Source organism: Rhinoderma darwinii, chromosome 1 (assembly GCF_050947455.1).
Source record: "Rhinoderma darwinii isolate aRhiDar2 chromosome 1, aRhiDar2.hap1, whole genome shotgun sequence".
Lineage (NCBI taxonomy): Eukaryota > Metazoa > Chordata > Amphibia > Anura > Rhinodermatidae > Rhinoderma > Rhinoderma darwinii.
The window spans coordinates 551,185,924-551,330,102 of record NC_134687.1 but is presented as its reverse complement, the minus strand read 5'-3'; the positions used below and the strand labels follow the sequence as shown (position 1 = coordinate 551,330,102).

The 144,179-nt window shown below is 43.3% G+C and overlaps 3 protein-coding genes across 3 annotated transcripts; 2 read left to right on the top strand and 1 right to left on the bottom strand.

The window, feature by feature from the left end:
- Window positions 1-26,362: 26,362 nt before the first annotated feature.
- AK6 (adenylate kinase 6) lies at window positions 26,363-46,292 on the bottom strand. The gene is made up of 5 exons (XM_075837916.1): window positions 46,178-46,292; window positions 41,761-41,853; window positions 38,888-38,946; window positions 28,557-28,702; window positions 26,363-26,764 (listed from the first exon to the last, which is right to left on the bottom strand). The coding sequence occupies exons 1-5, from the start codon at window positions 46,203-46,205 to the stop codon at window positions 26,575-26,577; spliced, it is 516 nt and encodes a 171-aa protein (XP_075694031.1). The 5' UTR covers window positions 46,206-46,292; the 3' UTR covers window positions 26,363-26,574.
- A 191-nt stretch (window positions 46,293-46,483) lies between these two features.
- RAD17 (RAD17 checkpoint clamp loader component) lies at window positions 46,484-83,726 on the top strand. Its single transcript, XM_075837929.1, has 17 exons — window positions 46,484-46,609; window positions 50,554-50,652; window positions 57,855-58,100; window positions 60,186-60,260; window positions 60,396-60,552; window positions 61,434-61,570; window positions 62,092-62,144; window positions 62,227-62,352; window positions 63,910-63,979; window positions 64,709-64,820; window positions 65,217-65,411; window positions 65,694-65,782; window positions 73,468-73,614; window positions 75,328-75,474; window positions 76,797-76,917; window positions 77,302-77,359; window positions 83,138-83,726. Exons 2-17 carry the CDS (start codon window positions 50,611-50,613, stop codon window positions 83,400-83,402), a joined length of 2,040 nt encoding a protein of 679 aa, XP_075694044.1. The 5' UTR covers window positions 46,484-46,609; window positions 50,554-50,610; the 3' UTR covers window positions 83,403-83,726.
- Window positions 83,727-85,213: 1,487 nt separating this feature from the next.
- On the top strand, window positions 85,214-143,257 carry CCDC125 (coiled-coil domain containing 125). The gene is made up of 12 exons (XM_075854866.1): window positions 85,214-85,329; window positions 102,006-102,335; window positions 109,597-109,655; window positions 111,113-111,199; window positions 112,965-113,042; window positions 119,990-120,075; window positions 122,137-122,219; window positions 122,471-122,586; window positions 137,994-138,098; window positions 139,681-139,858; window positions 140,308-140,438; window positions 142,476-143,257. Exons 2-12 carry the CDS (start codon window positions 102,032-102,034, stop codon window positions 142,833-142,835), a joined length of 1,587 nt encoding a protein of 528 aa, XP_075710981.1. The 5' UTR covers window positions 85,214-85,329; window positions 102,006-102,031; the 3' UTR covers window positions 142,836-143,257.
- Window positions 143,258-144,179: the final 922 nt, after the last annotated feature.

Here is a 144,179-nt window from a genome sequence, read left to right as displayed (position 1 = left end):
TGGGCGTTGTGTATAGAAGTATCATCCACTTCTCTTCACAACGCCCAGCTTCTGGCAGTGCAGACACACAGCGTGTTCTCGAGAGATCACGCTGTGACGTCACTCACTTCCTGCCCCAGGTCCTGCATCGTGTCGGACCAGCGAGGACACATCGGCACCAGAGGCTACAGTTGATTCTGCAGCAGCATCGGCGTTTGCAGGTAAGTCGACACGCTGTGTCTTTGCACTGCCAGAAGCTGGGCGTTGTGAAGAGAAGTGGATGATACTTCTATACACAACGCCCAGCTAATAAAAGAAGTAAAAACGCCCAGATGTAACTAACACAATACACGCCCAGTTGTACTTTTACTTTAAACACGCCCAGTTGTACTTTAGAAAGCCTCATTTACATAAATATAAAAACGGTCATAACTTGGCCAAAAATTATCGTTTTTTAAAATAAAAAACGTTACTCTTATCTCCATTGCAGCGCCGATCTGCTGCAATAGGAGATAGGGGTTGCAAAATCTGGTGACAGAGCCTCTTTAAGAAGGATGTTCCACATTATTAGGCAGGCCACAGGTTTCAAGCAATATGGGAAAGAAAAAGGATCTCTCTGCTGCCGAAAAGCGTGAAATAGTGCAATACCTTGGACAAGGTATGAAAACATTGGATATTTCAAGAAAACGTAAGCGTGATCATTGTACTGTGAAAAGATTTGTGGCTGATTCAGAGCATAGACAGGTTTGTTCAGATAAAGGCATAATGAGGAAGGTTTCTGCCAGACAAATTAATAGGATTAGGAGAGGAGCTGCTAAAATGCCATTGCAAAGCAACAAACAGGTATTTGAAGCCGCTGGTGCCTCTAGAGTCCCGCGAACCTCAAGGTGTAGGATCCTCCAGAGGTTTGCAAGTGTGCATAAAGTTATTATTCGGCCACCCCTAAACAATGTTCACAAGCAGAAACGGTTGCAGTGGGCTTAGAAATACATGAAGACTAATTTTTCAAACCGTGGTGTTTACTGATGAGTGCCGTTCAACCCTGGACGGTCCAGATGGATGGAGTAGTGGATGGTTGGTGAATGGCCACCATGTCCCAACACGGCTGCAACGTCAGCAAGGAGGTGGCGGAGTCATGTTTTGGGCTGGAATCATGGGGAGAGTGCTGGTAGGCCCCTTTAGGGTCCCTGACGTTGTGAAAATGACCTCTGCAAAGTACGTAGAGTTTATGACTGACCACTTTCTTCCGTGGTACAAAAAGAAGAACCGTGCCTTCCGTAGCAAAATTATCTTCATGCATGACAATGCACCATCTGATGCTGCAAAGAATACCTCTGTGTCATTGGCTGCTATGGGCATAAAAGAAGAGAAACTCATGGTGTGGCCCCCATGTTCCCCTGACCTCAACCCTATTGAGAACCTTTGGAGCATCCTCAAGCAAAATATCTATGAGGGTGGGAGGCAGTTCACATCAAAACAGAAGCTCTGGGAGGCTATTCTGACATCCTGCAAAAATATTCAAGCAGAAACTGTCCAAATACTCACAAATTCAATGGATGCAAGAATTGTGAAGGTGATATCAAAGAAGGGGTCCTATGTTAACATGTAACTTTGCCTGTTAAGCTTTTTTTGATTGAAAGAGCTTTTGATTTCTGTAAATATGACCTCCTGATGCTGCAAATTCAACAAATTACCATTTTAGTTCTCTTTACAACCTTTAAAATGTTTTGATCTCTGTTGTGCATAATAATTTGAAACAGTGCATTTTGAGTTTTTTACTTCTAAAAAAAAATCTGTTATCATTAGGAGATTTGTTCAATAAAATTTGCATTATACTCCAACGGTTGATGGCTTGAAGATTATACTGACTGTCATTTGCATCGACTATTTAGGAAAATCAGCGAAAAATAACATTTGCATAATAATTTGGAATGCGGTGTATGTATATTTGCCTGTATGTCTAAATATCTGTCTTTATGTATGTACAGTATATATGTTCTAGCATGTGCGTGTCTATAAATGTGGTTAATTTTAGATTTTTGTAGGGGGCGGCTATAGAGAGTCCCGCACAGGGCGCCATCCAACCTAAGGCCGGCCCTGGCTGTCACCGACCCTAGTCAGAAGGAATTCTGCCGCTGCTTGCGCTGTATGACCTCCTCGGCTCCTCCGATAAGTCACGTCAGGCAGAGCGGAGAGTGGTAGTGGTAGGCTACCGCTCACCACTCTGTTTACAGTGTGGCGCTAAGTACAAGGGGGGAGTGTGGCACTCTTTAAAAGGGGGGAATGTGGCGCTATTTACAAGCGGGGAGTGTGGCGCTATTTACAAAGGGGCAGCGGGTTGTGTGTGACACTATTTACAAGGGTGGGGAGTGTGCCGCTATTTACAAGGGGTGGAGTGTGCCGCTATCTACAAGGGGGGAAGCGGGCTGTGTGTGGCACTATCTACAAGAGAGGGGCTGTATGTCGCACTATCTACAAGGGGCTGTGTGTGACACCTCATTGATTGGTAGAGAAAGCAAACATGGCGAGGGGGAAGGAGATGTCGGGAAATAAGTTGAGGTGGGCGCCAATCTGAATCTTTGCCCTGGGTGCAGGAGAACCTAGCTACGCCTCTGAGGACAGGCATGATGTACAGCACAGCACGACTCTGGCTCAGCGCGGCACACGACCAGGATAGCATGGGATACAGGTAACAGGAACACACTAGGAGACCATCGCATAGCCAAACTTACAGTATGACAACAACGCTGAGGCATAGAAGCAAGGGGCTGAACCCCTCTTATAGTCCAAGGCACTTATAGTTACATAGTTAGTACGGCTGAAAAAAGACACATGTCCATCAAGTTCAACCAAGGGAAGGGAAAAGGGAAGGAAAAATTTCTACACATAGGAGCTAATATTTTTTTGTTCTAGGAAATTATCTAACCCTTTTTTAAAGCCATCTACTGTCCCTGCTGTGACCAGCTCCTGCGGTAGGCTATTCCATAAATTCACAGTTCTCACTGTAAAGAAGCCTTGTCGCCTCTTCAGCTTGAACCTTTTTTTCTCCAGACGGAGGGAGTGCCCCCTTGTTTTTTGAGGGGGTTTTACAAGGAACAGGATTTCACCATATTTTTTGTATGTGCCATTAATATATTTATATAAGTTAATCATGTCCCCCCTTAGTCTTCTTTTTTCAAGGCTAAATAGGTTTAATTCTTTCAATCTTTCCTCATAACTTAAATTCTCCATGCCCCTTATTAGCTTCGTTGCTCTTCTTTGTATTTTTTCCAACTCCAGGGCATCCTTTCTATGAACTGGAGCCCAGAACTGAACTGCATATTCTAGATGAGGCCTCACTAATGCTTTGTAAAGTGGCATTATTACATCCCTGTCTCGCGAGTCCATGCCTCTTTTAATACACGACAATATCCTGCTGGCCTTTGAAGCAGCTGATTGACACTGCATGCTGTTATTGAGTTTATGATTTACAAGTACACCCAGATCCTTCTCAACAAGTGAATCCGCCAGTGTAGCGCCCCCTAGGACATATGATGCATGCAGGTTGTTGGTACCAAGATGCATAACTTTACATTTATCTACATTAAACTTAATTTGCCAAGTGGACGCCCAAATACTTAGTTTGTTTAAATCTGCCTGTAATTCATGAACATCTTCCATAGTCTGAACTATATTACATAGCTTGGTGTCATCTGCAAAAATAGAAATAGTGCTATTAATCCCTTCCTCTATATCATTAATAAATAAGTTGAATAATAGTGGTCCCAGCACTGAACCCTGGGGTACACCACTTATAACCGGGGACCATTCAGAGAAGGAATCATTGACCACAACCCTCTGGATACGGTCCTTGAGCCAATTCTCAATCCAATTACAAACTATATTTTCTAAACCTATAGTCCTTAATTTACCCATTAGGCGTCTATGGGGGACAGTGTCAAATGCCTTTGCAAAGTCCAAAAACACTAAATCCACAGCGGCCCCTCTGTCTAGACTTCTGCTCACCTCTTCATAAAAACATATCAGGTTAGTTTGACAACTTCTGTCCTTAGTAAAACCGTGCTGGCTGTCACTTATAATGCTATTTATTGTCACATAATCCTGTATATAGTCCCTCAATAGCCCCTCAAACATTTTCCCCACGATGGATGTTAAGCTTACTGGTCTATAATTACCCGGGGAAGACCTAGAGCCCTTTTTGAAAATAGGCACCACATTTGCCCTGCGCCAGTCCCTTGGCACTATACCAGTCACTAGAGATTCTCTGAATATTATGAAAAGGGGGACAGAAATAACTGAACTAAGCTCTTTAAGAATTCTAGGGTGTAACCCATCTGGTCCCGGAGCCTTGTGCACATTTATTTTATTTAATTTAGCTTGGACCATCTCTACATTCATCCAATTCAGTATATCAACTGATATATTAACAGCACTGGCACCGGCTACATCAGCTGCTCTTTCTTCTGTTGTAGATCCGGCCGAGGTGTGTGGAAGTAAGCGCTGGCATCTCCTGGGAGGAGACTGAGGCCAGTGTTCGCCGACCCATGGCTGCGGCCGTCAGGGGGAGAGTGAACCTGACAGCCCGTAGCCACGGACATGACATGCCAAAGACCTAAAGATCCGCTTGCTAGCTAGGGATTACCCAACCTGGTTGATAGATAAAGCCCTCGAAAAAGCTCTTCATAAGAATCAAAAAGAGCTCCTGAACCCCTCCCCTGAAAAGGAACAAATAGGAGTAACAATGTAACGAAGCATAGGTACACCTTTACTTTTAATTACAATGCACAAGCACAAGCTATAAGGAATGCCTTTAAGAAGTTGGCGGGTAAAAAACGTAAATATATAGAAAAATTGCTGAGGCAATAGGAACCCTCCGATTGCATGCCCCAGTCCTGGACTGGAACTCTGGGGAGGTTCTCCAGTGGGGCCCCGAGTGTCACAATCGTTGCCTGGGACAGATTCGTTTGGCTCAGCCTCCTCTGCCTCAGTCACTGGCAGGATTGCCGAGTCCTTTTGCTTCATTTGCGGACGTCTTCAGCAAGAAAGAGGCGGAGACACTGCCCCACATCGGGCGTATGACTGTCCTATCGAGCTGGTTCCTGGTGCTTCCCTTCCCCGTGGCAGGGTATATCCTCTCTCTCTGCCAGAGACTCTGTCTATGTTCGCCTATATTAGAGAGAACTTGGAGCGGGGCTTCATACGCAAGTCTTCTCCCCGGCAGGAGCCGGGTTCTTCTTCGTCAAAAAGAAGGATGGTTCTCTTCGTCCCTGTATTGACTACCGTGGTCTCAACCAGATCACGGTGACAAATAAGTATCCATTGCCATTGATCTCAGAATTATTTGACCGTATACGTGGTGCCAAGATCTTTTCCAAGTTAGACCTGCGGGGGGCTTACAACCTAATCCGGATTCGCCAGGGTGACGAATGGAAGACGGCATTTAACACCCGGGACGGACACTATAAATATTTAGTAATGCCCTTCGGCCTGTGTAATGCTCCCGCGGTCTTCCAGGAGCTTGTGAATGACATTTTCCGTGACCTTCTTTATATTTGTGTAGTAGTCTATCTTGATGACATCTTAATTTTTTCTCCAGATCCTATGACACATCGGAAACATGTCCGTCAAGTCTTGCTGCGATTAAGGGAGAATCAACTGTACGCCAAATTGGAGAAGTGCGTATTTGAGAGAGATGCTCTACCCTTCTTGGGCTACATCGTCTCGAATAGAGGCCTCAGGATGGATCCTGAAAAGGTAAAGTCTGTCCTGGAATGGCCACGTCCTCAAGGCTTGAGGGCCATACAGCGCTTTCTGGGATTCGCCAATTTTTACAGACAGTTCATCCCAAACTTCTCTTCACTAACATCTCCTATCTCTAACCTCAACAAGAAGGGCATGAACGCCAAGGTGTGGACTCCTGAGGCAGAGTCCACATTCAATACCCTGAAGAGTGCCTTCACGTCAGCCTCTATCCTCCATCATCCAGACGTTTCCCTACAGTTCTCGTTGGAGGTGGACGCGTCCTCTGTCGGGGCTGGTGCACTCCTGTTCCAGAGAGGTTCCAAGGGCAAGTCTAGGGTATGTGGATATTTCTCTAAACTCTTCTCTTCCGCAGAACGCAACTACTCGATTGGGGATTGAGAGTTACTGGCCATCAAATTGGCCCTGGAGGAGTGGAGACATCTACTAGAGGGCGCAGCTCACCCCATCCTGATTTTTACGGACCACAAGAACCTCACCTACCTCCAGACAGCCCAACGGCTGAACCCTCGTCAGGCCAGGTGGTCACTGTTCTTTGCCAGGTTCCAGTTTGAGCTCCATTATCGCCCGGCTGACAAGAATGTGAGAGCCGATGCCTTATCCATGTCTTTCGAGACTGAGGACACTATGGAGATGCCCCAGAACATTATCGACCCGTCCTGTATTGTTTCAGTCAATCCACTGCAAGTTGGAGACATCCCTCCAGGGAGAACTTTTGTGAGCATGGCTGACCGAAGGAGAATCCTCTGCTGGGGACATGCCTCAAGACTGGCAGGTCACGCGGGGATCCGTAAGACCCGGGATTTGATTGCCCGTCATTTCTGGTGGCCCACACTGCCCAAAGATGTTATGGACTTTGTTTCCTCCTGCTCTGTATGTGCAACTTACAAGGACGCTCACTCCAGACCCGCTGGGCTACTCCAGCCATTGCCTGTGCCCGATGCTCCCTGGCAGCATATAGCGATGGACTTTATTACAGACCTGCCTCTCTCTGCCGGATGCAGCACTGTCTGGGTGGTCGTGGATCGATTTTCAAAAATGGCCCACTTTGTTCCTCTGACCGGTCTTCCGTCTGCTCCTCAACTGGCCAAACTGGTTATCCAGCACGTCTTCCACCTGCACGGCTGGCCTGGAGCCTATTGTGTCTGATCAGGGGGTTCAGTTCACCTCGAGGTTCTGGAGAGCCCTCTGCAGACTTCTAGGTGTGAAGTTGGACTTTTCCTCGGCCTACCATCCTCAGTCCAATGGACAGGTCGAGAGGATCAATCAAATCTTGGAGAACTACCTGCGTCACTTCGTCTCTATGCAACATGATGACTCGGTACAGTTGCTCTCGTGGGCTGAATTCTCCTACAACAATCATACCAGCGAGTCCACAAGGAACACTACGTTCTTCATAGTCCTTGGCCAACACCCACGAATACCTCTCCCGGTTCCTGATTCATACAAGGTACCAGCTGCTGACGCGGCCTTCAAGGACTTTCTACAAATTTGGCGGCAAACTCGATCCTCCATCCTGCTTGCAGTGGATCGTATGAAACGAAGGGCGGACACAAGGAGAAGAGAACCACCTCAGTTTCTTCCTGGCACAAAGGTCTGGCTGTCCTCCAGGAACATTCGACTAAGAGTACCATCATGCAAGTGTGCTCCCAGGTTCCTCGGACCATTCGAGATCCTAAAACAAATCAAACCTGTCACCTATAAACTTCAGCTGCCTCCTACCCTCAAGATCCCCAACTCCTTCCACGTATCCCTCCTGAAGCCAGTGGTCCTGAACCGCTACACCAAGACTCCTAGCCCTGTGGCTGTCGCCAGCGGTCCTTCAGACACCTTTGAGGTTCAAGAGATCCTGGACACCAAAAGAGTGAGAGGAAAGACCTTTTATTTGGTGGATTGGAAGGGATTTGGTCCTGAAGAGAGGTCTTGGGAGCCAGAAGAGAATCTTAATGCTCCTGCTCTTCTGAAAAAAATTCTCTCTCACTCTGGTCCTAAGAAGAGGGGGCGTAAGAGGGGGGATACTGTCATGTCCGTAGCTGCGGGCTGTTAGCTCCGCTCCTCCCCAGCCTCCTCCTCAGGAGAAGCCAGCGCTCGCGTCTACTCACCAATGCCGGATCCCGTAGGGTGCGCGCGCTCGCTCGCTCCCGCTCTTAACGGGGCAGCGCGCGCACTGGACCTTGTTCCTGACCTTTGACCTGTGAGTACTCTGGACTATAAGAGGGGTCCAGCCCCCTAGTTCTATGCCTGAGCTTTGTTGTTGTATCCCTAGTCTGTCTTGCAAATGGCCCCCTAGTGTTTCCTGCTCCCAGTGGTTTCCTGTTCCTGTTTCCTGTTCCTAAATCTAGTGTCGTGCTTGCTGTAGCCGTGCTGTGCTATATTCCACGCCTGACCTGCCTCTCCACACCTGACGTCCACCTGCTGCCAAGTTCCTGCCTAGCCTGCCTCGCTACTGTCCGAGCTGCCACAGGTACTCTATACGAACTATAGACTTTGACCTGCGTCCTGTTGGCCAGCTGCCATACCGCCAAGACGGTACGGCCCAGTGGGTCCACAAACCCTTCTTGACACCCGGCCGTGACGACCATTTTTTAAATGGCCGTCACACGGCTGCAGTAGGAACAATAGACCCCAAACGATGCATGAACTATTTTCGGCTGTTCTCCCGGGCCCCATAGAAGTCCGAGTGTTGGCCAAGCTTTCTGCTGCTCGTTCGCTCTCTTCTTCTCTTCACAGTGCAAAGTGCATGTGAGGAGGAGGAGAGTATTTTTTTTCTCTCTGTAGGAGCGGAATCCCCAATTCCCGGCCACAGCATTGCCGAAGCTGTGGCCGGAGATTCTGCTCCAGGAGAAGTCCCTGACTTCACTGCCCATATATGGACACAGTGACGTCAGGCACTTCTGAAGCAGAATCCCCGGCACTGTGGCCGGTGTTTCCGCTTCAGGAGAAGTCCCTGACTTCACTGTCCATATATGGACACAGTGACGTCAGGGACTTCTGAAGCTGAATCCCCGGCGCTGTGGCCGGTGTTTCCGCTCCAGGAAAAGTCCCTGACTTCACTGTCCATATATGGACACAGTGACATCAGGGACTTCTGAAGCGGATTTCCCAGAGCTGTCGCCAGTGTTCATGACTTCTCCTGGAACGGTGGCGCTATCTAAAGAAAGGAAGGGGGGGAGGGTGCCATCTATGGGGGGGTGCTGTGTAGAACTAACTACACGGGGCTGTATGGCATTACCTACGGGGGGCTGTGTGGCATTACCTATAGGGGGCTGTGTGGCATTACCTATGGGGGGCTGTGTGGCATTACCTAAGGAGGGCTGTGTGGAACTACCTACAGGGTGCAGTGTGGCACTACCTACAGGGGGCTGTGTGGCATTACCTACAATGGGGTGTGGCATTACCTACAGGGGGCTGAGTGGTACTACTTACAGGGGGGCTGTGTGGCACTACCTACAAGGGGGGCTATGTGGTACTACCTACAGGGGGGCTGTGGCAGTATCTACAGAGGGCAGTGTGTGGCATTAGCTACAGAGGGAAGTGTGTGGCAAAAAATTTACAAATGAAATTCATCCGTTTTTAATACGGACAGGGAAGAAAACGGATGAAAAACGGGTCAAAATTGTCTGTTAAAAACGGAAACAGGGCCTAGGACGGAAATGGAACTGATGCAAAACGGACCAAAACGGCCGTTTTTATCGCCGACACTCGGACAGTGTTGTGTGAATAGAGCCTCAGTCAGAAGTAACTTTTGAGATAATGGAGGACAGAGAAAGACCTGGCTAGAACAGTTTATTCCCGTAGGGAATCACCGTTGTGGAAGTTGTGCTTTCTGTAAATTCAATCTCCAAGCCGAGATGTTGGAATTTGGGGGCGTCTCCCTCAAGGTCCAACATTTCATTAGCTGCAAAACAAAATTTGTAGTCTATGTAATCTTTTGCCCCAGCAGACGTTTTTACATAGGCAAAACAATTAGATGTCTGTACATACACTTTAGGGAACACTTCAAGTCAGTGGAATCAGGTGAAGGAGCACCTAGGTTAATCAAGCATATACACAGGGAACATAAAAGTGACCCGAGCGTTATAAAGTTCGCTGGGATTGAACAGGTACTCCAGCCAATCAATAGAGGTGACCACCATAAGATTCTGTTAAGGAAAGAGGCGAGCTGGAGCATCCGCACTAATGCAATGGGTCCAGGCGGCCTTAATTATAAGAATGATATGGCTGTGTTTCTTTGAATGTTATATTGATCTCTGAGAGTTTACTGTAGTCCCGTTTTTTTTTAAAATAAGTCATGTTGTCAGGCATACCTTAGCCCCATTAAGTTGAATCTTGGTGTGTTTTTTAAGTAGTCGCATATACTTGAATAGCCTAGGGATGTAATATGTACCAGTTTTTTGGCGTTGCTAGGGACGCTTTTTTGGAGGCGAGGGTTACAGCCCCCGGCCGCGTCATATGACGTAAATGAGAGTAGGCACACGCCCCCACCCATTTATTTTTGTATTTTAGGACACCATTTCTCCTTTGCCAAAAGCAGACGACAACCAGGCGAGACCTGTTTTTTTGGGATAAAGAAACTGCCTTCCGTAGGTTTTTTTATGTGAATCGTGACTGCATCAAAGCGGCACAGGATTTTCCTGCGCAGGCGCTCCCAGCTGCCAACCACGTTTGAGGACCGGCGTCACAAGTCTATCCTTGTGACACGGAGAAGCTTAGAGCTCCCTCATTGGCCCACGGAGTGGGCGCTGTCAGCCACTCGCCACAGCTGTGTTTTTGAATCACGGCATTTAAGGGGATATTTAAAGCTCTCAAATTGCCATGAATACAGGTCAGAAGAATCGACCTAGAGCGTGAAACAGTCTGTTGCCTATTTTTGTCTGTTCGTCCTCCCTCCATAGCCCACATTTATTGCTGAAATAAAGGACTTTTTACTACATCTGGTTGTGTGGCGCTAGTTTTTCTTTTCTCACAGTTTTGATTATGCAAATACAATTGACATGCTGCGGATGAAAAAACCGAACCGCAGGTACATTTCTGAGAATGTTTTCTGCTCAGCATTTACGCAGCATGTGGATGAGATTTGGTCAACTCTCATCCACTCTGCTGCTATTGTACTGTGCTGTGGATTTTCTGCAATGAGATCCAAACTTACCCTAAGGCCCCATGCACACGACTGCACACGACTGTATTTTTCATCAGTAATTACAGACCCATTCATTTCTATTGGCCACGGGCACCTTTCAGTATATTTACGGATGGGTGTCCGTGCTGAAAAAATCATAGAACCTGTACTATTCTTGTCAGTAATTACGGCAAGGACTCTCCCGTAGAAGTCTATGGGAGCATCCGTAAATATGGACGGCTACTGATGTGCATCCATATACCGTACGTATTTACGGAAGCATTGCTAGGCAACATGTTGATGACATAATTTGCAACCTTCCTGTAAGGATCCATATATACGGATGCAATACAGACCGTATTTACAGACACCCTTCTGTATATATAGATGAAATACGGATGCCTACTAATCCGTATTTACTGTCCTGTGCATGGGGCCTAAGGCCGGGTTCCCACGGAACGGATACGCTGTGTAAAAAATACACAGCGTATCCGACCTGCAACCCGCAGTACATACCGTCCGAAAAACTACACCACAGAAAAAAACCACTCATACTTACATAGGTCGTTGTTATGGCGACGCGCCCCTCCATCGCAGTCTGGTCCGGCCTACCTGGATGACGCTGTAGCCCATGTGACTGCTGCAGCCTTTGATTGGCTGCAGTGGCGGTCACAAGGGATATAACGTCATCCCAGGCGGCCGGCCTCTGACGTCATCCAGGCCGGCCTCCTCGGATGGCGTATCATCCCATGTGACTACTGCTGCAGCCTGTGATTTGGCTGCAGCGGTCACTTGGGATGCAATGTTATCCCAGGAGGGCGGTCTTGGTATGATTTTTTTTATTTTCGTAGTTGCGATTTTTGCGGCGTAGTCAGCGTAATCTAATCCAGTAGGGAAAACCCGCAACGGAAAATCAACAAGATACACCATAAATTGACATGCTGCGGAATTCAATTTATTAACGTTTGCGCTGCGGTTTTTTTCCTGCAGCGTGGGCATGAGATTTTCTGAATCTCATCCACTTTGCTGCTACTGTAAATGCTGCAGGATTTCCACACAGAAATCCGTTGCGGAAATTCCGCAGCGTTTACTCTACCTGGTAACCCGGCCTTACTGTTCACTGGATGTTTTACACATTACAGTCAGTAGGCTCACAGACAGAGCTAAGAATCCTAAACACATTCCATTAGATCAACCTTCTTGTACTAGAGCCTCACCTGCCGGAACATAGCGATGCCGGAGCCTCCCCATCAGTAGAAGTCCATGCCAAAATTTAGGGTACGTCCACACACATCCTAAACACTGCAGAATTTCCAACCAGATTTTCTGTACGTAAATTCCGCAGCGTTTTTGCAAGAGAAATTGACATTATGCAATTTGAGAGTCCGCACCGCAAGTCAATATCCGCACTTCTATTTTGCGCATTTATTACACAGCGCGTGGATGAGATTTGTTGAAATATCATCCACTTTGCTGCTACTGTAAGGCTGGGTTCACACGAGCACATTACGTCCGTAAAGGACGGACCGTATTTCGGCCGCAAGTCCCGGACCGAACACACTGCAGGGAGCGGGTCTCCTAGCATCATAGTTATGTATGATGCTAGGAGTCCATGCCTCTCCATAGAACTACTGTCCCGTTCTGAAAACATGATTACAGTACAGGACAGTTGTCCTGCAGAGAGGCAGGGACTCCTAGCCCCGTACATAACTATAATGCTAGGAGCCCGGCTCCATGCACTGTGTTCGGTCCGGGACTTGCGGCCTAAATACGTTCCGTCCATTACGGATGTAATGTGCTCGTGTGAATCCAGACTAATACGCTGCAGATTTTTCTAAATGAAGTCTGTTGCGGAAAATCCACAGCTAATCCTCTGTGTGTGCACATACCCTAAAAATCTTAATTTTTCTTTCATTTTCTTTCATTTGTTTCAAGAATTCAGCATAAGATTATAAGCAGGGCCGGCCTTAGGGGTGTGCGACCTGTGCCATTTCACAGGGCACATCACTCCAGCAGGTGGAAGGAGGCGCTGCGCTGGCTCCCTTCCGCTGCTTGTGTTTCAGAAGCGCCCGGACCCGTCGACTCAGCAGCTGCCTTTCCACCCGGGCACTTCTTCTCTCAGTGGTGTCGCTACCGCTGTAGCAGCCATAGCGGCTGCTAGTGGCGACATGGGCATGTGGGCGCTCGTGCGGTCCGTTGGAACGGGCCCCCCCATTACCAGTGGTGCCACTAGCAGCCGCTGTGGCCGCTACATCGGTAGCGACGCCACATTCAATAGTATATGCGTCCTTAGGACGCAGGTACTATTGAATGCTATAGCAGACCTGCAACACCTAAAGCGGAATCCCCGTCCACAGCGTTGCCGTCGTGGTGGCAGGCACTTAAATGGACAGAGAATTCAGGGGTTTCTTCTGGAGTGGAATCCCCGGTCACAGAGGCGGCAACGCTGTGGACGGGGATTCCGCTTCAGGTGTTGCCCCTGATGTCACTGTCCATATACATGCACAGACAGGGAGCTACAGTGGTGCTATATACAGGAAGAGGGGTGCTATCTACAAGGGGGCCACGTGGCACTACCTACAAGGGGGCTAAGTGGCACTACCTACAAGGGCGCTAAGTGGCACTGCCTACAAGGGGGCTGTGTGGCACTGCCTACAAGGGGGCTATGTGGTACTGCCTACACGGGGGCTGTGTGGCACTGCCTACAAGGGGGCATCTGTCAGTGGCGGCTGATGGTCATTTTATTGAGAGTGGCAGGCTGATGGTCACTTTACTGTGAGTAGGGGGCTGATGGTCATTTTACTGTGAGTGGCGGGCTGATGGTCATTTTACTTTGAGTGGGGGTGGATGGTCATTTTACTGTGAGTGGCGGGCTGATGGTCATTTTAGTGAGAGTGGGAGGCTGATGGTCACTTTAATGTGAGTGGGGGGCTGATGGTCATTTTACTGTGAGTGGCGGGCTAATGGTCGTTTTACTGTAAGTCTCGGGCTGATGGTTATTTTACTATGAGTGTGGGCGGATGGTCATTTTACTGAGTGGTGGGCGAATGGTCATTTTACTGTGAGTGGGGGGCTGATGGTCTTCAAGTGGTTTCCACCTGACCCCCAAATGAAATTAATAAGAGGCAGAAAATACCTGCGGCACTCGTTTGGAGTGCTTTTTTGCCTGCGCCTTTTGCATTAGCTTCAACGGCTTAAAAAAACGCAAAAAAAACCCGTCAAATAACGCTGTCAATTCAAAAGCAGATTTTTTCTGCCTTACAAAAAACGCTGTGTGAACATACCCTTAGGGAATGTTGACATGACCTATTTTCAGAAGTTTTTCAGGCCATAGAGGTTGAACGCCTCCAAACATCCGCCCATTGATTTAAATGGGAAAAACAGTTTCATTTCGTTCCCACGGGGCGTTCTTTTACGCACGGTTTGTTTCATATCTATAATTAGTATTCACTGTCCTGATAATCTCGAGTAATGGGCTATCAGGTGTTTTCCGTCACTGGGATATAATTAAAACATGTCTCAATAGAAAAACAGATCCAAAAACAGCCGTAAAAAAACGTATCAAAAAACGCCTGATGCATAAAAAACGGCTGTAAATCAGAGGCTGTTTTCCCTTGAAAACAGCTCTGTATTTTACAGCCGTTTTTTGTTAAGCGTGTGAACATAGCCTAAGAGTGTAGTGTTTGTTTTTAGGCGTTTTCTGTATTTCGGTAAACAATTTTTGGTAGGGGTGCCCTGAGGGATTTATTTTTTCCAGGGGTGCCTCGAGTCTGAAAAGGTTGGGAAACTATATAGGGCATTAAACGGTGGGGGGCATTATACTTTTTTTATGGGGCATTTTTTTTATGATGGGGGGGTGGGGCGTCAAAAGATAATTTCACACGGAGCGCCATCTATCCTAAGGCCAGCCCTGGTTGTAAGCACAAAAGGAGTCAATTATGTGTCTAACGAGAGATTGCTGCAGTCAGAGAAAGGCTAGTTCACACATTGCTGTCAAGTATCGGTTTCTGCAGACATTTTAGCAAAAACTTGGTACTATGGCACAGAAAAAAAATGTGTTTTTACTGTACCATGTCAAACACAACCTAAGAGTATATTCACCCCTAGCAGTTGAGGTACAGTTATAAACTGCATCAAAAAAGCTTTTGAACCTGTGCTTTTGAATTTTTTACCATGAATTTCAGCAGACTTCACACATTTGTTTTTTACAGGTGAAACAAACTTTACACGTTCTCCTATAAAAACTCCTTATCTAAGCCGTGTCAAATATGGTAAAACCACAATTTTTTATGCGATTTTTACCACTTGGCCACAAACGTCTCATGTAATGCCATAAATGTCTGATAGTTGAGGGCCCCAAGTCTGGGACTCGTATCTACGTCCAGAATGGGGGGCACCCACCCGAGGCGGTGAGGCAGTCACCGCATCCAGCAGGAGAATTAATGGAGAGGTGTGCTGCTCTCTCCATTGACTTCTATTGGCGTTACAGCTGCGCATACTTTACAGCTGTTTCTGTAATTCCCATAGAATAAAATAGAGAGGGGAAGCGGGTGACCTCCATTCTGGACATAGGTGCGAGTCCCAGAGCTGGGACTCATATCTACCAGACATCTATGGCATATCCCTTGGATATGCTATAAATATGTAGTTGGGAATAGGTAGGATATAGAACTTATTCATTAACTGTTTTGGGGAGGGGGTAATGAAAGAAAGATAGCAATTCTGACATTTATTTATTTTTAATTTACATATTTCCCAGTGATGTATGAATTTAGGTTTAACTTTATTCTATCGGTCGGTTTGGTTACAGCGATACCAAATATATATAGAATTGATTTGTTTTACTACTTTGCACATTAATAGCACATTTCATGGGAAAAAAATAGTTCCTAAACACTTGCTAAAGATTTTTAAAACTTTATATAACTTTAATTATTTATTTGATCGGGTCATGGGGTTCCAATGGGGTGACAAAGGGAGCCCCCTCCCTCTGTAGCTTAGATGCCGCTAACCATGGCATCTAAGGGGTTAAGCTCCAATCCCACTTGTTGCAGCTGTATATTACAACCGACACCTGCTGCTATTATGTCCACGTGGTTTTTACAGGTAAACCTCCAAAAACTACACGGACATTAAGGCTGGATTCACACGAGCATGTTCGGTCCGTAAAGGACGGAACGTATTTCGGCCGCAAGTCCCGGACCGAACACAGTGCAGGGAGCCGGGCTCCTAGCATCATAGTTATGTACGATGCTAGGAGTCCCTGCCTCTCCGTGGAACTACTGTCCCGTACTGAAAACATGATTACAGTACGGGACAGTTGTCCCGCAGCGAGGCAGGGACTCCTAGCGTCGTACATAACTATGTTGCTAGGAGCCCGGCTCCCTGCAGTGTGTTCGGTCTGGGACTTGCGGCCGAAATACATTCCGTCCTGTACGGACCGAACATGCTCGTGTGAATACAGCCTAACAGTCATCTAAGAAAGTCGCCGATTTGCGTTAAAACCAGATGTTATATCGCCTATGGCAATCAATACAATCCCTTTTTGCAAACTTATTTCAGTTTATGTCTCCACTCTCACGAGATTTGGGACGGTTACGGGTAGGGATAGATTCTGTACCTATACCATATAGTGTAGTCCTATGTCATGATAGCCCATTACTCGAGATTATCAGGACAGTGAATACTAACTTTAGATATAAATCTATGCTTGCACACACCAACACAAAAGGGATAAACTAATTAATATCTGGGGGGTGTTGGAAAAATTCAACATTGGCAGCTCCTCTGCATTAACAACTTTTCTCCCGTCACTTAATTTATTATGGCACATACCCTTCTCATACAGCATTTAAGGTAAAGGGCATATTCACACAGCCTTCGTGTGAAGCAGAAAAATACAAAGTTGATTTCAACAGAAAATATCCTCTGAATCCAGGTGTTTTTTAAGACAATTTTCAAAAGCGTTTATTTTTGCAAGCGTTTTTTTTAAGCATATTTTAAGGCGAATTCTAAAGTGTTTTTTGTCGTGTCAATGGAAATCAGCTTTTAAAAAGTTTCAAGAAGTGACATATCGCTTTTTAGGTACATATTTTAAAAAGTTTTTTTTTTATACAAACAGCGTAAAAATACACCGCATATGAACTACACAGCGTACTTCGGAGCGTAATAAGAGCTTTTTACACAATAAAATACTCTCGAAAATAATCCGTGTGAACATGCCCTCATTTTGTTTTTTACCTGCTTTGATTTCTTCATTATGGTTTTATAAGTGTATTAATACGTGTGTCGTTGCATCAATTTGGCACTTTAAAAATTGATAACTGTGTTCCCTCGATCTTTCTTTATTGGATTACATATAAATCATATATTTTATTTCTTTTCATTATCGCTGTACAAAGATACAGTATTGAATTTGAGTCCTATAATCTGCTTGTACCAGGCATTGAAGGGGTTTTCCAATCAGTGTGTGTACCAGTTTTAGTAAGTCTCCTTCAATATTTGTTGAACATATGTTCTTACTATACAAAATTCTTGTTTGCAATGAGGAGCTCACAATAATAAATGAAAAAAACAAACACACTGCACACATGCTTATTACTTCCGTAACTGGAATTAACATGTTTTAATTTCATCAATCTTGTTACCTCTAAACGTTATTATTATTTAAAAAAGTACCAACAAAAAAATAATAATTGAATACAAATATAAAGCACGTTTCCGTTGGATCACCATTTTATAGTTTATGCAGCTATAATCTAGACAATTGAGTAAATAACTTTGTAAACATTTGCAGTATATCAAGAGCTGCATTCACAATTCTGCTTGTTGTAATTGGAAAAAGTCGACAAGCTTGTTGACAGACACCCCTTACTGCTTAGCTGAGATTCTACACCGGGACAGTTTTTCCTACGTGTGATTACTGTATAATGTTTTCACTTAGGTATAGACTTTATTTCCTAGAATTCAAAATCACCAGAACAAGCTCTGTGCCGATTTTGGGACAACAAGGAATACTAAGATTTCAGATCTAAACCTGATGACTGTGAATGTAGCTCTGGAATATAAGGCCTAGTATCACATTCAGGAATTTTAAGGCAGATTTTTAATTGCCAGCGTTTAACATTTATTTTCCTGCGCCTGTTAAATGTAATGCAAGACCCGGACAAAAAATTGCGCAAAAAATGCTCCACGGGCGCCACTTCCTGCCCCCCATTTTAACAGGAGGTCAAAGACGGAAACTGCTCAAACAGCATGCCGCTTTTTTTGTCTGCAAGTGGCCAAGGTTCGTCCAGAAAAAAAAAATGCTGTTTTTTTTGGGGCCGATTACAACATGGTTTCCGCGTCAAAATCAGCTCGATTGGGGGGGAATAATCCACCTCATAGAGACCTCACGTCACTATAATGGAAGGATAGTGGGATGCAGGGAGGGGGGGGGGGTGGTCTGAGCATCTGACTGCAGAGAAGGCTCTATAGGGGGGATTCTGCCACCCCCTTTGGAGCAGTCAGTCAGGTGCTCAGACCCCCCCTAACCTTGCAGTATAATAACTAGTGAGGGCTCTATGGGGATAATTCCCCCCTGTAGAGCCCTCAGCAAACCGCCAAGACCCCCCCCCCCGTGCAGTATACTCCCGGCCCTCCAGCGTCGGCCAACCCCTTTTAAATTAGTGGGGGCAGGAAGCTGAGTGCAGTATAATCCTTCCCCATAAACCTGCCCCCGCTAATTCAAAAGTGATCGGCTGACGCTGAATGGTGGGGGATTCTACAAGGGGCAGTCTGGGCATCTTACCGACAGCTGAGGGCTCTATAGGGGGGAATAAGCATCTCCATAGAGCCCTCACTAGCTACCAGACTGCAAGGTTAGTGGCGTCTGACTGACTGCTGAAGACTCTAAAGGGAATTCGCCCCCTTAGAAGTCAGTTAGACGCCCAGACCCCCACCTTGCAGTATAGTAATTAGTGAGGGCTCTATGGGGGGGCCCGCAACTGTCAGTAAGAGTCAGTACCCCCCTCGCAGTATAATCCCCCCATAGCGCCCTCAGTAATTACTATACTGCAAGAGGAGAGTGGGGTTTTAGTGTGATTGGTGCAACTTTCTAATTACTTTTTATTAAAAATAATTTAAACTTTTTGAGATACAGCTGCTTTGTATCCTGAATACAGAGCAGCTGTATATAGCACTGAATCCTGTATCCGTCAGGTCAGCGGGACTGACGGATTCAGTGTCAGCTGGTCCTGCAGGATTGAGCTGTTGCCGATCACATCTAAGCTCATAACTTAGATGTGATCGATAATAGGTGACCTAATGGATTCAAGTCTCAGCGCTAGATACAGCTGCTCTGTATACAGGATACAAAGCAGCTGTATCTCAAAAAATAAAAATAATTTTCAATAAAAAGTAATTAAAACTTGCACCAATCACATTCATAGATATTATATATATATATATATATATATATATATATATAAAATAAGTTTTTAAAGGTGTACATAGCCTTTAAACTGTAACTAAACTTTTATCATGTCATACTGACATGTCAGAAGTTCAGAGGTGGGGGACTGAGCACTGAGATCCCCACCGATCGCTAAAACGAAGCAGCAGAAGTGCTCGGGTGAGCGCCGTGCCGCTTCACTTATGGTCATTTAGGGCTGCACAAACTCTGGGGCACTTTACATTTTTTTCCTAGCCTCCTTTGTTATTTAGATACCGGTGCCGTAATATTTGGCGCCCAATATGTAAATAACCCCCAGGACTGTCAATGGTGTGGTAATTTGCAAAGGGGCGCTTAACATCGCTGTGACACTGTCAAATCAGCTACGGACAGTGTCAACAGCAAGAGCTGGAGAGCGTGTGCACGTGTATGCTCTCACTCATCAGCTATCGGCAGGCAAGTACAAGACTGTGTGATCTCTTGAAAGAGATCAGTCTTGTTGTCCTTGTCTGCCGAGAGCTAAATAGTGAGAGTGTACGTGCACAGCTCTGATGCCATAGAACAAAAGAAGAATTCACATGCTTCTCTTCTGTTCCGTAGTGGCGGTGTAGCTGCGTGCTTGCGCGCAATCGCTCTCCTCTCTCCAGCTCGTGCTGTGACAATGTTTGTAGCGGATTGGACAGTGTCACAGCGATGTTACACACCCCCTTGCCAATTATCGCCCCATTATCAGTTCAGGGGGTTATTTAAATATCAGGCGCCAAATAGTACAGCACCGATATCTAAATAACGAAGGAGGCTAGGAAATTTTTTTAAAGTACCCCAGAGTTTGTGCAGCCCTGCCCATTACATGCTGCACTCAGCTGTACATGTATGGGCAGGTGAAAGGTCCCTATTAAAGGAAACGTGTTATAATTTTTTTCATTTTTTTTTACTTGATATGTTTTACTTTATGGGCCTATTTTTTCTAATTATTTTAATATGTTCCCTAAAGTAACTATTTAATCATATGTTTGTACGTCTGTGGTTGCAGCCATCGTTATTTTTCATACTGCTAATTTTTGTTTTGCAGGTTCCGCTGGACCATTTGAACTATGTCGAAGATTCGTTGGACTACTTCGTTAATTTAAGCTTTTTTTTTTTTTTAAATAAAATGGTTAAAGTGGATTGTGTGGAAGAGTTATTTCAATAATTTTTTTTATTTAGGTCTGTTTGCTTTAATACTTCATTACCGCCTTAGTAATGGCAGCTGTCTGATTGAGAGCATCCATTACGAAGGCAGGGCTTAGTGTTAGCCAGTAAAAAGGCTAGCACTAACCCCCTATTATTACTCCAGTACGCACCATCACCAGGAGTTCCGGGAAGAGCCGGGCACAATCCAGTACCCGACCATCTAAAGTAAAGGGCGCGTACTGGGGTGACCACAGGCTGGGACATGCAAAAACCGTGGCCCTTCCCACCCTGGTAATGCTAGGCTGCTGCTGCTTTATTGTATCTGGCTGGCTATGAAAAATGGAGATCTCACGTAATTTTTGTTTCAATTATTTATTTCTAAAAAATTGTGTGGGGTTCCCCCTATTTTTCATAACTAGCCAGATACAATAAAGCAGCAGCAGCCTAGCATTATCAGGTTGGAAAGGGCCACGGTTTTCGTCCCTTCCCAGCCTAATACCACCAGCCTGCTGCCGCCCCGCTGCCTGTCCGTCACTTCAGATGGTCAGGTACTGGGTCGTACTCAGCTCTTCCCGGTATCCCTGGCGGCAGTGTGAACCGGGGTAATAATGGGTGTTAGTGCTAGCCTTTTTACTGGCTAATGCTAAGCCCCAGCCTTAGTAATTGAACGCTGTTAATCAGACAGCGGCCATTATTAGGGCCATAATAAAGTGTTTAAAAAAGACATAAGAAAACCCTCGTACAGCATTTTATTTAAAAAGAAAAAAAAAAGTAGATAATTGAAGTAGTCCAATGAATCTACAACGTAGTCCAAACGGTCCAGCGGAACAGACCAAAAAAAAGTTAGCAGTATAAAAAAGGAAAAAACTTTAACTCACCTAGAGCAGTCTTTTGTCTTTTTCCTCCTGCCTGCGCCAGAATAGAAACTAGAGGTCAAGGAAAAATAATTTCCCTTCATGTAACTGTGCTACCTGTCAACTGAAAAGCCATCTGCTAGAGGGAAAAATGTTTCCCCATGGCGGAGTACAAGAAGGTCTCATTTCCAGGTGAGGCTTTCTTGTACTCCCCCATCATGAAACATTTTTCCTTGTGGCGGATGATTTTTCCGTTGACAGGTAGCAGAGTTCTTACAGGGCGGAGTTAGGGGAGCAAACTCACCAATTGCTTAGTGCCCCCAGAATAGGCCGCTACTCTTGGGACAGTGCTGTGTGCTTGCCCCCAGGCTAAAATTTGCCAACCAACCCCTGGCCATTGCCTCCCTGTTCCGTCGTTTGCTCTTGGAGGCCACAGCCTGGTTTAGGCCTGCGGCCTGCAAGAGATCGGGAGCACGCTGCTGATGTCAGCGGCACGATGATGTCACTGCATCATGCAGTCCACGCCGGGCCACTGAACTCAGTTGAAATTCAGAACGTCCAGCTGGGGTTACAAGTCTATTAGGTAATAAAAAGGGGGCATAAAAGAGGGGCATAAAAGAGGGGCATAAAAGAGGGGCATAAAAGAGGGGCATACAAAAGGGGGCATCCTTATTGTGGGGGCATAAAGCAGGCATTTTTACAGAGTGGGGGTATAAAGAGGAAATATTACTGTGGGGGCATTATTACTGAGTGTGGCAGAAAAATGGGCATTAGTACTGAGTGGGGGCATAAAAAGCCACATTACTAGTGAGTGGAGACATTATTACTGTGTGGAGATAAAGGGGGTATTAGTACTGAGTGGGAACACTATTAATGAGTGGGGGCATTAAAATTGGCTCTATCACTGGGTAAGGTGTAAATGGGACACTATTACTGTGTAGGGGAACAAAAGTAGCGCTTACTATGTGGGCCCTTTAGGGGGAACAAAAGGGGGTATGTACTATTACTGTGTGGGAAACCTAGAGGAGGCATTATTACCGTCTTGGTCACTATGGATAGGGAGTTTTGTGTAGGGGTAGGGAATAGTTAGGGAGTGTGCTACAAAAGCAAGGACCCAAAGATATTTGTGTTATATTCAGCAGGGCCTAGGAAATTGTGGGTGGGAGAAGTGGTCATTGCGGTCTTGGCTGGATGCAGAAGAAAAGGTGAAAGTGAACAACTCTTCTCTTATAAGACGTCACCTGTGAGTCATTAGATATAACTATACTGCAATCACTTATATGGTCTGCAGATCTCCTGTTTATAACTGGCATCTACCTCTATAAGGTCAGTGTATGGTGGTAATATTGCTCTATATATAGTGTGTTTTATTCACTAACAGTATGGTGCGTTTTTTCTGACACTATGTTTTAGTAATACGTGATCTTGGTTTTGTTAGTTTTAGTCAGTAACAGTATGATGGTATTATTCATTCACTATGTGGTTATGGTGTGGTGTGGTGGTATTATTCAGTAACAGTATGGGGGTATTATTCAGTCACTATGTGGTTATGGTGTGGCGGTATTATTCAGTAACCGTATGGGAGTATTATTCGGTCACTATGTAGTTATGGTGTGGAGGTATTGTTCAGTAACAGTATAGGGGTATTATTCAGTCACTATGTGTTTATGGTGTGGCAGTATTATTCAGTAACATTATGGGTATTATTCAGTCACTATGTGGTTATGGTGTGGCGGTACTATTCAGTAACAGTATGGAGTATTATTCGGTCACTTTGTAGTTATGGTGTGGAGGTATTATTCAGTAACAGTATAGGAGTATTATTCAGTCACTATGTGTTTATGGTGTGGCAGTATTATTCAGTAACATTATGGGTATTATTCAGTCACTATGTGCTTATGGTGTGGTGGTATTATTCAGTAACAGTATGGGGTTATTATTCAGTCACTGTGGTTATGGTGTGGCGGTATTATTCAGTAACAGTATGGGGGTAATATTCAGTCACTATATGGTTATGGTGTGACGGTATTATTCAGTAACTGTAAGTGGATATTATTCAGTCACTATGTGGTTATGGTGTGGTGGTATTATTCAGTCACTATGTGGTTATGGTGTGGCGGTATTATTTAGTAACAGTATGGTGGTATTATTGGTAATGTTGGTTTTACAATCTATGTACATTACTGTGGTGGGGGCTGTGGGGAAGTGTGAGTGTGGCAGCAGATGATCAGGCTAAGAGACAGTCTGCAGAGTGGCATGTGATGAACTTTGACATGCAGGTGATTCTTACGTGTGGTATGTGGGCCCATAACTTGTGTACAGGGCCTAAGATCATAATAATCCACCACTAGCATCACGCCAGCACAGGCAGATCACAACAATACAGAAGGTAGAGCAACAAAACCAGCCCAGGACGTGCCGCTTCAAAACAGCGCTAAGTGCGATCCGTCCTGGACTGGCTTGAATGTAATTGCAGAGAGTGTCGCCGCAAATGAGACTGGCTGCCGAGGAAAGATATGGGGCAGTGCAGGGCAGACTGTACTATTTGCACTGCACTGATTGGCAGTAAGAATAATTCTTTAAATATTTTCCATACTTCAAACAGCACTTTAACAAATAAACATCAAATGTTTCCCTATTTAAAAAATGTATATATTGCGTGATTGATGTGTAAAGCTCGTAATGAGAAAACTCAGATAGATTTGTAGTTCGCCTCAGGCAGCAGAGGGGCTAGGTTCACCCCTGGCTATAACTCATAAGAATCTAAACAATGCAATGTATTTACAAAGTTTCGGAACTTTTAATGTAGTTTAGTGTGCAACAGTCGTTTAAGGTGACTTTCAGGATAAGCTGTAATAGGTGTACATGAGGAAAAACATTATTTCTGGACACTATATGACTTATACCTTACATTTATCAGTAGTTTTACTCTATGAATGCTCGATTTCTAACGGTCAGTTGTCCCTGAACTCCACTCCGGAGTGGGCGGGTACTAGATGCTGTCAAAAAAAGTGCGTTTGCAGTTTTTACAAAAATTGCTACAACAATCCAACAAAAAAAGTCTCATGTTAACATACCTTAAATAGAATCAGCAGTGTGTGTCTCTCTCTGCAGTTGCTCCCTCCTATCCTGCTTCCCATAGACTTCCATGGGCAGCAGCTGTAACCTGATCTCTAAGTGACATGATAATCCATCTTCATCTGTCTCACCGAATACAGATTTTACCAGGAATTGAGAGTGATCAGTGCAGCGGAAGGAAGAGAGGAGTCTGATAAGTGAAGAGGCATTTTTCTGTCATAAGTTACAAAGTTTCTGATCATTGCTTGTAATATTGATTTATGGGGCAACAATTTTAAAATGACGGTTACACTTGAATTACTTGTGTAAACTGGGGCTTAGGCTGGGTTCTCACATTGCTGTTTAAATAGGGTTTTTGCTGTTAATCACGGGAAAAAAAAAAAACACATTCAAACCGCAACGCGAGAACCTAGCCTAAAAGAAACACGGAACAAGAATATCACACATTTATTCTGCCAGTGACTCAAGCAATATTCCTGCCACCGTATAAGCCTCTAATCGTAAATATTCAAAATGTACAAAATCCCCATGAGCAGAGTCAGGCAGCTGCACGGTCAATCTCTCCAATTTCTCATTGCATTCTATAAAATCACAGATTGTTCCGGTCTTGAAACATACTTCTTAAATTTTTGTCAGTGCAGTATTGAAAGTGCACCTGAGGTCTAAGACAGATGCAATAAAACAAAAGGAGCATCTACAACAAATTATAAAAACGTAAAGTCTAACTTTGCAGGCACTAAAAGTGGCCACTATAAGTCAACAGCTCTCAACTCTCGCCAAGAGTAGCTAAAAGCCAGGGCTTCCATTACACTTTGCCACCAGCTTTACAATTTTACTGTAAACAGAACATAGGCCCACATTTACGAAGACTGGCATTTCTTAGTAAGTAAAGAAAGTAGTTGGCATGAATTGTGAAATTTATTAAAAGCTGAATAATTTGGCACATTTTGAACTGTTTGAGATGCAGAAAATCAAATCTACTACGAGTCATTTCCAGCTATTCCTCTTAAAGGCTATGTAACACCTTTGCACTATATATTTTTTTTTTATTGTACATTTGCTTCCTAAATGCAAAATTAAGCAACGTCGCGAACAGTCTTCATTAAGTATGTGTAACTCCTGTGCATATATGGTATCCTGCCGTTTCTTAATCATCTGACAGCACACGGCTCCTGTCACTCACGGCAGACTATGCAGGGAAAATAAATCACACTCTCCTCCTCAGTATCAGAGTATGCACAGTAGAGAGGGGATTATAAAGGGTCTGTTTTAGAAGTAGAAAGCAGTGCAGAATTTAAGCTATGCTGATACATGAGAGCTAGTGAAGGCAGCAGCATCCTGGACACACAGACCTTACATCCAGTATGTATTACTGGGAGGGACATAGCCACATGAGAATAGTCTGAAACTAGGAGCAGGTTGCAAACTGAATATCAGGGGGTCTGAAAATGAATGAAGATTGCACTCTGACAAGAAAAGTATTAAATGCTATGGTCACATTTGACATGAAAAAAATTACTTCTGTAAGTTTCAGTTTATAAATTTGTTGAGAAATGCTCAACATTTGTTTAGCACTGTGTACATGCCAAAACCTGGCATTAACAGTTTAGTACATGTGAGCCATAGCGTAGTGTCCCCACTGACGGGGCTTCAACTACACCGTACACTACCTGCAGGATTATGCTTTGTGGGAATGTTGTAGACACTGCTGGTGCATAGTCATTATTTCCCATGTAATGTTTGTGCTTTTCTTTTGGCTAGGTGCCAAGAAATTACTCTGTTTTTGCAATCACTATGTTCGGACTCACTAATTTTTATGGCCAATTTTACATTTTGGGTGTAAATGTCCTTTGAAGTGCCATTCTCACATGACAGATGAACTTGCCACAATTCACCCAAATAAGAAAAGTTATTACTCTTCGTAATACATCATATGGTGTAGAAAAGGGACAAAGAGAAGAAGAGGAATACTATATAAAAGTCTTTAGTAAGGGGTTCATCCTGTTTCTCCAAACCCTAATATTGGCTACTTGCAATAATTATAACAATTTACAGTATGTACATTGGGTCCAATTCAAATACTTTCTGCTATATCAGTGAATGCTGAAACACACATCAGCGTGTGTTCTAAAGCAACAGGAATCAGGCTTAAAGTAAAAAAAAACAGTCTACTGTCACTACTAGTTGTTATCCTTCATCCATTGCTGAAGCCACTGGGAAATCTGTTCCAGGTTTTGCTCCAGGTCTTCTGGTTTGTTGCTGGGCAGCTGGTGAACTATCTCCTTCCGATACGACTCCACAGCCTCTTCATAGATGGTCTGAAAAATCTCACATTGGATGTTATCTTGAAGCTTTTTTGGCTTGTATCCCCTAAACATAAAAGTTCATTTTCAAACACCATATTCATGGAGATTAATTCAATAGGACAGAACAGAGATACAAGTTAGCGGGAAGCTTACACATTATTATTCTTGTGATACCATTAGGTCTGATCTAATTTTTCCAATTTTAATGAATTAAAATTAAATCAGACATTAAAAATGTGACAACCCTAACTGTGGTGATGTTTACTTGTAAACAGGAGCCTTTTGACCCCCCCCCCCAATTGTTAGCATAGGTTTGAATTGCCTCCCAACATTTCATCCCATCAAAAAAACACCACATATGGATATCGTCATAATACTGGAACTGCAAGTCAGAGCATCACAGAATAGCAACACGTCAATGTAACTGTAAACTGGCCATGGACTGTTGTATCGTTCCACCAACTGTGGTCAGCCTGCCCCCCCCTTTAACATGTGCATTCAGCCACTTGAACAACCAAGGGGGGAGATTGGCTGCGCTGGTCTCTGATGAGACAACCCCTTTAATTAACATCACCACATATCTGCCGCTAATTCTACCTTTATTGATTGTCCATAGAGATGCACATACAGTATGTCAAGCTATAGACAATCCGTGCAGATAATCTACATGCCTTTGGTACCACGCAGGTGCTGTTAGAAGACTAAAGGCAACTGTTTATGTATTCAATCAATGAACTGCTCAGTCACAGCATGTCTCAGGGGCGGAATGAAAGAATACAGGATCCCTTGTTGTAATAGGGAAAAATTTAAGCCCAGCAAAAACCCTTTAAGTGGTATTCCACATTTATGGCCTATTGGGGCTCATCTATGAAAACGAACAAAAACTGGGCTTGTTGCCTGTAGGAACCAATCAGAGCTCAGCTTTCATAACTTAGACTGCTCTGGCTTTTAAATTAAAGCTGCATTGTGATAATTGTTATAGATTTGTCTGTTGTTAAACGAGGACCAGCTCGTCCACAGATTTTTCCATAAATGTGGGTCACACCTGAGACTTTAACCGATAGAGCGAAGGACTGCGGCCCCCGTAAATCTGTGAATAAGGAACCTATGCCTCCCATTGATTTCAAGGAAGCGTTTTTTCCCAGCGAGTGGAAAAACCAGCTCGCGGGAGAAAGAAGGGACATGCCCTATCTTCGGGCATTTACACCTCTGACCTCCCTTTGACATCAATGGGAGGCAGAGAAAGCGTATTTCGCTGCGTTTTATGCCCGCGGTGCTCAATGTCCGCGGGCAAAAAACGCTGCGAAAATCGGCGTGCAGGCAGCGCAAAATCTGCCTGAAAATTCCAAATGGAATTTTGAGTCATGTTTTCCTCCAGCAAAAAACTCTGTCAACCCAGCCTTAAGGCCCTGTTCACACAGTTTTTTGACGAGCTTTTGGGCGCGGAAACCGCTCCGCAAAACTCATCAAAAACCGCCCGAAAATGCCAATGGGAGGCGGACGAGTTTTTTCTACCACGAGCAGAAAAACCGCGTCACGGTAAAAAGAAGCGACATGACCTATCTTGAGGAGGTTTCCGCCTCCAAAACCCCATTTCAATCAGTCATAAACGGGAAAATAACACCTCGACGAGTGTTTTGACGAGTTTTTGTCAAACCACTGTGCAAAAAACGTCTGGAGAAGTTTTTGCAGGAGGAATTTTCCTCCTGCAAAAAACTCTGTGTGAACATAGCCTAAGGTCCCCAGAGGTAGGACACTCATCTATCAGGCGTTTATGGAATATCCACAGGATACGCAATAAATATTTACCCTTTAATATCTCTACATTTTTTATTTAGGTTTAGTTAAGCATTTACCTGCTCTCCAGTCTTTCGTATAATAAGGAATTGTCCGTTCTCAGAACAAATACTATTTGGAACCATCTCTCTGGAAAAAAGTCACAGCCGTGATAGTCTACAATGACCCCTCCTTCAGTCATTCTGTCCTCCAGCTCATCAATCACCTGCAAGAAATGAAATGGCTGAAAAAAAAACGCAACTGACGAAAAAAAACCTTGTATACTCAATAGAGCGTGAAAGAGATAAATGCTAATTATTATATTTCCATAGTCACCTTGCTACATGTAATTGTAGATAAATCCTACACTCATATATAGGAAACAGATGATATATAGTAGTAGATGGCAGCTTAGCCAATTTAGACTACTGCTCACCTACCACCGACTACTGCTGTGCTCGAGCTGGCAGCTTATAGGGTGGATTCACACGCAGTAAATTTTCTTGCAAAAAGTTCTGCGACTAAAATTCAGTTTAATTTATGTGAGGGGAACTTGCAGAAATTCATGCACCTGCTGCAGAAACAACACCATTCAGAGGAATGGAAATGATTTCCAGTCGCATAAATATTTGCAACAAAACCTGCCACGTGCACCTGTCCCCGAAAGTATCACAAACATTGGCCATGGTAAAAGAAAAACAAAGCATTTGCAAAATAAACATAGTGGAAACGTTTACATATTTAGTTTGGCTATTTATCTCTTCCCCAATTTCATATTCATTTGCAATGTCAATCAGCTGCTTCAAAGGCCAGCAAGATATTGTCGTGTATTAAAGAGGACCTTTCACCTCCCCAAACATGTGCAGCTGAGTGCAGCATGTTATAGGAAAGGCTTCACAAACCCGGTCTCACGTAAAATTATTTTTCTAACTCCCCCTGTTATTTACATATCGGTGCCGTTATATTTGGCGCCCGATATGTAAATAAGCCCCTAAACAGTCAATGGGGCGTTTCTAATTTACTAAAAGGCAAGGGGGTGTGATGTCTTCGCTCTGACACTGTCCAATCAGCTGCGGACAGTGTCAGGGCGGCTTGCGCTGTGTTCCCTTCCACGAGAACACACACAGACTTGGTGTTTGTGCTGTAGATAGCGTGCACGCGCCCTCACACATGCGCGCACGGCCGTTCGCTTGCACATAGACGTCACCACTCCCACCGCCAAGGAACCAGAAGAGACAAGGAGAAGAAGCCGAGGAGGAAATCTACTTAAATCCGTCGATGTGCGCGCGAACGGCCATGCACGCACGCGTGCCCATCCACACTATCTGCAGCACAATCACCAAGTCGGTGTGTGTTCTCTTGCAGGAGAGAACACAGCGCTAGCCGCCCTGACACTGTCCGCAACTGATTGGACAGTGTCAGAGCGGAGACATCACACTCCCTTGCCTTTTAGTTAGTTAGAAAACGCCCCATTGACTGTTATGGGGCTTATTTACATATCGGGTGCCAAATATAACGGCATCCATATGTAAATAACGGAGGGATTTAGAAAAATTATTTTACGCGAGACAGGGTTTGTGAAGCCTTTCATATAACATGCTGCACATGTTTGGGGAGGTGAAAGGTTCTCTTTAAAAGAGGCATGGACTCGCGGGACAGGGATGTAATATTACCACTTTACAAAGCATTAGTGAGGCCTCATCTAGAATATGCAGTTCAGTTCTGGGCTCCAGTTCATAGAAAGGATGCCCTGGAGTTAGAAAAAATACAAAGAAGATCAACGAAGCTAATTAGGGGCATGGAGAATTTAAGTTATGAGGAAAGATTAAAAGAATTAAACCTATTTAGCCTTGAAAAAAGACGACTAAGGGGGGACATGATTAACTTATATAAATATATTAATGGCACATACAAAAAATATGGTGAAATCCTGTTCCATGTAAAACCCCCTCAAAAAACAAGGGGGCACTCCCTCCATCTGGAGAAAAAAAGGTTCAAACTGCAGAGGCGACAAGGCTTCTTTACAGTGAGAACTGTGAATCTATGGAATAGTCACCGCAGGAGCTGGTCACAGCAGGGACAGTAGATGGCTTTAAAAAAGGGTTAGATAATTTCCTAGAACAAAAAAATATTAGCTCCTATGTGTAGAAATTTTTCCTTCCCTTTTCCCTTTCCTTGGTTGAACTTGATGGACACGTGTCTTTTTTCAACCGTACTAACTACGAGACTAACTAAGGCTTCGTTCACATCTACATTGGGGTCCCGTTCTGACGTTCCGTCTGAACTCTCTGTCAGAACGGGACCCTGAACAGACACAAACAGAAACCAGAAGTTTCTGTTTCCATCACCATTGATTTCAATGGTGACGGATCCGGTGCCCATGGTTTCCGTTTGTCTCTGTTGTGCACCAGACCAGTCGTTTTGCCGGAAGAAATAGCGAAGCAATAGCGTAGTCGACAACAGAAACAAACGGAAACGATGGGCACCGGATCCGTCACCATTGATCGCTGCATCTAAGTATTATCTAGCCTGTCGGCATCCATGATGGTTGCCATGGCCATGGGTGTCAGCTGTTTGTCACATCTGACATCCTGCTCTAACGGCCAGGACTCGAGCTAGGCTCCGATCCGGCCGATTAACCCCTTAGATGCAGCGAAGAAAAGCGATCGCTGCATCTAGGTGGTTGGAGCGCACCCGAAGGTTGCGAATGGCAACCGGGAACATAAGCAATGGCCTCCTAGTACAGAAGCCTACCAAGCTCCGCCGGGAGGCGAAGCCTGATAGGCTTGCTGCCAATGAATAGCTGACAACTCTAATACACTGCACTATGTAGGTAGTGCAGTGTATTAGAATAGCGATCAGGGCTTCATACCTTCAAGTCCCGTAGTGGGACAAAGAAAAAAAAAAGAAGTTTATAAAAATGTAAAAAAGTAAAAGTTTCACGTTAAAACAACAATAACCGCCTTTTTTCCCATAAGTCTTTTTTTAGAGGAAAAAACGGGAAACAATAAAAAAAAAAAAAATATAAAAATGTACACATATGTGGAACGACCCGAACTATAAAAATATCACGCTATTTTACCCACACGGTTAACACCGTAGAAAAACAATTCCAGAATCGCTGTTTTTCAGTCATTACCCCTCCAAAAAACAGAATTTAAAAAAAGTGATATTACACCATTAACAACTACAGCCCTTCCCGCCAAAGACAAGCCCTCCCACAGCTTTTTTGATGGAAAAATAAAAAAAAAGTTATGGCTCTCAGAATACGGAGACACAAAAAATAAATCATTTGAAACAAAAGTGATTTTATTGTGCAAACGCTGCAAAGCATAAAAAACCAAAAACTATATACATATGGTATTGCCGTAATCGTACCAACCCGCAGAATAAAATAAAATTGGCATTTATTTATAATAATAAAAATTAAAATAAAAAATAAAAAAAAAAAAAAAAATAAAAAAAAAATCAAAAAAAAAAAATCGCATGTACCCCAAAATGGTACCAATCAAAGCCCTCACACAAATGGTACACATAAGCCCTCACACAGCTCTGGTGGCTAAAAAATTAAAACGTTCTGGCTCTCAGAATATGGCGATGCAAAATGTGCAGAGTGTTTCAAAGGCGGATAAGATTTTTTTTATGTATCAGTGCGACACTGGCCCCACATCTGTGGATTATTATTTATTTACCCAATTATTATACCCTCTTATTATACCCTGATGTACGCTGCACAGCTTATATATGCCCCCACATTATAAACTGAAATACCAGTAAAACCCCAAATAGAACTACAAAGCAAGATCTGCGCTTCGAAAGCCAAATGGCGCTCCCTCCCTTCTGAACCCTACAGCGTGCCAAAACAGCAGTTTATGTCCACATATATGGATCGCCATACCCGGGAAAACCCGCTTAACAGTTTGAGGTATTTGTCTTCAGTGGCACGAACTGGGCACAACATATTGTGCACTAAAATTGCATATACCTGTGGAAAATTGCAATTTTTCGCTTTGTACCATCCACTGAGCGTTCATTTCTAATACAAAAAAAATAAATCCAAAAAGCCTGTGGAGTCAAAATGCCCACTACACCCCTTAAAAAATGCATTGAGGGGTGCAGTTTCCAAAATGGGGGTCATTACTTGGGGGTTTGTTTTACTATTTGATCCCAGAACCCTGTCATCGTGGGCCAATGCTGAGAAAATCAACAAAATAGGCCATACACGCGCATTTGCTCTTGAAATCCTAAGCCCTGTCACATGTTCAGGCAAATGATAAATGCCTTGACGGGTGTAGTTTACAAAATTGGGTCACTTCTCAGGGTTTTATACACTCTACTCCAGTACCTAAGGGAGAACTGCAAATGGTGCACGTACACCAGTCCAGCAAAATCTGCGCTCTAAAAGCCAAATGGCGCTCCTTCCATTTTGAGCTCTGCCATGTGCCCAAACAGCAGTTTAGGGCCACACATGGGGTATCGGGAGAAATTGGGTAACAAATTGTGTACTGTTGATTTTCGAATTACCCCGATTAACGACACATACAGAGATGGAATACGGCAGCTACGTGGCATAGGGCATAATGAACGGGAGCCGTTCATTTCTTCTGCTATCTGGCTCTGTACTGCGCAGACGCAGGTCAGAGTCACACAGCAGTGAAGCTGTTTGTAGAGAGATAGCAGGTGCCATTATGAACACCAGCTGCACTGCAGGTAAGGTGTGTGTCTCGGTCTGTCCCTCTCTCACAGACCGCCGCTCTCGTGACCCCCGACGGGCCCCCCCCCTGACGGGCCCCCTGTAGTCGTGCAGGGGACTCTGTATAAAGGACGCAGCTTATCCTATGTAATGTGATGTCTGCCATCCACACATGATGTAACTGTCCTGGGAAAGCTGGGTGATAAACAATATGCTCGCTGTTAGTGTGGTACCCAGCTTTCCCAGACCTCTGAACGGTAAATCTCTCTAGTTGTGCTGAGACTGAGAGGTTCATTAGTCACATTCCCAAACCGTCTCAGCACAACTAGAGAGATTTACCGTTCAGGGGTCTGGGAAAGCTGGGTGACCACCATTACTCCTCCTACTGGAGTGTGAAAGGTTCATTAGTCACATCCCCAAACACACTCCAGTAGGAGGGGTAATGGTGGTCACCCAGCTTTCCCAGAAGTAGCTATAACGAGGAAAGGGCTGGATGGACGGGCTGAGGGTGCACAAGGTTTTTGGTGATCCCCCTCTGTCATGTGATCGGACCTAGGTTACCGGTTCTGATGAAGACGGGGTTCATGGGACTATAAATCTGTCCATAACAAGAGACAGTGCACTCAGGACAAGACCTGCCCTCATGTCATAGTTGTGTGGTTCTGTCTGCAGTGATGGCGGTGGGTGGCTCTGACACCCGTCTCCCCCGTCGGGTCATCTCAGGACAGAAGGGGTGTCCGGATTGGAGACACAGCGCAGCACCTGTCCTCAGGTTGTGTCTGGTATTGCAGTTCACCGCCATTGAAGTGAATAGGACAGAGCTGCAATAGCACACACGACCTGAGGACAGGTGCGGCGCCATGTTTTCATGGACGACCCCTTTAAGACTTTTTCCGTGTCTGCAGTGGTGTGTGTGTGTGTGTGTGTGTGTGTGTGTGTGTGTGTGTTTAGCAGGGCGGAGTGTGCACGGGCGCCGCTGATACTTCATAGCCGCTTATCAGCGGTTTTGAAGCATCAGCAACGAGCACCCCCCCCCCCTACACACACACACACACACACACACACACACAAATCCCCCCAAACACGCAAAATCAAGCGTTTTTTTATGTGGTTTTTGGCACGTAAAATGTGCAAAAAAAAAAACTGTCAAATACACGCCGTGTGAACCGTTCAACTGAAAAGTCATTCACTTCACTTTCATCATTCAAAGGGTATGTTCACACGCAATGTTTTCAGCTGAAAAATCGGAAGCAGAACACCTACAAGCATCTGCCCATTGGTTTCAGTGGGAAATACAGTGTTCTGTTCCGACGGGGCGTTTTTTACGTGGTCGTTTTCCAAAAACGGCACGTAAAAAGACGCCCGCCAAAATGAAGTGCACATCACTTTTTGGGACGTTTTTGGAGCTGTTTTTCATTGACTTTATAGAAAAACAGCTCCAAAAACGGCCGTAAAAAACGCGAGTTTGATTAAAAAATGGCTGAAAATCAGGTGCTGGCTTCCCTTTGTTTAGTAAGCGTGTGAACATACAATAAGCCTTTTGGTGTGTCCTAGAACTTCTTCCAGCTGCAGAATCACACCCAATATGGCTGCCGGACACTGCTTAGCAATTTGAAGACACCTTTTCCTGGCTTGTAGGAGGAGAGGGGGTGAGATTCCCTCCCATATTTACAGCAGCTGTGAGTCAGGTTGCTTTGCCTTATTCACCTTGCTGTAATTCTGGGAAGTGTTCCCCCTGGTGGCCAACATAGGAAAACATGTCAAATTATTATGTAATTTTTAATACTTTCCACCATATGGAAGAAGAAAAAAAAAAAAAACAGCAAAAAACTTAAAAAAATATAATAGAAATAAGTAACGACACTTAAAAAAAAAAAGGTTTCATTCGCGACACATTCCCTTTAAGAAACTAATTAGCATAAAGCTAAAAATCGCTCATAAAGTGGTAAAAAGAGATAGTTTTTCTAAATAAAAAACACTGCGGTCACCTACATTATAGCGCCGATCTCCTTATGTAGGAGATAGGACACTTATAATGTGGTGACAGAGCCTCTTTAAATCTTCTTTTCTACATATTGAAAGTCCTTATAAAATGCTGCTGCCATAACCCTAAAATGTAGGAGACTACCCGTCTAACCTAATCTAGCCCTTCCATCTCTCTCCCTGTCTAGATAATGGACAAATTTCTTCATAGACACCCTCAGCCTCCACGTCTTACTAGGCAATCCCAAGGGACCAACCCTAAAACAGAAGCAATGACTATGGGAAAAGCCGGTAAACACAAACAGGGGCCTAGACCTCCTCAGACTCTGCATCACTGTCTTTTCCTCACTCACCGGAGCTTCTCTAAACCGTAGACATCACTCCACCAAATCTATCTCCGGCTGACAGTCCTATGTCCTCTCCGCTTATGCATCATCATCATCATCATCATCATCATCATGCCACTGTAGTGGCAGAAGAGGTATCTCGCTTAATGATGCCTATATTTGACAAGAGAATGGATCTGATCCATACCTCCATTAATTCAGCACTGGCACAGATTACCACAAACGCACAAAAAATAGCGGACCTGGAAAACCGTGTGCTGGCATGCGAAACTACAATGTCTGATCTGGATAACTCCGTAGTTCAACACCAAAATGCAAAAATAATTCTGAGAGATAACCTGGAGGACCTGGAAAACTGGGACAGGCGGAATAATCTGCGCTTTGTAGGAATTCCCGAAAGCGTTGTGGGCGACGGTCTCATGCAACTTCTCACAGCAGACCTCCCTTCCGCCCTAGATCTCCCACTGGACCCATTCAGCATTGAGCGGGCTCACAGAATTGGCCCCCCACGGGGAGAGAGAGAGTTAACCTCCCCAGTTATAGCAAAATACCTTAATTGGGCAATCAAGGAACGTGTCTTAAGGGCTTATAGACAGGCCAAGAACTTGCAGGTCAGGGGATCTAAACTCCTTTTTTTTCTAGGACTTCTCAGCAGTCTCCTTGAAAAGAAAGCTGTTCACGCCAATATGCCGTCATCTACATGAGAAGGGAATACGTTTCCAACTTCTGTACCCAGGAGAGCTCAGGGTGACTGAAAATGGCCAAACCAACATCTACGAGGATCCTGGAGTGGCTCGACGTTAATTCCTTCTACCTTCTGTTTTTTAGTGCCTTACCACATGTTGCGTATTTGCACTGTAGCGCTGCTAATGTTTTTTTTTTTCTATGCCTTGCATTACTAATTTTTATTGCTATGTGATGCACATATTGTTCACTTTATTTAAGGTGTAACTAAACGTTCGATCAACTTTTTATTTTCTAGCAGCATGTGTAATATAAATATGTTTTGTAATATACTTTATTAATGAATTTGGGCTCCTTTTTGTGTTATACGTGTTTTAAATGGCCACTGACACTTTTCTACCACATTTTATTTCTTGTATTTCTCCTGTTGCTAGCAGAACTCCGTACACCGTTTGAAAGTATCGGTGTACGGCTTCTGCTGCCTATGAGTACAGGTGGGTGGTCCCATGCGGTCGTCAGATATGCACGCCCTCATCGTGACGTCAGGAAGGTCTCTCGGCCTCTATACACTACACAGTTCTCCAGCAGCAGAGCGGATGGAAGAGACGGTCTCTGTGTCTGGATGATTCTTCCCCCTTCTCTCCGGCAAAAACTGTCAGGACACTAATCTGAGCTGCTAATTAGCATCAGATAAGACTAGGACTGCTCCGCCCCCCCCCCAGTCACCCTGTCGTCCTGTCTTATCTTCCCTGCACTTGCCAGGGAAAGTGAAAAGAAAAACTCTGATTGCTTTCTTCTGGAGTGTGCAGAGATATTTACATCTCTGTATATAATGTGTTGTGCTGTGCATAGCTCAGTGCTCGCTCACAGTATCATAGCTCAGTGCTCACTCACAGTATTGTAGTTATACCTCAGAGTTCACTGCCCATGAAAGATACAGACAGATCGTAACATCACACACCGCAAGACACGCCCCTAGCAACTGGCCAGAATCAGGAAGTGTGAGAAAATAGATGTGGACGGTTTCACAAGAAAAAAAAGCTGCAACAAAGGTTCTTTGAAGTGAAAAAAATTGCTAGGAGTAATGTATTCACATAGAGGGACATAGTAGCAGTTTACATTTTTATTTTTTTTTGCGAACGTTTAGCTACGCTTTAAAGAGACTCTGTCACCACATTATAAGTGCCCTATCTCCTACATAAGGAGATGGGCGCTATAATGTAGGTGACAGTAATGCTTTTTATTTAAAAAAACGATATTTTTTCACAAAGTTAGGAGCGATTTAAGTTTATGCTAATGAGCTTTCTTAATGCCCAAGATTTTCCCTACTTCTTACTTGGATCAATAACTTTGACTTCCAAAACGCCAATCCCCATGCGGTCTTTCATGGATGGGCTAGGAGGGTGTTGACATGTATTAATCAGATAATTAACATGCTCACTCTTCGTCCACACTCATTTAATGAACTACGTATACAATACGATTTTCTGGGACAACACCCATTTTATTATATGCAGGCCTGTAGCTATGCTCACAAGGTCATTCGACACTTACAAGATCAAGACTGGGATGACTTCTTCTGTCACTTAACTCCATCTCATCAATGCCAAAAAAGACTGATCACTACCTATTATAACGCTTTAAGACAACCATTGGACTACAATAAATCGAGATCAGGCATATCTTACTGGGTTGACCACTTAGATCAAATAACTCATGACGATATCCTATCACCTGTAACTACGGCTGCCAAATACCTCCCATCAGCCATGTACTGGGAGATATACTTTAAGATAGCTCATAGGGCTAACGTCTCCCCTCACAGGGACTTTCTCATGGGTAACACCTCTGACCATTCGTGTTTAAGGTGTGAAACACCGCACACAGACTTATTACATTGTCTCTAGTTATGCCCAAATATTGTTGACTTTTGGCAAAAAATACAATATCTTGTGTCTAACACCCTCTACATACAATGCCCCTCCACCCAAAAGTTGGATCTATTTGGGATACTGTCACCTTCCATGACCTTTCTCCCGAAACGTCACAAAAAACTATTATATTAAGTCTCCGCGGCTGCTAGGAAGGCGATCCTCCAGGTTTGGATAAATAATACACGCCCCCCACACATTGTATTTTCCTAGAAAAAATATCTTATCTTTTCAGAATGGATTGGGTGGAAACCTCCCTTCAAAAAGAGCACAAAACTGAAGCCTTTTTTATGTTGTGGGAGAACTTTATATCTCTCCTACCACTTCATATAAAACAAAAACTAATTGCATGCTTTGGCTCCACAACTTGGTATTTGGAACATCAGCTGTCAGGTGTGGCACCAATCATGATCTGATTCCTTAATATCTGTACTACATTGCGGTAATGATGGAGGATACACGTGTCCATCCTCTTCCCCCTCCCCCTCTATCCTTCCTTTCCCCCTTCTTTATGGTTTAGTTAGTGTTTTACGTCCTATAAATATCGACACTTTCTCAATTTGTCTTTGGGGCAAAATCTCTAATTCTGTCCTCGCTTTAACTAGGATCATTTGAAGTAATTTATACAAATTGTAGATTAAATAATATGCAAAATAATGATATAAGTGTTCAGAGAAGCTATTGTCATGGGACATATTGTTGCATTTTTATTCGCTTGTTTGGAAAAAATAAAAAACGACATAAATTTAAAAAAAATAATAATTACAACTTACTCTGTCTTCATCAAGAACAGGACACTCATACTCTGCATCGAATCCTTCATACAAATTCCCTACAAAAACAGAAGTACACTCTTATTTTTTTATTGCCCAGATGAATTGTTTGTGTTTTAAGGTAAATACTACACTTCACAGAATGTAAAATAACCAGAGCAAGCTCTGTGCAGACAGTGAACAAGCTGGGAGTGATGAAACATTGGAGCTCTGTGTGCAAGCGGACTGTAATTTAAAGGCTATGTACGAATTTAAGAACGTTTAAAGAGTCTCTGTCCCCACATTATAAGTGGCCTATATTGTACATGATGTATTCGGCGCTGTAATGTAGATAACAGCAGTGTTTTGACCTATTTTAGCTTTATGCTAATGAGTTTCTCAATGGACAACTGGGCGTGTTTTACTTTTTGGCCAAGTGGGCGTTGTACAGAGGAGTGTATGACGCTGACCAATCAGTGACCAATCAGCGTCATACACTTCTCTCCATTCATTTACACTGCAGATAGCGATATAGCTATATCGCTATGTGCAGCCACATAAACACACTATAATGTTACTGCAGAGTCCTGACAATGAATATATATTACCTCCAGCCAGGACGTTATGTGTATTCAGAATCCTGACACTTTGCTAACACAATCCCGACAGTACAGCACAGCACAGCAAGCGTAATCTTGCGAGATTACGCTGTAAACTGTCATTTCAAACGAGATTACGCTTGCTGTGCTGTAGTGTCAGGATTGTATTAGCGAAGTGTCAGGATTCCGAATACACATCACGTCCTAGCTGGAGGTAATGTATATTCATTGTCAGGACACTGCAGTAACGTTATAGTGTGTTTATGTGGCTGCACATAGCGATATAGCTATATCGCTATCTGCAGTGTAAATGAATGGAGAGAAGTGTATGACGCTGATTGGTCACTGATTGGTCAGCGTCATACACTCCCCTGTACAACGCCCACTTGGTCATATAGTAAAACACGCCCAGTTGTTCATTGAGAAACTCATTAGTATAAAGCTAATATAGGTCATAACTCTGTCAAAAATTATCGTTTTTCTTATAATGTGGTGACAGAGCCTCTTTAAGCAACTCAATTTATGTTAGTCCTTTACCATCAGATTTCCATTGCTTTTTGAAGGTCAGACCAATGTAGCATGCTGCACTATTCTATTCAGTGAGGCCAGATTAACAGTTTGTGCATTATATGGTGGTAAATTAAATGGTTCCAAGAAAAACTACAACTCGTTCCATAAAAAACAAGCCCTTATACGGCTACCTCGACAGAAAAGCTTTTGAAATGTGGGGAGGAAAAAAACCGAAAACTAAAAAATGATTACGGCAGCAAAGGGTTACTCGGATACCATCATATGCTATGGCATCAGTTTAATGCATCCGTCACCCATGGTCCATAATGGTAACAATGGAGAGGTCATGAAAAGCTACTGAAAATCCCATGACTGTAACATATGCCATACATCACCCATAGGCTCATGTTACAATACGTATACCGCACGATATACGTTTTTGTTGCTGGATGCCTCTGGATAGAATACTATGGTCTACTACTCTATTCAACAAATAAAACATTTAAAAAAAAATAAAAAATAAGGTATACCTGACGCATACCACCTGACAAGAGGCCCAAAGAACACTTTTTTGGCCTCCGTCAGTATAATGGAAGCCTGTGGGTATGTTTGACGTATGCGCCAGGAGCTTTCCTGATGCATTCAAGCGTGTTTTTAAAACACAGTGTGAAATGGGCCTTGGGCTCTGTTCACATCTGTGTCACGGCTTACCCTTCAAACGCAGTACCAGATTTGTCATATAACAGATACCAACGTCTGACGGACCCTATTGACTTACAATGGGGTCTGCCAGGGTTTCGTTGTGGTGTCAGTCATTTCTGCAGCAAGAACATTACTGCATGCTGTAGTATTCTTGCCGTCAAATTAGAAGGAACAGCCTCCAATTACGGTGTGAACAGAGCTTAACTGTATTCTTATACATTTCACTAAATATTAGGACAGCCTTGGAGACCTGACTGATCCACTTTAAATCATAGTCTATCTAAAGGCTGCATATGATAGATGGGGGAGACTTTTTAACCCCTTCAGGACTGAGCCTATTTTGGCCTTGTGGACGCAGCCGATTTTTTCAAATCTGACATGTGTCACTTTATGTGTTAATAACTTGGGAATGCTTTTTACCTATTCAAGCAATTCTGAGATTGTTTTCTCGTGACATATTGTACTTTGTTAGTGGAAACATTTGATCAATAAACTCAGTATTTGTTTGTGGAAAACACCAATATTTAGAGAAAATAATCAAAAATTAGCATTTTCTAAACTTAAATGTATTTGCTTGTAAAACAGATAGTAATATCACACAAAATAGTTACTAATTAACATTTCCCATATGTCTACTTTATGTTTGCATCGGTTTTTGAACATCCTTTTTTTTTTCTAGACCGTTACAAGGCTTAGAAATGTAGCAAAATTTCTCACATTTTCAAGAAAATTTCCAAAACCTATTTTTATAGGTACCAGTTCTTTGAGGGCCTTATATATTCGAAACCCCCATAAGTTACCCAATTTTAAAAACTGCACCCCTCAAAGTTGTCAAATCAGCATTTAGAAAGTTTCTCAACCCTTTTTTAGGTGTTTCACAGGACCTAATCGCCTTCCGTAGATGGCAAACCGGAGGCCTTTGTTAGGCCGATTGCCATAGCAACCATCGGCCCCCGCAATCGTGCCGCGTGGTGCCGATGTTGTTATAAGTACTTAAATGCAGCGGTCGCTATTGACCGCCGCATTTAAGGGGTTCATCTATTGTTTCATTTTTACCTCCATATATTGTATCTCGTGGCTTACCATCTTTTGCCAAATCTCCAACATTAACAAATTCGAGACCAGTTCTCTCTGCCAGTTCTTTGCCTAGGGTCGTCTTACCAACTCCGGGTGTACCTAATTTTTTTTAGAAATAGTGACAAAAGTAATAAAAATAAAGCAGTGTAAGGCCTCATGCACACGACCGTAAAAACTCCCGTTATTACGGGTCGTAATTACGACCCGTAATAACGGGCTCATAGACTTCTATTGGCGACGGGTGCCTTCCCGTTTTCTCACGGGAAGGTGCCCGTGCCGTTGAAAAAGATAGAACATGTCCTATTTCAGGCCGTAATAACGGCAAGGACAGTCCATAGAAGTCTATGGAGCTCTCGTAATGACGGGTGGCTACATGTGTGCACCCGTCATTACGGCAGCGTTGCTAAGCGACGTCAGTAAATAGTCACTGTCCAGGGAGCTGAAAGAGTTAACTGATCGGCAGTAACTCTTTCAGCACCCTGGACAGTGACTACCGATCAGTATAAACCTGTAAAAAATAAAAATAAAAGACATTCATACTTACCGAGAACTTCCTGCTTCCTCCATTCCGGTCTCCCGCCCGTTGCCTTGGTGACGCGTCCCTCTCGACATCCGGCCCGACGTCCTGGATGACGTTTCAGGCCATGTGACCGCTGCAGCCAATCACAGGTCAATCACAGGCTGCAGCGGTCACATGGACTGCCGCGTCATCCAGGGATGTCGGGCTGGATGTGAAGAGAGGGACGCGTCACCAAGACAACGGCCGGGTAAGTATGAATTTCTTTAACTTTTATTACAGAAAGGGCTGTCCCTTCTCTCTATCCTGCACTGATAGAGAGAAGGGGCTGCCGATTAGTGCAGTGCTATTTTGCCGCCAAAAACGTGCCCGTAAATACGGGTGGAATACGGGTGACACCGGACCCATATTTACGGGCACGGGTTCGTAAATACTGGTGCAAAACGGGTCGAATACGTGTGACACCGGACCCGTATTTACGCCAGTATTTACGGGTGGGAAAAAATACGGTCGTGTGCATGAGGCCTAACACAGATCACTTCATAAGATTATTTTTCCTATTTTTAATAACATTTTACAAGTGACTTACCAGAAAGAGTCATACAGGGGACTTACGTATACATTAATATTTTTACTTCTATGTGGAGATACGATCACTTGAAGTTACCGGCCCAAAGCCTGGGACTGCAACAAGGAGATTCAACATGTATTTATTTTTTTATCTGTTTCACGATGTCATGGAGATCTTGTCTGGACTCAAATCACCATCTACATCAGTGTTCACAAATAAGAGCCGCTCTGCAAGTCAGGAGCATGCAGATAATGATTTACACTGTGATTTGAATCCAAAGACAACATTGCCTCAGGTTTTATAGGGGAAGCAAGCTGAGAGTATTGATGAGTAAGCAGATACTCTCCTGCCAGCAGCAGGTTGGGTTATGGAGTAGTGTGTGGGTACACTCCTGCCAGCACCAGGTTGGGTTATGGAGTAGTATGTGGGTACACTCCTGCCAGCACCAGGTTGGGTTATGGAGTAGTGTGTGGGTACACTCCTGCCAGCACCAGGTTGGGTTATGGAGTAGTATGTGGGTACACACCTGCCAGCACCAGGCTGCGTTATGGAGTAGTATATGGGTACACTCCTGCCAGCACCAGGCTGCGTTATGGAGAAGTATGTGGGTACACACCTGCCAGCGCCAGGTTGGGTTATGGAGTAGTATGTGGGTACACTCCTGCCAGCATCAGGTTGGGTTATGGAGTAGTATGTGGGTACACTCCTGCCAGCATCAGGCTGCGTTATGGAGTAGTATATGGGTACACTCCTGCCAGCACCAGGCTGCGTTATGGAGTAGTATGTGGGTACACTCCTGCCAGCACCAGGCTGCGTTATGGAGTAGTATATGGGTACACTCCTGCCAGCACCAGGCTGCGTTATGGAGTAGTATGTGGGTACACACCTGCCAGCACCAGGCTGCGTTATGGAGTAGTATGTGGGTACACACCTGCCAGCACCAGGCTGCGTTATGGAGTAGTATGTGGGTACAATCCTGCCAGCACCAGGCTGCGTTATGGAGAAGTATGTGGGTACACTCCTGCCAGCACCAGGCTGCGTTATGGAGTAGTATGTGGGTACACACCTGCCAGCACCAGGCTGCGTTATGGAGTAGTATGTGGGTACACACCTGCCAGCACCAGGCTGCGTTATGGAGTAGTATGTGGGTACAATCCTGCCAGCACCAGGCTGCGTTATGGAGAAGTATGTGGGTACACTCCTGCCAGCACCAGGTTGGGTTATGGAGTAGTGTGTGGGTGCACTCCTGCCAGCACCAGGTTGGGTTATGGAGTAGTATGTGGGTACACACCTGCCAGCACCAGGCTGGGTTATGGAGTAGTATGTGGGTACACTCCTGCCAGCATCAGGCTGCGTTATGGAGTAGTATGTGGGTACACTCCTGCCAGCACCAGGTTGGGTTATGGAGTAGTATGTGGGTACACACCTGCCAGCACCAGGCTGCGTTATGGAGAAGTATGTGGGTACACACCTGCCAGCGCCAGCTTGGGTTATGGAGTAGTATGTGGGTACACTCCTGCCAGCATCAGGTTGGGTTATGGAGTAGTATGTGGGTACACACCTGCCAGCACCAGGCTGCGTTATGGAGTAGTATGTGGGTACACACCTGCCAGCACCAGGCTGCGTTATGGAGTAGTATATGGGTACACTCCTGCCAGCACCAGGCTGCGTTATGGAGAAGTATGTGGGTACACACCTGCCAGCGCCAGCTTGGGTTATGGAGTAGTATGTGGGTACACTCCTGCCAGCATCAGGTTGGGTTATGGAGTAGTATGTGGGTACACACCTGCCAGCACCAGGCTGCGTTATGGAGTAGTATGTGGGTACACACCTGCCAGCACCAGGCTGCGTTATGGAGTAGTATATGGGTACACTCCTGCCAGCACCAGGCTGCGTTATGGAGTAGTATGTGGGTACACACCTGCCAGCACCAGGCTGCGTTATGGAGTAGTATGTGGGTACACACCTGCCAGCACCAGGTTGGGTTATGGAGTAGTATGTGGGTACACTCATGCCAGCATCAGGTTGGGTTATGGAGTAGTATGTAGGAACACTCATGCCAGCATCAGGTTGGGTTATGGAGTAGTATGTGGGTACACTCATGCCAGCATCAGGTTGGGTTATGGAGAAGTATGTGGGTACAATCCTGCCAGCATCAGGTTGCGTTATGGAGAAGTATGTGGGTACAATCCTGCCAGCATCAGGTTGCGTTATGGAGTAGTATGTGGGTACAATCCTGCCAGCATCAGGTTGGGTTATGGAGTAGTATGTGGGTACACTCCTGCCAGCATCAGGTTGGGTTATGGAGTAGTATGTGGGTACACACCTGCCAGCACCAGGCTGTGTTATGGAGTAGTATGTGGGTACACTCCTGCCAGCATCAGGCTGCGTTATGGAGTAGTATGTGGGTACACTCCTGCCAGAATCAGGCTGCGTTATGGAGTAGTATGTGGGTACACTCCTGCCAGCATCAGGCTGCGTTATGGAGTAGTATGTGGGTACAATCCTGCCAGCATCAGGTTGGGTTATGGAGTAGTATGTGGGTACACACCTGCCAGCACCAGGCTGCGTTATGGAGTAGTATGTGGGTACACACCTGCCAGCACCAGGCTGTGTTATGGAGTAGTATGTGGGTACACTCCTGCCAGAATCAGGCTGCGTTATGGAGTAGTATGTGGGTACACTCCTGCCAGCATCAGGCTGCGTTATGGAGTAGTATGTGGGTACAATCCTGCCAGCATCAGGTTGGGTTATGGAGTAGTATGTGGGTACACACCTGCCAGCACCAGGCTGCGTTATGGAGTAGTATGTGGGTACACACCTGCCAGCACCAGGCTGCGTTATGGAGTAGTATGTGGGTACACACCTGCCAGCACCAGGCTGCGTTATGGAGAAGTATGTGGGTACACACCTGCCAGCGCCAGGCTGCGTTATGGAGTAGTATGTGGGTACAATCCTGCCAGCATCAGGTTGGGTTATGGAGTAGTATGTGGGTACACACCTGCCAGCACCAGGCTGCGTTATGGAGTAGTATGTGGGTACACTCCTGCCAGAATCAGGCTGCGTTATGGAGTAGTATGTGGGTACACTCCTGGCAGCATCAGGCTGCGTTATGGAGTAGTATGTGGGTACAATCCTGCCAGCATCAGGTTGCCTTATGGAGTAGTATGTGGGTACACTCCTTCAGTAAGCAGCGAGTTGTGGTAACGAGTTGGGAGGGGGATAGTTTCTGCTAGCAGCCGGTTAGTATACTATGGTGGGGGGCTACCCCACTGTCAGAGACTATATTAGGACATTTCTACTGGTCTGTGCGCAGGAGATGGGGCAGCACTCACCGGTCAGCAGTATATTGGGGCGCCTCATGGTAACGCACGATCTCGCCCGGTCACGTGTAGTACCTATGTCACACGCTGTATCCAGCACACCATAGAGCTTCACACATACGAGAGGCGGAGGAACATGACGTCATATGTCAGGCACGCTTCTTATTATTAATATAACACTACAAATTAAAGGGAAACAAACGTAACATTACCGTAACTCGATCTTTACAATATGTATCATGCTGTAGAACTATATGGTTAATCAAATCTGTGACCACATTAAAGATGGCGACGCGGGCTTCACCACACTTAGCCGTGAGCGGCATCTTTCAACTTGCCGGCCTAGTCATTCTGCGACGGTGACGTAGATCTCAGGCGACGCACAGTGAGAGACCTGAGAAGTAAACTGTACAGAAGTGGCAGCGTTGTTGTGTTTTTACGACGGTGAGTTACCCAGGGTGTATCTACACATTGACTGTGCTGCCCTCCTTACCAGTAGGGGGCCTGAGTGGTTGTGAACCTCAGTCCCGTGCCTGGAGGATGTGACAACTTGTTTCTTTTGGTTGTACTTGTGGATCCAAGAGACTGACACCTCATCCTACCTTTGATGAAGGTTCACAGGTAGTTTATTGGCCTATTCCAGCATTTATCATTACTGGGGCGCTGGACACGCGCATAGTTTGTCCAATGCATGTAGTGATTAGTGATTGGAATAGTAATTTGTCATCAATTTGCCTTGTCGGAACATTTGTCATTATTCAAAAATGTACGTTCCCTACACTCGCCAGCTTACAATTTCCTATGCATAAAATGTAAAGTATTCAACCGTACAGTTTTGTCAACCAAGTGAATTTGTTATTCTGATTGAGGGAGATAAGCGGCAACCATGTAGTGCTGCTTATCTTAGGGAAACAACGGATTGGCTGGGTTAAAATATAATCCAGCAGATGTCGGGGAAAGATCAGGTTATCCCCATAGCCATGACATTGACCGTGATTACTGTAGAAGTCAGAGGGACCGGCCGACATAAATCTCATGACTACGGTCCTACGGCCAGCTTAAAGAGTGTTGCCACTAGATACGTAGATGCCGTATCCATTGACTGTACCATCACTGTCTGACAGTAGCCCCTTTTTGTTTTTTTTTGTTTTTATGCAGCTCACAACCGGGTAATGTGAAGGAACTGCAACACGGACTAATTCAGTTGACAGCTGTGTCACAATTCTGCCTCGTACTGTCTTTCAGAATAATGCGGAGGCAACACTTTGATTCTTAGGGTATGTGCACACACACTAATTACGTCCGTAATTGACGGACGTATTTCGGCCGCAAGTACCGGACCGAACACAGTGCAGGGAGCCGGGCTCCTAGCATCATACTTATGTACGATGCTAGGAGTCCCTGCCTCGCTGCAGGACAACTGTCCCGTACTGTAATCATGTTTTCAGTACGGGACAGTAGTTCCACGGAGAGGCAGGGACTCCTAGAGTCGTACATAAGGCTCCCTGCACTGTGTTCGGTCCGGGACTTGCGGCCGAAATACGTCCGTCAAATACGGACGTAATTAGTGTGTGTGCACATACCCTTAGGATCAGTCAGGTCCCAGCAGTTAGGCATCCGCTGATCTGACATTGATGATCTATCCTGTCAATATTCCATCAACTACACTGGTGGAAAAACCCCTTAAAGGCCGGAGTCGCTAGGCTTCCCGTCACCTGGTGCAATGGTTCAGCTTGATGCCCTAGTTTTGTATCTAAATGCACTGGCCAAGGCAGAGTGGCTTGTAGTCCTCCCTGGCACGCAGCACCCCCGTGGCATGTGCCGCACCAGCCCCCTCTCGCTAGTTACACTCTTGTAAGGCCCTGTTCACATCCTGTTTGTGATTTCTGTACATGCTAAACATGTCCGTAGGGCTCCATTAGACCGAGAGAGGCCAAAATAGTTGCTTTGTTTTTTTTACCTCCGTCGGGCTTGTGTACATCAGTATACTTGCTTTTTGGATGGAATAGCGTAGCAGACAACGCTTTCCCATCTCGCCGGATCTTGCTAAAAAACGTATACGTTTCTTTATATGGCATCCTGTAGCTTTTGTATGATAGAAAGCTCATGACGTATTCTAATAGCCTTTCATGACATATCAGTTAAATGGATACCTTTATAGTCTATGGTTGACGGATTCCTAGCGTTGCATCTGTCACCCGTAGACTATAATGGTTTCTGTTTAACGGATTAGTCACGAAATACGTTAAAGTTTAAGATGACGGATTCCGTTGTTCGGTATCTGCCATAGCCCATTTTTAACATGTATGTCGGCAGATTTTTGAAGCCAAAGCCACGAGATGACAGTCTGTGGTGAGCGGCATATGTTTGAGGTTTTTTTTTTTACTATTGTTCGAAAAGCTTTTATAGATTATGATCATACTACAATTGTAGATGCTCCTAGCTGTATCATTTAAAGGGGTTTTCCGGGATTATAAAAAAAAAATAATAGCCTGACCGTAGGAAATGGGATAGAATGAAACAATTAGGGTATGTTCACACGCAGTGACCAAAAAACGTCTGAAAATACGGAGCTGTTTTCAGGCAAAAACAGCTCCTGATTTTCAGACGTTTTTGTAGCAACTCGCGTTTTTCGCAGCGTACTTTACGGCCGTTATTGGAGCTGTTTTTCAATGGAGTCAATGAAAAACGGCTCCAAAAACGGCCCAAGCAGTGACATGCACTTCTTTTTCGCGGCCGTCTTTTTACGCGCCGTATTTTGACAGCGACGTGTAAAATTAAGGCTCGTGGGAACAGAACATCGTAAAACCCATTGCAAGCAATGGGCAGATGTTTGTAGGCGTATTAGGGGCGTTTTTTCAGGAGTAATTCGAGGCGTAAAACGCCCGAATTACGTCTGAAAACACTGCGTGTGAACATACCCTAACAAATACTCACCAGTTTAAAGGCCATGGAAACCTTTGAAAGTGATATACATACGTGTGTGTGTGTGTGTGTGTGTGTGTGTGTGTGTGTGTGTGTGTGTGTGTATATATACACACGTATGTCACAGTGTGTTCTGTGCAACTTTATAATTTAGATTTTAGTTAAAGAATTTACATTTTGAGATACAGCTGCTCTGTATTCTGTATACAGAGCAGTTGTATCTTACGCTAAATACTGTACCCGTCAGATCTGCGGGACTGATAGGTTCAGTGTCAGCGGATTCTGCGTGTTTCTGACACGCAGGATCCACCTGTTATCCATCACATTTAAGTTCATAATTTAGATGTGATTAATTTACAGGTGGATCCTGCGTGTCAGAGACACGGAGAGCCCGCTAATCCGACGGGTACAGGATTCAGCGTAAGATATAACTGCTCCGTGTATAGAGCAGCTGTATCTCAGAAAGTAAAAATAATATTTCATAATAACTAATTATAAAGTTGCACAAAACACACTGACCTTTTGAAGCTCTGGTGGTCGCTGGCGGTCTTTGTTTACTGATGATGTGCCATACCCTTGACTGCTTCATACAATAACTAACCTTAGTGATCTTGTGCCGTTCATGCAAGCAGTGGGAGCCTATGGATGTGTTCGTTATATGTGCTGGGAGCAAACCCTGCGCATATGATGTGCGTCATGTGATATAAACTGTGACTGCTGAGTTGCCGTGAATATGCACCTCAATGTATTTCTATGAGGCGTGTTGTGGTATAACTTTAGTCATAATGTAAAAGAAATGAAAGTTATACTGACATTGTAACAGATAATATGTAATATTTATTGTTCTATCCAAATAATATCATTTTTATCTTATTTATGAATGTTTGTAAAAAAATGTATTTCAAAATGGGGATGGCTGGTTATATATTCCAAAGATCGTCTGAGTAATGAGAGCTGTGATTGGTTGCTCTCACCATCTGCTCCTCAGGCGGGAAGATGTATAGAAGCTAGTGGGAGACTTGGAGGAACAGACATCACAACTGCTCCTGACGGTTCTGCTTTGATTCTCTGGTATCTCCCAGAAAAATTTAAGGTGTATTCTATATATATATATATATATATATATATATATATATATATATATATACATTTATTTTGCCTATTTTATACATAAGTTACTGAGACGCAGCCTAAATAGTTAAATAAATACGGCCATATATTCATCTTGTAAAACATGCTCCGTTTTTTAGCTGGCAGAAGTTATGAATGATGTCATTTTTAGCTATTTTGTGTAAAATTCCTATGTGAATAAAAACTTGTGTGGCGCCCTACCGATTTGGAAATAATTCTGGAGCGGTATTTTGGATTTCTTTGGTCCAGTGTTACTCGTTATCAGCTTGCCAGATGACTTTTCTTACATGATGCTGCATTTATACATGAAAGCCTTGTGTGCTTTGTTACAGGGCAACAACTGGTTACCACATATCATGCAGTGCTGAGCTGATGGGAAGTTTACAATAATGTCAAAGACATCTTGCAGAAGGAAAGTAACTTCTGCTAAGGTAAAGAGTCTTTTTTTTGTAATGCTTTATAAATATTTTGATTCCCAGTTAATATCTTATGGTCACTAAGCCCTTATTCACACGACAGGGTTTCCCGGCCGGGTAACGGCCGTTCATAAAACAGCCATCACCCGGCTGCAGTAGGAACAATAGACCCCTAATGGGGCTATTCACATGACCGATTTTTTTTTACGGCCCGGGAAACCTGGCCGTCAAAAAATGGGACATGCCCTATTTTCGGCCGTTTGCCGGGCTCCCATAGAAGTCTATGGGGCCGGGTAATACACGGCTATCACCGGAATGTGTCCCGAGTGATGGCCATGTATTCCGTCACTCGCGCTCTCTCTCCTCCTCCTCCTCACAGTGCAGAGTGCATGTGAGGAGGAGGAGGGTCTTTTTTTGCTCCCTGTAGGAGTCTGAATCTCCAATCCCCAGCCGTGGATTGGGGATTCCGCTACAGGAGAAGTGAGTGACTACACTTCTAAGTGATTTTAGCGGGAGGGGACCTCTGTTACCCCATTGAGCCTTCTCCCCCGCAGTGTTATCGTGGGGTACTAATTGTTTCAATGGCAGCCGGGGGCCTAACCGTTTTACGCTCTCAGGCATAATGCACTGCAATGTAGAAGTATTGTAGTGTATTATAATATTGTTCAAAATATCACATAGAGGGACTTAATTGTAAACTTTATTGATGACTGTTTTTTTTACTAACAAAAAAATGTAATTCCAAAGTAAAACAAATGAAATCCCATTTTTGTTTTTTTCACCATATAAAATTCTTTATTCTGAAAAAAAAAATCTTTAAAAGCCGCATTCATAATGACTTGAGCTATGAAACTATCACGTAATTGAACCCATATGGTCAATTCTATTAAAAATTAGAAAACAATTGCTGTTTTCTGTTCATCCCACCTTCGAAAAAAAGCAATATAAAGCTATCAAAAAGTCGTATGTACCCCAAAATGATACCAATGAAAACTACAAGTCGTCTCACAAAAAATAATCCCTTCTACATAATTTTTTTCTGGCTCTTTGAATATAACGACGCAAAAATTAATAATTGGAAAAAAAAAAAGTATTTTTCTTGTGCAAAAAGTAGTAAACGATAAAAATATTGTATGTTTTATATAGCTGTAATCGTACCGACCCAGAGAATAAAGTTATTTATACCGCACGATAAACTGCGTAATTTTAAAACACAAAAATAATGGCAGAATTGCTTATAAAAGTTAATTAACCCCTTCCCGCTCCTGGACGTACTATTAGGTCATGGTAGCTGTATCGTTTGCGTTCCATGACCTAATAGTACGTCACGGGAGTAACGGCCATTTCGGCCGTCTTCCCGACACATGCAGGAGCTGTGACAGCTGCTGTCTCATACAGCAGCTGCCGCAGCTGCTACAGCGGCGACCGATCGCTGTGTCCCCCCTGATTAACCCCTTAAAAGCTGCATTCAATAGAGATCGCGGCTTTTTAGGGGTTAAACCACCATGGACGGCCCGCTACATGATAGCGGGCAGCGATGGTTGCTATGGCAACCGAACGCCTAATAATGGCGTCCAGCTACGCCATCTACGGAAGTCAGGACCCACTATGTTTGCTGTCAGTGAGTAGCTGACAGCTCTAATACACTGCACTACGCATGTAGTGCAGTGTATTAGAATTGCTATCAGGGCCTCCTGCCCTCAAGTCCCCTAGTGGGACAAAGTAATAAAGTTAAAAATAAGAAAAAAAAAGTTTTAAAAGTAGAAATTCCCCTTTTTCCCTGATCAGTCCTTTATTATTAATAAAAACAAATAAACTATACATAATTGGTATCGCCGCGTCCGTAACGGCCTGAACTACAAAATGATTTCTTATTTATCTCGCGCGGTGAACGCCATAAAAGAAAATAATAATAAGCCGTACCAGAATCACAATTGTTTGGTCACTTCACATCCCAAAAAATGGAATAAAAAGAGATCAAAAAATCGCATGTACCTAAAAATGGTACTGATCGAAACTACAGTTCGTTACGCAAAAAATAAGTCCTCGCACGGCTTTATTGATTGAAAAATAAAAAAGTTCTGGCTCTTAGAATAAGGTAACACAAAAAGTAAATGATTTTTTTACAAAACGTATTTTATTGTGCAAACGCCATAAGACATAAAAAAAAAACTATAAACATCTGGTATCGCCGTAATCGTATCGCCCCGCAGAATAAAGTGAATATGTCATTTATAGCGCACGGTGAACGCTGTAAAAAAAAAATTAATTGCTGTTTTTTAGTCACCACACCACTTAAAAAAAGAATAAAAACCGATCAAAAAGTCGCATGCACCCCATGAAAAGTACAATGAATTCCTCAAGGGGTCTAGTTTCCAAAATGGGGTCACTTTTGGGGGGTTTCCAATGTTTTGGCACCACAAGACCTCTTCAAACCGGACAAGGAGGCCTCAATCCACTGGGTGCTCCTTTGCTTCGGAGGCCGGTGCTTCAGTCCATTACCGCACTAGGGCCACATGTGGGATATTTCTCAAAACTGCAGAATCTGGGCAATAAGTATGAAGTTGCGTTTCTCGGGTAAAACCTTCAGTTTTATAGAAAAAAATGGTATAAAGAGGATTTTCTGACAAAAAAAAAAAAAAATGAAATATGTCAATTTCACCTCTACTTTGCTCTAAATTCCTGTGAAGCAACTAAAGGGTTAATACACTTTCTATATGCTGTTGTGAATACTTTGAGGGGTCTAGTTTCTAAAATGGGGTGTTTGATAGGGGTTTCTAATATATGTAATATTTGTATAAACGGAGACCCCTATTAGACCATTTCAGTGCCCGGTTTTCCCCAGCATACACCCCGAGAAGTGTATTTCTATTGATGAGTCCTTGGTACATATTAAAGGGAGGCTTCAATTCCGCGAGTACCTGCCGGGTAAGAGGGCAAGGTATGGCGTGAAGATGTATAAGCTGTGCGAGAGTGCATCAGGGTATACCTACAGGTTTAGGATATATGAAGGGAAGGACAGCCGTATTTAGCCCCCAGAATGCCCCCCCCCCCCTCTTACTGGGAGGTAATGCAAAAATTGTGTGGGATTTGGTGCACCCACTGCTGGACCAGGGTTACCACCTCTACCTGGATACATTTTATACCAGCGTCCCACTCTTCAACTGTGTGGCAAGTACAAGGACAAGAGAGATGCCACACCAGTACCCATGTACCTCGTACAAAGACCCCCAAACCTGACTGCATCCTGGACTACAATAGGTACATGGGAGGTGTGGACTTGTCAGATCAAGTCCTGAAGCCCTACAGCGCCATGCGGTGTGGTATAAGAAGCTGGCCGGGCACCTCATACAGATGGCATTGTACAATGCGTACGTGCTACATCGATGTGCAGGCCAGATGGGAACTTTCCTGGAATTTCAAGAGGTGGTTATCAAGGACCTAATCTTTACGGACCAAGAAGGGGGGGCACCCAGTACTTCTGGAAGCGAGGCCACACGCATCGCACCAGGGCAACACTTTCCAAGAGAAGTTCCCAAAACTGGCAAGAAGGGAAAAAGGCAAAAGAGGTGCAAAGTCTGCGCAAAGAGGGGGATAAGGGAGGACACAATATATCAATGTGACACGTGTCCCGAAAAACCGGGGCTCTATATGAAAGTGTTTTAAAATGTATCATACATCCCTTGATTTTTACCCTGATGCACTTCGCACAGCTTATCTTTCCCTTCTGAGCCCTACTGTGTGCCCAGGAAGCCACATGTAGGGTATTGCCGTACCCAGGAGAACCCACATTACAGTTTATGGGGTGTATATCTCCGGTGGCGCATGCTCGGCACAATATATTGGACACTGAAATGGCATACATATATAGAAAATTGCAAATCTCACACTGCACCATCTGCTGCGCATTACCTTTTAGACGATACCTGTGGGGTCAAAACGCTCACTACACCTCTAGATGAATGCCTTAAGGGGTGTAGGTTTTAAAATGGGGTCGCTTCTTGGGGGTTTCCATTGCTTGGATACCTCTGGTTTTCCGCAAATACAACATGGCACCCGAAAACCAATCCAGCAAAATCTGGACTCCAAAGAACACACAGCGCTCCTTTCCTTCTGAGCCCTCCCATGGGCCCAAACAGCAGTTTATCATCACAAATGGGGTATTGCCGCAATTAGGACAAACTGAGCAACAAAATGGGGTATTTTATTTCTTGTGAAAATAAGACATTTTGGGCCAAAACTACATATTATTGGAAAAAAATTTAAAATTTTTTTTTTATAATTCACAGCCCTATTCAAATAAGTTTTGTTAAAAAACTGAGGGGTCTAAATGGTCACAACACTCATAAATGAATTCCTTGAGGGGTGTAGTTTCCAAAATGGGGTCACTTCTCATTCTGGTTTGCATTGTTTTGATACCTCTGGGGCTCTGCAAATGCGACATGGCACCCGAAAACCAATCCAGCAAAATCTGGACTCCAAAGAACACATAACGCTCCTTTCCTTCTGAGCCCTCTCATGGGCCCAAACAGCAGTTTATCACCACAAATTGGGTATTGCCGCAATCAGGACAAACTGGGCAACAAAATGGGGTATTTTATTTCTTGTGAAAATCAGAAATTTTGAGCCAAAACGACATATTATTGGGAAAAATTATTTTTTTAAATTCACAGCCCAAGTCAAATACGTCCTGTGAAAAAACTGTGCGGTCAAAATGGTAACAACAACCATAAATGAATTCCTTGAGGGGTGTAGTTTCCAAAATGGGGTCACTTTTGGGGGATTCCTACTGTTTTGGCACCTCAACACCTCTTCAAACCTGGCATGCTGCCTAAGATATATTCTTATTAAAACGGAGGCTACAAAATGCACTAGGTGCTTCTCTGCTTCTAGGGCTTGTGTTTTATTCCACGAGCGCACTAGAGCCACATGTGGGACATTTCTAAAAACTGCAGAATCTGGGCAATACATATTTAGTAGTGTTTCTCTGGTAAAAGCTTCTGTGTTACAGAAAAAAAAATGGAATAAAATTGAAATTCATCAAGAAAAATGAAATTTGCAAATTTCACCTCCACTTTGCTTTAATTCTTGTGAAATGCCTGAAGGGTTAAAAAAAAAATCTATGCTGTTTTGAATATTTTGAGGGGTCTAGTTTTTAAAATGGGGTGTTTTATGGGGGTTTCGAATACATAGGCCCCTCAAAGCCACTTCGGAACTGAACAGGTATCTTAAAAAAAAGACTTGAAATTTTCTTAAAAATATGAGAAATTGCTGTTTATGTTCTAAGCCTTGTAACGTCCAAGAAAAATAAAAGAATGTTCAAAAAACGATGCCAATCTAAAGTAGACATATGGGAAATGTGAACTAGTGACTATTGTGGGCGGTATAACCGTCTGTTTTACAAGCAGACGCATTTAAATTCAGAAAAATTATATTTTTTTCTAAATTATCCCTAAATTTTGCAATTTTCCACAAATAAACACTGAATATATCGACCAAATTTTACCACTAACATAAAGCCAAAATAATCTCAGAATCGCTTTGATAGGTTTAAGCATTCCGAAGTTATTACCACATAAAGTGAAATATGTCCGATTTCAAAAATGGGCTCTGAGCCTTAAGGCCAAAACAAGGCTGCGTCTTTAAGGGGTTACGTTAAATGTACCCTGAAAGGGTGCCATTAAATATACAGCTCTTCCTGCAAAAAAGCAAGCTTGCACACAGTTATGTTGAGGGAAAAAGTTATGACTCTTGTAACGCGACTGGAAAAAAATCGCTTGGTCATTTAAGGGGATATCCGGAGTCACAAAAAACTTGACCATTGCTCTTCTAATATAAAGGTAATGCACTTGTTAATAAGTTTCCATTAGCAAAGATAGCCTGATCGCCCGAACAGAGGATCTGGATTCTCAGAAAGCAGTGACAAGTCGTCACAGGGAGCATGACCATCGATGCACAGACACATATGGGAAGAGGGGACAGCTCCCTGGTACAACACATCACAGCTTTCTGAAGAACTATTAATCTTCCGGGATCACCTGACCGATCCTCTCTTCAGCCGATAAGGGCATCTTTGCTAATGCAAACTTATTAGTAAGTGCTTTATATTAATATTACAAAATCAACAGTCATGTTTTGTGTGCCTCAGTATAACCCCTTTAGTCTGGCCACTAAACTATTTTTTGAGACGAGTGTTGCGTTTGCATGTGAAGTGGTGGAAATGTACAAAAAATTTGTACAGAAATATCCTACATTTTTTTAAATATATGCAAATGTTCACAATCAATGGTAAAAAGTGTACAATTTATAAAACAATAGAATGCTATTCTAGTGACTGAAGCTCTTGCAGTCAATTTAGGACTCCACTGCACAGTCACAAGGCCTGTATGGATGGCTGAGTCTATGTACGGAGATATTCTACCCTAGAAACAATTTATCTATGGGAGAATACCTCTCTACATAATGGAGTCCGATGACGCATGCCACATATTGCCTCCGTAAGGAATCGGAGCCATACGGAGGTGCAGTACATTGGAGGTACATGTATAACAGCTTAAAGGGGTTGTCCGAGATACCATCATATTTTCAAAAACCCCTTTAATACATGTAATTTATAAATGTAAATACATTTGTAATATACTTACATTTTCCAAAGATCCTGCCGTCGGGAACTTGATTGGTGACGTCACTCTCTGCACTGGCTATGCCGCTTTGTTGATCTTGAATTCTTTGCCGGGTATACGACACGTCACTTGTCACGTGGTGTATATCGGCTTGTTCTGTTGTAACGCGCATGCGCGGCCCCTGCTGTTATCTCGAGAACAGCAGTGACAGCGCATGCGCGTTACGGGCTGTGAAGCAGAACAAGCCGATATACACCACGTGACAAATGACGTGTGGTATACCCGGCAATGAATTCAAGATCAACAAAGCGGCAGAGCCAGTGCAGAGAGTGACGTCACCCGGCAGGATCTGGAAATGGGGCCACTTTGGAAAATGTAAGTATATTACAACTGTATTTACATTTATAAATTACATGTATTAAAGGGGTTTTTGAAAATATGGACAGTATCTTGGACAGCCCCTTTAAAGATATTCTGCTTAGTGTGTCAGTCCCATGGTAGAATGGGTTTAATAAAGGCAATGCTACAGAAAGGCTAATACGCATAATATAACATGTATTACAGAATTGTATTTCAGATATGACTTGTTTGCAGATCACTGACTGGGTGGAACCATCCTTTGAAGATTTCTTTGGCAGCACAGGTAAAGTCACTTCACAAGCTTTCAAGACATCTAAAAGAGGTGTTACCAAGAAAGATGAGTCCACATTAGAGAACACGTCTCAGAGCAAAAAAAGAGCAAATCCATTCTCTGCCAATCATTGTAATGATGGAGTTAAAGCGACATCAAGCGAATCTCAGAATGACCCGTGGATTGATAAATACAGACCCAATGCTCAGGTAGGTGATGGTATTGTGATATTTTCTTTAGAGCTGATCTCAAGCAATGATATTTTTTCCTTCGAAAAATGTCAGTTTATGCTTCCAATTTTAACTTATTAAAGTTCTGTGTCAGGCTAGATTCACACGGGCGTTGCGCATCTCGGACGTGAAAAACGGCAGTTTTTCACATCCGAGGTGCATCCGTGCTCTGCGCTGCAGGACACGATATCACGCATCCCCCATAGACTAGAGTCTATGGAAGGGTGCGTGTAGTGTGAAAAAATAGGACATGTCCTATTTTCTTATGGACCCTTCACACAGCCCGTTGAAACAACGAAAGTGTGAACGGCCACATTGAATTATATAGGTCCGTGTGACGACCGTTGTTTTGCCTCCACAAATATCAAGGGACAAGGCAGCACATTCAAAATAAATGGGACTTTATTCACCCACAGGTGCGACGTTTCAGTCCAACAGGACCTTTCTCAAGCATGTGAGAAAGGTCCTGTTGGACTGAAATGTAGCACCTGTGGGTGAATAAAGTCCCATTTATTTTGGATGTGCTGCCTTGTCCCTTGATATTTGTGGATTCCATTCATGGGACTTTGGATCAGGTTCCTTTTGAGGCTTGCACCCATTATACTGCACTTCACTTTGAATCGCCGGTGCTGTGATTACTTTTCTTTCTGGCCGTTGTTTTGGCAGCCGTCACACGGACGTATAACACGTTCGTGTGAATAAGACCTTAGATGTAGGAACCTATAACGTAGTGTACTGACATAATCCTGGAAAATGAAATGAAAACAACACCTTTTCTAGAAAGAAGCCAGCATGGTGATGAGCATGCTCGCTGCTGGGGGTAGCCAGGTGTGGCCTGACACTTCACCTGCAGTGCGTCTGCCAAAGCGGCTTATACATGTTGGCTCTCTATTCTGATTCATACAGGGGGTTCCCGAATGGGAGTGACGCTCCTGTATGTGACTTCCATATGCCCTGACAGGGAATATGAACACGTGTTTTTGAGACAACATCTTTAATGCTCAAAGCAGTCCCTAATGAGTCTTCTATTATTAGGGCATATTCCCCCCCCCCCCCCATGTGGTTGAGACAGGTTTATTTTATTTATTTTTGCAGCTTTGAAACACTGAGATGAATGTTTATTAATTTTTATTTGAACATAGCTTGTAAAACCGCCTATTAAGGTAAAAGACGCAATGTGGTCGACTTGGGTTACGCTGCACCACTAGGTAAACAGCATGTTGTAAAACCGTGGTTAGCCCACTAGCACCCTGAATATTAAAAGGAAGTGTGTAGAAAAGTATTGAAAATTCATATAACTGAATTGAAAATAGCATTACAACGGCAAAACTGCACTATATGGGTATATTGACATGGGTCAGATATACTGCAGGAACATTCCACAGCATATGCGACCTAGAAATAGCGGGGAAATCCACTTGAAGATCCGCTAAATTGTGTCTGACGTAGTCTGTGATTGGCTGCAGCAGTCACATGATAAAATGTCATCACAGGAGACCAGCCAGACGATAAGGGACGCGTTGCGGAAGTCTGTTGCAGGCAAGTGGAAGAGGTCACATGATGCTGAACAATTTCCACAGGGAAATCGGAGCAAGCTGCAGCATGTGTGGGTACCCTTAGGTCCCCTGCCCACGTAGCGGATTTGTTGTGCATTTTTCGTCCAGATTTGCTGTTGAATATTTTCTGCACGGAAATGCGACCATAGTGCAGATTTTTAAAGTTTCAATGTAAAAGGGGCAAAAATTGTGTGAACATTACCCTATTACTGCAGTAAAAAAAAAAAAAAAACTCATTGTAAGGCCCTGTTCACACTGAGCTTTTTGCCGTCGTACATAACTATGATGCGAGGAGCCCGGCTCCCTGCAGTGTGTTCGGTCCGGGACTTGCGGCCGAAATACGTTCCGTCCATTACGGACGTAACATGGTCGTGTGAACCCAGCCTAAGGCTGACCGCACCTCAACTGCACCGTGTGAATATTCACTTACGTTGAAGTGATGATAACCAGGGGGAAGCTGAGGCAACATTTGGGATTTGAATGAAAGCATTCATGCTCTTTTCTTCAGGCAGACCTTGCTGTACATAAGAAGAAAGTGGAGGAGGTTGAAGCCTGGCTGAGAGCTCATTCTGACAAAAAACAGGTTTGTTTGCTTATTTTTTTGGGTTATGATTATACATTGGATTAATGTCTTTGTGGCTTATCCTCATTAGATATAACATCGATTTTGCTCAAACCATATTGTTGTGAATTTAAACCAATCTGCTTGTGTTGACAGGGTGGGTCTATTTTGTTGCTGACTGGCCCTCCTGGTTGTGGAAAAACTGCAACCATCCTAGTGCTCGCCAAGGAGATGGGGATTCAAATACAGGAATGGATCAACCCTTTAATGCAAGAATTTAAACCGGATGAGCCACCAGTTTGTTTCGACCGAGGTAATTTAAAAACAAAGAAAAAAAAGATATCATGTATTTCTTATGCTGCCATCGCAGCCCCAGGTACACGGGAATACAGCTTTGATCATATGACAACTGGCACTATCTGGTCTGTACTGGTTACGCTCAGCATGTTGGTCACGTTACCAGACATGTGGCGATCACCAATGTATCGAGTATTGGGGCAGAATAGTTGGTGATTGTTGCCCCTCTCCTATGGCAGTCGGACACGCAACCAGCGTCTGCATAATCTGCCATGTAGCCGTTATTCTACAGCGCTGTAGAACAAGCCCCCTTTAAAGGGAATGACCTTGTTTTTCATTTTAGTTTAATTAATTGAACTTCATATTGATAAAAAAAAGGAGGTTGTCCTTTAAATAAGAGGGCGGGTCAAAAATGCTATAGGGAAAACAAACTGACCCTGTTAACCCCTACCAGGTCACCCTGCCTAAACATAACAACGGCCCTACTCAAGGGAAGGCCCCGACCTCCAACCTATACCCTAGACGCCCTGTTAATGGCCTATCCGATTTAATAGTCTAGAGAATAAGAGGGGTGTAAACACACAAAAAATATATATATTTTAAATTATTTTTCTTAATACGCTTTTAATAAAAACCTGATTTGAATAATGTTGTTTTCTGTTGATATATTCCCTTTAATGACTAACAAAAAAGGTGTGTCCGCTCTCATCAGGGGGTTAATATTTTATATGTTTTTCCATGGTTGTTCATCAATAAGGATTTTGTGGCTCTAACTTTCTGAAGATCCTTTGTCCCGGCAGTTTCCTTTTTGCAGACATGAATCAAACAAACCATATGGCTTTTAACCCCTCTTATGCGCTAATAATGTGAATGTTTGTCCTTTTTCATATCCTCTAGAAATGGGATTCCAGATTTTCACAAGTCAGTCTCAGTCCGCACTTTTTCAGGACTTTCTTTTAAGGGCAAACAAATACAACAAACTTCAGATGCTGGGAGAGTCGCCTTCTACTGACAAAAAACTTATTATTGTTGATGTAAGTCCTAAAGTAAAGTAAAAATAAACTGTGCCTGTTTAAACAAAAATATGTAAAAAATAAATAAAAATAAATAAATAAATTTTAATATTATCAAAAAGTTAATTTATTTCAGTAATTCAATTCAAAAAGTGGAACTCCTATAATATATAGATTCATTACACACAGAGTGATCTATTTCCAGCATTTTCTTCTTTTAATGTTGATGAGTATGGTAACAGTTAATGAAAACCTGAAATTTTGTGTCTCAGAAAATTAGAATATTATATAAGCCAAATTTCAAAATTGATTTTTAATACTGAAATGTTGTCCTACTGAAAAGTATGTCCAGTATCTGCCCTCAATACTTGGTCGGGGCTCCTTTTGCATCAATTGCAGGATTGCGGAAGTTCAAAACATTTCCCATTCTGTAGTGCTGAATTGACCAGGGTATAATACAGACTACAGAAGAGCATATGGGAAAGTAATCAATTCAAGAAAGCAAATATCAATTACTTTTTTTTCATTTTTGTTTGTTTTAGGATATGCCCAACCAATTTTATAGAGACCCTGCAAGTCTACGTGATATTCTAAGGTAATGTAAAGTATAAAAGTTGTATGGTCCTCTGTTGTATGTACCTTGCTGATTAAGATTCTCTCTTGTCTCTCCACTATAGGAGATTTGTAAAGACTGGTCGCTGCCCTCTAGTGTTCATAATATCAGACAGTCTGAGCGGTGACAGCCATCAAAGACGACTGTTCCCAAAAGAAATCCAGGATGAGTTGTGTGTTAGTAATATCAGGTGAAAGCTTTGTACATTCTGACAGTCATAAGTGACCAATCACTTTACCGAAGAGGATTTCAAACCAAAACTTAAACTTAGTAAATCAGATGTTACAGCAGCCGCCAACGTTTTTTTTGGTAATTTATTTTAATTTTACTTACAGGGAAATTGTCGTTTTTTTTTTACATTTTTTAGCAGTAACCCTTTTTTTTTTTGCAAAAGTGACCACAGGATGCGCAAGCTTTTCCCTTTATGTATTATTTTTTTTAGGACCGGTTTTTAAAATGGCAATTTTATTAATTGAATATACTGACAGAATGACAGCGTGCCATCTGGTTCAGAGAAGCTCATTTAAAAGTGGCTTCACTTCCTGTTTTCACTTTTGCAAAAATGTCCGCCCCAAATGAATAGATGGATGCCAATATCTTTGGTAGCAAAACAAACATAATTACCAAGCGTTGACTGACTTATTCTTCAACTTCTTATCTATTAGGTAGATTTTCTCTAGTACTCTAGTTTCCTCCCACACTCCAAAAACATATAGATAGGAAATTTAGATTGTGAGCCTTATTGGGTGACCGTGAGTGATGACAACTTCTGTACAACGCAGCGGAGAATGCTGGCGCTATATACGTTACAGAAATAAGTAATAAACTCATAGGCCAATTTTACATTTTGGATGAAAACTCATTTTATTGTCTCTTGTTGGGCAGGAATTATTATTTTGAAATCTCATTACATCAGCACTCACAAAAAGCCACACCACAACTGCACCGCAAGCATACCGGTTTTTTTAAGATAATGGGGAACAGATATAACCTCTGCCTTCTGCATTGAATTACAGCATGGCCAAAATGTTGCATGGGAACAAAACCTGACTCTCTTTCCCTGTATTTTTCCCTTTGACAGAGTTCCTTCGTTCCAAAAATCCAGAGTAGTTTAAGAGTCCGGCCGCTTTCACACATGGGGTTTTGATGCCATTTCGGTGCCAATTTTTTTGGAAGGCAAAAACATTGCAGCCACATGTTAGTTTAATGGCTATGCTAATATATGAGAATGCTTCTATTCACAGTGATTTGGGGGTCAGTGGCATTTTTTTAAATCAAAACATAGCATGCTTTAGGACTTTTTCTTTTCTGGTGTTTTTCTCTATAGAAAAGGAAAAACACATGTACATGTTTTGCAGTTTACATATTTTTTTCATGCTGTTTAAAATGCTAGACAAGAAAGCCTAATGGTGGTGTTCTGTTTGGCTAAAAAGAGACAGCCACGCTTTTTGTGGCGCTCCGCTCTGGCTAATAGGAGACCCCGCCCCTCATCTAACACAAATACCTCAATAAGAGACCAATTAAAATGTAATGAGTTGTAATGTGCCACAAAAAAAAAAAAATGTGACCAACAGTGTTCACTCCCGGACCCCTGGTTGGGAAACCTCTGATTATGGGGTCCCTTTAAGTCAGCCGTTATACAGTTTAGGGCCTTGCACTATTTTTATATAATTATTTATATTATATTATTTCCAACAATGTATACACTATATAAAAGGACTGTACTAATGCTTATGTACTTTTTCAGCTTCAACCCCGTTGCTCCCACCAGCATGATGAAAGTGCTGGGCAGGATTGCTGCTACAGAAGCAACTACGGTCAGTATGAGAGAGTGTCTAAACTATGTACATAGTCCACATCTGTTCTATAACTATGATCTTATGAAGATCTGGTCACTCTATTCATAGAACATAGTGCCATGCATTGTCTTCATGCTTTTGTATATACTGCCTGAGCCATACATACTTGTCCCTACTGTTTATCTTCCAGGCATGTTCGCTTAGAGGAAACCTGGAGTCATTCGTTCAGAGCAGTAGTGACTATTTAGGTTGTGTTCACATGTGGTGTAAGTGTTCTGCGTTAAATACCTGCAATGGAGGAGTACAGTACAAATGAATGAGGTTTTTACAAAACCCCATTCACACGTTGCAGAAAAAAAATCCACATGGCTTGCTGCTGTTTTCCAAACCCGCCGTGTGATCAATATGTAGTGTACTTTTGCCAAGAAAACTCTTAACTGTAACACATGTTACCAATTTTAGAGAATTTGCGGAGAAATCGGCGGCAGAAGTATTCTGCGAGGTCTGAACTTGACCTTTGAGTCATTTATTAGATCCTGCTGATACTATCTTCTTTGTATAAGCGGCTTACTGATTTTGGCCACCCAAGAGACCATTTTCCAATATATATTTTTTCTACTTAAAATGGAACATAGCCAGTAGTCTGCGGATATCTTGACATTTTCTCTAGTAAATGTGCGTTCTCTAAACCAAGTTTTTCTCAATGGACCATCGTGATATGCACCTCGCTGTTTTGTTTTTTTGCAGAATGGAGGGAAGTCTGCTATTCCTGATAAGGAAGCTCTGGAGTTGTTGTGTTCTGGATGTTCAGGGGATATTAGAAGCGCTATTAATAGCCTTCAGTTCTCCGCACTTAAAGGTAAGGTTACATTTATGTCTTAATCAGTCCTGAAAATTGCACGGGTTGTCTAGGTTTGGGAAAAAAAGATCTGCCCCCCGCCCCAGAAATGGCTCCGCTTTTGACCAAGGGCTGTGTCTGATATTGCAGTTCAGCCCCATCCAGTGAAATAAGGGTGAGCTGCAATACCAGACACAGCCCATGGACAGGAGTGGCGCTGTTTCTGGAAAAAAAGCAGGCCCTCTTTTTCTAATTCCAAACTACTACTTTAATGTAAATACCTATAAAACCTGGAACTAGAGACCTGTGTAAGAAATTTTAATTTTCATATTGTTTTTATGAGAACTATTGAAAAGTTGCTTTTTAAAAATATTTTTCAGCCTAAAAACTGCCTTTGTTATCGCTCTCTGATCACAGATTCTTCCTTACCAAGTAATTTTTGGTTTAAGAAGAAAGGAAAAGCTTCAAAGGTGTCAAAAACATCATCCAAAGCAAAGAATAAAAAGAAATCTGATCAAGCAGGAGACCATACAGATGAAATACAAGCCATTGGAGGCAAAGATGCTTCTCTGTTCTTGTTCCGAGCATTAGGGAAAATACTCCACTGTAAAAGTAAGAATCATTTTAGGCGGTGCGTATTTTTCTGTTTAGCGGTTCTGTTCCTAATGTTGAAAGCCGCTCATTTCAGACACTTTGGTTTGGCTGCAGTAACTTCACATAGGAAAAGAATCCGCCTCATAACTGCATTGAAAAGGCGTGTTTGATTTCAGTATATCATTTTACAAATCCGCCCAGTCCATAGACTGTTATAATGCCGCTAACCGGAAATGATCTATCTTTTAGGATTAGAGAAATGATTTAGGTGATGTACTCTTTTATATATGTTTTTTCCAGGGGAAGCTCCAGAAGCGGACTTGGACTACTATAAACTGCCAGCACATTTGTCACAGCACCACAGAGACCTGCTTCTTGTTCTCCCAGAGGTGAGGAATGTTGCTTTTAAAAGCAACAGGAAATGGTCTAACAAAAAACACCATACTCAGCTGCTAAATCCTCCGCTGCTCCAGCTCCGGTGGATCCCCGCTGGTGCAACAAGCCCCCCTGGGGAAACACCAGAGTACTGTTTTTTTTTTTTTCTTATTTTTGCTGCTACTTTTTTTTAACTTTTAGCCATTTCATTGATGCCCCTGTGGCCAGGTAAAGTTTTCCATTTTTGATATACACGTCTTTAAACGATAATATCTTTTGAACCGCTTTGAATATCACAACTATTTTTACTTTGTTTTTTTACAAGACTTATGAGGCTTTCATTTTCTATATTGGTTTAATTCAGTATTTTAAATTTTTGTTATGAGCAGACAAAATCACTAAAAATTAAAGACAAAACACATTTTGTAATTTGTAGAGCGCTGTAACGATTAGATCTCTTTTTTCTCCGTCACCCTGGATCACTGTGAGGGGAGAGTGAAGAGGGCTATATACAGACAACCGTGAAAAAAATGGCAGTCAACAACGAATCAATTGTCAGTTTTTCATGGCTGGTTTGTATCAATGTGTCTCAAAATTTGAATTAATTTCCCGGCCGTCTGCCGTTTTTAACCGGCATTTGCAATCCGGTTTTCATGGACGTTAAAAAAAAAATGGATGAGTTTTATTCATCAGGGCTTTTTTCCCAACCCCCTGAAAACACCACAGTGCCCGTGTAGATAGTGATGCAATAATACTGTAGATAGTGCCACACACCCTGTATATAGCAACATCCCCCCCCTGTATTTAGCAATATCCCTGCTGCAGATAGTGCCACCACCCCCGCCCCTGTAAATGGCACCCCTTCCTGTAAATAGCACCACTGTAGCTCCCCGTAGGAGCGGAATCCCCATGACCGAAGATTCCGCTCCTACAAGAAGCGCCTGATGTCTCTGTCCATATATGTCTCTAAAAGCGGAATCCCCTGCCAAAGCGGGGATTCCGCTCCAGGAGTAGCCCCTGACCTCACTGTCCATATATGGATAGTGACACCAGGGGCTTCTCCAGTAGCGGAATCCCCGAAACAGAGCGATCTGACACCAGGGATTCCGCTCCTTGAGAGAGCCACTGACGTCATTGTCCATATATGGATAGTGACACCAGAGGCTTCTCCAGTAGCGTAATCCCCGGCCAGAGTGTCGGCCAGGGTTTCCGCTCCTAGAGAGAACCAATAACGGCACTGTGCAAATGGACAGTGACGTCAGGGGCTCTGTCTAGAAGCGGAATCCCCGGCCAGTACGATCTGACACAGGGGATTCCGCTCCTAGAGTCAGTTCAGGCGGTGCCATTTACAGTGGGGGGGTGCGATGCTAGATAGCAACCCTCCGCTGTAGATAGCATTGCCACCTGAACTGAGTCTAGGAGCGGAATCCCCGGTGTCAGATCGCACTGGCCGGGGATTCCGCTTCTAACAGAGGCTCTGACGTGGACAGTGACGTTAGTGGCTTTGTCTAGGAGCAGAATCCCCGGCCTAGACTCAGTTCAGGTGGCGCTATTTACAGTGGGGGTGGGTGCGATGCTATCTGCAGGGGGGAATGGCACTATCTACAGCGGGGATGGAAGGGGGGCTCCCTCTAGGAGGGGAGGGAATCCAGAGCGCTGGCCGGGGATTCCTATGCTAGAGGGAGCTTAGGTGGCGCTATTTACACACTGTTTTGCGGGGGTTCTGGGTGGCACTATCTACAGTGGGGGGTGTATTCCGGGGCTCTCAAAGCCCCAGCACACTTGAGAGTGCAGTGCTGCTCACACTGAAGCAGCACTACACTCATTAAACCCCTTCCAGGCTGCCGACATATAGACATTTACATTTGCTCTGTGTAATGCCTATATAGCACCGACCTATTCCACAGTGCTGTTCATAGATTATAATCACTCAGATCAGACCCTATACTCGCTAGAGCCAATTTGCTGTCTTTTAACCCCTTTAGGACGCAGCCTGTTTTGGCCTTGTGGACACAGATGATTTTTTTCAAATCTGATATGTCGCTTTATGTGGTGATAACTTTGGAATGCTTTAACCTATCTAAGCGATTCTGAGATTGTCTTCTCGTGACATATTGAACTTTATTTTAGTGAAAAAATTTGGTCAATAAATTCAATATTTATTTGTGAAAAACTTCAAATTTAACCCCTTAATGACCAGCCTATTTTAGACCTTAATGACCAAGCTATTTTTTACGTTTTTGAATCGTCGCATTCCAAGAGCTATAACGTTTTTATTTTTGCGTCGACATAGCTGTATAAGGTCTTGTTTTTTGCGGGACAAGTTGTACTTTTTAATAGCACCATTTTGGAGGACATATTATTTATTGATTAACTTTTATAAACTTTTTTTGGGGAGGGAATAGAAAAAAATCTGAAATTTCGCCACGCTTTTTTGCGTCCTAAATCTGCGCCGTTTGCCGTGTAGTATAAATAACACAATAAGTTTATTCAGCGGGTTGTTACGATTGCAACGATACCAAATTTGTATAGATTTTGTATGTTTTACTACTTTTACACAGTAAAAACGCTTTTTTTTTCAAAATTATTTGTTTTTGTGTCTCCATATTTGAAGAGCCGTAACGTTTTTATTTTTTCGCCGATGCAGTTGTATGAGGACTTTTTTTTTTGCGGGAAGACTTGTAGTTTTTATTGGTACCATTTTGGAGTAGATGCGACTTTTTGATCACTTTTTAATAAAAAATTTTTAGTCAGGATTCACAGAAAACATTCCGTTGTTTTTAACTTAATTTTTTACGACGTTCACCGTGCGGGTTAAGTAATGTAATAGATTTATAGTCGGGGTCGTTACGGATGCGGCGATACCAAATATGTGTAACTTTTTAACTGTATTTTGGTTTTTTAATAGTAAAGCAGTTTGTAAGGGGAAAAAGTGGGTTTTTCCTTTTTTTTTACAAATTTTTTTTTTATTAACTTTATTAAACTTTTTTTTTTACTTTTTTACTAGTCCCACTAAGGGACTTCACTATGCGATCTTCCGATCGCTATTATAATACACTGCAATACTTCTGTATTGCAGTGTATTATGCCTGTCCGTTTAAAACGGACAGGCATCTGCTAGCATGCATTCATCACTGGCAGACCTGGGGGCCTTCATTAGGCCCCCGGCTGCCATTAGAGACACAGACACTCGGCGATCTTATCGCCGGGTGTCGGTGGGGGAGAGAGGGAGCTCCCTCCCTCTCTCCAAAACAACTCAGATGCGGTGCTCGCTATTGAGCACCGCATCTGAGGGGTTAAATGGGTGAGATCGATACTAATATCGATCTCACCCGGCAGAGCAGGGACGCCTCTGACAGCTGAGAGCAGGGAGATTTGACAGCTCCCTGCTCTGTTTACTTATTCCGATGCCGCGACGTAAAAAGTCTATGGCATCGGAATAAGGCCCGTTAGTGACCAACGTAGAAACACGATGGGCCGGTCACTAACGGGTTAAGAGAAAATTCGCAAAAATTTGCATTTTTCTAAATTTAAATGTATCTACTTGTAAAACAGATAGTAATACCACACAAAATCGTTACTATTTCACATTTCCCATACGTCTACTTTTGTTTTCATCGTTTTTTGAACATCCTTTTATTTTTCTAGGACGTTACAAGGCTTAGAACTTTAGCAGCAGTTTCTCACATTTTCAAGAAAATTTCAAGCCTATTTTTTCAGGGACCAGTTCAGTTGTGAAGTGGCTTTGAGTTCCTTATTTATTAGAAAATCCCCATAAATCACCCCATTTTGAAAATTGCACCCCTCAAAGTATTCAAAACAGCAGAAAGTATTTTAACCCTTTAGGCGTTTCACAGGAATTAAAGCAAAATTTTTGCCGAAATTCATTTGTAATATATTATTTTCTGTAACACAGAAGGTTTTACCAGAGAAATGCAACTCAATATTTATTGCCCAGATTCTGCAGTTTTAGGAAATATCCCACATGTGGACCTAGTGCGGTAATGGACTGAAGCACAAGCCTCAGAAGCAAAGGAGCAACTAGTGGATTTCAGGGCCTGTTTTTTTTTAAGAATATATTTTAGGCACCATGTCCAGTTTGAAGAGGTCTTGTGGTGCCTAAACAGTCGAAACCCCCCAAAAGTGTCCCCATTTTGGAAACGACACCCCTCAAGGCGTTTTTCTAGGGCTATAGTTCGCATTTAGACCCCACAGTTTTTTTGCAGAATTTAGTGGAATTAGTCTGTGAAGTTGAAAATCAACTTTTTTTTCTGCTCCTTTTTACAAGGAATAAAGGAGAAAAAGCACCCCAAAATTTGTAATTTTTCCCTATTCCGGCAATACCCTGCTGTTTAGACCCATGGCAGGGCTCAGAATGGAAGGAGTGTCTTTTGGATTTTGGAGCGAGGATTTTGCTAGAATGTTTTTCGGTGCCATATCTCGTTTGCAATGCCCTGGAGGGACCAAAACCGTGGAAACCCCCCAAAAGTGACCGCATTTTGGAAACTACACCCCTCAAGGAATCTTTCTAGGGCAATAGTTAGCATTTTGACCCCACAGGTTTTTTGTAAAATTTTGTGGAATTAGGCCGTGAAAATTAATATCAATATTTTTTCCCACTAAAATGTTGAATTTTTATTTTTCACAAGGGATAAAAGAGTAAAAGCACCCCAACATTTGAAAAGCAATTTCTCCCGAGTACGGCAATGCCCTGTATGTGGTCATAATTTTTTTTTTTATTAGAAATTAATTAACCCTTTCAGGACTGATCCTTATTTGCTTTTTCATTTTCTTTTTTCACTCCCCAACTTCCAAGAGCCATAAAATCTTTATTTTTCAGTCAGTAGAGCGGCGTGAGGGCTTATATTTTGCGGGAGGAGTTGTAGTTTTTATTGACACCATTTAAAGTACAATATAATGTATTGGGAAACTGAAAAAAAATTCTTTACGGGCTGAAATTGGAAAAAAAAGGTGATTCCTTCATTGTCTTTTGGGTTTCGTTTTTAAGTCTTTGACCGTGCGGTAAAACCGACAACTTAACTTTATTCAGCGTCTCAATATAATTATGGTGTTACCAAATTTATATAGTTATTTTTTATGTTTTACTACTTTAAAAAAAAAAAAATAGTTTTGTATCACCACATTCTGAGAGCCATAATTTTGTGGTCGAAGCAGTGTGAGGGCTTATTTTTGGCGGGACGAGCTGTAGCTTTTATTGGTACCATTTTATGGTACATACAACTTCTTGATCACTTTTTATTAAAACATTTTTATTACGGCAATACCATATGTATATAGTTTTTTTTAATGTTTTGGGGCATTTGCACAATAAAATCACATTTTTATAAAATTATTCATTTTTTTTTGTGTTCCTATGTTCTGAGAGCCATAACCTTTTTATTTTTCAGTCAAAAATGCTGTGTAAGGGCTTGTTTTTTGCGGGACAAGTGTTAGTTGTTATTGGTGCTATTTTTGGGTACATGCGACTTTTTGATCACTTTTTATTCTATATCTTGGGAGGAGTGGTGACCAAAAAATAGCGATGCTGGCATAGTTTTTCGTTTATTTTTTTTGCGGTGTTAACCGTGCGGAAAAACAACATTATAGTTCTATAGCTTCGGTCGTTCCGAACGCAGTGATACCAAATATGTGTACACTTTTTTTTTTTTTTTAACGGTTTAATTTTTTTTTCCTATAATAAAAGACTTATTATAGGGAAAAAACACTTTTTTATTTTTACACTTTTATAAAACATTTTTATTAAGTCTTTTTTTACTTTTTTCTTTTTTTACCTGCAGCACTGATCGCTGCTATAATACATTACACTACCTAGGTAGTGAACTGTCAGTGTGACGTCACAGTCACTCTGACAGTAAGCCTATGAGGACCAGCCACCTTAGGCTTTCATACATGGCAGACCCGGAGGCCGTTGTCTGGCCATGGCAACCCCCACGATTGCATGGGAGCTGCCGATGTGCTACAAACCCCCTAAATGCAGCGATCACAATCGATCTCCGCATTTAAAGGGTTAATTGCCAAAATCAGCGGCGATGCGCCGCTGATCGGCAACGCTGGAGCGTCAGGCTGGTCCTGATAGGCTTCCGTCCATGGCAGACACGGAGGCCATTGTTTGGCCTCCGGTCGGCATGCCACCCATCGGCAAACCCCGCGATTTCAGAGCGGGGACTGTCGATGTGCTAGAAAACTCCTAAAATGCGGCGATCGCAACCAATCGCCGCATTTAGGCGAAATTCACACAAACGTGTGCGGTTTGCGCTCGCAAAAATTGCTGCATTTTTTTGCGCCTTGCAGTTCCGTGTGTCATAAGTGTTTGGTAAGTGGCTTCGTGATTTTCGCGCATATGCCATCCTCATGACACACGGTTTTGAGGTTTAGAAAAAGAAATTAAGGAGGTGGTTTTATTTTTCCCTTCATTTTTTGATCTACTGTTGCGCGAATCACGCGCAGCACATGGAAGTGCGTCCGTGTACTGCGCCTGATTTTAAGTATAGGACATGTCGTGAGTTTCACGCAGCGGACACACGCTGCGTGAAAAACACGGATTGTCTGAATGTCCCCGTTGCCTTACATAGGTCCGTGCGACGCGTGTGATTTTCACGCGCGTATCACGGACGTGAAACACGTTCGTGTAAATAAGGCCTTAAGGGGTTAATTGCCAAAATCAGCAGCAAAGGACTGCTAAGTGGAGTGTCAACTGTCGGAGACATCTGACCTCCCGGTTCCCGGTGCACCGGGAATGACTCAGTAACTATACGTCCTCGTGCGGGAAGTAACCTCCCACGATGACGTATAGTTACTGAGTGGTGCGGGGTTTAATGGAAGCCAAATAAATTTCAGTATGCTTTTGGAGAGTAGGAGCAAAGCCGAGTACTGGAGGAAACCCAAATCTGTATAATCCTGTAAACTCCATGCAGTATCTAGTCAGATTCGGACCAAGGATCTTTGTGCCTGTGGCACATGATGCATATTACGTGCTGATTTTTCCGCGGCAAATCCGATGCATAATACAGTGTCAGCAAAGTAAAAGAGTCTTCAAGTAATTTCATTTACATGTTGCGAAATTTTTCCACACACAAATTGACCTGCGGTGTGGATTTTGACGTGCATCTTTCTTTTAGTGTGTCTGTGGACCTTTTTAGTATTTTCTCTCTCTTTCTCTCTCTTTCTCTCTTTCTCTTTCTCTTTCTCTTTCTCTCTTTCTCTTTCTCTCTCTTTTTCTATATATATATTGCGCATTGCATCTTTTTTGGGTTTGGTCATTCAGTCTGGATGCAGGCAAATATATACTAAACTGACTTCTTTGATCAACACTCCTAACAAAACTATTTTTTGACACAACTTATATGTATTTGGTGGGTGATCACTACTATACTTCTCTTTTTGGTTGTATCAGTTTATAAGGTTGTCTAAACAGTGGAATTTTTAGCAATTTCTCTTTTCTATGATTCACTGAATCACTGAGGGCCCTCTCTCGTCATTCATTGTTCATTTGTTTTGATTATTTGTCATTTTACTTGTTTGATATTTCCCTTTGTGTAAAGCTCTGCAGAATATGTTGACGTTCTATAAATAAAGATAAATATGATTATCCTGAATTCCCTGAAGTTTGTCACGCCATTTGTTCAGATTTTGGTAATAATTACTGATTATAATGCTTCCCTTTATGTTTTCGCTACAGGCCGTTGTAGAGAAGTCTCATATGCGAAGTGAATTATTCAATTTATATCTTCACCAAAACTATTTAGATTTTTTCACTGATATTGATGACGTTGTACGAGCCAGCAAGTACCTGAGTGCTGCCGATGTTCTCACTGGTGACTGGAATGTAAGGAGTTGTACTTTTTCATTCTTGCTATTACATACTTTGGAAAATTCTGCAAAAGGCTTATTCTACAGCTTTAAGGATAATCCTTTTCTCTTTGATAATACAATAACTTCTATTGGTTGAATTGTTTATGTTTCATTCTTATAGATCTGACATGATCTGTGCTTTAAAATACAGTGTATGAGATACTATGCTAAATGGGAAGGACCTAAAAAAATAGATTATATTGGAATGTTTTATGTATTTCTTAAAGATGTGCAGTCAGTTTTTTTTCAGTTTTGCTTCATTCCCTTCAATGGGGTTTAGTAGCAACACCAGACACAGAACATGGACGAGAGAGTCGCTATATGTGTTAAAGCACTGAAGGGGTTTCTACACTCCACCAAGTCACAGCCGTTTTTGTTCTCATATTCATAATAATATTGTATAATACATAGGGCTGGGCAATTAATCAGAAAAAGAACAAAACCGAAATTCAGTGCAGATAACCAAGGTAATCTTGCGCATTTCTTTTTTTCCAGTTTAAACCGTATCTGTGTTTTCAGGACGCAGATACAGTTGAAACCTATAGTAGAGCCCGCTGCTTTGCTATTCAAAGTGTAACGCCGGCCGCTCACAGCTCCGTGCAGACAGTCATGATGGCGTCACCGTCTCGTGCTTGTCCGTGCTGAGCCATGAGAGGCTCAGCGCATATTTTCAGAGTGTGCTGCACTAATGCCATATACCGGTGTGTCAGGCAGCTTATTGGTCAACGGTGTCCTCAATACCCACCCCAATTACTTCTTGCTTAGCCTCAATGCTCACGTACAGTGCCCGCCACAATGGTATATACAGGGATGATGGGGGTCCCTGTATAGTACCGCCATCCTCCCTGTATATAAACACCAACTTCCCTGTATATAACGCCCATCAACCCTTCATATAGGGATGATGGGGGTAATATATAGCGATGATGGGGGTCATATACAGGGATGATGGGGGTTATATACAGGGACCTATATCATCCCTGTATGAACCATCCCTCCATCATCCCTGTATATAGCCCCCACCATCCCTGTATATACCAGTTAGCCATCAACCCTGTATATAACCCCCGTCATCCATCTATATACCATTGGGGTGGGCATTGTCCGCTTGCCATGGTGCGTGAGCATTGAGACTAAACAAGAAGTTACTGGGGTGGGCATTAATGACACTGCACAAATAGGATGCCTGAAACGCCGGTATATGCCAGAAGTCCAGCGGAATCTGAAAATATGCGCCGAGCCACGCAGACCGGAGGAGCAGAGGGATCTCCTCCACTCGTCGTTGGAACAGGTTTAGGTAAGTATTTTATTACTTTTATTAGGCCCTATTGGGGGCATTATTCTGCGTTGGGCCTCTTTAGTGACATTGTCCTGTGTGGGGGCATTATACTGCGTTGGGGCAACTATAGGGACATTATAGGGTGCAGTGTTGGGGTATATTATACACAGTAGTATGCAGAAGGAAAAGGGAATCTATATTAATTCAATGGCGTGGCAGGCAAATAGGGACGTGGCATGCAAAAAGGGGTGTGGCCTAAAAATTGTTTATTAATTGTAATCAAGGTCTCATGTTCAATTAATCGTGATTTTGATTTAGGTCATAATCGCCCAGCACTAATAATAATGATCATGTATGGTATGGTCCTTTTGTATGCAAATTTAATTTCATGGTTTTTTTACCTTGCAGTTCAGATCCACTCTAAATGTGTACAGCTCTTCAGTGGCAAGCAGAGGGATTATACATTCCAACAGTTCCAGGGCTTTTGCCAGTTGTCAATCAGGAGTTGGTTTCCGACCTCTACATAAGCCACAATGGCTTCTTGTAAATAAAAAGGTAGGTACAATATGTTTTATATTTACTATACAGACTAAACTTAAAGGGGTTGTCCGACGACATAAAATGTTTCTAATTGGTTAGGAAATTTAAAATGGAGACACTTACTAATATACTTTCACTTTTGAAAGGATGTCCAGATTTCCCTGTCCTGGAAGTGGTGCTTCTCCTCTTACCTGTGACGTTCCGATACAGCTTCAGGATGCAGGGAGCTCCCCCCTTCCTCTCTGTGTGTCAGTGACGTGATGACGGGGCTGGCTCAGTTCATTAGATTAGCCAGACCCTTCTCTGTCACAGCTAATGCACAGTAGCTTTATGTCCGATCTGCAATTGTTCCTTTTCCTCCTGATCTCCTTATCCGTTTTCTCACTTCTTCCCCCGTGACTGTCAGCACAGAACTACCTGCTTTCAGTATGAGTTGTACACCGTAATAATAATAAAGACGGCTCACACTGAAAACAGATAGCGCCATGCTGACAGTCAAGGGGCGGGGGGGCTGAGATATAATAAGGAGAGCAGGATAAAAAGGAACAATTTCAGACTGGACAAAAGCTGCTGTCATGGACATGTGTGGCGCTGTTCCTGGTAGAAAATAACCTTGTTTTTGTATCCATCCACCAATCAGAAGAATAAATGGGCTGCACTGCTCCTTCACTGCAGTACTGACGCAACAATGCTCTAGTTCTTGTGTCTTGTACTGCAGCTGAGCCATAGCTTAGCCTCATTCACTTATATGAGGCAGAGCTGTAGTATCAGACACAACCACGTGCATGCAAATGCACTGCGTTGAGGTATGGCATTGAAGAGCTGTCTTTGGCCACTTAATTCTGCGGATCAGTAGGGGTAACTGTACTAAGGATAGGAACACCTCTATCTCTTGTATTATTCTATTATTCTACAAATGGAGCCAGCAGGGACGAATCGCGTAATTAGATTTCTCTGCTGCCGTCATCTATTGTCAGCTTTTCGCCAACAAGGGAATGACGCTGTTATCATATTGAAGAAAAACTGATAATGCAATTTTATAATACAGTATGTGAAGTGGTTTTAAAGTGGTGCTTCTTCTTGAACAGCCTCTCAAAGTTGCTATAAGAGGCTGAAAATGAGCTTGCTGCATGGTTTTGGAAAGGTGATTTGTTCTAAAACTGGTTATACAACTGATACAATATGTTTGGAAGATATAGACTATTTCCATCCCTTGTAATCTGATGCTTATGGCATATTTTCACTTCCTCTTGTGGCAAAAATACACACAGAAAACTGTATCTCTGGTGTCTCCGCATTCTTTTCTCTTCATTTCCATTTTACTTTTCTGCTTACAGTATCAGGAAAATACACTTGCTGCAAGAGAACTGTTCTCAAGTTTCTGTTCCTCACCAATGTGCCTTCAGACCCAGGTGGTACCATTCCTGGCAAAACTTACAAACCCTCTAAGAAACCAAGGTAAACTTCAATTAAGTACAAGTCTGTAGTGACATTTTGAAAAAGAGAAACACCGTAGAATCAACATGAATCCCTAACCCATATACAAGTCAAGAATTTCTTCCGTCTAACCAACAGAAAATCTAACAAAGAAGGTTCTTGCGCTCGGGTCCTTGCTTCTATCTGCCACCCATTCCTGTCTTTTACCCCATATCCCCTTTTTTGGGTTTATGGATAGTCGTCATTATTAAATAAAGTAGAATTGTTGGATATTATCACTGGTTTTCTAATTTTACCTATAAATACTTGTGAAAATTTAGCTTTTGAGTATTGATCTAGGATCTATACAAATTGTATATATTTCTTTGTAATAATATTTATACTGCCAATGTTTTTCCTCTGCAGCACAAATTGCATTTATCCAAGATGTTGGCAGGCTTCCCTTAAAGAGACACTTTGGAAGGTATTACAAAGCTTTTCATGCCATGCCATGTGATGTGTGCCTTTTACACTGGGCTCGTTCCCCTTAAGTGCCATCTGCTGATCGTATCGTTTTAAAAAAGTGAAATATTATCATTGTCGGCAGCACATCCTCTGCCGACATGATAATAATGTATGGGGACGAGCGATCGGAGTAACGACCGCTCGTCCCCATCTACACTACCGTTCAAAAGTTTGGGGTCACCCAGACAATTTAGTGTTTTCCATGAAAACTCACACTTATATTTATCAAATGAGTTGCAAAATGACTAGAAAATATAGTCAAGACATTGACAAGGTTAGAAATAATGATTTTTATTTGAAATAATAATTTTCTCCTTCAAACTTTGCTTTCGTCAAAGAATGCTCCATTTGCAGCAATTACAGCATTGCAGACCTTTGGCATTCTAGCTGTTAGGGTATGTGCACAGACACTAATTACGTCCGTAATTGACGGACGTATTTCGGCCGCAAGTCCCGGACCGAACACAGTGCAAGGAGCCGGGCTCCTAGCATCATACTTATGTACGACGCTAGGAGTCCCTGCCTTGCTGCAGGACAACTGTCCTGTAGTATAATCATGTTTACAGTACGGGACAGTTGTCCTGCAGCGAGGCAGGGACTCCTAGCATCGTACATAAGTATGATGCTAGGAGCCCGGCTCCCTGCACTGTGTTCGGTCCGGGACTTGCGGCCGAAATACGTCCGTCAATTACGGACGTAATTAGTGTGTGTGCACATACCCTTAATTTGCTGAGGTGATCGGGAGAAATTTCACCCCATGCTTCCAGAAGCCCCTCCCACAAGTTGGATTGGCTTGATGGGCACTTCTTGCGTACCATACGGTCAAGCTGCTCCCACAACAGCTCTATGGGGTTGAGATCTGGTGACTGCGCTGGCCACTCCATTACAGATAGAATACCAGCTGCCTGCTTCTTCCCTAAATAGTTCTTGCATAATTTGGAGGTGTGCTTTGGGTCATTGTCCTGTTGTAGGATGAAATTGGCTCCAATCAAGCGCTGTCCACAGGGTATGGCATGGCGTTGCAAAATGGAGTGATAGCCTTCCTTATTCAAAATCCCTTTTACCTTGTACAAATCTCCCACTTTACCAGCACCAAAGCAACCCAAGACCATCACATTACCTCCACCATGCTTGACAGATGGCGTCAGGCACTCTTCCAGCATCTTTTCAGTTGTTCTGCGTCTCACAAATGTTCTTCTGTGTAATCCAAACACCTCAAACTTCGATTCGTCTGTCCATAACACTTTTTCCCAATCTTCCTCTGTCCAATGTCTGTGTGCTTTTGCCCATATTAATCTTTTCCTTTTATTAGCCAGTCTCAGATATGGCTTTTTCTTTGCCACTCTGCCCTGAAGGCCAGCATCCCGGAGTCGCCTCTTCACTGTAGACGTTGACACTGGCATTTTGCGGGTACTATTTAATGAAGCTGCCAGTTGAGGACCTGTGAGGCGTCTATTTCTCAAACTAGAGACTCTAATGTACTTGTCTTGTTGCTCAGTTGTGCAGCGGGGCCTCCCACTTCTCTTTCTACTCTGGTTAGAGCCTGTTTGTGCTGTCCTCTGAAGGGAGTATTACACACTGTTGTAGGAAATCTTCAGTTTCTTGGCAATTTCTCGCATGGAATAGCCTTCATGTCTAAGAACAAGAATAGACTGTCGAGTTTCATATGAAAGCTCTCTTTTTCTAGCCATTTTGAGAGTTTAATCGAACCCACAAATGTAATGCTCCAGATTCTCAACTAGCTCAAAGGAAGGTCAGTTTTATAGCTCCTCTAAACAGCAAAACTGTTTACAGTGGTGCTAACATAATTGCACAAGGGTTTTCAAGTGTTTTCTAATCATCCATTAGCCTTCTAACACAGTTAGCAAACACAATGTACCATTAGAACACTGGAGTGATGGTTGCTGGAAATGGGCCTCTATACACCTATGTAGATATTGCATTAAAAACCAGACGTTTGCAGCTAGAATAGTCATTTAGCACATTAACAATGTATAGAGTGTATTTCTGATTAATTTAATGTTATCTTCATTGAAAAAAACTGTGCTTTTCTTTCAAAAATAAGGAAATTTCTAAGTGACCCTAAACTTTTGAACGGTAGTGTATATTTCCGTGTGACAGGAGCAAATAAGCGCCGATCATCGATGTCTCGTTGGGGATCCGTGGAAACAGGCCAAAAATCCGGATCTTGGGCCCCGAAGGCCCGGTGTCAGCGATGCCCCTGGGCTAGAGCTAATTATCTAACTACAACACCTCGCTGTGCCATCCTTAGCTGGACATAGATATATATATTTATAACGACCGCTATCTTGCCTCACATTTCCATTAACATGTAGGCATGTGATTTTCATGTAGGGAGAGGGATAAATGGCTGTCAGACATACAGTATATGGCACTGTTTTATCCCTGTCAAAACAAAGCGTTGGATTGCTAGAAATTCAACCTGCTTAATCATTATACATTCTGTTTGATGATTGTTTCCTCCAACAAATGACATCGTGGACAGTGATCCTCTTACAAAATTCTAAGGCCTTATTCACATGACAGTGAAAAATGGCCATGTGACGACCGTTATTTTAACGGCCGTCACACGGCCATTTTCAGAACAATAATGTTCTATGGGTGTATTCAACGGCCCATGAATAATGGGCATCAAAAAATAGGACTTGTCCTGTTTTTGTCCGTTTTAAAGTCCTGACGGCCCCCATAGAAGTCAATGGATCCGTTTTTAACGGCTGTCAATACATGTAACAACGGTTAAAAACTGGTCTGTGTCATGGGGATTGGCAAGGGAACTTCTAGTTCCCTTGCTGGCTATCGGCGGCTTGCTGACCTCTTCAGGTGTGGTCTCTCGTCTTCACGGGTTCTGCGAAGGCGACGCGATGACGTCATCGCGCTGCTTCGCAGATCGCGTGAAGACGAGAGACCACGCGTGAAGACAAGCTGCATCGGTGAGTGTCATCACGTCACCGCAGATCCTGTGAAGACGAGAGACCTCACCTGAAGAAGACAGAGCTTCATCGGTGAGTATGTAGGGCAATCACGTCGGGCTATGTGGCATCATCTACGTCGGGGCTGTGTGGCATCGTATACATCGGGGCTGTGTGGCATCGTATACATCGGGGCTGTGTGGCATCGTATACACAGCGGGGCTGTGTGGCATCGTATACACAGGGAGGCTGTGTGGCATCGTACACAGGCGGGCTGTGTGGCATCGTACACAGGCGGGCTGTGTGGCATCGTACACAGGCGGGCTGTGTTGCATCGTACACAGGCGGGCTGTGTTGCATCGTACACAGGCGGGCTGTGTGGCATCGTATACAGGGGGGCTGTGTGGCATTGTGTGAATACACCTATAGAACATCATTGTTCTGAAAACAGCTGTGCAACAGTCGTTGAAAGAACGGCCGTCACACGGCCGTTTTATACTGACGTGTCAGTAAGGCTATATTCACACGACAGTGAAAAAAAAATGGCCATTAAAAACTAATCAACTGTCAGTTTTTCATATCCATTTTGCATCAGTGTCTCCAAACTTTCATCCATTTCCGGTCCGTCTGTCCATTTTTAATGGCCGTTTTCATCTATTTTGCACCCGTTTTTCATGGCCATTAAAAAAACTGATGAATTTCATTTGTCAGGCTTTTTTTGTCCCAACCCCTTGAAAACACCCAAAGGAAGGTCATTGTCATGATTGTTTCACAGCCCCCCTGTCTGTAGATGATGCCGCACAAACCCCCTGTATGTGGTGCCGCACAGACCCCCTGCAGGTGGTGCCGCACAGACCCCCTGCAGGTGGTGCCGCACAGACCCCCTGCAGGTGGTGCCACACAGACCCCCTGCAGGTGGTGCCACACAGACCCCCTGCAGGTGGTGCCACACAAACCCCCTGCAGGTGGTGCCACACAGACCCCCTGCAGGTGGTGCCACACAGACCCCCTGCAGGTGGTGCCACACAGACCCCCTGCAGGTGGTGCCACACAGACCCCCTGCAGGTGGTGCCACACAGACCCCCTGCAGGTGGTGCCACACAGACCCCCTGCAGGTGGTGCCACACAGACCCCCTGCAGGTGGTGCCACACAGACCCCCTGCAGGTGGTGCCACACAGACCCCCTGCAGGTGGTGCCACACAGACCCCCTGCAGGTGGTGCCACACAGACCCCCTGCAGGTGGTGCCACACAGACCCCTGCAGGTGGTGCCACACAGACCCCCTCCCCTGCATTTGGTGCCACACAGACCCCCTCCCCTGCATTTGGTGCCACACAGACCCCCTCCCCTGCATTTGGTGCCACACAGACCCCCTCCCCTGCATTTGGTGCCACACAGACCCCCTCCCCTGCATTTGGTGCCACACAGACCCCCTGCAGGTGGTGCCACACAGACCCCCTCCCCTGCAGGTGGTGCCACACAGACCCCCTGCAGGTGGTGCCACACAGTTCCCCTCCCCTGCAGGTGGTGCCACACAGTTCCCCTCCCCTGCAGGTGGTGCCACACAGTTCCCCTCCCCTGCAGGTGGTGCCACACAGTTCCCCTCCCCTGCAGGTGGTGCCACACAGTTCCCCTCCCCTGCAGGTGGTGCCACACAGTTCCCCTCCCCTGCAGGTGGTGCCACACAGTTCCCCTCCCCTGCAGGTGGTGCCACACAAACCTCTCCTGGAAAAGCACCACACCCCCCACCCCTGTAGTAATTTTCTGGAACTGTCCCTGTAAATTCTTGACAGTCCCTTTTAAAATTTGCTACAGTTGACAACTAGGTACAATGCCCCCTGTACTAGCACCACACTACCCTTGTATTGAATGCAACAATACCCGACATTTATTAATAAACTTCCGGCTGAATGCCCTACACACTCACCGATGCAGCGCGGTCTTCTTCAGGTGTGGTCTCTAGTCTTCACGGGTTCTGCAAAGTATAATAATGACATCATCGTGTCGCCTTCGCAGAACCCGTGAAGACTAGAGACCATGCCCTAAGAAGACAGTGCTGCATCGGTGTGTAGGGCATTCAGTTTCATCGTGCTACCGATAGCCGGCAAGGTAAGCAGTAGTTCCCTTGCCTCTTGAATGCCCATGTCACGTATCCGATTTTAACAGTTGTTACATGTATTGACGGCCATTAAAAACTGATCCATTGACTTCTAAGGGGACATGTCCTATTTTTTGACAGCCAATATTCATGGGCCGTTAGAAAAAACAAAAAACGGCCTTGTGAATACACCCATAGAATATAATTGCTCTGAAAACGGCCGTCCCAAAAACGTCCGTTTTTAACTGTCGTGTGAATGTAGCCTAAGGGATCATTCAGACAAGCGTATATGTAGTCCGTGTGACAGCCATTAAAACAACGGCCGTCACATGGACTCTTGTACTTCAATGGGCCTGTTCACACGACCGTTGTTTCAACGGAGCATGTGAAGTGTACGTGAAAAAATAGGATGTCCTATTTTTTTGCGCTTCACGCATCCCTCCATAGACTCTAGTCTATAGCGGATCCATGACAACGCGTCTCGCACGGGTGCAACTCGGACATGAAAAACTTCAGTTTTTCACGTCTGAGGTTGGCTACGTTCGTCTGAATGTAGGGCTTTATAGTTCTTCATATATATGTGCCCCACACTGATCACAGCTTCTGACTTGTCCCTATAGCAGTGCTATCTTCCTTCACGTTTTAAAACCCCCCAAAAAAAAACAACTTTTATTTGTCTAATTTTGACTTGTGTATAATGTTGTTTTAGGATGAGCCTGGAAGCGCTCACGGACAAGGACCCTGGAGTAGCAGATGTTGACAGTGGTGATGAAGAGGACCCGGCACATGGACAAATTACAAAAGAAAGTGGTTGTGAAAATAGACCCAAGACTCAAGAAGGCTCCGGAGGCTCAGTACTTCACTCCAGCCAAGGAGGGGAAACTGATCTTCCGACCAGTCAACCTCAACCTGTTACAGCTCAAGCAATTATGGAAGATGAAGAGTTAAAGATAGAGGAATTTGACAGTGACTGATACAAGCCATGTATAGGCCCTACGTGTGGCTGCTATGTAATACCTGCTGTCTGAACTTATTGAAAGAAGTCCTGGCGAGGTCCGTTTATTTTATAGCTGTCAGAAACCAGCTTTGTGGGACCCCCGGAAAACTATTACACAAGTAAATACACTTGCCATATTTCCATTGTACCTGCCCTCCTCACCATCATGCCCACTTCCAGGAACTTGTGCCTCTGCTGTGACATCTATACAGGTTTATCGCACGCCAGCATACATAGAATGTGAAATGTAAAGTTCTGCGCTAAACTATTTATGTAAATAAAATATTTTTGGTTTTCCCAATAGTTTTTTTTTTTAACCTGATTTCCTTTGAATTCTACCAAGGAGATCCATTACAATATGGAGAGGGTGAATGTAGAAGTAGGGGAAGGAGAGAAGTGAAGCAGTACATATATTAAGCAGCTCGGCCTTTCTGGGTATTGTCATCCGTCATGTAGGCCCCAGTGGAGAACACCATGTAAGCAGACACCAAAGGCTGGAACCGCAGTTTGAGGTGCGTTTTTAAAAAAAAATGTATCTAAAGCCAGGAGTGGATTCAAAAGGAATGGGAAGTTTAAAGGAAAAACTTTCCTCTCCTGGCTTTAGATTAAAAGGAACAAAAACTGCATCAAAAACTGTAATTCCAGCCTAAGGGTATATTTACACAGTGCAGTTAGGGTGCAGCTTTCTCAGGCAGTTTTTGAAGCCACAACTAGGAGGGGATCGTAAAGGGAGAAATATATAGGAAAGATTCTTCTCTTTTTCCGAATCCACTTATTGTTGCGGCTTCAAAAACTGCACCAAACTGGCGCTGTTTGAATATACCCTTATTCACACACTGCAGTTTTAGCGCTGTTTTTTAATGCAGTTTTTGAAGCCGCAACCTGTAATGTATTGTAAGGCCTCGTTCACACTGAGTTTTTTGCCGGAGGAAAATTCTGCCTCAAAATTCCGTTTGGGATTTTGAGGCAGATTTTGTCCTTCCTGCACGTCGTTTTCTGCGATTTTTGCCGCGGTTTTCGCTCGCGCCCATTGTGTTCTACGGGCAAAAAACTGTGAAATACGCTTTCTCTGCCTTGAATTGATGTCAATGGGAGATCAGAGGCATAAATGCGCGAAGATAGGGCATGCCCCTTCTTTCTCCCATGAGGCGGTTTTTCCGCTCGCGGGAGAAAACCGCCCCCGCCTCCCATTGAAATCAATGGGAGGCATTTTCGGCCGGTTTTTGACGAGTTTTCCAGAGCGGTTTCAGCTCCAAAAAGCTTGTCAAAATACTCAGTGTGAACAGGGCCTCAAGGGGCGGGGGGACAATTATATTGAAAAGACTACTTCTCTTTTTTTGGTTTTTTAATTATTATCCACTTCTGGTTGTGGCTTCAAAAACTGCACTGTGTGAATAAACCCTCATGGGGGTTGTCCAGGATTAGAAAATGGGTCTGCCCCTACCATAAACCGTGCCACTCTGGCACATGGGCTGTGCCTATTCTTGCATCTCCGTGTATATGCCAGGATGGGCTCCAGACACGTGCGGGACGCATCACAGAGGTGGTCTGAACAATTGTGAAACATGTACCAGTGATTTCTATCAAACGGACTGCTCCTCTCATTACACGATCATTGCGGTTGCATTAGATCCCATGTACAGTGCAGTACTACTTCTATGACATATAATATCTCCCTGCAGATGTCGTTTATACATCACTTATTACTGAGGGTGAGGCGAGGGCTAGCCACAGGTACACTCAGGTAAGGTAGGCAGAGCCCAGGTCCCAGCCTTCAGGTCATGTGACCAGTAGGGGGAGGGGAGGCCACGTCTGTAAAAGAGGAAATCCCAGAGCTGCCTGTAGCGCAACATCTCTGGGGAGGAAGTGACTGACGGGCCGGGACACCCGCTACTCCACGGCCGGTGAGACTCTCCATAGCGTATATAACGTGACTCTGAACACTGACGTCACTTCTGCAATGTATTCCTGGTATTACCTAGACTATGACGGCGTGTGTGTGAAGAGAGGCGCACAAGTGTACAACAAGGGGGGTACAGCGCTCCGGAGCCGGGGGGTTGTGTGCTCCCTATCATTTCCTGCCCAGTGCCTGCTGATACTAGGACTGACCTCACTCTGTATCTGCTCCATCTGGGAGTGGTTGTCCTATGTACACAGCGTACAGGAGCGGAGGACAGGGTCACTCATGTCCTGGACTATTATATACAGTGTGATATATATATATATATATATATATACATACACATGCCCTGAGAGTGGTGGGGCAGTCTGTCATATTCTTTAACCTGGCGCACACCTGTTGAGGAATACCACACAATGTTGTCATAGATAATTCTAGGATTAACCTGATGTTTTCAGTCAATTTTCTTATGAAAAATCAGGTTTACTCCATTTTTCTGACACACAGTATTTATTAGCATCGGTCCACCATATAAACCGCCCCCGCCCCCCACCATGCAGCATGTGACAGATTATTTATGCCCCATTGCCAAATCTGTCTCAGGGGAAAAGTAAAGCCAGTTGGGACCTGACATTGATTTCCAACACTTTTCTAAATTGATTCTGGTAGTTCCTGTCGTATCTGCAACGGAGACCCCGAACGGATCCTCCAATGCAGATGTGAACAGACCATTGGACTCGTACACATCAGCGTTAGGTGCCATTGATGGGTTCCGCTAGACCTTTCCGTTGGAAGAACCCATCAACGGAAACCATAGCTTGATTTCAATGGTAATGCTTCCGTTGCAAATGGTTTCCGTTTGTTTCCGTTCCATAAGGTTTACGTTTTTTGGTGGAAACAGTAGCGCAGTCAACTAAGTTATTGTTTCTGTCAAAAAAACGGAAACAAACTAAAACCGTTTGCAATGTGAGCATTACCACTGAAATCAATGGTAATGCAAACGGAAGCTATGGTTTCAATTTGCCTTTCTGTTGATGGGTTCCTTCAACGGAAAGTTCTAGCGGAACCCATCAACCGGAGGGTGACACTGATGTGAACACAGCCTAAGGCCGGATTTACACGATTTTGTTTGGTCCGTGATATATGGTCCGTATGTCGGCATTATTTCCCGGACTAAACACACTGCAGGGAGCCGGGCTCCTAGCATCATAGTTATGTACGACGCTAGGAGTCCCTGCCTCGCTGCGGGACAACTGTCCCGTACTGTAATCATGTTTTCAGTACGGTTCCACGGAGAGGCAGGGACTCCTAGCGTCGTACATAACTATGATGCTAGGAGCCCGGCTCCCTGCAATGTGTTCGGTCTGGGAAATACTGCTGACATACGGACCATATATCATGGACCAAACATGGTTGTGTAAACCCGGCCTTAGCCTAAGGGTATGTGCACACGTAAACTGCATTTACGTCTGAAATTACGGAGCTGTTTTCAGGAGAAAACAGCTCCGTAATTTCAGACGTAATTGCTCGTACTCGCATTTTGCGAGGCATCATTGACGGCCGTAATTTAGAGCTGTTCTTCATTGAATTCAAAGAAAAACTGCTCAAATTACGTCCAAGGCATTAATTATGTCCAAGGCCGAGGCAGTCATTTTACGCGTCGTCGTTTGTCAGCTGTCAAACGACGGCGCGTAAATGACAGGTTGTCTGCACAGTACGTCGGCAAACCCATTCAAATGAATGGGCAGATGTTTGCCAACGTATTGGAGCCGTATTTTCAGGCGTAAATCGAGGCATAATACGCCTCGTTTACGTCTGAAAATAGGTCGTGTGAACCCAGCCTAATTGATTGCAACTCTGAAGCCTCGCCCACGTTTCTGATAGACACACGTGTCTGGAAAAAGTGTTTTAGGGGCTTCATAAATATGGTGTTTGTGTTGTACAGCGTATTCAACACCTTGATAAATAATAATCTTATAGTTTACCGTAGTGGTAAGTTTATTCCTCACAATTAGAGATGAGCGAACCGGGACAACCGAACCCGGTTTTCGGTCCGAACATCGTGAAAAGTTCGGTTCACAGCGAATCCGAACTTCACCGGGTTCGGCCGAACACGTTTTGACCGAACCCGGCTACATTTTGGCGCCTGCCACATGTTAGAGCTAAAATGGAGGATTTCAAAATATCACCTGACATCAGGCTACCCCATAATGCCTTGCAAACGGCTCTCCCAGCCAATCGGGAGGCAGCATAGGGGCGGGCTCAAGCCTACAAAAATAGTCTATGCACGGAGCTCAGCGGCCATTTTAGACACAGGAGCTGTAGGGATAGCATCTCTGTGCAGTAAGGGAAAGCTTTAGGAATCTAAGAGCCAGGAATCCAGCAATCGAAGGGGCTCATCCACTACAGCGGGAGTCTACTCTCAACATCCAAATTGCAATACAAATTCTCCATTTGCCAAGCCAGTGTGTGAATAAGCTTTTATAAGGGGCTCATCCCCGTTGCATGGGTTAACATCCAACTTGCAATACAGGCAGGCAGCTGTAGTACTACAACGCCCAGCATTCCCTGAGTGCACAGTGGCTGATAGAAATTCTCATTCATTGCCATTTGCCAAGCCAGTGCGTAAATAAGCTTTTATAAGGGCCTCATCCCCATTGCATGGGTTAACATCCAACTTGCAATACAGGCAGCCTTTGTAGTACTACAACGCCCAGCATTCCCTGAGTGCACAGTGGCTGATAGAAATTCTCATTCATTGCCATTTGCCAAGCCAGTGTGTGAATAAGCTTTTAGAAGGGGCTCATCCCCGTTGCATGGGTTAACATCCAACTTGCAATACAGGCAGCCTTTGTAGTACTACAACGCCCAGCATTCCCTGAGTGCACAGTGGCTGATAGAAATTCTCATTCATTGCCATTTGCCAAGCCAGTGTGTGAATAAGCTTTTAGAAGGGGCTCATCCCCGTTGCATGGGTTAACATCCAACTTGCAATACAGGCAGCCTTTGTAGTACTACAACGCCCAGCATTCCCTGAGTGCACAGTGGCTGATAGAAATTCTCATTCATTGCCATTTGCCAAGCCAGTGTGTGAATAAGCTTTTAGAAGGGGCTCATCCCCGTTGCATGGGTTAACATCCAACTTGCAATACAGGCAGCCTTTGTAGTACTACAACGCCCAGCATTCCCTGAGTGCACAGTGGCTGATAGAAATTCTCATTCATTGCCATTTGCCAAGCCAGTGTGTGAATAAGCTTTTAAAAGGGGCTCATCCCCGTTGCATGGGTTAACATCCAACTTGCAATACAGGCAGCCTTTGTAGTACTACAACGCCCAGCATTCCCTGACTGACTGGCACCTTATGAGTCATTGATTTTCCGCCAGTCCGAATAACAATTTAAAAGGGCCTCATTTCTGTCTAAGGGTTTAATGCAACGTGCTAATTAAGTACAGCCGGTGCCTTTGGTGCTATTATACAAGTCACAGCATACACTGACTTCCACCTATTCACAGTCACTCATTTTCAGCCAGTCCCAATAATATTTTATAAGGGCCTCATTCCTTTAGTAGGGGAAGGGGTTTTGATTAAACTTGCTGCACTCCAGCAGTGAAATGTCTGGTAAAAAAAAGGTTGTGAAAGAACGGGGTAGAGGAAAAAACACCCATGCGATGTCCTCTTCCAGTCCAAATGTTGGATCTGTTGGTGCCAGTACCAGCATTTTTGGCACAAGACATGTGCCCAGTTCTACTAGTAGCAGCAGCAGCCATGTGCCTGCTGGTAGTAGTAGCAGTATCAGCAAGCCAGAGTTGTCCATCTCCTCCGGTGGGCGGGTTATTTCAGACAATACGGCCATTGTGGACTGGTTGGCTGGCTCGCGGTCATCTCAGCAGGAAGACTCTGACGATCTGGCTTCAAGCCAGGTTTCGTTGGATTCCAGATCCTCTACAGTTCCTTGGCACGGTGACAGTAGTAATATGAGTATTTCTAGCGTTTCCATTCCATCATCTATGTCTTCACTCCCCCTTCCTAGCGGGAAGCCATCTTTCCTGAGAGCCCTAAGAGACATCTCCTCGGGTGCGAAGGAAGATACTGAACAACATAGTGATGATGATTTGTTTTCCGCGAGTCAGCCAACGGAGTGTGTTGCGGCGGTGGAGGTGGAAGCGGTGTCCGAGACGCATAGCTGTGGTAGTGGGGGTGTTGGTGCTAGCCGTGGTGGCAGACGCAGTAATGAGGGGGGGCATGGAGCCCGCCATGATGTCACATCACAACACAGTGACAGAAGTGGCGGGGATGATGAGGAGGGCTATGATGATGTTGTTTTAGACAGGACGTGGGAACCAGGTGACGAGGTGATGACGGCGTCAGAGGAGGAGGGTAGTAGTGGCGGCACTGGCAGTGATAAACAGCCAAGCCGAGGTAGGGGCAGAAGTAAATCTGCAAAACGTTGCAGCGGTAGGGTCAGCTCAGGAGCCGGTGACGGCGACACTGCTGCTACTGGTGTAGGCTCCCGAAAAAAGCCTGCCAGACAAGGGGCAAGCTCGGGTGGTGGTGGTGGTGGTGGACGTGGTACTACCTCTTTACGGTACTCTGCCGTGTGGCAATTTTTCTGTACCTTCCCGGAGGACGAAAACATGGCACAGTGCCGTATCTGCAAGCAGAAAGTAAGGCGTGGGCAGGGCAGCAATGTAGGAACTACCGCTCCACGTAAACACATAGAGCGGCATCACAAGGCCATGTGGGACAATCGACATGCCCCACCATCATGTACATCTAATGAAGACCCCTCTGCCGCTGCTGCTGCTGCTCCGAGTCCCTGTCATCTAAGTAGTAGCCAGGCCTTATCCACCATCTCGTTATCATCATCATCACTGTCATCTAGTGCTCCTCCTACGTCCCGTCAGTTATCCATTACGGAATCGTTGTCCAATAAGCAACAATATATACCCAGTCATCCACTTGTCGTGCGGCTTAATTCACACCTGGCTAAGTTGTTGGTGGTGCAGTTGCTGCCGTACCACCTGGTCGACTCCGCCGGCTTCAAGCAATTGATGGCGTGCGCTCAGCCTAGGTCACGAATACCTAGCTGCCATTACTTCTCCAAAACAGCTGTCCTTGCCTTGCACAAGCACGTGGAGGAAAAGGTGGGCCAGTCCTTGCAATTATCCGTGTGCAGCAGGGTACATGCCACCGTCATCACGTGGAGCAGCAACTATGGGCAGGGACAGTACATGTCTTTCACGGCCCACTGGGTCAATATTTTGCAGTCCGATGCACCACCGCAGCAATGCCAGGCATTACCACCTCCACGCTTGTATCTTTCTGGTTCAACTCCGGACACCAGGCGCCTACCATCCTCCTACTCCTCCTCCTTGCCCTGCTCAATGGAGGTCTTCCCGTCCCCGACAGGACACAGCGTATCTTCCACTCCTCCTCCCTCCTCTTTTCATAGGTGCAAGGTGGAGCGCCACAACGCTGTCTTACACCTGCTGAGCCTGGGCGAGAAAAGCCACACGGCAGGAGCTGCTGCTGTGCATCAAGGAGGAAATCGCACGCTGGCTGTCTCCTCTGAAACTCACACTGGGCAATGTTGTCTCTGATAACGGGAAGAACGTTGTGGCTGCACTGCGTCTAGGTCACCTGACACACGCACCTTGCATGGCACATGTGATCAATCTGGCCATAACACGCTTCTTAAAATCATATGTTGGTTTGAAGGGTGTGCTGGCCATGTCCAGGAGGGTTTGCGTTTGCTTTAGACGTTCGTATGCATTTAAGCACGCCCTCCTGGACTTGCAGCGTCAAAACAATCTCCCAGAACACAGCCTGATTTGCGACGTTCCAACACGCTGGAATTCCACCCTGCACATGTTGGACCGTCTGTACGAACAGCGGAAAGCCGTGAATGATTTCCTGATGCAGCAGACGGGCAGCGTTTGGAGCCAGTGTAATTTCGAGCTCAGGCACTGGCAGCTGGTTAGAGACGCATGTCGCGTTTTGAGGCCCTTTGAAGAGGCCACACGATTTGTGAGCCGTGACGCTAGCGGAATGAACGATGTTATGCCGCTGATATTCATTCTGGAGCAAACGCTCACAGCGATGATTCAGCAAAGGATGGAGGAAGGATCACATCTGGCTATGGATGTTGAGGAGGAGGATGAGGAAACGGGACCTGAAGAGGAGCTGGATTTGGAGATGGAATCACAGGAAGGGATAGGGGACGAGGCAGCAGCACAACATGACAGTGATGATGATGACGAGTCTGACGACGACCTTGATGATGGACAACCATGGCAGTATGGGGCGGAGATGGAACCAACCGGGCCCTCTGAAACCCTGGCCAGGATGGCGAGCTGTATGCTTCGTTACTTGCGCGCTGACTGTCGTATTGTTAGCATGAAGCAAAGAGATGAGTACTGGATAGCCACACTTTTAGACCCTCGGTATAAAGCCAGAATGGGGGTTTTTTTTGCGCCTTCCGAGAGGGAGGCAAAATTGGCTTATTATCGAGAGAAGCTATGCAGCCAGCTTGTCACGGCTTTCAAACGGCAAACACCTGCTGCAAGCATGTCTGACCGGGGGGCCACTCTCCGCTCCCCACTGTCTCATCGTTCCACCGCCTCTGGCAGAGCTACCTCTGCAATAGGCGGCAGCAGCAGCCAATTCAGTTTGGAAAATATGATGACAACATTTTTACATCCAATATCCCGACCTGACACACCTCGTAGTCACCAAAGGGATGTTCACCAGCACCTAAACAACCAGGTTCACTCGTACCTGGACTGTGCCCTTTCTCCGTCAGAAATCCTGATCCCAGACCCCATGGACTTCTGGGTCAGCAGATTGGATCACTGGCAAGAACTGGCCCAGTTTGCCATGGGTGTACTGTCTTGTCCACCCTCCAGTGTAGCGTCAGAGGGGGTGTTCAGCGCGGCAGGGGGCTTCGTCACCCCTAAGCGAACAAGATTGTCCGCCAACAGCTTGGAAAATCTCACGTTTCTGAAAATGAATCAAGCGTGGATCGGTGAGGATTTTAAATCCTGATGCCACTGATTAGATCTGACATTGCTGCTGCCGCCTTCTACTGCCGCCTGCTACTACGGGATTCTGTCCTGTCAACTCTTTTTTTAATGTGCCGCTGTTGGTGCTGCTACTACTTCTACCACCAATCCACCCCCAGTGCCGTCTGCTACAAGCAGGCCTGCCCCACCACAGGGCTTTGTCTGTGACTGTCCAGTCTGTTTTAATGTGCTGCTACTACTACTACCACCACCCGTGCTGTCCGTTGGCTACCTCCACTACCACCAATACACCTCCACTGCCGTCTGCTACAAGCAGGCCTGAGGCCTGCCCCACCACAGGGCTTTGTCCTGTGACTGTCCCAGTTTGTTTTAATGTGCTGCTACTACTACTACCACCCTTGCTGTCCGTTGGCTACCTCTACTACCACCAATACACCTCCACTGCCGTCTGCTACATGCAGGCCTGCCCCACCACAGTCTTTTTTTAATGTCCTCTTTTTATCTTGGGGATTGTAAAATTCTGCCAAAGTTTATTTTCCACATGTTGTGTTCCAAAGGAAGCCTTGGCTTGATCTTCCATGTTGTCTGTGTCTGCCTAGTAACCGACGCCAGTCCTCATACACAGCACCATCCGCAGTACCTCTGACAAGTCTCAGAAAAACAACCACAGGGCTTTGTCCTGTCCACTCTTTTTTAATGTTGATGCAGCTACTACTACCACCACCCATGCTGTCAGTAGTCCACCACCACCACTACTACCAGTCAACCACCACCAATCCACCTCCACTGCTCTCTGCTACAAGCTGGCCTACACAACCACCGGGATTCTGTCCTGTCCAGTCTGTTTTCATTTGCTGCTGTTGGATCTGCTACTACAACTTCTACCACTAATCGACCATCCCTGCTGCCGTCTGATACTGCCAGATGATCCTAAAAAAGGAATAATTTTTGTTCTTTTATAGCTTCTTCACTTTCCAGATGCAAAACCTGTTGCTACTCCCAAAAAGGGTTAATTTTTTGAGGGCTTTGAAAAAGCAATGACTAAGTAATGACTTCTTCTTTTACCACCATATATGTATGAACCCCGGCAGGCATCTGCCACCATAAAGGGTACATTTTTTGGGGGCTTTTGAAAAGCCATTGCTTGTTGTTGCTTTTACATCCATGTATGGATGAACCCCGGCAGGCATCTGCCACCATAAAGGGTAAATTTTTTGGAGGGCTTGTCAAAAGCCATTGCTTCTTCTTTTACCACTTTATATGTATGAACCCTGGCAGGCATCTGCCGCCAAAAATGGTTAATTTTTGTAAATTTTTTAACAATGCATTAAGCATACAACATGCACAAGTGCAGTGGTTTCTGTTAGTTATCACCGTGTCCCATCCGTTTTCCTATAGCCATACATGTTAGCGTAACTTTGACACTAACTTTGCCTTAAAGAGGCTCTGTCACCAGATTTTGCAACCCCTATCTCCTATTGCAGCAGATCGGCGCTGCAATGTAGATAAGAGTAACGTTTTGTTTTTTTTAAAACTAGCATTTTTGGCCAAGTTATGACCATTTTTATATTTATGCAAATGAGGCTTTCTAAAGTACAACTGAGCGTGTATTATGTGCGTACATCGGGGCGTTTTTACTTCTTTTACTAGTTGGGCGTTGTGAATGGGAGTGTATGATGCTGACGAATCAGCATCATCCACTTCTCTTCGTTAACACCCAGCTTCTGGCAGTGCACAGACACACAGCGTGTTCTCGAGAGATCACACTGTGACGTCACTTCCTGCCCCAGGTCCTGCACCGTGTCGGACGAGCGAGGACACATCGGCACCAGAGGCTACATTTGATTCTGCAGCAGCATCGGCGTTTGCAGGTAAGTCGATGTAGCTACTTACCTGCAAACGCTGATGCTGCTGCAGAATCAACTGTAGCCTCTGGTGCCGATGTGGCCGACACGATGCAGGACCTGGGGCAGGAAGTGAGTGACGTCACAGCGTGATCTCACGAGAACACGCTGTGTTGTCTGTGCACTGCCAGAAGCTGGGTGTTAACGAACAGAAGTGGATGATGCTGATTCGTCAGCATCATACACTCCCATTCACAACGCCCAGCTAGTAAAAGAAGTAAAAACGCCCAGATGTACACACACAATACACGCCCAGTTGTACTTTAACTTTAAACACGCCCAGTTGTACTTTAGAAAGCCTCATTTGCATAAATATAAAAATGGTCATAACTTGGCCAAAAATGCTCGTTTAAAAAAATAGAAAAACGTTACTCTTATCTACATTGCAGCGCCGATCTGCTGCAATAGGAGATAGGGGTTGCAAAATCTGGTGACAGAGCCTCTTTAAAGACAGCTCAAAAGTACTTGGATACACTCATGGGTGAGCTAAGAGTGTTATACAGGGCTTCTAGGGCTTTTATACAGTGTTATACACGATTTTTAGGGGCTTTCTTGAATTACAGGTTCGGTCAGAACTAGTTCGGTCCGAATCGAACTTTTTCATGTAATTTGGCGAACCAGCCTAACTGAACTTTTCATAAGTTCGCTCATCTCTACTCACAATATACACCTCAACTGCTGCAGAACCTCTTAACTAAGAGCAAGGAGGAGATTCTTGTCCGCCACTGATTAATATAAAACGTCATCAGGTCTGCATCAGCTGGGGCACAGTACTTTATAACAACTTCTGAGGAAACTTTTTTTTTTTTAAGGAGCTCTACGTGTCAGTCAGTCAGTAGTTGGCTCAAGAGAATTAAAATAAATCAGAAATGTAAGCTATCACTAACGTACCGGTACTGCCCAATCCTGCTCCAGAGCCTTAACATGTCGCGTTTAAGGTGAGGTTAGAACTGGATCCTAAAAATGTGTGTGTTTTTACTGTGATTTGGTTCGTATTTTGATGCAGTTGCGTTTTTACAGCAACTGCATTGAAAAACCGTAACTCAACCGCAACGTGTGAATGGACCCTTACTTTTTTTTGTGGGGTAGGGGGGCAAATCCAGCAGGGAGCTTCATGTCTTCCTGCCAGGGAACTTTTGAATCGGTTAGGTGTCCTGAATTTTTTTTATTTTTTTTATTTTTGTTTTTTATTTAAATATTTATTTTTTAACATAAAATGTTTGTTTGTTTTTCATTTACACTCTTAGTTTTAGAGGGGCTGCCATTTTATATTGCATCTGTGTATGTGGCTTTTCAAGACAAATACACAGATGCTATATGGCACGTAGGGACAGGAGCCGACCCTATTTCCTATTCTTCTGCCGTCTAACTGAACCGCACATGCTCTGTGGCATGCCGGGGGGTGTGTGTTGTGGGGGTGTGTTTTGCATGTTTTGGGGGGGGGTTTGTGCGTGTGGAGGGTGTAGGTGGGGGGTTATGCGTGTTGGGGTATGCAGACACGGCAGTTTTTCTGGGGGTTGCTTCTAGTTGATGTTGGGGGAATGGGAGTGATCAAATACCTTTCAGTCAGTCGCGTGACATCCTCAGACTGGGGACATTCTCTGGTGTCCTGAACATCAAATATGAGGCCTTCGATAATTTTCTCCTGAAAATCCAGGTATGTGTCTCTGCCTCTGTTTTTTTTATAGCGCACAAATGAATTGTGGATTGCCACCTGTAAAAGATAAATAGCTACTTTTTTGTACCAGGTTTTTGTTTTGTGTCTTACTAAATACGACTGTAAAACCTGGTCTCTTAAATCCACCCCCCCCCCATGTACTTATTATATTCAGACACGCTCACTGGTTTGTGCTTGTCTGATGTTGCCCCTCTTTCCCTCACTGCCACTGTTCCTGCGGTATGAAATGTGCTTAGCACATACACATCTTTGCGATCCCTGTACTTAACCGCCAGCAATTCCTCAGATGCATAAGCACAGGAGTCCCCCTTTACCATGCGCTTCCCCACTAATTGCTGTGGAGAACCAATTCGGTTTTTGCACGTGGTACCACACACCACAGTCCTCGCAGCATGCAAATCCACAGGATATGTCATAAATGTCAGATAGATGCGGGTCTCACCTCTGGGATCTGCACCGATCTCTAGAATGGGGTCCCCTAAGCCCCGTTCTATCTTACCCGGCTCAGCTGTCTTCCGGCCACTTCCTGGTTAGGTGGTCGTGAGTTACGGAAACAGCCTAGAGCTCTCTGAGCTACGTTGTTTCCGGAACTCCCATAGAACTGAATAGTAGTTACGGAAATGGCGTAGCTCGCATGCTATGCTGCTTCTGTAACTGCTATTCACTACTATCGGAGTTACGGAAACAGCGTAGCTCAGCGAGTTAAGCTGTTTCTGTAACTCATCCATGTATTGCAGTGTATTGTACCAGTGATCTAACGATCGCTGGCTCATGTCCTTTAGGGGAACTAATGAAATGTGTAAAAAAAAGTTTGATACATTTTTAGGAGTGTAAAAAAAATATTAAAAGTTAAAAAAAAAAGAAACATTTTTCCCAAGCACAATGTAAAAAATTGGTATCGCTGCGTCCATAAAAGTACAAACTATTACAATATAGCATTATTATTATCTTTATAAAAGTAGTAAAATATGATTCCCCCCCCCCCCCCCTCTATTCTCTGTTGTCTAAAACCTGTTGTCTAAAACATTATAGTCTGAAAAAGACGGTATTCTAATGTGGGAATCTGTGGAGCAATACTGTGTAATAACAGAGGACATGTTGAAATGCTAGAACATTGGGGTTGTTTAGTTTAGAAGAAGATGGCTGAGGCCTCATGCACACGAACGTAAAAACGTCCGTAATTACGAGCCCATAGACTTCTATTGGCCACGGCTACCTTCCCGTATGCTTACGGGAAGGTGCCCGTGCCATTGAAAAATATAGAACATGTCGTATTTCAGGCCGCAATAACGGTGCGGGCAGGCCCATAGAAGTCTATGGGGCTCCCGTAATTACGGGTGGCTACGTGTGTGCACCCGTAATTACGGGAGCGTTGTTAGGCGACGTCAGGGGATAGTCACTGTCCAGGGTGCTGAAAGAGTTAACTGATCGGCAGTAACTCTCAGCACCCGGGACAGTGACTACCACTGGAGTTAATAGTATTAAAAGTTAACTTACCTGCTTCTTCCTCCAGTCCGGCCTCCCGGGATGATGTTTCATCCCATGTGACCGCTGCAGTCAATCACAGGCTGCAGCGGTCACATGGACTGCCGCGTCATCCAGGGAGGTCGGACTGGATGTCAAAAGAAAATCAGAATCTGTGGCACTCTGCAGGTTCTTTTGGGTGCTATGGGTAGGGTTCCCACCCCGTAAATCTTGAAGAGGTAAACTCAAGCACTCCTTAGTTTAGTATGCAAAAATTGGTTTTATTTTAGAATGAGGCAAAAAGTAGTAACGTTTCGGCCACAGTTTGGCCTTTGTCAAACACTGCAAATGCAGAAACAATATAATAAACATAAATAATTTAGCAGTATGAGGATAGCAAAAATTATATATATATCTCATAATGGTAATAGCAATAATATGCAACATACAAAACAAGAAGAAAGAACCACGTTAATGAAAGAAAAAGAACATGTTGCAAAACTATCTTGGTACACAGAATCACAGTGCTGACTTGCTCGTATAGATATAACGTTATATAGAGATCCCTTTGTCGTATCTCTGTACATATCTAGAATGCAGTCGTTAGGGAGATAACTAGTGGAAAGTATGAGCAAAATAGAACAGACTAAAACAGCAGATATACAAACAGAAAAAACTTGTAACCTGTAGTGGGTTGGAGTATGTAGCAGGGTCCGTTTGGTACTTCCCTATTGCCGCTGGTCAATAGAAAAAATATAGATATATGTTGGTATACAACGCTTAGGCTGTGTGGTAACTTGTACCATTGGAACGAGTGTCAGGATGAATGAGAGTATCGTACCTTAAGTATCTGAATGGAGTGTCCTGACCGGATGTGACTATTTCGTTCACAGAGACTCTATGGTAAGACAGAGACTCTATGGTAGGTGCGCCGGAGGTTCGCGCATGCGCAGACACGATCGCATCTATTTGGACAAATTACAAGTATACGTGCATGCGTGTTATCGGCTGGAAGTTGCAGTCATGAGTGGGAATTGGATTACATATAGTAAAGGTAAAGGTGATGTATTACAATATTTCTTTTAGGGTGTGCGATACATCCTTATTTTAAAACTAGGAAATTGTATGTATAAATATAGGTAACAAAAATAGGTAACAAAAAAATGATAGTATTGAACCGGATAGTGTGAAAAAAAGGATACCCCTGCTGTTATTGAGAGGCGGCAATAGGGACCGAAGGATATTCACCGAGCCTGAGGGAGAAATAGAAATATATTAGGATCTATGGAATACTTATAAAAAACTGTGGATATCATGGTCACGATTGAGGCCCCGTGGTGTTAGACATTGCAATTTGTGAATCCAATAGGCTTCTCTCTTTTTTAGTAATTGGATTCTATTTCCTCCCCTTCTGAGTTTTGGTACCTGTTCAAGGACCTGAAATTTTAATTGGCTAATGTTGTGGTTTGCATGATGAAAATGATGAGGAATAGGTAGCAGAAGATTTTTGCAGCGTATGGTGGATTTATGTTTCCCAATCCGGTCACTGATGGTTTGTGTGGTCTCCCCTACGTATCCCAAACCGCATGGACATTTTATCAGGTAGACAACATATTTGGAGTTACAGGTAAAGAAGTCTCTGACAGGGAATGTTTTACCTTGCGTGGGTGATGTATCCGGTCTCCTTTGAGAATGTTGGCGCATTGTGCACAATGTAAACATGGAAATGTTCTTTTTTTTGGGGGTTCTTAAAAAGAGTTGTCTCTGTGTCCTAATCTGAGATCCTTCATCCACCCTCACTAGCTTGTCTCTGAGGTTTCTAGGTCTGCGATTGCATGGGAGAATAGGTGTTTGAAATTCTTCTACCGTGGGATAAGCTTTGGAAAGTATGTTCCAGTGTCTCCTGATGATATTTTGGACTTTATTTGCTACTGGATGGTAGGTGTGTACAAACGGTATGCGCTTCCCTTTTTTTGGCTTTTGGTCTGAGTTTTGGATTGCAGATTCTTTTGTATTATAGATTCGGGGTAGCCTCTCTCTATGAATTTCCCTGCCATTTCCTCCAACCTAGTATTCCGTATGGGGGCATCGTCCACGATTCGTCTGACTCTCTCAAACTGAGAACGTGGAAGGGATTTTTTTGTGGTCATGGGATGACAGCTGCTAAAATGTAGCAGGCTGTTGCGATCAGTTTCCTTTCTAAACAGGTCTGAGGACAGAATGCCTTCTGGGGATTTTTGAATTAGAGTATCTAGGAAGCTGATAGCATGTAAATCTTGTTGTAGTGTGAACTGCAGTTCTGGAAAAATGGAATTGAGGTATGTGTGGAATGTGTTGAGGGAATCCAATGTTGCCCCCCCATATGGGGGATACGAGACATCGCGTCCCGCAGCACAGAGCCCGCAGCACAGAGCACGGATGCACCTCGGATGTGAAAAACTGCCGTTTTTCACGTCCGAGATGTGCCACGCTCGTGTAAATAAGGCCTAAGGGATAACTTTACTTACAACTTATTTTTTCTTATAATGTATTAGCATACTCTTGTATGTTAATACATTACACTGTGTCACTTTGACACAGGCTGCTGTTAGGGCAGCACATGGTGTGCCCTAACAGCAGGTAAACTGAACAGACAGCCCTGGGTGTTTGTCTTCCTCTTCCGGTCATAAAATTCCTGGCATGCACCGCTTGTGTCCCAGCATGCACTCATCACACCTACTAAACCTAGCTATAAACAATCTCTGTTGCCATTTTACTGCTCTCATTAGATCAGTGAGCGCTAACGATAAAACGGCAACATACCAGTGCTGTAACAAACAACACTCTCTTACATAATGGTAAAAAAAAAGGAATTTGACCCTAGAGTTGGAGTCCCAGAGCAGGGCAGAGCGCTAGTATAGGCTCTTCTGCGGGACTCTGTGGAATCCCCTGACATCACTGTCCATATATGGACAGTGTTGTTAGGGGCTTCTCCAGAGCCGGAGTCCCGGGCAGAGCGCTAGTATAGGCTCTGCTCTGGGACTCTTGGGAATCCCCTGACATCACTGTCCATATATGGACAGTGTTGTCAGGGTCTTCCCCAGAGCCGGACTCCTGGGCAGGCTAGTATAGGCTCTGCTCCGGGACTATGGGGAATCCCCTAACCCCAGCGCCGGAGTCCTTGTCAGAGCTCTACTAGCAACTGGCTACTAACATTACATAATTTCTACTGATAGTTTCCGGTCCGCTGCTAGGTGGGAGAAAATGACACGCATGCGCTGTAATAGTGCATGCGTGGTAAACACTGCTAGTGTAGAAACCACGCATGCGCAGAGACTAGCAGTGTTTCTCTCCCCTAGCAGCAGACCGGAAACTATCAGTAGAAAGGGAGTATCCGGTCCACCACTTCCCTGTACAGTGACGTCAGGAATGACGTACCCGTACATTCAGCTAGCCGGAAAATGGAACTCAGATCATGGACGGGCTAGCGCCGGAAGTAAGGATTTTACTACTGGAGACGCATCACGTGACCAGCGCTGGAATCGGGTGTTAGAAGATGAAATCAAAAAAAGTATTTTACAAATTACATAATTTTTATATGTGCAGTGAAATAATAATTAGTTAATTTGTTCCGGATAACCCTTTTAAGGGTCAGTTCACACAGAGTTTTTTGACACGGAATCCGCATCGGAAAACGTGGCAAAAAACGGCCGAAAATGCCTCCCATTGATCCCAAAGAATCGACATACCCTTTCTTTGGGCGTTTACGTCTCTGACCTCCCATTGACATCAATGCGAGGCAGAGAAAGCGTATTTCGCAGCGTTTTTGTCTGCGGCGCTCAATGGCCGCGAGCGAAAAACGCGGCCCTAAGGCTGGGTTCACACAGAGTTTTTTGCAGGAGCAAAATCTTCCTCAAAATTCTGTTTGGAATTTTGAGGCAGATTTTCCTCTGCCTGCATGCCAATTTTCGCTGCATTTTTCACTCGCCTCCATTGAGCGCCACGGGCATAAAACGCCGCAAAATACGCTTCTGCCTCCCATTGATGTCAATGGGAGGTCCGAAGCGTAAACGCCCGAAGATAGGGCATGTGCCTTCTTTTTCCCCGCGAGGCGGTTTCTCCGCACGCGGGAAAAAAACGCCTCCGCCTCGCCTGGGAGGCTTTTTTGGCGCGTTTTCCGACGCGGTTGGCTGATTTTAAGGGAAAACAGATGTTTTTGGAGCTGACTTTCAAAGTGTTTTTGATGTTTGCTAGCATTTTTCAAGCTTATATTGTAGTGTCAATAGAAAATCAGCTTCTAAAACGCTTCAAGAAGTGACATACCACTACATATTGTGAGGTATTAAAAATAATTTTTGAAATTGGGCTTATAGAATATTCAAATTTTCTGAGACACTGAATCTTGGGATTTCATTTAACTGTTCGCCATAATCATCAACATAGAAAAAAATGCTGGAAATAGATTAGTCTGTGTGTAAGGAATCTATATAATATGAGTTTCACTAATTACTGAAATAAATTAACTTTTTGATGATATTCTAATTAATTGAGAAGGACTAATATGTCTTTATTCAGCCTTACATACAATGTTACATGCCAGTAACGCATTTTAATATTACTTGTATATTTTAGATCTTCAAGACACTTCATTACTGGTGATGACTGACACTTTGACAAGTAAGCCTGACGGCCTGTCAGAGGAGGAAGACTTTATGGCTGGAGGAGACTTGGGAGAGGGCTTTGGGAGAAAGCCTGGTGGACTCTACGAGGGTCTTGAAGAGACTATGACAAAAGCATTCAAACTAAGAAAAGGATCCAGTACTCTTCATTACCACCTTATTAAAAAGGTAGAAGATGATTGTAATGCAAGACACCATATTGGAAAACATTCCATGTCCGAGGAAAGGGAGAGTGTGAGGCCTGCGAAAGAGAGTTACACGCGCTGCAGACAAAACAGCATAGGTAAGACTAGAAGACACTTAGGAGGTAAAGACAAATATAGATTTTGCCAAATTATGGTCTGTTCCCCTTACACTTCCCTGCCAAAGTCTTACCTGGTATCACGTGATGTGAATATCTCCAGGGTTCTCCTGACTTGCTTCCACCAGCATATGGAAAATTATTGCTGCAGAACAAGCAGATGCCCATCCTGGCTGGGTTCCCTGCACCTTCATCCAATAGCTTTTCTATGGCACAGGGGTTGAAGACCTGCTCCCATATGAACACTTCCGGTCCAGCACATCAACTTGTCTTCCCCTTCTTGTTCAAAGCTAGGAGTTGGGGAAATGTAACTTCCCCCCCCCCCCCCTTCTTTTGAAATCAAAGCAGTTCTGGTTTTTTTCCACTTCTTCGTAACACACATGGGCACATTGTTCAGGATACTGATAGGTCTGCCTGGCCTTGTTTCCAGCCAAATGTAATATCGGGAAGATTATCCAAAATGACACTTCCACTATACAAACATCTTTTAAATGCAAGGTTCAAATTTAAAGGGGTTCTACAGGATTAAAAAATCATGGCTCCTTTCTTTCAAAAACAGTGCCAGTCTTGTCCACAGGTTACGTGTGGTATTGCAGCTCAGCCCCATTCACTTTAGCTGCAATACCACACACAACCCATAGACAGATGTGGCACAGTTTCTAGGAGAAAGCAGTCATGTTTATCAAATCCTGTACGACCCCTTTTAAGTATAAATCCAGTTATACAAGAAAAATAATTGTAATGCAGGACTTTTTCAATGTAATAGTTTTTTTTTTAAATCATTGCGTGGACCGGCCGTGGTCTGTTCTGTAAGATGCACATTATAATGCATTAAAGGGAATGTGTCATCACAAAATTACCTATTGTTTATATAAAGTTTTTATGTCAAACATATTTTTTATGAATTTTGGTGGTTATTTTTTTTAATTAATATTTAATCTTCCATGTCATTATTTATATTAAAATTGAATACTAAAATCTTGCCGTTTTAAATCTGGCCACCGAGCCTCAAAATAGACTGATGCTTCCTGTTCTGTAGAGATCAGTTCTCAGCAGTCATCTCATTATCATCACAGACAGGAATACACTGACAGGTAACATCTAAATACAGATAACACAGGATCCACTATTAACAATAGGTGATGGACACAACTCCCCTCCTATCCCCCCTATACAATGACCTCTGCACAGGTCACAGAGCATGACTCAAAGTCTCCAATAGAAGTTAATAGGTCAGCTCCACTGTTCACAGTTTCCTATGGTCCATGTGGCTGCTGTAAAGTGTATCCCTAAATGCTGTGAACAGCAGCTCAGGCAATGTGGTTGTCCCCTTAAGTCCTTTCCGCTCCTGGACGTACTATTAGGTCATGGTAGCTGTATCGTTCGCGCTCCATGACCTAATAGTACGTCCCGGGAGTAACGGCCATTTCGGCCGTCTTCCCGACACATGCAGGAGCTGTGACAGCTGCTGTCTTGTACAGCGGTTGTCGCAGTTCCTACAGCGGGGACAGATCGCTGTGTCCCCGCTGATTAACCCCTTAAAAGCCGCGTTCAATAGCGATCGCGGCTTTTTAGGGGTTAAACCACCATCGACGTCCTGCTACACGTTAGCGGCCCGCGATGGTGGCTATGGCAACCGGACGCCTAACAATGGCGTCCGGCTATGCCATCTACGGAAGCTTAGTGGGTCCTGACAAAGTCAGGACCCACAATGCTTGCTGTCAGTGAGTAGCTGACAGCTCTAATACACTGCACTATGCATGTAGTGCAGTGTATTAGAATAGAGATCAGGGCCTCCTGCCCTTAAAGAGGCTCTGTCACCAGATTTTGCAACCCCTATCTGCTATTGCAGCAGATCGGCGCTGCAATGTAGATTACAGTAACGTTTTTATTTTTAAAAAACGAGCATTTTTGGCCAAGTTATGACCATTTTCGTATTTATGCAAATGAGGCTTGCAAAAGTACAACTGGGCGTGTTGAAAAGTAAAAGTACAACTGGGCGTGTATTATGTGTGTACATCGGGGCGTGTTTACTACTTTTACTAGCTGGGCGTTGTGTATAGAAGTATCATCCACTTCTCTTCAGAACGCCCAGCTTCTGGCAGTGCAGACACACAGCGTGTTCTCCAGAGATCACGCTGTGTCGTCACTCACAGGTCCTGCATCGTGTCAGACGAGCGAGGACACATCGGCACCAGAGGCTACAGATGATTCTGCAGCAGCATCGGTGTTTGCAGGTAAGTCGATGTAGCTACTTACCTGCAAATGCTGATGCTGCTGCAGAATCAACTGTAGCCTCTGGTGCCGGCGCGATGCAGGACCTGTGAGTGACGTCACAGATCTGCACTGCCAGAAGCTGGGCGTTCTGAAGAGAAGTGGATGATACTTCTCTTCAGAGCGCCCAGCTAGTAAAAGTGGTAAACACGCCCCGATGTACGCACATAATACTCGCCCAGTTGTACTTTTACTTTTCAACACGCCCAGTTGTACTTTTGCAAACCTCATTTGCATAAATACGAAAATGGTCATAACTTGGCCAAAAATGCTCGTTTTTTAAAAATAAAAACGTTACTGTAATCTACATTGCAGCGCCGATCTGCTGCAATAGCAGATAGGGGTTGCAAAATCTGGTGACCGAGCCTCTTTAAGTCCCCTAGTGGGACAAAGTAAAAAAGTAAAAAAAGTTGTGTCAAAATAAAAGTAAATATCCCCCTTTTTCCCTGGTCAGTCCTTTATTATTAATAAAAACAAATAAACTATACATAATTGGTGTCGCCGCGTCCGTAACGGCCTGAACTACAAAATTATTTCATTATTTATCCCGCACGGTGAACGCCATAAAAGAAAATAATAATAAGCCGTACCAGAATCACAATTTTTTTTGTCACTTCACCTCCCAAAAAATGGAATAAAAAGAGATAAAAAAGTCGCATGTACCTAAAAATGGTACTGATCGAAACTACAGTTCGTTACGCAAAAAGTCCCTGCACGGCTTTCTTGATGAAAAAATAAAAAAGTTCTGGCTCTTAGAATAAGGTAACACAAAAAGTAAATGATTTTTTACAAAACGTATTTTATAGTGCAAAAGCCATAAGAAATTAAAAAAAACATAAACATCTGGTATCGTCGTAATCATATCGCCCCGCAGAATAAAGTGAATATGTCATTTATAGCGCACGGGGAGCGCTGTAAAAGAAATAGAATAAAAAACAATAGTAGAATTGCTGTTTTTTAGTCACCGCGCCACTTAAAAATAGAATAAAAACTGATCAAAAAGTTGCATGCACCCCATGAAAACTGCAATGAATTCCTCAAGGGGTCTAGTTTCCAAAATAGGGTCAGTTTTGGGGGGTTTCCACTGTTTTGGCACCACAAGACCTCTTCAAACCGGACATGGTGCCTAATAAAAAGGAGGCCTCAAAATCCACTAGGAGCTTCTTTCCTTCGGAGGCCGGTGCTTCAGTCCATTACCGCACTAGGGCCACATGTGGGATATTTCTCAAAACTGCAGAATCTGGGCAATAAGTATTGAGTTGCGTTTCTCTAGTAAAACCTTCTGTTTTACAGAAAAAAATTGAATAAAAAGGATTTTCTGACAAAAAAAAAAGAAATATGTCAATTTCACCTCTACTTTGCTCTAAATTCCTGTGAAACACCTGAAGGGTTAATAAACTTTCTTAATGCTGTTGTGAATACTTTGAGGAGTCTAGTTTCTAAAATGGGGTGTTTCATAGGGGTTTCTAATATATAGGCCCCTCAAAGCAACTTCAGAACTGAACTGGAACCTAAAAAAAATAAATGGGGCAATACTTTGCTTCTTACATTATACTGATAATGAGCCGTGCCCACCCCGAGATGACCCCAGTTTTGACCGTTTGTATAAACAGAGACCCCTATTAGGCCATTTCAGTGCCCGGTTTGCCCAAGCATACACCCCTGAGAAGTGTATTTCTATTGATGAGTCCTTGGTACATTTTAAAGGGAGGCTATATGTAATGATGGGGGTAGGGAAACAGTGAGCCCTAATCTACCCGCCACTCAGTCCCTGCCCACTTGCAACGACCCGCCCTAGGCGACGGGGTACAACCGGGCGACGGTCCCTACGCTCAGTAAGTGCACGACAGACAAACAGACAAGGGTACACAAAGCTAAGGGAAATGGGGCAGTTGCCCACGGCAACACCGTGAGCAACAAGAGTGGTGAACGAGCCGAGTCAAACCAGGAGTGTACGAGGTACCAAACGCAGAGCAGGAGAGTAGTCAGTAAGCCAGAGTCAGAATGAAGCAGGGTCAAATAGTTCAGAAGTTGCAGCAGGGCCAGGAAACCACACGAGAAGAATCACAAGCAAGGAGGAACAGGAAAGGCAGGTATAAATAGACAGGGCGGGAGCTAGCTCCGTCTGGCCAGGCTGTGATAGGCTCTCCCACTCCTAAGCCTGCCATCCTGAGTGGTGGAAGATGGAGTCAGTCTCACAGACATAGAAGCAGGTGCAGACTGATTACCTATGGGCGTTGACACAGAAGCTGTGCCTGGCAGATCCTTAACAGCTTCGCTTCCCTGAATTTTCAATAAAATTTCAAAAGGCCATTTTTTCAGAGACCAGTTCAGTTCTGAATTGGCTTTGAGGCTTTATATATTAGAAAGTCCCCATAAATCACCCCATTTTAAGAACTGTACCCCTCAAAGTATTCAAAACATCATTCAGAAAGTGTTTTAACTCTTTAGGCGTTTCACAGGAATTAAAGCAAAGTAGAGGGGAAATATACAATTTTTTATTTTTTTTCCCAAAATTCATTGGTAATAAAAAAAAATCTTTAACACAGAAGGTTTTACCAGAGAAACGCAACTTAATATTTATTGCCCAGAGGCTACAGTTTTTAGAAATATCCCACATGTGGACCTAGTGTGCTACTGGACTGAAACACAGGCCTCAGAAGCAAAGGTGCACCTAGTGGTTTTTGGGGCCGCCTTTTTTAAAATATATTTTAGGCACCATGTCAGGTTTGAAAAGGTCTTGTGGTGCCAAAACAGTGAAAACCACCCAAAAGTGACCCCATTTTGGAAACTACATCCCTCAAGAAATGTATCTAGGGGTGTAGTTAGCATTTTGACCCCACAGTTTCTTTACTATACTTATTGAAATTAGTCTGTAAAAATGAAAATCTACTTTTTTTCTAAAAAAAAAACGTAGACATTTTTAATTTTTACAAAGAATAAATGAGAAAAAGCGCCCCAAGATTTGTAAAGAATCTACTCCCGATTATGGCAATGCAACATATATGGTAATAAACTGCTGTTTGGACCCACGGCAGGTCTCACAAGGGAAGGAGCACCATTTCGATTTTGGGGAGATTTTGCTGGAATAGTTTTCAGTGCCATGTCGTGTTTGCAACGCCCTAAAGGGACCAAAACAGCGGAAACCCCGCTAAAGTGACCCTTTTTTTAAACTACACCCCGCAAGGAATATTTCTAGGGGTATAGTTAGCATTTTGACCCCACACGGTTTTTACAGAATTGACAAGACTTATGCCGTGAAATTGAAAATCAAATTTTTTTTTCTAATAAAATGTAGTTTTAGTTCAGATTTTTTTTGTTCAGATGCATTTGTTTAAAATTATTTCTTTTTTGTGTCGCCATATTCTGAGAGCCATAACTTTTTCATTTTTCCGTCCAAAAAGTTGAGGGCTTGTTTTTTGCGGGACGGGCTGCAGTTTTTAATGGTATAATTTTGGGGTACATGCAACTTTTAGATCCCTTTTTTTTTTATTCGGTTTTGGGAGGGGTAGTGACTAACAAACAGCAATTCTGTAATTGTTTTTTTTTTTTTTTTTGCGGTGTTCACCGTGCGGGTAAAATAGCATGATATTTTTATAGTTCAAGTCGTTACGGACGCGGGGATACCACATGTGTACTTTTTTTTATGTTTTCCGTTTTTTCCTATAATAAAAGACTTATGGGAAAAAGGGTTGTTAGTGTTTTTTAACATGAAACTTATTTTTTTTGTACTTTTTTACAACGTTTTTATTAACTTGTGTTAACTTTTTTTTTTGTCCCACTAGGGGACTTGAAGGCATGAAGCCCTGATCACTATTCTAATACACTGCACTACCTGCATAGTGCAGTGTATTAGAGCTGTCCGCTATTCACTGACAGCAAGCCTATTAGGCTTCGCCTTCCGGCGGGGCCTAATAGGCTTCCGTACTAGGAAGAAATTGTTAGTCTATGGTTGCCATAGCAACCATCGGAACCCCCGTTGGTGCCGATGGTTGCCATTAGCAACCATAGGGTGCGATCTAATCGCTTAGATGCAGCGATAGACCATCTAAGGGGTTAATCGGCCAGATCGGAGCCTAGCTCCGGTCCTGGCCGTTAGAGCACGATGTCAGCTGTGACAAACAGCTGACACCCGCTCCCGTGGCAACCATCATGGTTGCCAACAGGCTAGAAGACACTTCGATGCAGCGATCGCTTTGATCGTTGCATCTAAGGAGTTAATCGGCCGGATTGGAGACTAGCTCCGGTCCTGGCCGTTACAGCGGGGTGTCGGACAGCCGATAACCGGCGGTGTTGGCGCTGGCTTAGCTACTGAGCCAGCGCCATCACATATACCACCTCATGGAGCTGTGATTGGTTAGTCTGCTGTGACTGACCAATCACAGCAATCGCCGGCCGGGGACCGCTGTGATTGATCCCCTGCCGTCTTACTGTGCCGATCAACTGTCATAAACTGTCTTTTGACAGGGTGACAGTTTTTAGCCAGGACGCACCGGTATGTGCCGGTGCCTTAAAGCACTTCAATGCAGGATGTACCGGTGCGTCCTGGTGCGGTAAGGGGTTAAAGGAACACTAAACATAGAAAATGCGCACAAAAAAAAGAATTCCAGAATTATATAAAGAATTCTAATATACATATCCCAGAAGATCAACCATGTCTCCCCCCCCCCCCCCCCTCCTTCCTCCTCAATGTCCTGTATTTTGCTATAAGACAACTGGCTGCAGAACTAACCTCCCTCTACTGCTCTGTCTGCAATAGGACACACAGATAGTTAAGCCCTGCTCTTTGGTTAAACCCCACCCCTCCATTGTGTACCAGCCGAAAATGGACTTTATCAGCGAGAAATTCAAGGGTGTTTTCTCAATATCAGATAGGCGATAATTTTCTGAGCGCTGTATTCATTTCTAGGTTTAGTGTTCCTTTCAAGTCCAGCAGTTAATCCCATTGCTATTTTTCTGTCCTCTGCAGATGCAAGCTCTGAAATCTCTAATGAAGATCTGAGGCAACGTCTCCAAGACTTAACGGAAGTATGTTTACCTCTATAGTACAGCCCCAGCTATTTGTGTACTGTATAACTTTCCTGTAAATCCCACAACCTTTGGTACTTTGTGCAAATACCACTTCAGAGACTGTGCCCTATATTGATCACTTTATGTAATATATTTTCTTTTGTTGTCAATATCAGGTTCTTCTTAACCAGTTTTGCAAGTTCTTCAACATAAATTTAATTATGACCGTGGGACCATCATTGCAGAAATTCTGTTTGTTTTTCCTTTCCTCTCTAATTTTGTTTTTACTGGTGGAGACACTACTTTCAGATTTCACAAATAATTTGCAGAATTTGTTAAATTCAGTTAAAAATAATCATTGGACATGGCATTGATAAATATCTCAAGATCACAGAAGCTGTGAGCTTGCACAGCTACCGGTTTTCAGAACAAAAGGGTTCTTGATGGGCTCTTGAGTGTTAGGGTATGTTCACACTGCTTATTTTTAGCCGTTTTTCGGGCCGTGAACGCCCCAAAAAACAGCTGAAAATATGGGGAGGGGGGCTCAACGCCTCTAAACATCTGCCCATTGATTTCAATGTTAAAAATGGCATTCCGTTCCCACGGGCCTTTTTTTACGCGGCTGTTTTTAAAAACAGTGTGCAAAAAAACGCCCCGTAAAAAAGAAGTTCATGTCACTTCTTGAGCCTTTTTTGGAGCCGTTTTTTATTGGGTCAATAGAAAAACCGCTCCAAAAAACGGCTGTAAAAATGCTTGGTGCTTAAAAAATGGCTGAAAATCAGAGGCTGTTTTTCCTTGAAAACAGCTCCATGTTTTACAACCGTTTTTTGTTTAGCGTGTGAACATACCCTCAAACCCTTTGGTACTTTTTAGAGATATCACTAATTGGAAATTTCTGATGCAACATTCTAAGACTCTGTTCACACTACTGTCATGGCCTCCGTTCTTAACAAAGCCATGATTGGTATGATGGATCTGTTTTTAATTGGACACCATTGACTATTGGGAACTGTGAGGCATCTTGTATGGATTCCGTTGTTTTTGACACCTAGAATAGAGCTGCAGACAACTCTAGTAAAGCACAATTGTTCTGGAAATCGATGGAAGCTTGGGCTAGCAGACTCGTTCCTCATGATCTTCTTATGTGTCTCTTGACATTTCACTTTTAGGTAATTTGGAAGGCGGAGAGATTCCCCCTCATGTCATAAGAAACCACTGTCCCGTAATGTTTAGAACAGTAGTGCACTAAATATGTTTCGCAATTCCTATCCCTCTTTCAAGTGACAACCTCTGTTGTGCCTAGAGCAGAAGACAACATAAATATGAAATGGGAAAATATTTTCACCGTGGAGAAGCATCCAGTTACTTTATAACTGTTTGTTTATTTTACCTCGGCTATAAATAAAAAAAAAATCTCTGTAATAATAAATTTCTCTTATTTTATTAAATGGAAGTTATAACTACTATTCTTTCAGGAAGTGGAATTTCTTAGAGTGGAACTTGAAGCTTCCCAAAGGCAACTTGATGGAAAGGATGAAGCACTGAAGATTTTACAAAGCTTGGTAAGTTGTAGATCAGGTATAACTTGATGTGACCATACAGGTGCAGATAAGACTATGAGCCTTTAATACACTTAAAAGGGTTGTCCCAACTCTGCAGTTATTATAGAGGGGGGGTCCCCCACTATGGAACATCTCTATTAGACTGAACAGAGAGCTTTTGGGAAGAGCGGCTCCTACTTTTGAAGAGTGGTGTGACCATGTATTATATGATCGCCCATTTATTAGAATATGTGCCATGTAATACTACATTTCCCATGACTTGTTTGCTGCATGTGTGGCTGCCCGCAAGGTTTCAGCAGCGGGTACCTACAGTGATCATCTGATCGCTATGGCAGCTTCCTTTTGAGAAGGGGTTGTCCAGTTGAGACAAACACTTTTAAAGGGAACCTGTCAACTCTTTTCTTCCCCTAAACGGTGTCGTGGAAGTCAATGGCTCAAAATATATATTAGACTGAAATTTAGACGAGTGTTCTAACAGACACTCACGTCAGGAACTTAATCCAGCATCCTAATCAGGAGATTTCATACAAATATATATATATATAGAGAGAGAGAAGAAATAACAGACAGATGCTGCTGGTATGCTCAAAATACTCCTCTGCGGGTTTATTGCCAAACTCAATTACAATATCATTCAAAAGGGGTGTAGGCTTGAGGTTAACCAATCAGAGGCAATGTGACAATAATTCTTATTCAGCCTATAGCAGACCATAAGAATATTTCAAGTACATAATTATAATTCTTCATTAAAACGCTGACATCCAGTAACACTTGGAGACAAGCATACAATGGGCTGGTGTTAACTGTTCTTTCCCATGAGGGAGTTTGTTGCGATAATGACAAATAGTTGCATTTTATGTCTGGGCGTTCAGCCAACCCGCTAGCCATGGATGCATGAAGACCACACAATGATCACATAAAGATAACACATTTCTTTGAGACTCGAGCAGAACTATGTAGAGGAAAGGTCATTAAAATAATGGAGAATACATATTTTAGTAATTCGGCATCCTGCTTGATAATTCATAATGTAATTTAATACAGAGAATATAAGCAAATAGACCATCCTTCATAATGGCTCACACAGCCATGTACATGTTGGAAATGCAAGTTGATCCTAATGATTGATCCCATATAACAATGCGCAATAACTCTGCACTGATATTATTATTATTATTATGAAGTTTTCCAGCACCATATGTAAATGACATTCAATGTGTCCACTGGGACCTGGAAGAGTACAGAGTATTCATGAACTTCTTAGTCAACCCCACAAGCAGCTCTCTGATTGATGTACCAGTTCTTCCCTGCCTCCTGGAAGCTCATGAATATGCTGTACTCCTCCTAGTCCCAGCGGACACATCTCAGATCATTTACATAGGTTTATAATGTAATTTAGGTATTGTGCATCGTTATATGGTATTGATATGATGACCGACTAGTATTACCAGCATGTACATGGCAGTGTGAGTGGTGTAGGTGGGAGAAAGTAGGGTTATAGCTTAAATCATATATTTAATTTTGTACTAAGCATATGGTGGTCCGCAGTTCACAGTTTGCAGGGTATAGTCAATGTCCATAAATCAAGTAATACCAGTGTTTTAGATCAATAATTTTCAAACATCACAGCCAAATGAGGCTTTAGCTTTTAGAATTGAAGACTGAGGAATGGTAATGTAGATTGATGTTAGTATACGTAATATGGACTTTTTTTTTTACTAGAGAAATGTGTGTTTTTATGGATCTATTGAATTGTCTTTCATAGGCTGTCTTTGATAAAGCCACAAGTCACACTAAGGTCATGCTTCAGAAAGCAGGAGATCATCGCAGAGTCCTAGAGAAGGTCAGTGCCACACACATACAATGTGCACATCCTGTGATCATTTTTACTTCTGCCTAATAGGAAAAAATATAATAATATTTTTCCTCTACAATTTATTACATTTGAGAGGTCTGTTTCTATACTGCCACCTCTAGAGGGCACAATCTGGGTACATTTTTATTAGCTGCTATTGACTTTTCCCATAGTGGCACTTATCCCTAATATAAAAAAAATTACGATGGTAAGTAAGACTGCTGCTTAGTGCCCTATGACAGATTTATCCATCACTGGGATCTTGTGGGTACTGCCCAGTGTACCTACGAGATTACAACAGGAGTGCATATGTAATACACAGCCGGGCTCCTGCCACAACTTCCGGGATTGGAGAGAACTATGATCCCGGAAGTTTAACCCATTAAATGCCACAGTCTATAGCAACTAGGGCATCTATGGTGTTTGACAGAGGGAGGTACAATTGTGTTTAATAAAATGTGTTAAAAAAAATAGTCTTTCAAAAAGATAAACTCCTTTCTTCATTACAAATTATTATTAAACTTTATTAAAAATTATTCACCATAGGTATCGTTTTTTGGGGGGTTTTTTGTATTCCCTTCTAAACATTTTTTTTTTTAGAAACGCTAATCAATAAATTATATGTACCCCAAAATGGTTCTATTGAAAAAAATAACTCTGCCCACAAAAAACAAGCCCTCAAACTGCTACATCGGCAAAAAAATAAATAAATGTCATGGCTCTTGAAATGTGAGAATGGAAGAAAAAAAAAGTTTGTCAGAAGTTTTGATCCGAGTTCTGTGGAAAGCCAATCAGAAACAAAGCAGCACAACCCCCAACCGAGCACTTCTGCTGCTTCATTTTAGCAATCGGGGGATGGCTCAGTGCTCGGACCCCACCGATCAATACTTCTGACATGTCACTATGACATGTCAAAGTTTTTTTAAAAGTTTAGTTTACCCTTTAAGGTTCAAACAGGCCTGGTTGTTAAGGGGTTATTGGCCTTTATTTTTAGTATTTTAGCAGGAAATCTCTCCTGTCAGTAGTTTAAGGCTATGTTCACACGGAGTATTTTGGGGGAGGAATATCTGCCTCAAAGCTCCAAACGGAATTTTGAGACAGATATTCCTCCCCCAAAATACTCCGTGTGAATAGCAATGATCGCGCCGTTTTTCGCCCGCGGCCATTGAGCGCCGCGGGCAGAAAACACGCTTTCTCCTGCCTCCCATTGAAGTCAATGGGAGGTCGGAGGCGGAAGCGCCCGAAGATAGGGCATGTCGCTTCTTTTTCCCGCGAGGCAGTTTTACTGCTCGCGGGAAAAAGACGCCGACGCCTCCCATTGAAATCAATGGGAGGCGTTCTCGGGCCGTTTCTGCCGAGTTTTGCGACGCGGTTTCCGCGTCAAAAAACTCGGCAAAAGACCCCGTGTGAACATAGCCTAAAAGTGGTGGTTGGAGTGAGAGTGGTCTGGTTGCTAAGTCAACTGTACAACGCCGGAAGGTTCTCCTGCAACGGTCCTTCTGGTGATTCATGGTTTCCTACACCTAAGCAATTTTAAACTTCTGGCAGGAAATGTGGTCGACAACATTATTGAAGGTAATCTTAACCCCTTAATGACCAAGCCAGATTTGTCAAATCTGGTATGTCTGAATTTATCCGAGAATAACTCTTTGAAAGTTTTGAATATCCAAGTAATTCTGACATTGTTTTTTCGTCACATGTTGTACTTTATTTTAGTGGTAAAAGTAGACTGATACAATTTGCGGAAATTAATTAAAAAATTGAAGAAATTTTGTAAAAATTAAAATTTTTCCCTATTTTTAACTGCAATATGTCACATATGTACACACATACTATGCAATTTTTTTTAATTAAATATAGATTTCCATCTCTTTACTCTACTCTATTTTGGCAGCACTTTTGAAAAAATAAAATAAATTTTCAGCAATTTAGAGGACTTACAATTTGAATAATCATTTTATAAATTTTGAAGTACATTTTGTTTTCCTGCACCAAGCCAGGTTTTCAGAGGCTCATAGGTGTCAGAGTGATGGAAACCCCCACAAATGACCCCATTTAGAAAACTAGACACCATAAGGTATTTATTTAGGGGTATAGTAAGTATTTTGACCCCACAGTTTTTTGCTAAATTGAATGCATAACAGGTGAAAAAAAATTTTTTTTACTTTTTTCATAAAAGTATCAGTTTGAGGACCGATTTCTTTGTAAAGCGAACATGAGAATGAAGAAACACACCACAAAATCTATCACCCTGTTTCTCCTGTTTTCAAAAATACCCACATTGTGGCCCTAATACGTTGCCTGGACACACGGCAGGGCCCAAAAGGAAGGGGTCACCCGGAGGCTTTCAGGACTCATATTTTGCTTGAAAATGTTTTAGGCTCCACTGTACATTTGGAGAAGCTTTGAGCTGCCAGAACGATAGAAACGCCCCATAAACTACCCCATTTCGAAAACTACACCCCTTATGGTATTTATCTAGGGGTATAGTTAGCATTTTGACCACACAGGTTTTTCGCTAAATATATTGGAATTAGTCTGTAAAAATTAAAATGTACTTTTTTTCTGAAACAACATAGAAATTTTTAATATTTACAAGGAATAACGAAGAAAATGCACCCCAACATTTGTAAAGCAATGTCTCCCGATTACGACAATACCCCATATGTGGTAATAAACTGCTGTTTGGACCCACAGCAGGGCTCAGAAGGGAAGGAGCGCCATTTGGATTTCTGATTTTGCTGGAATGGTTTTCGGTGGCATGTCGCAATTGCAATGCACTGGAGGGACCAAAACAGTGGAAACCCACCAAAAGTGACCACATTTTGGAAAAACCTTCAAGGACTTTTTCTAGGGGTATAGTGAGCATTTAGACCCCACTGGTCTTTTGCAGAGTTTATTAGAATTAGTGCGCGAAAATTAATATCAAAATTTTTTCCACTAAAATGTTGCATTTTCTAATTTTCACAAGGGATAAAGGAGGAAAAAAACAACAATTTTTTTATAACGCAATTTCTCCCGAGTACGGAAATACCCCACATGTGGTCATACGTTTTTCATCAGAAATGAATTAACCCTTTCAGGACTGATCCATTTTTTGCTTTCTTAATTTAGATTTTCACTCTCCGCCTTCCAAGAGCCATAAGTTTTTTATTTTTCCATCAATAGAGTGCTGTGAGGGCTTATTTCTTGCGGGAGGACCTTACGTTTTTATTGGTACCATTTTTTGGTACATAAAAAGTGATTAAAAAGTTGTATTACATTTTTTTTTTAGAGCTAAGGTGACAAAAAAAAAACAGCGATTTTGGCGATTTCAATTATTACATTTTTTTAAGGTGTTCACTGTGCAAATTAAATAATGGTGTATTGTAATAATTCAGACTTTTACGGACGTAGCAAAACCAGATTTGTTCATTATTTACATTACTTTAGAAGAAAAATGGGAAAAGGTGTTTTTTGTTTTTTTTACTTTAAAAAAAATACAAATTCTCACTACTAATAACTATAATTCTTCTACACATTTTATTAATCCCCTTAGGGGACTTGATCCAGCGATCGTTGGATCACTGGTACAATGCGGAACGGATTGAAGTTTTTATTGGTACTATTTTTCGTTACATGCAACTTTTTGATCACTTTTTATTCTTTATTTTGGGAGCGGTGGTGACCAAAAAAATTGTGATTCTGTCGTAGTTTTTTTTTTTTTTTTTTTTTTTTTTAAATTTTTTTTTGGGTTGTTCATCGTGCGTGAAAAATAACATTACAGTTTTATAGTTGGGGTCGTTACGAACGCGGCGATACCAAATATGTGTACTTTTTTAACGTGTTCATTTTTTTTCTATAATAAAAGCCTTTTTATAGGAAAAAAAAGCATTTTGTGTTTATATAACTTATAACTTTTATTTTTACACTTTTATTACTTTTTTTTAACTTTTTTTACTTGCCCCACTAGGGGACATTTAAACTTGCAGCTTTGATCGCTGCTAGAGTACATTACACTTCACACGTAGTGTATGTATTCTAACTGTCATTGTGACGTAACTGTCACTCTGACAGGAAGCCGAGGAGGAACGGCCGGAGACTGTTCCTCCGAGGCTTCCGTACATGGCAACCCGGAGGCTATTGTCTAGCCTCCGATTGCCACAACAAGCATCGGCAGCCCCCACAATCACTTCGTGGGGCCTGCCGATGTGCTTCAAACCACTTAAATGCGGCGACGGCAATCCGTCGCCGCACTTAAGGGGTTAATTGCCGAAAGCTGTCGCTGTCCAGCGAGACTGATGTGACCGCTGTCTAGGACAGCTGTCAACGCGAGCCTGTCACTCTGTGTTTACACCGAGTGACAGTTTGAAATACTGACGAAAATCAACGTCATGGTGCGCGATCTAGCAGCCGACCATGACGTTCATTTTCGTCATCGGTCGTTAAAGGGTTAAAAATGGTTGTCTGGTTTAGGGTATGTTTAAACGTCGTTTTTTCAGGCGTATTTATGACCGTAAACGCCTACAAACAATGTCCCATTGAGTCCAATGGGAAAAACACTGTGCTGTTAACATGAGGTGTATTTTTACGCTGCTGATTTAAAAAAAAAACGCCTCCTAAAAAGAAGAATTGTATAAAGAAGTAGCATGTCACTTCTCGTGGCGTTTTTTGGAGCTGATTTTCCATTGACACTATGAAAAAGGCCACAAAAACAGACTGAGCCTGTTTTGGCCTTGTGGACGCAGCCAATTTTTTCAAATCTGACGTGTCACTTTATGTGGTAATAACTTGGGAATGCTTTTACTTATCCAAGCGATTCTGAGTTTGTTTTCTCGTGACATATTGTACTGTATGTTAGTGGAAAAATTTGATCAATAAATTCAGTATTTGTTTGTGAAAATCACCAAACTTTAGAGAAAATTTGCAAAAATTACCATTTTTCTAAATTTAAATATATCTGCTTGTAAGACAGATAGTAATACCACACACAATAGTTACTAATTAACATTTCCCATATGTCAACTTTATGTTGGCATCGTTTTTTGAACATCCTTTTATTTTTCTAGGACGATACAAGGCTTAGAACTTTAGCAGCAATTTCTCACATTTTCAAGAAAATTTCCAAAACCTATTTTTATAGGTGCCAGTTCAGTTCTGAAGTGGCTTTGAGGGCCTTATATATTAGAAATCCCCATAAGGCACCCAATTTTAAAAATGGTACCCCTCAAAGTATTCAATACATCATTTAGAAAGTTTCTTAATCCTTTAGGTGTTTCACAGGAATTAAAACAAAGTAGAGGTGAAATTTACAAATTTCTTTGTTTTGTTGGAAAATCAATTTTTTTCTGTAACACAAAAGGTTTTACCAGAGAAATGCAACTCAATATTTTATTTCCCAGATTCTGCAGTTTTTAGAAATATCCCACATGTGGCTCTAGTGTGGTAATGGACTGAAGCACAGACTTCAGAAGCAAAGGAGCACCTAGAGGATTTTGGGGCCTCCTTTTTATTAGAATATATTTTAGGAACCATGTCCGGTTTGAAGAGGTCTTGTAGTGCCAAAACAGTGGAAACACCCCAAAAAAGACACCATTTGGCAAACTACACCCCTCAAGGAATTCATCAAGGGGTATAGCAAGCAGTACGGCGATACCATATGTATATAGTTTTTTTATGTTTTACGGTGTTTGCACGATAACATCACAGTTTAAAAAAAATTATTTCGTTTTTGTGTCGCCATATTCTAAGAGCCACAACTTTTTTATTTTCTAGCAGGAAAGCTGTGTGTGGGCTTGTTTTTTGCGGAAAAAACTGTAGTTTTATTTGGTAAATTTTTTGGGTACATGCGACTTTTTGATCCCTATTTATGCTTATGTATTGCAGGTTATTATACCTGTCAGTTTCACACTGGCAGGAGGCATATTAATTGCCTTCCATAGATGGCAGACCGGTTGCCATAGCAATCACCCCCCCCCCCCCGCGCAACAATCGGCCACCGCAATCGCGTAGCGGTCTGCCGATGTTGCTATAACAACTTAAAAGCGGCGATCGCTATTGACTGCTGCATTTAAGGGCTTAATCGGTTCAGATCACCGCTGTGATCCAACCCGATGTTTTCCCCCAGTACTAAGGCTTCTAGTAGCAGCCTGTATTGGGAGATGCCGGGCTGCGGGGAGCGCCTGTGTACTCTGTTAGGAGCACACGTAGATTAACGGGCTGCAGGCACAAGGACCAGTGCTGCAGCCCATTAATCTACGCGGGGTGGTCGGGAAGCCGTTAAAAGAAGCGTAAATAAAAATTAAAAAAAGCTTCATTTTCAGCTAAAAAAAAACGCCTTGAAATCATAAACTGTTTTCCCTTGAAAACAGCTCCGTAAGTTTCAGCCACTTCTTTTTGTACCTGTGAACATACCCTCAGACAACCCCTAACCACTTGTGAACCTTACTACCTCTTTTAAATAGAGCATATACCTCAGGAAGACGCAACTGGTCCAATCAATTAATGGAAGGCCCATTGATTTCAGTGGACTCCATATATTCTGCTTACTTAGCAAGTTGGCAGCACATTTTTACATTGTTTACATTTTGGTCTGGGTCAAGTTGTTCATTGCCTAAAAACACCCCTGTAGGAAATGGTTCTGAAAGTGGTATTGGAATCAATTGCTGTGGTTGTTGACCGGTCACCTCCCGGGCACTAGGTGATCACAATTACTGTTCCTGACTTTCCAGGATTGTTCTCATCAGAGTCGCCCTTTTACACGACTCAACCACCATACATGTCTTACATACAAGTAACATGGCAGGACCTTAGTCATTTGTCAATCACTGCTGTCAGTTTCACTTTATCTACTGTTCATGAACAGAGAAGGCAAACAATAAGTCTGTGAGGAATGCTGTGTGACATATCAGAGTATAAAAGACAATATTTCATCTTTATTGTGTCTTTCCATACAGGAGATAAATGTTCTGCAGTGGGAAATTGAGTTTGATCAGGTGAGACTTAAGAACCTAGAGGAGTCCTGGAGGGAGAAGTATGAACGGTACGTCTATTATGTGTCCAGGACATAGGATAAAATTGTTACAAATGTTTTGTGGTTCAGTTCTAGGAGGGAAAAGTGTGTTGGTCTCCACTAATAGATTTTATGTGGACAATGTGCAGTATGTTTTCTTCCATTTTCCACTAAGTCCCTTTATTTACCTACGAGAGTGGTAGTTTTTCAGGTTGCACTTCCTTGATCAGGCCGAACATTCTTAATGCAATATTATTTTTTATTGCTCAATTTCAGTTGAAGGAAGCTTGCTCATTTTAGTTATTTTAGGGAGTTTGGGCAGCGCAAGACGAAGCACACTGCACCAGAAGTGATAGAGTTTGAGTTGTGTGTTTAGAGACTTGGTCTGTTGTAGTCATGTCTTGACAATGGTGCCACTGACGTACGCTAGGACGGCCTAATAGAGTGACGTTGCTTTTTAAATTTTGAGATGTCATGAAAAGAGCATAAAATAAGCAAAAATAGATGTAAGTTCACAGAAAAATATATGTATGATTACATTTTATAGCAACTTAAGACAAGTTTCTTAAAAGTGGAATACACCTGCACATTACAAGACAAAGTTCTGATACACCTTTTACTAGCACTTTAAGGGCTAAAGCTTTGTAATATGTGTTGTTCTACCTCTGTAAGTAGTTACAACACGTACAGGAGAGCAGTGAGCTCTAAGAGCGTCTGCAGATTTGTCCTTGTGAGCTGCTGCACGGATCTGATGGCTCATAAGGATAGAGCTGTAACCGCTCTGACAGCTCCCTGCTCCATTGTACATATTGTAGCTGCTCGCAGAGGAAGAATTTGAACACATCGTAATTTGTTATTATGGCAGAACCAATTTAATGAGCAGTGTAAACAGCACATTTATCAGGATTTTTTTTATCAAGTTAACAAGAATATTTCCATTCACTGACAGATAACAGAAATCTTGAAACTAGTTAGGTGATGAAACATATAGAATATTAGTAAGTTGCAAAACTAATGAATATGCTTTATTCACATAAAATTAGAAAGCCTCTTTAAGGCCCTGTTCACACAGATTTTTTTGGTGCTGATTTTAATGCGGAAACCATGTTGGAATCCGCGCCAAAAACCATCTGAAATCGACATGTCCTTTTTGGCGGTGGTTTCCGCCTCTGACCTCGCATTGAATCAAGCATGCTGCGCTATTGTTTCTGATGATTTCTGCCAGATCTGCGACGGAGGCCTCCAATGCAGATGTGAAGCTTTAACATAAATCTGAAATACCCCTTTAAACCTTATTTACTAGAATCTCTACATTCCCTTTGACATGTGACCATATCCAATACATTCCATTCTGTGATGTAATTCTCACATGCTAATGACCAAACATTGCAACCCATAATGGCATTTTGGAGATAATGGATCTTTTTGGTAATTCCCTAATGCAAGCTCTGTTTGGGAAGCTATATCGTATTAAGCTTGTGCGATACATCATCCACGGATTGAAGGAAAATTACAGGATCATCGCAAACGCAAAGCAACCTCTGTGTTTTCCTATGGAAAAGAAAAAGTTGCAAGTGACCCGGTAACTGAAAAAAAAAAAGGAAAATGCTGGATTAGGCAAACATTGAATGCGCAGTCATCCTGCGATTCTATTGCAACTTCCAGACGACGCTGCGTCACTCTACAGCACTAGACTTAGAGTGGCAAATGACATTGAGGGTTATAACTAACCCAGCAATGAATGATGGGTAATTTATTGAGAAAGGTGATTGATGGACCTGTGTTTTTTTTAACCCATGTAACTATGTAAAAGTATAAGCATTCACCAGCGTAGCTATTCAGAGTATTGTTTCTTTAGAAACCACTTTTTTACATCTGTTGGTGCTATATCAATAAATAGTAATAATAATGGCTTGGGGGACTAAGTTCTCTGAAAGTTTAAATTCCTAATATTTCAATTAGTAAATAAAAGGCATCTCCTTAGCACTCCCTGATTATTATTTTATTATTATTATTATTTTTTTACCAATATGTTCATTTTTTTGTTTCTGAATGTTATAAATGGATATAAAATTTTTTTTTTTCTCTTAGTGTACATTGTGAAAACGCAGCACTCAAGGAAAGTCTAGAGTTACGTACAAATGAAGTGAAAGTCCTGAAGTCTGAAAACACAAGTAAGAATTACAACTATGCGGTAAACCTGTTTCTGTAACCAGGCCCCAGATTGGAGGCAGACGTTTTTATTTTACTGGAACAGTATTTGATTATGATTCTATTATACTTCTATGGTTTCAAGAAAATATCCAGGCTCCTAAAAAAAATAGGATAGACAAATTTGTCCTGATTATATTTTTTTCCTCTTACGCTGGATTATGAATCCTTAGTTTATTTTATATGTTGTATTAATTTGCTTACTTTTTTATAGTCATAAACCAGCAATGCCAGGAGCTGATAGCAATGCTTGACGTGAAGCAGCAGAAAATGTTCCAGGATAATGTGTCTCTTGATAAAAGCTGTCTAGCGGAAGTTACAGCACTTGAAGTAAGTACAATATTATGTTAGCTATGGCACAGAACGTCCCAAACTTTTTCTACTGGAGCCTCACCAGCCTTTGAATGCCTAAACATTGGTCATAGCCAATGCCAACATTTTTAATAAATTAACTTAAAGGGGTTGTCCAGTCCCTAAAAATTGATGGCCTATTCTCAGTATAGGCCATCAATATATGATTGGTTGGTGTCCAACTCCCAAGAACCCCGCCTATCAGCTATTTTGAAGGGGCTGCAGAGCTCGTACGAGCGCAGCTTCCCCATCATTCCTCACCTGCCTGTTCACAGTTGTAGCGGCGGTTCACAGTACTACAGCCTTCTCCCATTGAAGTGAAAGGAAATAGGCTGTCATACTGTGAACCGCCGCTAGAAGCGTTTTGGCGATTCACTGGACGAACAGTAAAAGAATGAAGGGGAATCGGCGCTCATACGAGCGTTGTCGCCTCTTCAAAATAGCTGATCAGCAAGTGTCCCGGGAGTCCGACCCTGACCAATCAGATATTGATAGGGACTCGACAACCCCTTCCCTCTTTGGCCACTTTTGACCTTCCTGACAGAGCCTCATTTTTCAAATCTGACATGTTTCACTTTATGTGGTAATAACGTCGGCATGCTTTTACCTATCCAAGCGATTCTGAGATTGTTTTCTCATGACACATTGGAATTTATGTTACTAGCAAAATTTGCTCGATGTGTTCAGTATTTAATTGTGAAAAACACCAAAATTTAGCGAAAAATTGCAAAAATTAGCATTTTTCTAAACTTAAATGTATCTGCTTGTAAGACATCAGTTATAACACACAAAATCGTTACTAGTTAACTTCCCCCATATGTCTACTTTAGATTGGCATCGTTTTTTGAACATCCTTTTATTTTTCTAGGACGTTACAAGGCTTTGAACTTTAGCAGCAATTTCTCACATTTTCAAGAAAATTTCAAAAGGCTATTTTTACAGGGGCCAGTTCAGTTGTGAAGTGACTTTGAGGGCCTTATATATTAGAAACCCCCAAAAAGTCACCCTATTTTAAAAACTTCACCCCTCAAAGTATTCAAAACAGCATTTAGAAAATTTCTTAACTCTTTAGACTTTTCACAGGAATTAAAGCAATGTAGAGGTGAAATTTACAAATTTAATATTTTTTTGCAGAAATTAATTTTGAATCCTATTTTCCTTATAACCCAGAAAGTTTTACCAGAGAAATGCAACTCAATATTTTTTTTAATTTTTTTAAAATTCGTTTATTCAAAATATCACATACAAAGTATCTCAGCAATTGGACAATACATGACTGTATCAGCAATGACAGTGCATATACAGCGTAAGATATCAACATTGACATATATTCACATGTAGTATGTTAACAGAACTTCCAATTGCCGACCATATAATATAATTGCAGGAGTGTTATTAATTTATTTAGTATGTATTAAAAAGAAACAATTAAACAGATAGAACAAAACAACAAGTCGCCTATGTCGCATTATAACATCTCGGGTATTAGCAATATCTCATATCTTACTTGGGAGTATGGAAGCTGATTTATCTCACCATGATATGAGGGCTAACGGCCCTGACATCCAACCAATGACCCCACCCTCACTGAAATTTGTCTGGACAACCCCTGTGGGAATATACCAGTTGTTCATAAGTAACAGTAGTATCAACCAGCAATTTCCATGAGGCTATTGATGGAGCTGTATCTGCCATCCAGTGTATAGCTATTGTTTTCCTAGCTAGAAATAAAGTTTCTTTTATAAAAATACCAGTGTGATGTGTCCAATGTTCTTCATCTATGAGTCCCAGTAAAGCTATTTTCGGGGAGAACAATAGAGGGCTAGGCAATAATGGAGTAATAACGTCATAAACCTTTGTCCAAAATATCGATATGAATGAACATTCCCACATGAGGTGGCAAAAATCTGCTTCTAGTTGACCACATCTATGGCATGCTGAAGTGGGTAATCTGCCCATACGGTGTAATCTAATCAGGGTGAGATAAGCTTGGTGTATGACGTATAACTGAATAAGTTTATTATTTATAGCCGGGGATACTGTTAAGTGTGAGTGTAAGATGTTAGTCAGATCTTCCGAAGAAAGGTCTGGTATCTGCGATTTCCATTTAGTCAGAACCGGAAGTGGAGCAGAATTGATTTTAGCTAGAATCAGATGGGTATATAGAGCCGAAATAAGACCCTTAGGACCTTGTGATTTTAGTATGCCAATAAGAGGGTATGCTGATATGAGTGAGGAATGAGGTGGGAATTGAGTCTGTATGGCATGGCGTAACTGCAGATATTTAAACCATTGTAAGTCTGGAGTTTGATGTGTTTCTTTGACCTGTAGGAATGTAAGTATCAAACCATTATCGTACATATCTCCCAAACAAGCAATGCCCATATCTTGCCACCTCTGTGTATCATTCAATAATTGAATATGTGGTAATGTAGGATTCTGCCACAGAGGAATCTCCGGAACCGTACCAGTGTAGGCAAGTAATTTTTTGGATGCACGCCAAACCGCTAGTGCCAGAACATGCATAGGAAGTAGTTCAGTATGGGGAGTAAACTTAGGGTATTCCAGAAAACTGATCAGGCTACGTCCCATAACCAGGGAGGCTAAGTAATAATCTGTGTCAGACAGAGGTGTATTTCCCACCCAATCCCGGATGTTGCGAAGTTCCCCCGCCAGGTAGTATAAGTAAAAATCCGTCAAGGCCATTCCCCCTTCAATTTTAGGTCGTTGCAATGTGGCCAAATTGAGTTTAGACCTGGAGGAGCCCCATATAAATTGTATGATTAAGGTGTTAAGGGATTTAAAGAACGATATAGGGACTACAACAGGCATATGTTGTAATGTATAGTTGCATTGAGGCTGAATCACCATCTTGACCAAATTAATACGACCAGCCACAGATAACGGTAGTTTAGACCATGTCTTAAATTTTCCTCCAACCTTATTTAACAATGGGGTTAATGACGTATCTCGGGTCTGGCTATAATCCTGTACTATAGTTATGCCTAAATATTTAAATCTAGAGACGGTTTCAAGGCCATATTGTGACATAGACGGGTCTGGAGTCGGGTGTCTAGCTGTATATAAAATGGCCGATTTCTGCCAGTTAACCTTCAGTCCTGAATACTGTGAAAATTTGTCAAGTAGCCTTGCTGCCACATGGAATGAGGAGTTAGGGTTATCTAAAAAAAGGACCATGTCGTCTGCGTATAGGCCTACCACAGAAGTTCTACCCTTCCAGCTTATACCAGTAAGGTCCGGGGAGGCTCGAAGCCTAATCGCCAGTGCCTCTATGGCAATAGCAAACAGGGCGGGTGATAAGGGACACCCCTGTCGGGTACCTCTAAAAAGAGAGAAAGGGAGAGAAGGGACGTTATTAACCACCACGTTAGCCTTAGGGGATTTATATATTAACTCGATCCATTGACGAAATTGAGGACCGAAGCCAAAGCGTTCCAGACAGGCCCATAAAAACGGCCATTCTACCGAGTCAAAAGCCTTCATGGTATCCAAAGAGGCAATCGCCCATTGCATGTCATGTGCCCTACCTAGTTGTGTAATAGCCTGTACCTTCCTAATATTGATACTAGTAGATTTCCCTGGCATAAATCCAGTTTGATCTGCGTGTATGATGGAAAGGATAACACCATTCAGTCTTTTAGCTAATAATTTTGTCAGTATTTTATAGTCTACATTGACTAATGATATAGGTCGATATGAACCACAATCAAGAGGTTCTTTACCTGGTTTTAAAAGAACTATAATAGTAGCGTCATAGAACGTAGGAGAGAGAGCAACTCAATATTTATTGCCCAGATTCTGCAGTTTTAGGAAATATCCCACATGTGGCTGTAGCGTGCTACTGGACTGAAGAACCGGCCTCAGAAGCAAAGGAGCACCTTGTGGATTTTGGGGCCTTATTTTTATTACAATATATTTTAGGCACCATGTCAGGTTTGAAGGGCTCTTGCAGTGCCACAACAGTGGAAATCCCCCAAAAGTGACCCAACAGCTGTCAAAAGGATGAATGAAAACAGAAGGCCTAATTTGGCGATTTACAAAGTATTGGTTCACAAATGCAGAGGCTCTTATGTGAAATAATAAAAGAAACCCCTGAGAAGTGACCCCATTTGGAAACTACACCCCTCAAGGTATTTATTAAGGGGTGTAGTGAGCATTTTCACCCCACAGGTCTTTTCCATAAATGAATGCGCTGCGGATGGTGCAAATTAAAAATTAATATTTTTCCCTAGATATGCCATTTCAGTGGCAAATATGTCATGCCCAGCTTATGCCACCCCAAAAATTGTTAAAAGGGTTCTCCCGGGTATGAAGATGCCATATATGTGGAAACAAACTTCTGTTTGGGCACTCTGTAGGGTTACAGAGCGGAGGGAGCGCCATTTGGCTTTTGGAGAGCAGATTTTGCTTGGTAGTAGATTTGTTTGAGTATTGCTGGTGTTTCCATTTATAATGTGGGGAAACATGTAAGCTGGGCAGACTACATAGTCAGGTGGTATAATAAAGGGGTAAAAAAACAATAAAATTATCCATAGATGTGTGTTAGGCCTTATTCAGACGAACAGGAAATACGTCCGTGCAACGCGCGTGATTTTCACGCGCGTTGCATGGACCTCTATTAGTCTATGGGGCCGTGCAGACATGTCCGTGATTTTTACTCAGCGTGAGTCCGCTGAAAAAAAGTCACGACATGTCCGTTCTTTGGGCGTTTTTCGCGCATCACGCACCCATTGAAGTCAATGGGTGCGTGAAAACCACGCATGTCGCACGGAAGCACTTCCGTGCGAACAGCGTGATTCGCGCAACAGCTGTCAAAAGGATGAATGAAAACAGAAAAGCACCACGTGCTTTTCTGTTTACAAACATCCAAACAGAGTGTCATAATGATGGCGGCTGGGCGAAAAGCACACAGCCGTGCATCATATGCTGATGCCCCACGGAGCTGTTAAGTGCCTTTTGCGCAGGCAAAACGCCACGTTTTTTGCCTGCGCAAAAACGGCACGCTCGTGTGAATCCAACCTTACGCTGTGAAGCAATCCTTTCTGCACAGGCAGGTGTCGCACTGATATATGGCGTCCTTTCTTATGCCCCTTTTGGTCCACACTCCGCACCTTTGCAGTTTGGGGCATTTTGCTGGGAAAGTGTTGTCCTGGTATAATACGGGCACCGTCGCTTCAGCGGATATGTTTGGGCCCTCCCCTTCCTGGTTCCCTAATTTTAGGTCCTTGATAAATCGCCTCTTGAAACAGAAGAAATGTTCCCCTCGGGCCGGCAAAACTGCATATTTTTTATTTCCTGACTTATTGGAGCCATAACTAATTTTATTTTTTCATAGACATAGTGGTATGAGGGCTGGTTTTTTTGCGGGACGAGCTGTAGTTATTATTGGTACCATTTTGGGGTACATGCGACTTTTTGATCACCCTTTAGCCTATTTTTTGGGAGGCAAGTTAAACAAAAAAACGCAATCCTGGCATAGTTTTTTTTAGGTTTTTTTATGCAACGTTCACAATGCGTTATAATTTACATGTTAACTTTATTCTGCGGGTCAGTACGATTCCGGCGATACCTCATTTCTAGCACTTTTTTATGTTTTACAACTTTTTGCACAATAAAATATCTTTTGTAAAAAGAATGTATTTTTTCTGTCGCCAAGTTGTGAGAACCATAACTTTTTAACTTTTTTGTCGACAGAGCTGTATGAGGGCTTGTTTTTTTGTGAGACCAGCTATCGTTTTTATAGGTACCATTTTTAGGTACCATTTTTGGATACGTGTGACTTTTTGATCACTTTTTATTTCAATATTTGTAGGGCAAAGTGACCAAAAACAGAAACTCTGGTATAGTTTTTTACGGGTTTTTTACGCTGTTCACCGCGTGCAATAAATAATATAATTTTGATACCTCAGGTCGTTACGGTCGCAGCGATACCAAATACATATGGTTTATTCTTTTTTTTTTTCAATAATAAAGGACTTGATAAGAGTAAAAGGGGGATTGTGTTTTATTTTATTACTTGAAACTTTTATTGTTTTCAAACTTTTATTTTTTTCACTTTTTTTTATACTTTTTTTCAAGTCCCACTAGGGGACTTGAAGGTCCAACTGTCTGATGTTTTTTTTCTAATACATTGCACTACCTACATAGTGCAATGTATTAGATCTGTCAGTTATTCACTGACAGCAAGCCGATTAGGCTTCGCCTCCCGGCGGGGCCTAATCGGCTTCCGTAGAGGCAGAGCAGGAGGCCATTGTGTCTCCTGTTGCCATAGCAGCAGTTGCCTGTCAGGGCTGGCGATCTTCTAGCAACCGCTAAGATGCAGCGATCGCTTTCGATTGCTGCATCGAAGGGGTTAATGGCAGGGATCGGAGCTAGCTGTGGTTCCTGCCATTACAGGTGGATGTCAGCTGTAACATACAGCTGACTTCCACCGCTGATGACGCCGGATCAGCTCCTGAGCTGGCGCCATCTTGCCGGCGGCTGCGGAAGCCGATCAGGCTCCGCCGCCAGGCGGGTCCTGACCGGCTTCCATGCTAGGCAGACCGGGAGGCCAGTATTAGGCGTCCGGTTGCCATTGCAGCCACCGGAACCCCGGTAATTTCATTGCTGGGGTTCCGATGAGCTGCAAACACCTTAAGTGTAGCGATTGCGTTTGAGCCGGATGTCAGCTGTAAGATACTGCTGAGATCCGGCGATGATGGCACCGGCTCAGCTTCTGAGCCGGTGCCAAACATTTGGCGTATGGATATGGCAATTTGCGGGGCGTCATGGCTTTCAATGGCGTACCCATACGGCAAATGTCGGGAAGGGGTTAATGTATCTTACAGTTTGTCTCCTGAACACAATAGAACATTAAAGTAGGCTCAAACTAAGTGTTATTTTTCTAAACCAGCAATTGGTGCAACTGTAGAAAGATCTGTGCAGCATATGTTCAATTCTGTCAATACTTCTTCCTCAGCTGCGCCTCCGCAACAACACTCTAACACTCCCTCGCCCTTTAGTTGGCTCTGCTGCTTCGTCTTTTTTTTCAAAATACATATTTACATGGATTATTGGGAAACCAGGTGGTACAAGACAGTGATTGTCATCCTTTTCAGAATCTACTACCGTAGCAGGCCCTAGAGGGTTCATTTGGGCAATCCTCGCTGAAATAGAAGGCTTCTGGGTACTTGAAATCTGTGCTGCGATGTTGTATTGCTGGGACAATGTGGGCAAATAAGTGAATGGAGAGGGTTCAGGCGATATGATGTAGAGGACCTCAACGTGGTCTTCTTCAGATTGCCGCCAGTAACATTCCGGAAAAACATTGTGAAGATTGTTCCAGTTAGGTCAGGAGTGGACAGCACTTTTGGGGCACACTTCTCACTGCGACCCATGTAGTTGAAAGGACTAAAGGATAGGTAAAAAACATTGTGTACAACAGGAGCTGCAGTGAGCCAGGATATGGTCCCCAAAATTTTCTTTAATAATCAGTATATATACAGTATTTGCCGTGAAAATTGTGTTTTTGAATACTTTTTTTTTTCTTTATCAAAGATTTTTATTTTGAAAATAAAACAATACAAAAACATTTCACGGTTTGTGCAAAAAAGTAGAAATTTGTACGCAGTACAATACATTCTAGTGAAGCATCATAGCATAACAACAGTATTCGTATACATATATATACAAGTATAAGAACAACAATAGGAGGTAGCCTCCTACCTAACGAAATTGAATGAAAAAAGAGATATAACGGCAATAACCGTATCATGTTCGCATTAAATCAGTGCAATAGTCAGGGAGACCGCCCCCCCCCCCCCCCCAGTAAAGTGAGAAGTGACACATATAAGAGCACTTTTGAGTATATGGACATACCACACATAACATCAGACCACAAAGGGAAATTACATACAGACAAAAGACAAAAGCGCCTCATGTAGGTGCTATGATTAATTTAGAACCTGCCATCCAACCAGAGAGTTAGATCAGTACCATCCCGGAATCCAGACCACACTATCCAATTCTGGACGAAAATCCCGGATTTGCCCCTATCCACGGACAGTAACTCCTCCATCCTCATGATCCCATTCACCTCTGTTACCCATTCCTCCAGGGACGGTACAGTACGTGATTTCCAGTGACGAGGAATCACCGTTCTCGCTGCAGTCAAGAAATGTCGAAAGATCCCCCTTTTGAGGTGTGGGAGTGATCCCGGGACCATAGAAAGCAAGTCTATGGAAGCCGAGGTTGGGACCTCAGTATGGAAAAGCTTGTTGCCTAGATCAAAAATCTTCCCCCAAAAGGGACGTAGCATGGGACAATCCCACCAAATATGCAACATAGTTCCAGGAGCCCCCCCACACCTCCAACAATCAGCAGACACATCGGGGAATATCCTGTGCAACAAAGTCAGACAGCGGTAGCACCTGGTAAGTATTTTGTAATTATTTTCTTGTGCAAAACAATACATCGGTAATTTATGAGCTAACAGGAAGGCGGTACCCCACTCTTCCTCAGAGTGTCTAACCCCCATTTCCTCGTCCCATGCGGCAGTGAAGGATAATTGAGAAAAAGCAAATTTCGGCAGAAGGATCCCATGTAGGTGAGACAACACATGAGAAGGGGCTGTGGGCAAGGACAAGTAGAGTTCCAGAGGAGTCTTATCCTGTAGAAAGACCATACAATCACCCATGGAAGAGATATAGGACCGTAACTGCAAATAAGACCACCAGGTTGACCTCCTTCCCGGGCAGGCAGCCGATACATCTGTCATTGGCAACATGGCACCGTCTGGAGTAAGGGTCTCAGATATACATCCACCATTTTCTCTCTCCCAACAGAGGAATGTATCAACACCCTCCGCCGGAGGGAAAGAAGGGTTATCAAATAGAGGAGTCAAGGGACCCGGGCGATGAACAAGGCCCGTAGTGCCCAAGATCCATTCCCATACCATGAGAAACTGACGTGTGAAGAAAGGAAGAGGGAGAGTTTGTCTCTGAAGGACTGACAGCCACGGTAGAGAGGATAATGCAAGAGGAGACATAGCTTTTTCCATGCGCACCCATTGCTTACCTGACTCCGAACGGAACCAATCCACTACTCTCATAATTATCGCCGCTTGATGGTATCGTTTAAAGTCTGGGAGACCCGCGCCCCCGTCTACTTTTGGTCGGCTAAGGACAGCATACTGGATACGAGGCTTAGAGGAGCCCCACACAAACTTAGTAATGGCCCTATGTAAAACCTGGAAAAAACTGGATGGTACTGCAATAGGGACGGTCTGGAAGAGATATAAAAATTTGGGCAAGACATCCATTTTGACCGCATTGATACGTCCAAACCACGACATGCGGTTCCCGCCGTATTCCGCCAAGTCCTTCATGGTGCGCTGTAGGATGGGCGTATAATTCAGAGCATACAAGTCTGACTGTTGTGTAGGGACATGTATCCCTAGATATTTTAAAGATTTAGGTTGCCACCTGAACGGAAAAACCTGAGCAAGATGGGCAGCTAAAGGTTGATCCAAAGAGATATTCAAGGCCTCCGATTTAGAGTAATTGACTTTAAAATTACTTAGATGGCCAAAGCACTCAAACTCCTCCGTCAGGGATGGCAAAGAAATCATGGGAGTTGTGATGAATACCAGGAGGTCATCCGCATATAACGCCAATTTATGATGTCGTGAGCCAACCCGTATACCGTTAATATTAGGGTTGTTCCGCAGCGCCACGGCCAGGTGTTCCATGACCAGAACATACAAAAGAGGCGAAAGTGGGCACCCCTGTCTCGTGCCATTAGCAATAGACAGAGGATCAGATAATAGTCCGTTAACACGAACTCGAGCAGAAGGCCTTTGGTACAAGGCCATTATCCTATCCACCGTGGTGGTGCCAAGGCCCACCTGTGTCAGGACACTGCGGAGGAACACCCAGTGCACTCTATCAAAAGCCTTTTCGGCATCTATCGAGAGTAAACACATCGGTATATTACGGGACTGGCAGTACGACGTCAAAAGGAGGGTTTTGTTGGTGTAATCCCGCACTTCACGACCACATACAAACCCCACCTGATCATCCAAAATCAAGCCTGGTAGTAACGGCGATAACCGAGAGGCAAGCAGCTTCGCGAAAAGCTTCACATCTACATTAATTAACGATATGGGCCTGAAGTTTGCGCACAACGTTGGGTCCTTGCCCGGTTTTGGTAGAAGAGTTATATGAGCCTCGAGTGATTGAGGCGCAAAGGGACACGAGGAGGACACCGAGTTAAAAACTTTCGTCAGAAAAGGAGCCAGTTGATCTTTAAATGCCTTATAAAATTTGTTATTAAACCCATCTGGCCCCGGGCTTTTGCCCAAGGGCGACTCTCCAATAGCACGCTCCACTTCGGTTACCAAAAAATCCTCCTCAAGCTCCAAAGCCACCCCCTCCTCCAAGGTCGGCAACGCAGTATCATGAACATAACGGTCTATTTTATCCCGTAACGATTCTGCCTGCATATCATGAAATTGGCCTTTAATATTGTATAGCGCCGAATAATAGCGTTTAAAGCAGTCAGTAATACCGACCGGGTCATGAACCTCAACACCCGAGGGAGATGAAACTTTAGGGATATATGACGCTTGTGTACGGGGATGCAGTACTCGTGCCAGTGACCTACCGCATTTATCTGCATATTCATATGCGTGCTTGCGCATCCGATCCCTGAACCGAGCATGTGACTGATCTATCAGGGAACGCAAGGATTCTCTCGCTGTAGTAAGCTCTGCAAAAATCTGTGAGGATGGAACCCGTTTATGACATGATTCCAAATCCCGTATCTGAATCAGGAGCCGTGCAATCGCAAACCCCTTTTCACGCTTCAACCGCGCCCCTTGTTGTATGAGTACCCCTCGAATGACACACTTCAGTGCCTCCCACTGGAGTGGCAAGGGAGTAGCTTCATGTTCATGAACCTCAAAGAAACCGGTGAGTGAATTTTTAATGGCCGCCACGCATACTGCATCCCGCAACAAGTTGTCATTAAGTTTCCAGGATTGGAAATTAGGCCTTGAATTAGGAAATGTAAGGGTCACAAACACAGGTGCATGGTCAGACCAAATCATAGGGCCCACGTCAGAGGTAGGGTGCCAGGTAAGCAAGTGGTGGCTAATCCAAAAAGCGTCTATCCTACTATACATATTATGCAATGGGGAGAAATAAGTGTATTCTCTTACCTGAGGATGAAGGATCCTCCACACGTCAATCAACTGCATGGAATGCATCACATTTTTCAGGGCCCCCAAATGTGACTTGGGAACAACAGACCTGCCCGAGGAGGTGTCAAGTCAAAAGTCAGATTAAAATCACCTCCAACAATTAGAACGCCCTCAGTGAACTCCTCCAATTTCCTTAAGTACAATCGGCCTACTCGTGCCTGGTCCTTATTGGGGAGGTATAGATTAGCCAAAGTAAAGATCTTATTTCTTATGGATAGTTTGAGAAAAACATATCTACCATCCGGGTCAACCAGAACATCCAGAATTTTATGCGAGAGTGACTTATGAATACCTATACTGGCACCCTTGGACTTGGATTCCGGGTTGGTACTGTGGAACCAGGCCGGAAAATATCTGTTCGTGAACTGTGGCGTATGGCCCGTCTGAAAGTGAGTTTCTTGCAGGAACAAAATATGTACCCGCTCTTTATGCATGTTATATAAAATTTGTGAGCTTTTTTTCTGGGACATTAAAGGAACAGTGTCATCACAAATTTTTTTTTAATATGTTAAAGATGTTAGTGCTTTATTAAAAACGTTTATATTTATTTGTGTGTTTGTGTTTTACTTTTTCTTATTTTTACACTTTTTCTTCCCTATGGGGGCTGCCATTTTTTGTTCCATTTCTGTATGTGTCGATTAACGACACATACAGACATGGAATACGGCAGCCACAGTCCCATAGGGACTGCGAACGGGTCCCATCCACTTCTGTGTACGCCGTCTGTGTGGGAACTGCGCATGCGCCGCTCCCACACAGTCCAATTTGAAATTGGCGCCGTCCGGCGCCATTTTCCTGTGGACCGGAAGTCGCGGCCGGACAGTAAGATTACTACTTCCGGTCGCGGCTTCCGGACTTGTGCACTTGGACCAGCGGCAGCAGACGGAGCGGACGGGCCGGAGGGAGCCGCGGCGGCAGGAGCAGGTAAGAGATTTCAATGTATGTTCGTGTTTGTGTACGTTTACTACTGTATGTAAACCTTCTACACTGTGTGTTAGCTCAAAAAATGGCGACACACAGTGTAGGAGGTTAGACCGTTCAAACCCCTCGTTTATCCCGGCACTAGCCAGGATAAAGGAGGGGGGGATGCTGAGAGCTCACTAGAGCGAGGGCTTTTTACCCAATTTTGCAATGCTGCAATTTTGGGAATAGCTCCATCTAGTGACCAGCAATGGGAAATATTATAAATTAGAATCTAATTTATAATATTTCCTGACTCGTGAAAAAAATTAAAAAAAATTGAACAATGTTTAATCACCTACACACTAAATGTTTAATTAAAAAAAACAAACATGTTTTTCTGGCAACACATTCCCTTTAAGCCCCCTAGCATTAAAGGTGCAAGTCTTCAATTGTGCCATTGCCACCACTCACTGAAGGAGCTCGTAGAGCAATGTGCTAAGTAGAGGCGCGACGAACAACAGGACAAACGAGGGGGAAGACAACAACAAAGACAAACAGAAAGGTGAAATAATCACCTACTCCTTGAGCTACTCAATGAGAAACAGTCAAGAATACACCGGATATAACCAGTGAGTCCCTAAGAGGAGAAGTGTCAGGACAAGGTCTAGCCAGTGCCCCACACTCCCCAACCCATTGCAAATATCACACATCTTAGAACCAACACTTGAACGGAAAGAACATCAAGGCAATTAGCTCAATATCATGAGAGGGTGAAATAATGGCCGACATTTGGTCAGGATCAAAACAGAGATGCCTACATAACATGACATTCCCGGAAATTTACACAGTTACCGCATGGATGCACAGGCATGTAATTAGTAACAACGTATATAATCACATAGCATACATGGTGCAGTAGTACTGGCAGCTGAAGAACATTAATTAATCCCGGTTAACTGATCAATCTGAGCACCTGCAGTCCCTATCTAGGGCGAAAGAACAAGCATATCTGGGTATTATAAAACACACATCAGACCTTCGCCTCACAAGATATAAGCAGTAACATTATAGCTTAACCGGCCTAGGCCGACTGATGGCTGACCAAAAAAACCTCTATACAAAATCACAGCGGATCTGCATGTCGCCCCCCAGGACAAACCATAGGAGAAGCGGGAGAACGACCACGTCGGTGTGGCCTTGAGCGCTGTGGTGGAAGAGGGTCATATCAGACAGGGAAACTCTCGGCACCTGGAGGGCAGCACAGAAGTCCGGGACATCCCCTGGGTCTCGAACAGTCAGCAATGTCCCATCTCTGCGGACCTGTAGCTGGAAGGGGTGACCCCAGGAATAGGAGATCTCATGCTCTCTCAGCACATCCAGCAAGGGACGAAGCACTCGGCGTTTATCCAGGGTCATCTTGGACAGGTCGGATAACAGCTGGATCTTGACCCCTTGTAATAAGACTTCTCCTTTATCTCGGGCCTTCCTCATGATCTGCTCCTTCAGAGAGAAAAAATGGACACGGCATAGCACATCTCTAGGCCTATCAGGATTCGGGTTACGAGGGCCAAGAGTCCTGTGAGCCCTATCCAGCTCCAATGGATCATCAGCAGGACGCTCCAGCAGGGAGTTAAACAAAGACTGTAAGACAGGTATGAGTTGCCCCGAAGATATATCCTCAGGAATGCCCCGGAGCCAAATGTTGTTACGGCGATTCCGATTCTCATGATCTTCAGCCAGGTTAAATAAAGCATGAATCTGCTGGGAATGATGATCCAGCCGTTCTGCATGAGAAACTTGCTGCTGTGTAACCGATGAAACATCGCCTTCTATGCGCTGAACTTGATCGGACAATTGAGAGACATTAGTCGTAAGAGCCTGTATCTCTGATTTATAAGTCATCTCAAGACGATTCACATAACGCTCCATGTCCTGTTTAGTGGGCAATGTGGCGAGCTGCTGTCTCAAGCCCTGTAAATCATCGCCCATGCTAGCAGAGCCATTAATGTGAGGGGAGAAATGAGGATCCAGATCCTGAGGAGACGCAGGCATTGATGCAGACCCCAGCATGCCAGAGGATGAGGGATGGAGAGACCCGGGCGCCATGACTGACCCCACGTGGCGAGCAGGACGGAGCGGGAAGCGCCATGACAGTTCCAGAAGGGCCCATCTCCACCCCCGCCAGCAGGGAAGGGAACGAACCCTGGGAGCCAAAGACCGGAGAGGGGGTACTGTCGGTACCTGATTCTGCAGCCGCAGTAGCAACTCATGAAGAAGACTCCTCTGCAAGCGGGAATCCTGGTACAGTTCGTCTTCCCTCCAACGGCGCCATCTTGGGAGACGGCCCGGCAGCAGCGTCGGTGAGAAATCGCTGAATGGAACCGGCTGAAGACATCTGTCTCGTACAGTATGGAGTCCCCGTGGTTGCCTTAGATTTCCTGACCATTTAGAAAGGTTCAAGTGTGTCTTATAGTATGCTTATGAGCGGGTTATGGAAGTGCAGGAACGGAGCTCTCAAGCAGCACGTCTGGTCAGCGCCATGTCCAAGCCACGCCCTCTTTTTGAATACTTTTAAACAAATATGTTTTTGTGTTATACTATATTTAACACTATGTGGGGTTAATCTTAATTAATTTACACTGTAATACTCCTGAATTTCATCTGTTTCTTAGGCAGATCCTCTTCTGTGCAGAGAAGATACTAGTATGGAGAATAGTTTTTGGGTGTAAATGCAGAGCTCAGATGGACATAAATGTTGCCATTGATTTGGAGATTGAACAATTTAGCACAAACTTGACAAGCAGGTTAATGCATATTTTGTTTCTAGTGTTTTAGTAGCAATTCCCTCATTTTCCTTTTTGTCATTGGATCTGGCAGCGGTTTAGTTCCACTCCGCTGTCAGACATATGATCTTAAAGATTTGCACTAACTTAGTCCTCTGATCTCCCGCAAGGCACTGCTTTCTGTTAACCGTAAAATAGTAGTATTCTGAATTTAGCTTTAGATAGGAGTGGAGAAGAAATCAAGTAACTCAAAAGCATAACAGGATAAGTCGAGCAAAGTATTTACAAAGTCACTTAACATATTCTGTTGACTTTAGACAGCTGGTAAATTTATATAAATGTGAGGTTCCACTTTAAGGCAGCCTGGAGAACACACAACTGCAACTGTGAACTGCAGCTGAACTATAGTGCGGTAAATAACGTTCCATTTTCGTGTTAAGCTTGCAGTTCTTGGTGCCTGTACATGTTGTCCTGGAGGTGATCCCTGCTCGTGTGCTAAAATGTCAGCTGCTACTCGCAAACAGCTCCTTCAGCTCCGGCAAGAGGTAAATTATAGTAATTCTGCTGAAATTATACTATTCTTTCCTTTTTATCAGATAACATAGAAAAGACAAAAAAAAAAATTATGTGTTTCCAAAATTTGTCCATTGCTACTTTATTACCAAATTACCATTTTTCATTGTTTTATTATAGGGCTTTGGCTTTACAAATCTGTGTTCTCCATGTGCTTTGCCTACATTAACATTGGCATTCATTTTTACTAGTCAGTGGAAAAAAACCAACCAAACATTTAAAGTGAATCTGTCATGAGATTTTATTCTAAAAAAAACGTCTGACACCTCTAGTTGGCAATCAGGTAAAGAGGTAGGAATATACAAGTGTTGAAGATCTTTAGGCTTGCATCAGGGTAAAAAAAAGTTTTATTCCCGCCACACGCCGTATGCAAATAAGCTTTGCTGAGCTCCAACCCCTTGTCTTCATCAGTATACAAGCAACTGCAGTGGGGAGGGGAGTGGTTGGAGCTCTAGATGCCGGGCACTTCCTAATTCGATGGGCACTTCCTGGGTCACTGGACTTGAAAACCTAATTTGCATACGGCGCACGGCAAAATTAAAATAATTTTTTACCCCAATGCACGACCCAAGATATTCAAGACTGGTATGTTGCTACTCTTTTACCTGGTTGCCAACTAGTGGGGTCAGCCATGTGATAGCCTAAAAGCTCATGACAGACTCCCTTTAAGTAGTCCCCTGACATGTCTTTTTAAGTAATGAATTGTTTTCCCCAAAAAATACCAATTCTGGAACATATTTTCTTAGAAGTCTGTGTGGTGCTCTTCCTACGATATTCTTCCTAAAATAATAAATTGACAACTAGGTGTTCCCATTCACTTTGCCAGTGGGGCATGTTCCCACGTACTCTTTGTCAGACTGTGTAGAGAATGGTATGGTAATGCCAAGTTGTCAATTTATTCATACAAGAGGAATCACAGAGGAAAGACACAATGCAGACTTCTGAGAAAAAGTGCTAGACTTATTACATGACAATACTTCCTGCACTTTACTCTTCTCTGTTAGTCTTTCATAGACAGACATATGGTTTGGATCCAAGTCATCATGTACATTAAAGGGGTTGATTATCTGTCAAATTTTTATAAAGGCATTTAGACATCATAGAAGGGGGTCTTCTATCAGCCAGAATGGAGAGCTGTCCATGTAGTCCGATGAATGGCCGACACGCAATACTACATTTTCACTTTTGCAGGATAAGGCCAAGGCTACACCTAGACTTTTTGTAGTACTACATAATTGGATTTCAGCTGTAGCTCAATAGTTAAAATCAATTATGTAGTACTACAAAAAGTCTAGGTTTAGCCCTGGCCTAAATGTCTGGCCGGAGAAGGCTTCCCCCGGCATAATCAGCTATTTGCTGGGGGTGCTGATGGTCTGCCGATGAGACAACGCCTTTATTGTCCACATATTCACTTCTGTGTATTTTTAACACTTCATTTGTTTTATATAAAGTAAAGCAACTTGTTATATGACACTTCGTGAAGTTTTAAAATTAATAATGAAATGTACTTGTTTATGGTATGCTGAACATTTGTTTAAACATTTGATCATGCAGTTTGAAGTGGAGAAGAAGAGTAAGGAAGAAGCCTATATAATGGCTGACGCCTTTCGTATTGCCTTTGAGCAGCAGCTAAAGCGCCGGAACGATGCAACTGTGCCTCTAAGTGAAATTGACAGACTGTGCAAGAGAGGGAGCAAACGACTAAACAGCTGGAGACGTCTTAAAGACAATGGTAATAATATTAGACCCCCTCTTATGAAACGGCTCCCTCTGCTCCCGCTCTGGAGGGCACTGGCCACCTACAGCTGTAGTAAAAAGCCTACAAAGTTATATTGGATTTTACTAAGGCTTCATTCACCTCTGCTCCAGGGCTCCGTTCAGAACGTCTGAGCTTTCTGTCGGAATGGAGCCCTGACTGACACAAATGGAAACCATAGGTTTCCGTTTGCAACAACATTGATTTCAATGGTGACGGATACGCTGCCAATGGTTTCAGTTTGTCTCAGTTGTTTTGACGGAATCAATAGCGTAGTCCGTCGGAACGGAGCCCTGACGCAGATGTGAATGAAGCCTAAACAATATGTTCTTAGTTACCATACTTATATTCCACGTTACATTTGTTGTATAATGGTGTGCTCATATGTAAATGTATGTTTGTGGTTTTTTTGTGTTTTTTTTAAGAACATTCTATTTCAAGAGAGAAAAGAAGTTTAGGTCAGAAATTAAAGGGCATGTTGGTTTCAGCTGCTGACAATATGACTCTAGATGATGTGGATGACCCACAGGAAATTCTCAAGCTATTAATTGACCTGGTAAGTAGAAAAAATAATAATTCTATCATATATTTATTTTAATACAGGATTTTAAAAGTTAAACTAGCGGGTACTGAGAGTGCCTACCTTCTCTTTAGGATACCTGCCGAACTTGTATAAAATGCATCTTATGACCGTGCACATTAAATCCTGTCCCTATAGTGTGTGCCTATAACTTACTTGGTATAATGCTTTTCAGGAGTCATTGACCGTCCTTTAGGATGTACTGCAAATTCTAGGAAAGTCTACGCAGCAATTTAAAGTGGTTCTCCAGGGAGACCTTGTGGATATTTGTAAAAAAACTAAATCCTCCTCCGGGTGGGAGCAATGGGTGCTGCAATGTTTACATGTACTCAATTCAATGGGTGACATAGGGAGGGAGGAACGACATTTACTTTAAAAACATGAAATTGGAAACCCTCCTATTCTTCAAGAATAGGAGATCTACATTAAAAAAAAAATACATGTCCTGACGGACCCCTTTAAAATCACGTGTAAGCTGTATTTCTGACATGCATTCATTTTCTGCAATATTTTCCCATAAACATGAATGCTCAGATCAGTCTGTATGTTTACTGCCGTTGGATAGGGGAATAAGCTGCTGCCAGAGACACCTGCCATTACTAATCTCCCAGGGCAAAAGAAAGAATCGGGCTGCTTGAGATGCCCCCGTACCCATTAGATTAAGGGCAGGATCTTGTGACCTTTATTGTATATGGCCAGCTTGTCTATCTTATTTTGTTTGGTGCAAAGTTCATTACAACATATTGTTCCCTATAAGCAGCCATTTCGGGCTGAGGGAGGCTGTAATGTTCTTCAATGGAAATGCTGATCAGAAAACGAATAAAACATCTGCCCTATGATTAACTTTTAATCTCTCATCATGATAACCTACAGATACATTTTAATTTATTTCTCTATGTCGTTCTGAAAATCAGAAATTTTTGCTAATCCGGCATCACATGGATTTATTGATGTCAGATAAAAATGTATTATACTGATCAACTTTACAACATGACAAAATTCAAACCTGACACCCAGGAACATGCTATGAATATAGCAGCCTTGTGTAATTGGCTTACACAATGTGGGGGGAGATTTATCAACCTTTCTACGCTAGTTTTTCATTGTAGAAAAGTCGCAAAAGAACTTTTAGCTTTTTTACGCCTCACTCATCACTTTTATGGAAGGTGTGGCTTCACAAAAGTGGGAGGGGCCGTAGCAGCCCAACAAATTTATTGTCATTTCCACCAGAAAAATGGAGTAAATTATAGCAAAAATCTCTGGTGTAGATTTCAGTCTGTGGGGCATAGCACGGTAGATGACCATGCCAGGCCTCGTACTTTGCACCCTATTTCCCGATTTGACTACCCCACCTTCCCTACTGTGTCCTCTCCGGCTATCTCTTCATGCCGCGGATGATTCAAGGTACTGATGCTGGACAGCACTGATGACATTGAGCGTTGCATTGCATAGGTACTGACACTGCCTGGCGTCAGTACCTTAAATGAGCTGCGGCGTAAAGAGGGAGCTATAAGGGACACGGTGGGGAGAAGAGAAGCATTGAGGCGAGGTATGTATTTTATTTTGTGATGGGAGGGATGGGGCGCGGTCATTATGCCACAATTGCGGCGCATAGACAGTGGAAAGATGCAACACATTTATTAAGAGGCGTTCCCCTCTTAATAAATTTGTTGCATCTTCTTTCAGCGAATTGGTTTTGAAAGGGGTTCTCCTGGCATTTTATATTGATGGCCTATCCTTACGATAGGCCATCAATTTTAAATTGGTAAGGGTCCAACAGACGATCAGCTGATTGACCGCCCCACAGCCTTTTCACAGTTTATAAGGCACAGCACTGTGTATGGCGCTGTACCTCATGAACACTGAAAAGGCAGCGGGGACAATGCCGCGGCCCCTTCAGTCAACAGATCGGCGGGGGGTGCTGGGAGTTGAATGTCAGTCTTAATAAATCTGCACCAATGATTGCAATCTACTTATTTTGAAATCTAATATTTGTGTTATTTGGACTTGCAGCTTAATGATAAGGAGGAGGCTTTAGCCCATCAGAGGAAAGTAAGCTACATGCTTGCACGAGCTATAGAAGGCAAAGTAGATCAAGCAAGATCCCAAGGTAGAAGTAATTCCAAGGAAGAGACTCCTGTGAGTGGCGATCAGCACAACTGCTCTGACAGCGAAAAAGATGTGAATTTATGCCACTGTCTACCAGACAATGCATCACTAGCTAGAAGTAGCCAAGAGCAGTGTTCAGTTCGGTCTCTCGAAACCTCATTTTCCTTGTTGCAAGCAGATGTCTCTTTTCAACATAATGATACAGAAGAGAGTGGGATAAAGCACCGAACACTTTCTGAAGTTTCAGGACCTCCTCAGACATAGTATCTATAAATGTTGGTATTGTTCGTTTTTGTTTTTTTAAAAGTAGTTATTAATATTTGCACATTTTTAAGTATTAAAAAAAAAAAAAAAAGCAGTTAAAAGCCCATGATTTATCACATTTTATAGGAAGTCTCTGTATTTATTAAATACGATTCTTAGAAATGTTGTTAAAAAGATAGGATGCAGATACTCCTAAGGGTAAGATTCACACTGCACAATTGGCTGATCCACCCCATTGGGACATTTACCCTCTCTAAAGCCAGAAATACCAACTCGACATCCAGAAACAATGGTAGGCCTGGGACTCACACAGCATTTATGTATGTGCATTTTATTAACAAGAAGAATTGGAAAATTAGAATTTCAGGGAACAACATATGCTTAAAGGCGTTGTCCCACTATTAAATGTTATTGCAATATAATTCAGCATTAAAAATGTATTTGTTTTGTAATTTCCCTTCTGTTACAAAAATGCTCCAGTTGTGAGGTTTTCCATTTACTTCATTTTAATGGTGCGCCCTGGTGTTCAATCTGTATAGTAATGTGCAAGTCCTGCCACTGTGCTGATTGAAGACTATGTACCCCTTTGAAAGGCATTTTGTTTTTTAATAAACAGATCAGTCAGTGTGTTTGATGTAACTTTATAAATAGTTTTTGTTAAAAAATAATTTTACTTTTTGAGATACAGCTGCTCTGTATTCTGCATACAGAGCAGCTGTATCGTTCGCGAAGACCTGAATCCGTCAGTCCCGTGGACCTGACAGGTTCAATGTCAGCAGGTCCTGCGAACGATAGGATTTAGCAAACGATACAGCTGCTCTGTAAAGAGAATACAAAGCAGCTGTATCTGAAAAAGTAAGAATAATTTTTAATAAACCTATATATAAAGTTGCACCAAACACACTGATTAAACTTTTTCTTTAAAAAAAAACAAAAAACTTTTCAAAGGTTTATATAGCCTTTAAGGGAGGACGCTAAATGACAAATATTTAGCCGCTAAATTACATATTTTGGTTGCATTTGTGACCATTTTAGTTTCCATCTAGATCCCTGATCTGCCCACCAAAAACTTGAAATAACATGCCATCGGAAAAATCCCATTAAAATCAATGGGTATGTAATGAAAATCTCAAGCTTGACGTCCCTGTATACCCACGTGAACGCTACTGCAAATCACTGCTCTCAGCAGTGTACGACACTTGACCACTGAGGCCAGTGTGGATGCAGCGGTCACGTGGGTATACGAGCACGCCATTGCTGCAGCAAAATAAACACACACCGGCGGTAAGTGGCGGGGGAATTATCAGGCGAGTACTAGTTATTTTATTATTTTAACAGATTTCA

Coding starts and splice junctions, on each gene's coding strand:
- CCDC125 (XM_075854866.1), top strand. CDS start 102,032: ATGACTGACACTTTGACAAGTAAGCCTGACGGCCTGTCAGAGGAGGAA. Junction 111,200..112,964: donor TGAAGATTTTACAAAGCTTG/GTAAGTTGTAGA, acceptor TGTCTTTCATAG/GCTGTCTTTGATAAAGCCAC. Junction 122,220..122,470: donor CCTGAAGTCTGAAAACACAA/GTAAGAATTACA, acceptor ACTTTTTTATAG/TCATAAACCAGCAATGCCAG.
- RAD17 (XM_075837929.1), top strand. CDS start 50,611: ATGTCAAAGACATCTTGCAGAAGGAAAGTAACTTCTGCTAAG. Junction 62,353..63,909: donor TTGTGTGTTAGTAATATCAG/GTGAAAGCTTTG, acceptor GTACTTTTTCAG/CTTCAACCCCGTTGCTCCCA. Junction 65,783..73,467: donor TGCTTCTTGTTCTCCCAGAG/GTGAGGAATGTT, acceptor TTTTCGCTACAG/GCCGTTGTAGAGAAGTCTCA.
- AK6 (XM_075837916.1), bottom strand. CDS start 46,205: ATGAGGCGCCCCAATATACTGCTGACCG. Junction 28,703..38,887: donor CTGTTCTTGATGAAGACAGA/GTAAGTTGTAAT, acceptor CATTTCTTGCAG/GTGATTGATGAGCTGGAGGA. Junction 26,765..28,556: donor TACGAAAGACTGGAGAGCAG/GTAAATGCTTAA, acceptor TTTTATGTTTAG/GGGATACAAGCCAAAAAAGC.